Raw genomic sequence first — 144,179 nt, forward strand, 5'->3', positions numbered from 1 at the left:
GCTACAGTTGTAATGCGAACGGAACCCAACTTATGTTTAGATAGCGACAAAACACTGCTATATCATGTTTATGTTGGTTTTCGCATTTCCATACTGCAATTCGACTTTGCGTCCATTTGGTATGACAAATATTGAATAAAGACTGACAAAATTGGGTCTTTATCGCGCCGGTGGTCTTAACTTTTGACGTGTCTTCCGTATGTTTTTTTTTTGCAAATACAGGTTGAAATTCTGAAGTAAGGTTTAGATGCTTTGTGTTCAACTTGTCAACGCAGCCTCCATTTATTGAATGTAACATGTTATTGTTTATAAATGAACTCCAGTCCTGACTGGCATTTGTTTCTCTACAATGATTGTACATATTGTTAATAATTAGTTCTGTCAGAGAAGCCATAGTTTGTATGAAGGTGAAGAAAGAAGAAAATGTTTAATTGAACTTAAAGTTATCCGATATGCATGCAGTGGAACCTAGTATATTTATATGTCATCATAAAGGCTGTCTTTCCCACTTGCAGATCTCTAGGAAACGTATAGAACCATCTAACATCATAAAATTTGACATTGTCGCCTTCGAGGGATCAGGTCGTCATCAGGTCATAGGTCGAAAAGAAATGCATCTGTATGACGTCATTAAGGTACCAGATATTATATTACAGCTCTAAGTAGTTGGTGCTTTAAAAATTATAGTCATGCGATGCTTTTGGCTTCCGTGAGACATAGTCGTTGCTTTCACTGAATTTGACCAACAGCTATCCAAATATGACGATTCGAATGGCGTCTATTACGACCATTCCCGTTGCGCACGCAGCCCAGTTTTATCGAGTCACAGGATATCGATTCATTTTGACAAATAAGGATATAATAAGTCGAACATGTCCTGGATCCACAAGGGGATGTCCATGTGATGCAATCCATTGTAGTTCTGCGGAATAATCTTGTGTGATTGCCAGTCGGAACTCTTGTTTTTTGTCCTTATATAAACCGAAAGGGCTTTTGAAAAGTAGACAACATACTTTCTCATTTTGTGGAGACAAAACAGGGGTTAGTATACGATAACAAATCGGGTATACCATTCACTATTTGCTGGGTTTTTTTTTTGAGATTGTGTTTCCGCTACAAAGGACTCTTGCTATAGATAAATGTTGTATTCAGAATCCAAATCGAGTGCGAAGCCGAATAAAATAAAATAATATGACAGCTCGCTCGCCATGGGGTTCTGTTATTATTACATATGTTCCCCCTGTTTATTTTATCGAGAAAACAAAGAAACTAAAAACACAAGCGAACACATTTGAATAATTTACGCGACACACATTGAAAGACAAGGATCACGCGCTGTTCTATTCATTTGCATGCAGGTAATAATTGCAGTGCAAATACCAGTAGTACGCGCGCGCTCCGATGCAAGTAAACTGTAGTACATATGTAATAATGCGCTTAGACTCTCCACAGTCGCTGTGCCTTGTTTTGTGCGCGATGGGCCTGCATTCGAAGGCCGGCTGTGCAGCTGTGAGCACGCGCTGCCAGACACAGCGACTGTCGGTTCTTGCAAGGATATGAATATTCATAAGGGTAGTGATGTCAAAAGAAACACCTATCTTACTGGGCGGAGAGAATATATACTGGTAGCTGGTAGACTTATATACGCGGTATGTTTTTATTTTTCATTTTTAATTTTATTTGGTTATGCTACTTGTCATTTTTGTTTTGATTAACGGGTGTGTGGAGTTCTATAAAGTACCCGGATCAGGCAGAAATCCGACCGGTCGCTTGCAAGAACGTCCAGACCCTGGGATTCGCGTCGCGTCTCTGAAGGGCGCGCGCGTGTTCAAACAGGGAAGAACGCGAATCGCAGGGTCTTTGCCAGACTATAATGCGCTCTACATGCTTCCATGATAGCAGTGCGTTGAGTCGGATATTGATGGTGGCCATAGAGACTTTTCGTTATACTTTATACTGGTAAATTCCATCGTCGTTTGTTGTATCTTGTCTATAAAGAGAAGGTAAAACAGCAGTTCTGACCTACATGGGTGCATTAATCGTTATGTCTGAGATGGTTAAACATAATGGAGCATGTCTTCATTTACTATTACCTGATTTACCAAGTACTGATATCTTAAGACGACAATGGTATATTTTATTTTTCTCCTTAAACCCGGTATGATTAATCTTTTTGCAGAGTCAGTTCATGGCTGGTTCGTATGATTTGAAGATTCGAAGTACTGTAAGTTTTAATATTGGGATTTGTTAAAGCTACGCGCTATGTTGCAATAAACCACACCCAGGAACGGCATACCATGACTAGTTCACGACTTATGAAGGAATGATAGCAAGTGCACCTATGGAGTGAACTGGTCAAAATCGAGTATAATGACCTGTTGCTGAGGTGGTTTATGGCTATTATATTATAACAAGTATATTGGAATTCTGGCGTGAAGCGTCGAAAAGGAATTTTTGTTCAGCTGAAGGCTCGCACGTGTTCCAACAGTGTTATATTGCGAATATTGCAAGGTTATTTTTCACATCTCAACCATTCAGATCTCTGTATTTGCATCATCAATATACTGGTATTATATAATGAATTTACACTAATAATAAATACGGTGGCCGGTCTACAATACTTGTGTTGATTCATAGCAATTGGTCGCAGATAGCAATCATGGACTAAAATAACATTTAAGCAAACATTTATTGTAACATTTATTGTAGCAACGTATTGAATGAATGGTGTACGATAGAATCAGATTTTAAATAGGGTTGTGTGTTGAGTTATCATGTCAATGTACAAAGAATTTATTGTGTTGTGAATATTAGAATCGCGAATACAACTGTACGTGTTGCTAAGGTTGTGTACTTCCACAAATTTAGTAAATGGATATGAAGCATGGCTAAAATCTCTACAACAAAACTTTCCCATTCGGATAAATGTTTTCTGTCGTGGCTTTCCCCCGTAGTTTGTTGCTAGCTTGGAGATGGAGCTGTGTTTTGCCTATGGTATATTTGGCTATGGTCATTCCCATCAGCTAGAGAATAGACAGAGAAGTGTTAGTGACACCGTTGGTCACTCTTTGCTGTATCGCGTCGAGCCACCGGATGATAGAAAACAAGGCAACGCGTAAGTATTTATCCCCTAAAAATAAAAGAAGTAGAAAGAAGAAAAAGGAAGGAAGAAAGAAAGAAAGAAAAAACCTTTCAATATCGGATTATATTGGGTTCAGAATACATAAAGTTACTTGTATGGTCATGTAGGTCAATGTATTGACCGATGCCGATGATTTAATGATTAATCACATTTGTAAACATCAATTATGACTTGAATGGGAATCACTCGCTTGTCTTACGAGTGTCATAATTTAAGCTATTTTGCCACAGGAATATGTTTGCATGGTCTTGGCTGTACAAAGATTAATAATTCGAAAGTTTTAGAGGAGACCCGTAATTCCATTATTAACCATTATTTCGTATTTATTTTAAAATTTGCCATATATGCGACTTACTTTAGTCAGGTGATGTCGGCTTTACCTGTTGGTCGTCCTGCAGAATTCGTTGGCTTTGAAGAAGAAGTCGAGATTGGAAATGCGTCACGAGATCTAGGTAATTAATGCATTGATCGTTTTCAATTTCACTTGTACGGCTGTTTCGACGTGTGATAGGCAGATATAACCATCAAACGAGACCCACTGACAGAAAATTACTAAACACGCACAAGGAATTGATAGTCACGAATTTTAAAATGATTTAGTTACCAGTATCGTATGCACAAAGAAAATGGTTGTTTTCCTTTATCAGGCAATCGTTGGCCTTTGCCGTCTCTTCTCCGCTTTAAAGACAAAAAGCAAACTACAGCACGGTTGGGAATGTAATAATTCATTTTCTAAAATTTTGAAAATCAATGATCGGCAAGCACATATATTAAATACCAATCTCCATTCGTTGAAAAACATTTCTTCACAGGTAGTGCCGGCAGTACATTGGAACCTTTCAGTGACGTTCCGGTTGTAAAACCTGTTATGATAAGTAAAGTAATGAAACGAAGGTAACATTCATCTCTCTGTATTTGCTTGTCTGTCTTCCCTTCTGTCTTTCAAGCTACACAACCAGTGCGTGCGGGCTCATTTTTACTCTCGACCTTTCTATACTGTAGTTTCTCCATTTTTTACCTTTGGTCGTGAAAGATTTCCATTTCCCCTGTCTTGCCATTGTCTTTTATTCTGGTGAATCCTGAACCTAATATAAATAGACACGTTTAAAAGAACCACTGAACAAAGAAGAGGTGCAGTTATTAGCTGACACGTAAATAAGTCTAACGAAATATGTATAATATATGTCATTGTATCTAGGTTGGAACGTCTTCAAACTGAGTACAGGAGACAGACAACAAGACAGCAGCGTATAGGATTTCTGCAGAAAATCGTTCTCAGACATGCAGATCAACACGTGGACGAGGCTAGTAGCACTTACTTTATTTTAGGATTTGTAAATTGTGTAAATTGTGTTTGTTTGATCGTGATGAAATGAGCGAATCGTACTTGATCGACAAGTCCAAAAACCCGACTATCCGTTCATTTTATGGTAGACAAATTGCATCGAAATGTTCGATTCGTACTTGATCAGATGCTGAAAAATCTGCTTATTTTAATGGTATCAAAATGAGAGTAACAAAAAGACGACATTGTACTAGATCGAGACGCTAAAAAATCAGACTCTGTTAATGTTCATTTAGGTAGCAAAATCTAAGTGTAGTTTTATCGCAAGGAAATGATAGAACCGTTCCGGATTGACATGTTCCAAACTCCAACAATAGTGTGGTGTTTTGAGGTTTGATACTTCACTTTTTGACACTTGTTTGTGACTTTGATAAGCAGCGTAGGTGTCGTGGATATCCTTGTCTCATTACATGACAATGGCTCTATTGTTCCAGGTAGAATTTGTGTGTACCCCCTGGGGGTCTTATAAACGAACTAACAGCTAATTATAAATTTATAAAATAATCCCGGGGGTCTTATAAAGTGAGAGACATCGCTATCTTCATGCAAGTGCATATATATCCTGTCATATAGGTTCTCGATGATGGTACCGGACTAAAGTGATGAAAACATTAGCAGCTGGGACTAGTTTGTGAGCACTTACTAAAACGAAGATCATCAAAAAATTCTTTAGAGTTCATCAATCGCGTACCAAAATGACAGTTTTAAAGATTTAAACCACACAGTTACGTGCGTTGGCTCTCCAAGAGTTACTGATCGGTACCATTACATCTAAGGTCATGTTGAGTCTGATGTTTCGTCTGATGTCTTTTGACTCTGTATTGAATATTCACATTATACTATATAGTGTAATTTTACATTGCATTATTTAGGATGTGTTATTGGGACAACCCGACGAGGGCGCTGAAAAGGAATTGTTATCAGTTCCTCCTACCGATTTCAGGGAGAGCCTCCTTGAAGATGAGCCCAGTGGCCATGACCTAGCAACTATGGCGCTCTTCCTCCAAAATGCACCAGGTAGGTAGTTACGGTTTTCACTCTATAATCCAAACGTCCCTCCTAAAACGATCCTTGGAGATAAAATCGTCTAATTTTCCATCCTTTGTTCTCGTTTCCTGCCGTTCCTGATCACTTCACTTCTTGTGGTCTCAGGGAAGCATAGTATATGGGTTTGATTTTTTTCTGAAACCGTGCACATGTACATGAATATTCGGCCGAAGTCAGAGTAAGGTGAGGTTTTGCCTCTCCTTGTCCCCGTGAAGGGCATCAGTCCCACTGGTCATCAATCTGTATTTACCTTTATCATAAATGTGAGTTAGCATGACTGCAGGAAATATAGTAGGAGCTGTTTTCAGTTCAAAAAGGGTACGACCAATCAAAGCGACAAAATTCTATGTACAATTTTAAGGTGAAAAATTCAGGTTCGGAGGGTTTTCAATAATTTAGGTTTGGTTACCAAAACCCTGGAAACACATACATGTTAATTAGTCTAGGCTGTGAGGTGCAAATGTATTTTCTTCAACCACCAGTCATAACGTGATCGTTTTGTAACAATTTAAAGCTTCATTAATTTTAGTATTTTTGTACAACAAAATTTACCGTTCTACTCTCTCAATAATGTCTAAATGCCCCTAGCATTCAACTTGTCAACACCGCCTGTTTGTATATGTAAAGGGAAAATATTATTGATGACAAATGAATCTAGCCCTGACTAGCGTTCATTTGCCAAGAATGCCACCGTACTTCGTGTAGACTGTGATTTGTATTTGAAAGGGTAGTCTTCATATTAGTAAAACATAATTTAGGGAGAAAATTGTCTTTGATAGAATAAAAGTGTTAAAATATTTTCATAAGGTTCCCCTTTAATATATTTATCTCACATGCGCCTTGAATTTGACTAATTTTTGACGAACAGGAATGATGGCAATTGCCAAACGTGTAAGGCACTCGATAATCAATTTTTCTACTTCATAGGTCTGAGCATGCGCCTGCCAGGTGAAGGTCGGCGACCTCGAATGATGAACATTCCAGAGGTAGGTTATTGCTCAAAAATGGAGGTGTACCGTTGACCTCTGAAAAAAATAAAATACGGTAACCCTTTCACCATCGGGGCTTGTCGCAAAAGCATTGTTGTCAATTGCGTTTGTGGACCTGTCTAGGAATCGAAGGTAAACAGAAACTGTTGTATTTGGAGGACGGTATTTTATGAATAATTGGGAGTTAGACGCAGCCTGTTAAGAAAACGCCACTTCCTAAGAGTCTCGGCTTGGTTGTCTGGCAAACTAGCTTTGTCCAACTATGGACTAATCTTCAAATTGTTATGCAGTGGTATTGGGTTCGTTGTTACCGTGGATAATAAAGTCTATGTACACCAAACATTACACACAGGTACTCGCTGCATGAAAAAGTGACTTCATGTCAACATGGAATAAGCTGATTTTGAGGTTTTCTTGAGGCAAAAACTACTAATAATCCAGAAGTCGGGATTTTTCATTTTAGACATTTTTACATTTTAGTAGTGCATGTTTGACATGTTAGGTCGGAACTAACGTGACCAAAAAAGCCAATTGTGCAAACCTATCGTGTATCGTGCACGCCTAACGTGTACGGACCTAACGTGTCTAAAATGTCTAACGTGCATGTCATTTTAGGTTTTCATCATGAGTCAAAATATATCATGCCAATCGTGCAAACCTATCGTGTATGGTGCAAACCTAACGTGTACGGACCTAACGTGTCTAAAATGTCTACGTGTATATCATGACTGTACCATTCACTTATCTGGAGACCCTAAAATGACATACACGTTAGACATTTTAGACACGTTAGATACGTACTCGTTAGGTATATGTACGATACACGGTGCACGATTGGCATGATAGACTTTGACTCGTGGACAACCTAAAATGACATACACGTTAGACATTTTAGACACGTTAGCTCCGTAAATCTTAGGTCGGCACGTTATACGATATGTCTCTAACTCTATCATGCCAATCGTGCAAACCTATCTTGTATCGTGCAGACCTAACCTGTACGGACCTAACGTGTCTAAAATGTCTAACGTGCATGTCATTTTAGGTTTTCATCATGAGTCAAAATCTATCATGCCAATCGTGCAAACCTATCGTGTATGGTGCAAACCTAACGTGTACGGACCTAACGTGTCTAAAATGTCTAACGTGTATATCATGACTGTACCATTCAACTTATCTGGAGACCCTAAAATGACATACACGTTAGACATTTTAGACACGTTAGCTCCGTAAATCTTAGGTCGGCACGTTATACGATATGTCTCTAACTCTATCATGCCAATCGTGCAAACCTATCTTGTATCGTGCAGACCTAACCTGTACGGACCTAACGTGTCTAAAATGTCTAACGTGTATGTCATTTTAGGTTCTCCACATGACTCCAATTTCTATCATGCCAATCATGCAAACCTATCGTGTATGGTGCAAACCCAACGTGTACGGACCTAACGTGTCTAAAATGTCTAACGTGCAGACTTTTACAGTGTTTAGTCATGCACGTTTGCCTTACACGTTTGGGTTCTATAATGTACAATGGCATACAACTCCCCATAGCACGATAGCTTCAACAATGTGAAACGTGCATTTTTACCATCTACTGGCCATAGCTCAAATATTCCTTAACCAATCGTATTATAACATAAATCTAATAAAGACTTGGGTAAATCGATGTGTTCTTGAGATGAACTCGAGACTGTATCGTCTAATCTGAGGTCTAACCTCAGTACCACAGTTTGTCGTTCTGTCGAAGTGTTTCTGTCTCTGCACTTTAGTCACAAGGAGCAAGGCGCTTATAAATTAATCTGTTTTTCTGTTATTTCTGCGCAAATCTTTGTCGTTTCAGGATGACAGTGAAACAAGTTTGACTAGCAAGGTTAGCCACGAAAGTGCAGCTTCAGCAGGTGAGTATTAAATCGACGTGTGAAAGAAGGAAAAGAAAGCGACAAAAAATGAAGGACACGAATCGCAGTCATAAACAAAGAGGTGTACATGGACTTATAATGGACGTTAAAGCAATCGTGGCAATATTCATAGGTGCCACGAGTGTTCATGTGCAGCACCATAAATCAATAGAATAATAACGTACCACAGAAATTGTTGAATTAAGGGATGCTTTCCCTGTAACTGACCCTGGTTTGAACATACTACTATAAAACGACATACTCTATCTGGCATCCCGCCTTCTTTTTTCTGCAGAGGTTGAAATAAAGGAATTAGTTGAGAAGGAGCAAGCGGGTCCTGAAGAGACACAGGAAGACCGCCGGCGTAGTACCCTAGGAGCTCTCCCAGGAACGGGGTTCATTTCATCCTTGATGAGTAAACTGCGTGTCAAACGACAGTTGAAGAAACAGTCCGCTGGTCCGACTGCACCAGATGCACCCCAGGCTGTTCCAACTTTCAGTCTACAACAGGCCACTCCCGAAACGTCCCATCATAGCATTTATTCTCTGACTCATTTCACATCAAAAGCTGACGAAGCTGCCAGGGATAAAAAAGAGAAAGATGAAGACGGCACTGCTGTGTGACTTTTGATATGATGTTCTGTACTGTTAAAAAGGCTATGTTGAGCAACAGACAGTCAGTTGTGTTTGAAAGAACGCTTTCTGAAATGCAAGATCGAATCTAAATTTTCTTGACAGAAGGATATATTACAGGAGTTTGAATAAATATGGATTTTATTAGTCACGTTATTATTTATATGAAGTTTTGCAAGTCTGATAAAAGGATGATTCTATATTACCAATTGGTTTTCTTTAATGGATTTATGGGGATTTTTAAAAATTTTAAATAAACGTTTGATCGTTGGGGAAAAATACTGAGCCGGATGCCTTCTGTTCACTTAGCCAAAAGCTTGCATGCAAAGTTGTGGCATGGGGCAAAAGCACTAATGTAGGCCTGAGTAAATTAAATGTATATTCTACCATTGATAGCTTATTCATTCATCCATTCATTCAATGTTTTACACTGAGTTGTTTGTCTTGCTGTTTGCCCTCCAAAATTTGAAGAAAACAGAGATAAACGCTCTGTCAGAACTGTCAATGGAGAGGCCCGACAAACACTTTTCAAAACTCAACAAAAATGTTTAGTGGCGTTTCTGTTATCTGTGAAGCATTGTTCAGAATTTAACTGATCTGACTTGAAATAAGTAATTGTCCACAAAATAAAGAAACCGTTACGTCAATTTAAATATTATGAGCTTACCATACGGGGTTAGGCTACTACGAAAGTACTGCAAAGGACGTAGGCGCGCGGCGCTCCGCGGCGCCAGTGTCCGAGTGCATCCTTTGCGGTATTTTCGTAATAACCTTATTATACATCCTATGTTTAAATCAAATGTGGCGATCGAATGGGCAGAACATTGATCGTTTTCGTGCAATGTCAACAGATTTTCTTCCGATTTATAGCGTAAAGTATGAACCTTATCTTGTAGGCCTACGCGCTTATGAATTAGCCTGTGCACTATACACGTACATAGCATGAGACACACATTCCAGCAACTTTATGAGAATTATCATGCATCTGTGTCCTGCATAGCAGCTTCGAGTTGAATTTAAATAATGTCACATTTGCACACAATAAAATGTTAAGCAACTTCTTCAGGAAAAGTGTGAATCAGAGTAGGTCTGTATAAACTTATGAGGTGATTTTCACTTGTAGTCCATGAAGCAACAGGCATCTGAGATCGATGTTGGCCTACAGCTGCAATATAATATGGAGACCTATCAGAACTTATATTTTATATTTCATATTTCTTATATTCTTACTTATTTCTCAAATTTGTGTTTGTAGCCTATGTGTGAAAATCACAGTAACCTACGCGTAGTCAAGACGGTGTCCTGAACAATTACTCTTGCGTCCGCGATCAATGTATTGTCCATACCCAATCATTTAGGCCCTATTGTTCGTATAGCCTACAGCACCTATGAAATATGGGTATAAAGTAAAATGCATTTAAGTAAAAGTAAGCTTATTTCCAAAAATAATGATAGAGTAAATGACTTGAAATTTTAATGATTTATTGTTGTTAAATTCCTTTGCCTAACATACAAATGATGCAAAAATAAGTTTCTTTTGTGAAGAAGTATTCTCCATCACAATGTCACTCGAAACCAAACCCGAATCCGAAAATGAGTCTGACTTACGCTGTGAAAGTTGTCGTCTGGCCGGACCTGGGCCGGACTTGTAGTTTTACTCAACTGGTGACTGGCAGAGTTGCGCACTGCAAACTGTATCTCCACGTACCAAACTTATGATCAGTGAGCAGCAAGTGTCACAAGTAACAGATCAGGTACATGAGGTAGGGAGTTGATTTTACGAATCAGTCAGTCGAAGTGGAATTGGCGGGCTTCCTTTGAAAACTGTATTTCCGGTACGCTTGTACAGCAGACGACATGAACCTCCGTCGTGTGCATTTGCCTGGATTATTTCCATGGAAATAAAATGACAAAGGGTTGTACTAGGTATATCTACCTAGTTCTTCACAGACAACAGCATTTTACAGTATTTGTACACACATACTGTAGAAAAATCAAAATATCCCTAAATATTTCTTGTAGTCATGTTAAGGTAGTATGCACCTCGAAAGTAAAAGACTTAAACTTTTGCTCTAACTTTCCTCAATGAATCTTTCAATCATTCTCTTTCAAAATCAAGAATAAAAATAGGGGGTAACCATGCAATTTTGGCACTAGAGAAAGAAATTACTCAAGACTTACCGATATTTGAAATTCAAAATGGCCGCCATCCCTTTGTGAACTCTATGGAGAAAAATAAAATTTTCGAATTTCGAAAAACTAAGCCGGTGAAAAGTTTTCTTTCACCAAGAGCTTTAAAATGAACCCCCACATGTGGTATATCAGAAGAGAATTGTAAAAGTTTGAGAGTCCGAATGTCTGTCCCCGAGGTGCGTTCTACCTTAATGTGTTGCCAGGGATTTGTGACCTTTCAATATTTTTTCCCGTCCCTTTGCATCTTGGTAATGGTAGATCTTTCTGCAGCTGTAATTTCATGCTGTAATCAGCTTCAGGACATAAGTGATGTCTGAAGTGTCTAGTGCAAGATGGCCTGTCATCGTTAATAGTTCACTCTACGACAGTGATATGGCAAGGCAGCTACAACGAGAACATAAAATTAGGTGTGAGTATACGAAAACAACATGAAAATCATTGTGCTATATTGTTCCATGATTGATAACATAAAGTGTATTATTAAGTAAGGTTGTAAAAAAAGAGTCTTCTTTCCATTATAAATTGAAAAACAAGTTGTTTGTATTGTTGCAGAGAGTAAGTAACAATAAGGAAAAAATCACAAAACAAATGAAATACTGTGTCTAGGATTTGTTCTTTCCAACCAATCTACAAAGTGTGACACAATTAATTGATTCGCACTATAGGGAGGTATCTGGTTTTATTCAAGGAATCAAAACGATCTCAATGTGAAGATAATGGCATATTTCAAGAGAGATGGTTTTGCATACAACCAGGGAGTGTGGTGCAACTAATAAGTATTTATGTGAGATAAAGAATTTTACTTTTAAACTTTATGAGTGTAGTTTATCAGTTGAGATATCAACTATACTAATGTACATGTATTGTAACATTGGCAGATAACATCACATGCTGAACAGCGCATTTACTAAATAGACAGCTTAAATATAATGTTGTTCATGATGAATATCACCACACTTATATCGTCATGTCCATGTGTTGGTTCTGTCAAATCTTCTGGTGTTGACCACCTTTTTCAACAAAGAAAGAGGAAAAATCTGGAGTGAAAAATTTGGTACTTCAACTTCTAGATGACTTAATATGCATGTAATAAGATGTAGTGATGGAAATACAACTCAAAAAGCTGAAAGGTGTTCTTAATTAAATCAGAGTGTCATACATATGTTATTATTTCAAACTGACAAAAGTCATTCATGGGACATACTGGAAGCTTGTGGTGTAAAAGTTGATAATTTTGTCATCATATTTGTCTGTTGTCCTATGCTTTTATTTCCATGAGTGACCATTTGTTATTTTATTATGAAAATAATGTCACTGTAGACGGATAAAAATTAAATTGACCGTTCTGATTCTGATTTCAGAGTGCAAACTCTATGATGAAGTATTTTTGTCTTGCTGTTTTCCTCCAGATTCAGATAATACCATAAAGCATACATGCATCTTTCCACTGTCATCGATAGCATTCATTATTGTACCAGTAAATGAAGCTACAACTGTATGGCCTCTGAAATCTCCATGGAAGCTGGATCCAGCTCTCATTGAAAGGTACCTGTACTCCATGTCAATATTCTCCAGGAGTTTTTCTTGTTTCATAGTATGGCAAAGCTTGAGAATAGAGTGCACCTCCGGGACAGATATTCAGACTCTCAAACCTTTACAATATTCTTTTGGCCTACTGCTTGTGACAGCTCTTTTTCAAGCTCTTGGAGTAAATAAAATTTTCACTGGCTTAGTTTTGTGAAAATCAGAAATTTTATTTCTCCCATGGAGATGACATAGGTGAAATTTTAGTCAGTGTCATGCACATAGTTATTAGCTTAATGCCTCCACACATAGAAAACAATCTCGTACTGAAACCTTTTGTGAGATAGAGAATGTACTTTTTTCCATTTAACAATTTGATATAAAAATAAAAAAAAACACATCATCCATTAGAAGTAATTATAACCATTGTTCCCTTCATAACCATCAAAACTGCAAACTAGTTGATAAAAATACACAATAAACCTTGCTAAAAATAGTAGAATCGACACATTAATACAGGAAATTGCTTGTCTATTTAACATTTTAAATAATGGGTTTCTTGGATGATAAATGAAACTGAAGAGAGGAGAATCATATGTATGAAAGTTGGTGGTATGACTGAGACTCAAAGATCTTACAGTTTTGCACCGACAATAAGTTACAACAAGTTACATCTGTGAAACTTAGCGACTAGCGACTGTGTGATATTCATGGGGCGTACAATCATTTGATTCTGTAGAATTTTATAACTATGTGCTTTGTTTCTAATCATCAGCTTTGACTATTGTACATTTATATTTCAGAATTGAAAGATTTGTTAGTGTTCATTGCAATGGATATTTGATTGTTACTGCAAGTCTGTTTGGGCAGCATGAGATGACAGTTTTTTCTTCCTTACAAGATAGGTAAGAAACATGTAAGTGTTATACATAAAGGTGTACCTGTTCTGACTATGAGATAGTGACACCACTTCCACATTCAACAATCAATTTCAAATTTAGCATAAAAACCCTAAGGGATAGAATTGAAAGTCAAAGGATGACAAGTTATTCCTGAAGTTGGACACCAAACTTTCAAATCTGTCAGGACCAGTAAGAGATTTTACTACAAGTGTCCATCATTGAAAGCTTAACTCAGGATGGAAAAACTTAATTCCACGTATTTCACATCAAATGGATTTCCAGTTTCCTTAAAAACTTTGGTTTGATGAGGGATTTACTCCCAAGCATTTTGACAAAGAATTTTGAAGTTTGAATTCTTCCTGTGTATAGCTAAATTAAAATTCATCAGAAAGCACAGAATCCCAAGCAAACTGCAAGTTTTAACCAGGATAATAACTTGCTCTTCATTCAGAAATCAACAAATGACACTACCTTGCTAGATATACCGGTAATATATACATGGACACTTTTCAAAATGATAAATGTTGTATTGATGACTGTGATGAATGACCATTGCAGGTAATGTTTCAAAGATTGTCAGTTTATTTTTATCCTGGTTTGTCCTTTGTGATATCTTTCTCACAGATTTCTAAAAACAAAGTTGAGGTTATTACCAGCACACAATGCGAGTGACTGTGTCCAGTGTATGCTGACTATTGCAAAGGTAAGGTGTGTGAATGTGTAACTGCTCAGTGAAGTTGTAAAAATCTCAGTAATGATGGAATGTGGTAGACATTATCATTTTTTCTCTTGCTGATGATGTTTCTTTGTCTGTAGAGATTATCTGAAAGTGAGAACTAAAAATGTTTCTAAGTAGTCTAGTGGTGTGCATGTTGTGATCCACTGAGTAGTATGGGTGGGGATTCTGAAAACTTTGCTGGCCATTTACATATGGGAAAAACAGTAGTGTTGTGTATAACACTGCATAATATCATGTGATTCAATAGGCTTTTTCTGCCTTTTTACTGTGCCACTGACAAGAAGCAGCATAAGGGCAGTGAAGTTAGATTTAAACGGATTTAAAGTTCTTGCAATATGTCAGCAACTACTGTGGCAGTTTACAGCGCTTTGTTGACATAACACGAGTGATTCTGGAAGGGACATTGCAAAACAATTAAATCAGGTGAAAGGCAAAATAGTGACAGATTTGGAGGTTTGAACCCCAAACTCCCATTCAATGAAATGGTATCATTTTCAGGAGAGTTGGCTTCATTGGAAAAGCTCCGTGATCTTTAAACAATAACTTTCAAAATTTTCAAGAGAGATGGGTTTAGACACTTTTGATGAATTGAGTTCTTGTTTACATTGAACTTTACTGTCTCAACATAGTGAGTGTTTTTCATGGTGAAAATATAAATTACACAATTTGCCTGATGAGATCCACTAAGTTGCACACTATGTGCCACTTCTAATCTGATTAAAATCTGATATAGAAACTCAGGTCCGCCTTTCACACTATGCATATTAGGGTCTTTAGTTTTCTGTGGTCCTCCCAAAAGACTGTTATACAATAGCTTAAAGGATCCAACCATCTCTACTGTGGATTTTGATTAGATTGGTAGCACTTCATGGCTGTCCTCAGTAGTTTTATTTGTGTGCTCTTTTATTTTTTGCTTTCAGGCAACTTGCAAACCTGCCTCAGCTATCATAAAGGAACGAATGAATGTAGCACTTGCCAATCAGCTTTCAGAAGTTGCAGTCATTCACATCTTGAGTATGCTTGGATTGAATCAACATGATATCCTTTTCCAATCAAGTCAAAAACTCAGTCTGCACCAAGTTCCTAGTTTGTAAGTTGATTGATTTGTAACAGTACATGAATTTGCATTTTAGAGGTAATCTTTAAGATTTATCAAAGAGATCACTGAATGGTGGAAAGTATGAAATACAATAAGATATCTACTGTCCTATATGTTCTACAAAAATTACTTTCACATAAGAGGTTCTTTCCGTAGAGAGAATTTTTTGGAGATTTTTTTCACGGTGTTTTCAAACATAGTTGTACACTTAGAGACAGAACAGTGAACTATGGAAGGATGTCATGAAATAGAATACACCGGGAAAATTTGCTTTCCAAGTAAATAAGAATGCATGTATTCTACTTGAACACCAGAATGTTCTCATACTCAACTACTCTACTGTACTGATGCACAGTAGTAAAAACATGTCCATAAATTATCAACAATAGTCCCCCAGGTGGCAACCATGGAAGTGATACACATATGCAGTGTCTCACGTTGCACAGTATCTTATTGGTTGGCTGAGTAGCATCCACGTAAATTTCTAATTTTGAAACAGCCAGTCAGGTACAACCTTCTAAGCCACTGCTCATTGACCACACACTATGATTAAGCAACCTCTACAGTGCAGTGAGCAGGGAAGGAAACCTACAAGATATTATCTGTCAGTCCCCTTGTTATCCTCAAGAATGAAAAGTTCACAATGTGATTTGGGACGGGGGGGTGTGTAGGCTTTGAGGCTGGACTCATCTGATTGAACTTTTATGAACAAAATGATACAGAATGTTCTTTAACAGTGTGCACAGTGTCTTGTCTTACAACAAGGTTGTGGCACTCTGAGCAAGATAGCCACTGCATCAAGGCAAGAGTTACTGGAATGCAGTCTGGACTCAACAACAGTAGACAATATTCTTAAGTTCTTTGAAAAGGATTGTATACTTCTGTGAATTTTCTTACAAAATCATTGTTAAAGGACAGTGGCTGTGATGTTTACAAGCTCTAACAAACTGACAGTCAGTTGAAACGTTAATATATTTGTTATGCTATGTTTTGCCAGTCTGACTGTCATGGCCTGCTTTCAAACTTTTCCGTCAACAACAAAAGTTCAAACACAACTCTATTTTGTGTATAACACTGCACTATCACATACCTCAGAATGAAAGAAACTTAACTTACAAAGTTATAGTCAGAAAATCTCAGCCACTAGCATGTGCTTTACATTCAAAATTTATATCTCAATAACATATTTAGAGGCATATTTTGTAAATGTAGTTGCATGTAGAACGCGCCTCAGGGACAGATAATCAGACTCTCAAATTTCTAGTTCTTTTCTGATCTACCACATCTGGGGGCTCATTTTAAAGCTCTTGGAGAAAGAAAAACTTTCACCCTGTTAGTTTGTCGAAAATCCTAAATTTAATTTTCCTCCCACAGAGTTAACACAGGAATAGCAGCCATTTTGAGAAATAATTGTCTGTGTTCAAATACCACGGAATGTTGGGTAATTTGTTTCACTACTTCCAAACTTTGCACAGTGACCCCCAATTTTTATTGTTCATTGGGTAAGAGAATGGTTAAAAGTTTTATTCAGGAAAGTTTGAGGAAAAGTTTAAGTCTTTCACTTTCAAGGTACATACAACCTTGAAGTAGAAGTACAAGGTGTCAGCTGATGACATTCTAAATTTTAAGTTATTATCATATCAATAGAAATAGAATACTCAAAGCAGGTGTGTATCAACTAACATTGATCAAAATTCTTAAGCATATGAACAGAAGTAGGTAATTTACTAAGTACACTTTCATGTACACAGCATATCTGGAAAGAAAGGTTTTTGCATACACAAAGGACAGCGCATATGGATTGCAGAAAATAAAAGACCATAATTTGTGGCAACATATGTACACATATTGCCCAATTTTCTGAATAAATTTGTTTTCCTTGAATGTACAATTGTTTTTACATTTTAAGTTTATCATGTTTTGCTGGTATTTTATCAATTTTAAATGTGTAAAGCGCACTGAGACGTATGTGTAGTGCGCTTTAAAGAAGTAAATATTATTATTATTATTAAATATTATTGTATGCAATGTGTATTCATGAGCATTGTCTGCATGTGCAATCAACATTGTAATTTTTGATTGAAATATTCCTTGTCTTGAACTTGTGCACAAATATAGATGTACCATAAACAATATGATGACACAAGAGAGGTTGTCAGTATATATTGTCTATAAATTGAATTTTTATTCAGTGTTTCCATCCTGCATACAATAAGATACATTGTTCTTCCCCCACATACTAAAAGATTGAATGTCTGTTCACCGATACTGAAAATGACTGTGTGAGCTAGAAATTCGAAAATCCATTTACAAATATACAAAATTAATTCACCACTGCCACATTGTCCCTTTGTTGGCCCTAGAATCCATACTGATCAATGTAATTTTCTACATTAAGACATTTCAAAGACACATGAAAGCAGAAAATAAACTCGTAGATATCCAAATTTCTCCTAAATTGTTGGTTTGAGTTGCATAGTACAGATGTGTGTATTAAATATACTCTTTGTACTGTAGTACATTGTTGAAATGATACCTCCTTATCAAGATGACATGATCAGATAAAAATTTACAATTGAATGAGTAAATATCTTTGAAGAAAATTGATTGTAAAAATCTATAACACAGGAAATTTTGTAGATTGTTGTGGACTACAATAATTGATGGCCTTGTGCAAGAGGGACCTATATCCTGTGTTAACCTACTCACCCCCAATTCCCTGTAAACAGGTCCACAATCACCATAAATAACAATGGGTTTGGGTTAAACCATGGTGGTGAAAGGATTAAAGCATAGGAGATACATCCCTCTTGCACTGGGACATCAAATAACACTGTCTTGATTAATTGAATTTCTATATATCACAACTTTTCCTTAAAGTTTATTAGAGTGATTGATGTCTTAACGGAAATCAAACTACGAGGTAACACTAGCATACCACATCATAATGCAGATAATTGATGGGTTGGTATCAGGCTATATTGTAAAGGAGTACCTATGAGGAGGGGGACTGGAATGGCTGCTGAAAAGTGCACACAAGGCACATTTGGTAAATCGCACGTGGAAAAAGCTGTCAACCATCAGAGTCATGCTGCCACTTCAAAGAAGTGGCCATAATAAACAACAGGTTGTACAAAATAATACAACTCAAACAGCAATAGGATACCACTGATTTGATTTTACATGCAAATGATGCCATCTCGTCATCACAGTGCGACCAGTGTCATCTCTACATCTGATCCCCTAAAATGGCAATAAAAGTTGTCACTGGCATGCAAATACATGTAATACTAGTACTACTCAATCAGCAAAATGTGTATTCTCTAATAAGAAGCCATATAATTTGATAAGAGTTACGAAATGAAACCTTTTGTCCTTGTGCATTAATAGCACCATGCTTACATTGGGAAAGATTTGGGTAGGTGGCATGTTGACAGCCTAAATCAAGAATTACTGCCAGTACAGAAAAGGACAATGAGATATGATCTAAAGGTGGGGAAAAAATAAGTACTTGAAATTCAATCTTGATGGAAGAGAAGCAAAAGACAGGGGTCATAATGTGGATAAATAATGGATCCCAGAGCACTTGTATACATTGTACTTTAAACACTGAAATCATCATTGAATGAAAAATATCAATGAAAAGATACATATAAAATCTTAATTTACGGATACACACATCTTGAAAACCTATGGAAAAGCAAAAGGAGGTTCCAAGAAATTAGGATCACTATATCATATTCAGAAAGAATGCAGAGCCCGCCAAGGATATCAAAGTTCTTTAGGAATTGGAGGTGGTAATCAAACAATAAAAACATTAAGAAAAGTTATCATCTAGGAAAGCTGGAATGTTTTTCCTTGATATGAACGCATCAATCATAGGACTATTACATTTTAATTTGGCACTTTAGTACAGGCAGTTACTTTTGACATTCAACATTCCACAGGAAAAAAAAATAAGTAACAGAAATACTCCTCATTTTATATCCTTTTAATATTCACAAAATCTCAGCATAATGACAATAACAATACACTAAGTTATTTATTCATGATTGTGATAAATTTGGCATGCCCAGAATTTGCATTTGCTCATAGCATTGTAATCAGATAAACTTTTTCACAAAGTTCAATTTAATTATGAAAACAATTTTTCACACAGTAAATAGTAACTTCATAGACTAGTACAGTTTTGTTTTGTCTTTCAAAGAAAAAAGCTTGAGTTGTATTTTCAGCGCTCATAATGTTCTGCATTTGGAAATACCGGATTGTTGTTTTTACAGGTTAAAAATACCTTGTATCAAAATCAATGACTTGTGTATATATATTACTGAAGTAAAGCAGTCACTTTTAAGGAAGAATTTACACGCAATGAAGCTGATTGTAAAGGCAATTGGTTAATGGCAATGAATGAAATGCTCTACCGACCACACAGGTGAAATCTTGTAAATTAAACTTGCTTCTTTTCCTTGAAAGCTGACATTATGGGACAGAAATGGGACCTCTGACTTAACCCTTTCATCACCACATGGTTTGGTCCAAACCCATTGTTATAAATGGTGCACGTGGACCTGTTCACAGGAAATTGGGGGTGAACAGGTTCATACATTTCATCCATTTCACTCAAAGGTTGCCTAAACCAAAGTAGCACTTTTGGGTAGCACCAAAGCTGTGATCAGAGGGTTAAACTCAGATTGTACCAACAGAAATGGGAAGTGAACATTAACCAGCTGTTCTGCTAAGACAACTTTTACAAGTTACAATCAGGAAACTATTTTGAATTCTCATAAAAACTGACGGTCATTTAGCAGTCTACCTGAAAAAATCAGTGCATACTAGCAGCATATTTTTCTAATGATATAAAGAAAACTTCTTTGGTATTGAGTTCTCCGTCAAAAGTACACCTTTGTGGTCTTAACAAAGCAGCTGGTTGTTTTCATGATCAGCTCTCATTGGTTACATGAGTAATATCTTAGGTATTCCTCTCCTGAAATACCTAAAATATTTCTGGCGATTTCTTTTCCCAAGCAGTTTAAGTACTTATTGGTGTCTCTCAGCAGAACTCATAGCTGTTGTACTGAATTCTGAAACCTTTGAAGACTTGGCTAGTGGTGCTTGTTGAATCTGTTGTTAATCGAAGGAACAAGCTGCGTCCACTTGCTTGGACATCGGCAGGAGTTGACTGAAAGAGAAGGGAAACACGACTATTGAAGCATCGCCATAGTTTGGATCAAGCAACAGCCAGACATATTGGAATAACTATGTAAGTGCACAGAGGTTCAATGTTAATCAGTGGACATGTGCAAATGTTATTAAATTCGGTGACATCAAGAAGTAGCTTGCCTGTGAGTTTTCTGTAGTAGACACTGATAACCACTGTTGTGATAAACAACCACCTAACATACAGGCGTGGTGATATTATAACATCAAGTCCATGTGAATTTCACAACAGCTTCGATCAATTCAATACCTTCAAATTCACTATTTTTCCCTCATATGCTCCAATATAATTCCTTTTCTGTTAATGGAAGATGGATAAATATTCACAGGTGCATAGACTTTGAAGGTAGTATGCTGTTTGAATTTTGCATTTGATTTGAAGTGAGAGAAATAAAATAGTAAACTTTTCCCAAAGATACTCACCATTCCACAGAATTTTCCAAATGACTGGGCACTATCAGAAGTACCATCAAAGATTTCCAGCTTGTCTGCGCTACAAATACCAGCAGTCCCATCGATAGACAAATCAGTGAACTGTAGTCTCACTGGCTGTCTGCCCGCTGGTACCGTGATTATCCATTCACAGTATAAGTTGACGTCATAAACATTGGGCCAACCTGGGCTGGTGAAGCTCCCCATATGTGTGTAGAATGAACCACCACAGCCTGATGAAAAGATGGAGTGAATGAAACGTAAAATATTAAAACAGATGCATGCTGTTGTAATTTCAAGGTTTTTGGTCAAGTTTGCATTTCAGAAACCTTGTTATTAGAAACTCACTAATATGAAAAAATGTTTGACAAATAATAACCAAGAGTGCATTTAACCCTTTTGAGTGCCAAAGTCAATTTTTGGCACCTTTACAAAATTTTTTTTCAGATTTTTGCCAAAATTTAGTCAAAAAGCTGTAGCCAATGAAATGTGATGTCCATTTGGTTCAAAATTATCAAGCAAATTCATAAAAATTCATAAAAATGTTGCAGTAAAATTTTGGTGGGAAAAATTACAGCACTCGAAGGGAACTGACAGTCGATACACCAGTCAATCCAATCCTAGGAGAGCTACCTAGGCATGATACATGTATCTGTTGCCATTTACTGTAAGTTTATCTTTATCACATATATATGCTGGTTTTTACAGTAAAATAATCATTTTTGCAATGTCTTTCACCCTGTTCACCCCAATTCCCAGTAAACAGGTCCACAATCACTATTGATGACAATGGGATTGGGCCAAACAATGTCTGTGAAAGGGTTACACTTTTTCAATGATCAAAATTTGACCTTGCAGTGATACATGGATCACAAAAAATCAATACAAAATGACTTTGACATTTTGTAGGCTTGATGAATTTTGGTTCCAAAGAGTTTTACCTTAACTTCAGAGAATTCATCGATAATTTTGGTAACATACTGACTGTTACATTAAAATATTTAATTTTTTACAAAGGATGGTGCCACTTAAACACTTTCCATAAATGTAGTTGCTTCAGTAATTACTTTGTAATGCAGTTACACTGATTTTTCTGTATTTGCAACTTACATATACTACAATAGATTCCATGATCTTTGTAGAATGATATAAAAATGGCCTTCACATTTTTATGTCCACTTACCAGCTATTGAAGATGAAGCTGATGAGAATGTAATGTCATAGCCATTGTGTGTTATTGATCTGTCTGTCTTGAACTGCATGAATATATTATTGCCGGAGGCAAACACTGGATTAGGCAAAGATGCTGAATTGCAGAGTTTGGCAAGTTGGGTGCTGCTTGAATCCTCACCATCGTAAATCTGCAGACAAGAAGATAAAGAAAGTGATTGAAGAATGTTTCTCTTGCATCTATCCAAAGGTACATACATACTCATGCTGGTCTTTGCTACATGTATCCATAGCATGGTGAGTTTGAGACCTGCCTATGGTGTTATGCCCTTGAGCATGGCACTTTACTTATCATTGCTCAGTTGAGTAGTTAGTGATGGGTACCTCTTCCTGTAAGTGGACTTCTTGCCGGTTGGTTGATGGAGTAAATAAGAATATTCGTCTGCACTGATAAGATTTTAGACAAAAATTTTTCAAAATGACTGACTTCATTCAAAGTTTCTATTTAGAAAGTGAAAGTCAACATATGAAAAAAAAATATCAGTGATGCATTGAAATTTGAGTGCAAGATATTAGCAGTATCTTCTCCTGAAATTTTGTCTTCATATTTCATGATTTTCTGGCTACTGAATTCAACAGACAAGAAGCTAATAATTCTGGCCCATAAAAACTGTGACAAAAGCAAAATTAACATGTACCGGTATAACACACATTTAACACAAACTTCACAACATGTGGTGTGCTGTTCACTCTCCTCTCTGTTTGTGCTTATGTCACGGGGCAACGGTCAGTGTTTGAAACTCATGCAAAATCGCTACTGGCCAAGCGGGCCAGTAACTTATAAAATTCACTGGCCCGAAAGGAAATCAACTGGTCCTGGGATAATACGGAATTTTTACTTGAAGGGAAATACAGGGGCCCTGCTGTAGGTGGCTCAATATTCAAATACCTGTACATCTTTCTCGCTACTGATATTCACCCGCGAGGCGAGGTTCATCAAAACATGGATGCTATTTTTTACATCCATGATCAAAACAATGCTGCCATTTTGACTAAACGAATCTCGAACCTACCCAACGTGACCCCAACGCGTAACAAATGGAAGATGTTGAGTAGCGCCATCAATCTCGCAAGTCGCGAGAAATGCGTAGCTGTAAAGGCTTTCGCTAAGTAATTTCACCGTTCGATCTTTTGAGATTTTACCTGCCATTTTTTCCTAAATTTTGCGGTTTGATTACTTGAGAATTTAACAGAATAGGGTAAGAGTATTAAAAATTGCTACCCCTTCTTTATTTAGAGCAGGACACTCGGGTCTGCTTCTTTCACAACTTACTGGCCCGGCATGAAAACAGCTGGTCTGGGGCTAGCGGGTTAGCGTGAATTTCGAACGCTGGCACTGGTGATACATGATTTGGAACAACAACTTATAGAATTGAATGTAAGGAGGCATTGTCTTTTTGTAACTCTTTTGAATAATTAAATTTCATTTTGATGGTAAGTATTTGACCTTGCAATTACACCAAGAAGCAGCAAATAATGGTAGAGATGGTTCTATGGATGCAATCCTTGGACTAGGATATTTCATAATGGTTTTGAATTTTGAGCAAACGAGGTCCAAAGGTTGATTGTCGTTCTGATTGACAATTTCATTTTGCAAGTCTATAAGAAGTGACACACACTAAACTGCAATGCACCATGCTGTACACTTAACTAATCTTTGAAAGTACCTGAACTTAAGAACTGAAAATTCACAAGGCAATCAACTTTAAGACTTCTTTGAAACACTTTAAACTTTCTATCAACTTGCATCATAAACACATAATTGCAAAGTCAAACTGTGACTGTTTGTGTAAAAACAGATGTTTAAATGACAAACAATGTTGCTTTAATTGATATGACAAGGGGAATCTACATGAAAGGACTAATGAAACCAAGAGTGCATGCTATCACTTAACTGACATTCACAAAAACTCTCACAAACTTATATCAGAGAAATATAAATTTTACTATAACCCAAACGGGATTCGAACCCCCACACACTCACGGCAACATCGCCTAGCTGCTAGGGCTCACACAAACCAGTCGGCCACTACTTCCAACCCAAGAAGAAGATATGTGTACTCACTGCCAGGAAGTCATAGTTGCAATCAGTGTGGTATTCCATCTCAAAGAAGTTGAAGTAAAGAGCCAGCTTAGTTCCATCTGATGATGTGATTGTTGTGTTGCACTCTGCATTGACCGGGTAATTATTGGGATAATTTGGACTTGTTGTACGACCATTGTCCATTGTCAGTGTGTGTGTACATCCTGCATTGGGAGAGATATAACATCTTTAGCACTATGAACATTATGATTTTGTAAAAAGAGGTTGCTCCCCAATCAAGTTCATACACCTCTCTAAAAAACATGATGATGTACTGGCTCATCAGCAATTTATTTATTTTTATTCTGTGAAAAGCTGTCTTCTGTAGATGATGAATTATATTTTTAAGTATATACGTTCTGCAGTTATGAGCAGCTAGTCAGCATTGTCAACCAAGAAACTGACTGAAGGGGAAATAGCTGTAACTTGATAACATTTTCATTATTTCATTATTTTCATTATTCATTATTTTTGTTTTAAAAAACTGGCAAATTTTCTCCTCCCTGAAGTTTGTTGAAATACTGATTTACAAACTGCTTTACAAAGTCAACTCATTGTGTGCGACATGCAATGCCATCGTTCACAAATTAATTCTCATGAATATACTAGAATTGTTCTACTATGGAATAAAAAGCATGCAAAGTGTTGTTCTACAGACTCAGTATGCCCAGGAATTAGAATCAGGTCATGGCAGTAAAGTGTCTGTAAATATTGGGTAATTTGTTTCTCTACGGTTACCCCTGTTTTAGTATTGGGAATAGTCAAGTGTTAATATGAAATCAAAAATAAGGACTGGAGCCCTCAGTGCCCTTCCTCTACTTGGAAAGTATAATTCCTTTGTTCCTTTATCAATATGGAATCTCAAAAATGTGATCACTTTGTGTAACAGAGGGAAGATAGAAATTTGTATTCTACTCACCTGCAATGACATACTGCAAATTAAATCCTTTGGCATTTACTGAACTGTCTGACTGGAAGTTGACTTCAACAGTTTGACCAGTTGACCTGAACACCGGCGGTACAGTTGAACCACAATACTTTGCAGACTGGCCACCTTCGTACTGGATTAATGGAAGTGAATGTAAACTCACTATCAACAAATGGGTCAAAGGTTGCAATTACGAGAGAAATGATATGTACGGAAAAATTAATATTGAAGTTTAAGCCAATATGGAGATGATTATTCAGATGCTAAATTTTTACAATACTTTGTCATTTTTTATTTTGGTGGGTAGGGGGATTCAATGTAAGTTTTTGCGAAAAATCATCAGATCTGTACATGTGTATGGGGATTCAGAAATGATCAGCCCTTTTAAACAAAGTGGCCAATCTGGGAAGAGGGTATTGAAAAACATTAAATTGCAAAAAAATGAATTACACTTACCATGGGTGAGTCTCTAAATTCAACAAAATCATTTTCACAGTCACTGTTACTTTGGATGTTAATATCGGTAACTGTGACTTGCACAACTTGACCTTCAGGAGCATCCAATACCCAGCGGCATCGAGTGTTATCGCCATAATTATTTGGATAGTTTGGTGAGGATATGACCTGAATAGCATCGGTAACATTGAAAATGCCACCACAAGGACCTAAAATAGATACGATGCAAAAACAACAATATATCCATTATAATCCAGTTCAGTAATGGCAAAATGGTGATAATAATAGATGAAATAAGGAACTTTTATAGTGATGATGGACTTTTCAAAAGGCATATAAACAGCTTTGGAAAATTGCATGTTTGAAAATTTTCAAGAGCTTTCAATTCAAAACCAGCAATACAAAATCCTGGTCTCTAATAACACTGAGTCAAAGTGAAAAAATCGCTTGTGGTCATATTTTTGGTCACAATATCGATATTGTTTCTTCCCAGGTAGGTGGAAAAGTATCTAATTGAATGTATAAACTCTGTCAGGTTTCTACAACACAATTGATATTTGTGCAGCCATGAAGCACATACAGATGATTGAAGAACACATTCTTAATTAACAATGCCTGTGTACGTAATATTTAGTGTGCCAGAATTATGGTTGGCCAATTCTTCCATGTGGCAGCCATCTGCTCATTTCTGAGCATCATTCACGATAAAAATACCCCCTAGTATGATGCTGATTTTGTGATATGGCAACCCTGAACCCAATATTCTTTCATATTTCCTAACAGAGTCATCCAAACAACTGAACTGCAGTACAATACAACAGTTTTACACAGACTGACTGCATCTGGACAGATTAGACATGTTATGTGGTTCTCTGCAGTGACAACTTTTGTTACTTACGATCACCAGCAGAATAAGCGGCGTTGAATCCTCGACCTCCAATGCCGCTGTCAGAATGGAAAGTGATGTACATAGAATTGAAAGATGATCTAATGACACCTGGGTTGATGTTACCACAGAAACGACCAATCACAGCAGACTGTGAGATTGGACCATCGCGTACCTGGAAGAAAGGTGATACACAATTTAGGAACACTCACCATTGATTTTATAGTTGAAAAATTTGACATTGTCATGTATAAAAGCATAAACAAGTACATTAACAAACACATGAACATATATATCTGTGTATACAGATACATTTTTTGCTCTATCTTTTAAAAGTGTGCTGGCATCTACATAAATTATTATATTACAGCTAAAAAATTCAGAGGAAGTCAAAAATTCATTTTATTACCTCCAGATAATCATTGATACAATCAGTGCTTCTCTGGATGTCAAATGTGCCAGTGAATGTCAGACTGACTACTTTATTTCCATCAACAGAGATTCTATACACACAGTCAAGGTCAGTTTCATAGCGTCCATCATTGTCAATATCAAGACTGGAGAAACTTCCAGAGGGAGCAGTAAACATTCCGCCACAGCCATGTGTTGGTCCTGTAAGTAAATGTCAAGTTCACATGAATGCAATTGTCAAGTTCACATGAATGCAAGTTCCCTATCTACATTACAGGTTTACAGTCACCTGTAATCTAATGATTATGCCCATATATGGTCAAAGGCATGTTTCTTGGTATTTAAAATGCCCATGTGAGGGCGGTGGTTTTAAAAAGAGGCCACCTGCTTAAAATCTGTGATTCGGTAGATTTTCTCTTTCCATGGTTACTGTGGCAAAATTAGAACAGGTGACAGTATACCTTTAAGTTTTGTACAAACATACATTAACTTTCAACATACGATAAGATTTTTCCCAAAATTCACCATACTAATTTACCTAGTTTAACCCAAACTCATTGTTACAATGGATAATTGTTGACCTGTTTACAGGCCATTCTGGTGAGCGGGTTAGAATGCCTTTTCACATAAAAGTTTCAACTATTTGCAGTTAACTAGGAGTTTGTCTAAATGAGCAAGATTGCAAATAAAAAATCTGTTGGCTTGATTTGTTCAAATCAGGTCATTGAAGTAAATAGCAAGAAGCTAGCACAACTGCTTTGCAATCTTAACAATTGAAAGAAAACTAGATATGACATATGAAGGTTGGATGAACTTAAATGAGTATGCTCTGTTGCTCAATTAATTAAATAGATGTTAAGAGTTTTCCCTTATTTTGCAAACATTTAGTCAGGACATTGTGATTGGAGATCATGTATTGATATTGCTATTGATTCTACTTCAACTTCCTTGCTATTATTTCAAGTGTCCCATGCAAATTACTTGTAATTATCGTGTCATTGTGTGGGAGCATTTGATTTGGTAGAACATGCCTGGAAAGATTTTAACTTCTGCTCAAACTTTCCTTAATGAAACTTTCAACCATTCTCTTACAAAATCAAGAATCAAAATCAGGCGTCACCGTGCAAATTTTGGTACTGGAGAAACAAATTACCAAACATTTACAAATATTTGAAATTTAAATCTGAAAAGTTTTGTAAAAATTTGAGTCCAAGTATCTATCCCTAAGGTGCATTCTACCTTGTGTTGCCAGTAAATGCTCTTTCACTTGAATTTCTAATCTCTTCACATCACAAGAACAGTATAGCGATATTGAAAGATTCATTTTTTAAAAAATAACTATGTTTAATTTACTCACCATAAGTTTCTCTGTAAGCTGCTTTAAATCCAGGTCCTCCAACAGAGAAGTCACTGATGAACATGACGGTTATCTGATTGGTCGTTGAAATCACAGTTTCTGGTAACTGATCACCACAGAGGGGGCCGGTCAAACTTGGTGATGTTGTCAACGGTCCATCAAACACTTGTACGTAGTCAAAACGGCATTCCGCATGGGCTTCGATACCAATCATTTGCCACCTTTTGTCAAAAGAAAGCCATGTTAATGGTTATCGGTAAAAAGAACAACTTACAAGTGCGACAGCATGCACCTCAGATTACTTTGTAAGGGATTGGATGGTAGGTTATCAAATACTCTTCATTCGTAGTGTTTGTATCAAGACCAAATCAAGACATCAAAGATGGACTTTTCAAGATCCAAAACAGCATTTTCCAGGTATCACATTTTAAAATTTATCATTTTGTGATTTGTAAAAACTGTGGATGGATTATCAATTTTCTAGGACTTTCAAGGACTCAATGTCACTCTCAAGGACTTTTCTGGTGACTTTAAAAATTACATGAACTTTCCAGGAGCATGCGGACCCTGATTTTATGTCTGTTCCAGTATATGAAATCTATAGATCAAGATGTATATGGAGTCACTGTGCTTTCTGTACAAACATACCACTACAGCACTTATGCAAGTGCAAGAAAACATATCATTTCATAGGTGTAACAACATTCTAGAAATTCTAAAAAGCAAAGAAATAACAGAAATCCTTGTAGAGGGCTCACTTGTTTCCTGTACGTCAATCCTTTCCAGTGAGCTATAATTACACATATTTATATCACCTGATATGTCAAGGGCTCAAAGATCTTGTTTTGTACAGCTACGTTTTGGAATTTTTCCTTTACGAATTGAAAAGGGGCATTATCGAAATTAGATTATAGAGAGAAAGGCATTTGTAGATCGTGCGATTTAAATGCTGTTGAGGATGAGCTGCATTTTATGTTTCGCTGTCCTATGTATAATGATTGTCCTCTACACTTGTATCACGAGGTTGAGCTAACAAATCAGGTTTTTTTATATTGAGGATATGCAAAAAATTATGTTATCTTATCCTGAATAATGCCAGCTTAACAGCAAAATATATAAGCCAAGCATTTCAGAAAGATGTAACACTTTATTCAATTAGTTGACACCATGTCTGCTGTGTGTGTATTTTTTCCACATGTTGCTATGAGTGAGATATTGATTTACTTTATTGATTAGTTTTAACCCTTTCACCACCATGGATTGTCCCAAATCCATTGTTTTCTATGGTAAAGTTGGACCTGTATACAGGGAACTGGGGGTGAAAGGGTTGAGGCTAGTTCATCACTGTCTTCATCCTGAGACCCTTTCAAGTCAAGATACTGATTTTTTTTTTTTTTATTTCATTCTCGTCAAAAGCACCAGCTGGGAACCACTTATAGACAAGTCAAAATATGACATATAAAATATACATCTATTAAAAGACAAAATTTCAAATGAAGAAACTACATACAAGAAACATACGACAGAAATATTAAAATCACATAGACAAGACCGCAAAGATGTTTGTTTTGTCAAGTTGCATTGAATGGAAAAAGATATCAATATTACTATAAGTAAATGTTAAGTGAATTAAGTATTAAAGCAGGATATGTGACCAATGAAACCTCTCTTTGTAACAGAGTAACCTCTCTTTTGAGACTTGTAAGCAAGTTGGGCTGGATGACCTCTGACATTTGTGTATATCTCATAATTAGTGTACCTGGGTATTTTCAGGTGATGTCATATGCCATTCTTATAAATAAAACTACCACTACACAACAACCCTCACATCATAAAATCTTTGCCATGGTATGTGTTATGGCTACTAAAATACGACAGGGAAAAATGATGATAAAAACTCACTTGAGTTCCACAATTTTGTCATCGCTTACTGTAACAAACCAAGTGCAGTTGGAAGAACCAAGGTAAACATCTCGATGTGGTGGTGTCTGAATAATGCCACTGCTTTCTGTGAAAGTGCCACCACAACCTGAAAGAAAGAAAGCATGAACACAAAACACCCTATCATGAATGAATGGATCCAATAAATGGTGAACTTTGAGGTACTTAAAGGGACATGTAAATAAAACCAACTCTATACATCCGAATCAGCATTGCAAGGTTTATTGTATCCTGTGTACAAAATAATTTGACACGTACATGTAGCAACGAACCAAGCAATACTGATTTGCATATGGGCAATCAGGATCACGGAAAAGTTTATTCAGGTCCAGACTGGGTACACTCAGAGTACTGACAACAACTTTCAAGGACTACTCATCAATTTTCAAGGACCGTTTTTGGTCCAAAATTTTCCAAACATCATTTTTACAATATACCATTTTTGTACATTATTTTACATATCTCTTTTACAATATTATGACTGATCATCTCGTAATTTTTGATAATTGCGAGGTGACTACCGGTTTTCGATGACGTTGTAGGACTCAACTTCATTATCAAGGACTTCCAAGGACTTTCACATAATTTACAGATCCTGTTCATTTTCTTTGATGATTCTGAAGCACAAAATTACACTTGATGCCATACAGCTTTTCAATGCTGCGTTGCTTTGTGTTCAAATGATAACTGACTTTGGCATAGTTGCTGGAATCTTTTTCAAAACCTGCACAAATTTTGACAGACCTGTACATCTAGCATGAAATATCTTTTAACCTACTGTAAAGCTGCAGAGGAGAGTTTAATCCACAAAGTGGTAAATTGGGGTGGAAGAGTTACTGCATGAGGGGCAATTCTCATACCTTCTTCATACGTGAGTCCAAATCCATCCATAGTAGTTGACCTGTCGCTGTGGAAAAGGATATAAGCCGGCCCAACCATTTCAATGTCATCAGGAGTCTCACTGCCACAGAGCTGTGCAATTTGATCACCTGAATTATCTGTTCCACTGTAGATGGCAACGTAGTCATAGTTACACAAACCATGAGCTAGAATGAAGAATTTGGAAAATTTGAGAGAAATATGAGCTGAAGCACATAACCAAAACTTTCTGTCATACTGAGTGGAAAACTATCAAGCAATAGTGCACTTCTCACAAAGGTGAGTATTGAAGACCATGCAATAGTTACTTTCTTTACAGGTCAGTAACTTTCTTTACCGGTCAATAAAGTATGGTAATGAAAGTTATTGACCTGTAAAGAAAGCAACTACTCTACTGCACTATTGCCCTGGACCATACTTTATAGGTCAATATGTAATGAAAGTAGTAGGTTATTGACTGTAAAGAAATAACATTATTGACCTGGACCATGCTGTACAGGTCACTAATGTAATGAAAGCGTTAGGTTATTGACCTGTAAAGAAACTAACTTCTCTGTCGCTTTATTGACCTGGACCATGCTTAGAGTCAGTTCGCACTGTCAAATTAAGTGATATCCGAGTCATGACAGTCTGTAATCTAAATGTTACAAGAAAAATTAAACTGGCACTAAATATAGAAATATTTTTAGTCAATTTGAACACAAACTTGGAATACTAACATCAGCATAATTGCTGATCTTCTTTGGCTCAATAAATTCACCAGATTGCAAATTTATCATGCCAGACTGACACAGTTCCTTCTATACAAGCACATGATTTTGCAACAAAATTCATTTATATTTGACAATGATATGATTTTGTTCATTTGTCAATCAACCTACCTTCAAGATTGAATAGCGAATCAAATCTCAGTATCAATGGCTTTGTGTCAGCAAACTGAATGACATATCCGCAGTCCAAGTTGTTGGGATAGTTTCGGATTCCGTAACCAGGAGATGTAATACGACCTTCAGGTTCAGTATATGTAGCACCACAACCTGGAAGAAGAAACGGAACTGTAAGACTTTCTAGATACTTTACATTCCCTTTATTCAGTCCTTTCTAGCAACTCTACAATGAATTGATATCAAAATTTTCAAGTAGCATTTTCCATTGATTGAAAGTATTGTGTAATCAGTTACAGCTGTTATGGAAGCCCATGTGAAATAACTTTCCAATGAATTTTTACAAAGATGGCTGAAATTCTAACTGTGAACAAAAATATTGAATATACTGGTAGATCAGAAAAAAGCTTGCAATTCAGACTGATATTTAGAAGTCAAAAATATTCGATATTCAATCTTTATCTCTTTCAAACATTACAATGTTAGACAGACTTTAATGAGGACATAACAAAACTATTGATGAACCAGGATGAATCAATCACAGATCACTGGCTTTCCTAAACTTTGAGAAGTTGAGCCCTACTATTAAACAACACTGATAATTCAGTACAATACTTATGACACTGAAAGTATATACACATAACCTTAACCTGAAAATGTAATTACCGTAACTTTGTCAAGCACTGGGCAAAAATTAATCTCTTTGAACAAATCATGCATTCCATGCATAATAAGTCTGTGATATTTTGAAGTTCAAAGGTCTTGAAAGGAGGCTTTATGAACAGAAAGTGTCCTGGTAATTTATTTTGTATGATGATGGATATTTTGTACCATCTTTTTCATTTGGACTACTGGTGACCTTCAAAGAAAATTTTATTTTGAAATGTGAAAGGGAACACAACAAATGAAGGACAAATTAAATACTGGTAAGTTTCATATTGTTTGATGTTGACTTTACAGGCTTCATCTCACCTATAGCTACACCTCAAATTGCACATTGCAAATTTCACACTTTCCAAATTTCCTGGATTTTGTCTCACCTGTAGCCCATCTTGCAGAGAATCCAGTGCCGGTATTTGAAGTGTCGGAATGGAACTTGACTCTGATGACAGAGCTGCTAGATTGTATCCCTGTCGGTGCTGTAGTGCCACAGTATTTGCCAATCAGGGGAGAATCATTGTCAGGGCCATCTCTTATCTGAAAGTCAAATGTTGTATATCGTGATGTGAGTAGCTTGTCTTGATATATTGTGCAAGATCCAACATCCATACACAAACTATCTTACTAGAATTCCATGTCATATTAATACCGGTAAATATGCCCATTATTATTATTATTTTACTGTTATATTTATTTCAGACTTAGTTGTCCACATAAACCAAACACAACAAAATCTTAAAGAGGATTTTAAAATGGCTGTTCATGCTGTTTATAAATCAGATCATACATTAATCAAACTCATAAAAAGTTTCTGTGAAGGTAATACCGTACACTCCTCGGAAGTGAGAGACTTTAACTTTTGCTCAAACTTTCCTCTATGAAATTTTCAACCTTTCTCTTACCAAAGCGAGAATAAAAGTCAGGGGTTGCTATGCAAAGTCTGTCACTAGAAAAACAAATTGCCTAACATTTGCTGCTATTTGAAATTCAAAATGGCCACCATTACCATGTTAAACTCTATTGGGAAAAATAAAATTTTCAATTTTTCAAAAAGCTAAGACTGTGAAAACCTTTCTCTCTCCTAGAGCTTTATAATACGTTTCAACAAGTGGTAGATCAGCACAAAATATTATAAAAAATTTGAGAGCTTGAATACATGTCTCTGATATGCATGTACAACTGCTTCTCTAAACCACGTGGGCCTGAAAGTGCCATCCCCACCCTCGAAATTCACATACATGTATGACCTTTCCCAGCTACTCGTAGACTTTTCCATCCTGCATCAAACATTTTAAATATTTCATCAAACAACTTCTCAAGGGGTCTCAGTGCTGTTCAATACAACCTTACAAGAAGTGATACTGAATGACCATATTCTAAGGAATTATTTCTTTGTCATGTACATCAGTTTAATCTGTTTGAAAAGTTCCGAGTTTAAACATTTCATCAATATGATTACATCAGATACTTCAGCAATATACAGAAAATGAAACTTTCTTTAAATCTTTGGTGCAGGTCAATAGGTTGTTCAAGCAAAATATGAACTCGGACACACAAGGAATTTCTATATAATATTACTTCATTTACGGTTAAAAGTCATGTGATGCCCATTTTCATCTTGAGCATTTTGGTTTTAGATTGGACAAGTGACAGCACACAAACGTCTACATTCTTGGTGCCTTAACTACGATTTTGCCACCAAAGTAAGTCATAAAAGTCGTAGATGGTCAACATATTTTTAGTATGGCAGATTTCCACAGGTAAAAGACATAAGAATACAGAAGCCAAAGTAAAATTTTGGGTTATACAGAAATTTTGAGCAAAAAATGCCTAAACAGCTGAAAAGATACATGAGTTTAGCTAGTTTCACAAACAAACAGAATTTGTTGCCATGACAATGAATACATTTCTGTTTAAAAATATTTATTGCATCAATATCTCACGTTCTTGCTGTGGTGAGAAGTACTTTTACCCACAATGCATTGCAAAATCATGTAGTTTGCCCCTTAAACACAAGACAAAAGCTATAATACGGTAGCCAGAATTATGACTGTTACCAAGAAAGGATTCTGTATCTATGCCTGGATGATAATAATTAACAAACATGTAATTAGATGTAACTGTGGTGAAAAAGTAAGACATACTAAAGGCCCAGTAATGCTAACTTTTGATGATTTTTTTCACCATTTTTGTTTTTAAATGTGAACCATAATTCTTTATTCTACTCCCCAAAGTATTTTGATATACACAGTGTTCAGCTTGTCAGCTCTGCCCATATACGTGTCAACTGCATTGTTACTGTTGAAAAGTGACTTCTGGTCCGGACTAGAATTCATATATAAACAATAATAGTGTGTTTTACACATATAGACGCTAAGTTGACAAGCTAAATAGTGGGTCTTTCAAGAGAGAAGTTGCAATTGATATACAAAATAAAAACAATGGAAAAAATCATCAAAAGTTAGCATTACTGGCCCTTTTACAAATTTGCTGCAGAAATGAATCACACATACCTCTATATAGTCTGCGTTACATCCTGAAGGACTGTTAATATTGAATTGGCTGTCGAAAGTGAGAGTGACATGGTATCCATGCTCCACTGAGATTTTCCACACACACTCCTCATTAAGATTATATTGGCCAGGGTAGTTAGAACTCATGAATGACCCTGTGTCACTGTGGAAGTTGCCACCACAACCTGAGACAAACAGAAGATACCGGTCAATTAATGCAAACTGCTATCGGTGTGGATTCTCAACGGAAAGGGCATACCATGTAGATGACTAGTGTAAGAAAAGCTCACAAATAAATGCTTTTACAAGAGACTTGTTATGTTGACTACTGCAGGATACCGGTTCTTGAAATAATTGCTATTCTCTTTGCAGCTATGACTTTGTTTATGATTTTCTTTTTGTTTAACCCTTTCACGACCATGGTTTAGCCCAAACCATTGTTATCAAGGATGATTGTAGACCTGTTTACAAGAAACTGGGGGCAGAGAGCTTAAAACAAAACAGAAAAAAGGTCACTTCCTCCTCACCAAAGTGTCCCATTAACATAAGTTCAACATGTAGTCTAGTATTTCTATTACATTTTCATGATTAGAATAATGGTGATAGTCATCATGCAAAGAAAAAATCTTTGTCACACTACTTTTCACTTGAAATTTTTTATTTACAAATTTTATGGCAATTCAGTGGATGTAATGAAATGAGTCTGTGACAGCTTTGTGATTTGTTTTCAGAAAACACATCTACATCAAAATTTCATGTCAATTTACTTTTATCGCAGATGGCACTTTGATGAGCATGAAGATAAATGACTATAGTAGTTTCCTTACCAGTGGTTTCTGTTGTCCATTCCAAACGGAATCCTCTCTTACTGGCACTGTTATCAGTCCTGAAGATCATAAACAGCTGATTGCTGGATGTGGTGAAGTGATCCGGATGTTCATTTCCGCACCACGGATTTTCTCCAGATATTTGGGGTGAGTCTGGATGGCCACCATTCCTGGCACTCAGATAATCAAACCTACAGCTGTCATGGCTTTCAATATCAAAATCTGTGAAAGTAGACTGTAAGGGAAAAAAGCTTGTGTGTATTTCACCTGAAATATCCAGCATTTAAGGAAGTCCAGTGGTGACACTGTCCAGGCACAGTTCCCCCGAACCATTGCAAAGCTTTAAATTTCATTTCTATAGTCATGGTCAAATGCTTATTCAATCTTCATTTCAATTTGCATGACTGATGAATAATTTTCTCAGAGAAGTTCAGAGTGGGCATGTCCTTATGCTTAAAACTTTGAAACTTTTTTTTTCCAATCCTAAATTTTGCATGGGGATCCCTAATTTTTATTCTTGATAATGAAAGAGAGTTGTTTAAAGTTTCCTTAAACGTAGCATTTGATACCATACAGTCTTGAGGCCTGTCCTCTACCCTAGCGGCAGGACAAGTATAATCTGTACTCAACAAGGAATAAGACTTACAGTAATGACAGAGCCCTCTGGAGTCTCAATCAGCCAAGCACACCTATCATTGTGATCATAATTGCCAGGATAGTTAGGACTTGATATTACACCAGTTTCATCTGTCAGATAGCCACCACAACCTTTGCAAACAAAAAAAAAGAATTAAACATCTTGGAATTTCAGAAGTATTCTTCTGTGAATATACATGATAAATAATTCACACACATGAAACTATTTCTGGCAACAACTTTTTTTTTATAATTACGTAATGGTACATGTGCGTGAGCTTTCATAAAAATTAATAAAATATGAAGACGGCTTCAGAATCAGAATTCACAGTATTGTTAGGGATGTTATCTGTATTTCTGTCCTCAACTTTCTTCATCTCCTTTAAATGTCAGAGAAACAGAATAGCTATATTTTTGTCTGGTGACTTTGCATCATGGTTGACCTTCATCAAACCTCAAGGTCTAAATTTCGTACCTTCCACTTCCCAGTTTGCCCTGAAGCCTGGCTTGTTCAGGTTTCTGTCTGTGCGGAATATCACAAAGGCGGATCTTGTCGGAACCAAAACAAGGTCTGGAATCTCATTGCCACAATATCGTCCATACAGGGGAGCAGAGAGGCTACTTCCTGAGAAAACGAAACAAAAAATTTCCATGAGAGAGAGTGTATTTGATATTTCATCTTACTCACCAGAATGTCCTCCTGTGATGTTTAGAAAACATATATGGTAAGTAATAATGCAGCATCATATTAAAATCTCAAAATTCTACGATTCATTCAAAAGCCACATTTTGTCTGAAGACATTGGGTGAATGCAAACCAATTCACACCTTTTACAAATCCTTACACCACAGACAAAATATCAATTAACTTTTACGGTGGTAGGTGAAGTGGTTTCTATGTGTATGAAGATCACAAATCTGTATTCATGCAAGCTGTTCAATCATGCACACATACATCAAAAGTGAACAAGTACACTGTCTGTGCAAGTGTCTGTAATTGTACAAAGATGTTGCTTTCAGTTTCTCATGGTCTAGATACCTCTAAAATAATCCTACTTGCAGTTTTGGTATTCCTAGCAAGCAACATCAGTGAAATGGAAAATTAACAGATCAAAGACAAAAAATCAGGAAGCTTTGACCACAGGATTGGCCAACACATGATATATACATATACAGGGATGCTTTCAAACCCTTGAAAGCTATCCTTGCTTCTCATGTGCTAACACAAATGTCAAACAGGAAAAGCAATTGCTTACCCATTCTGATTTCAACATAGTCATATGCACATGTGGAGCCTATTTCAAGGTCAAAGTCCGTAAAAGTGATGATGATTGAACTGTTTCCTTCAGTGGCGCTGTTGATTGTCCAGGTACACTCCAAATCTGATGTGTAGTTGGACACTCCCTGGCCAGGGGAGAATATTGTTCCTGAGAAGCCTGGTATTACAGTGTAGGTACCACCACATGCTAAAACAACAATATCAAAGTTTGTTAGGTGAAAAGGATTGATTTTTTTTACCTTATAGTCTTTGTCCCTTTACATGTAATACGGTATTCATCTAAACCATCTACTTTGTCAATGTTGTCTCCTTACATGCAATATTCATCTAAACCATCTACTGTGTCAATGATTGTCCCCTTCCAGGTAATATTCATCTAAACCATCTACTGTGTCAATGATTGTCCTTTTACATGAAATATTCATTTAAACCATCTACTGTGTCAATGGCTCTCTCCATTCATGCAGTATTACTCTGAACATCTACTTTGTCAATAGTTGTCCCTTTACATGCAATATTCATCTAATTCTAATCCAACTGTGTTATCAATGGCTTCCCCTTACATACAATATTCATTTTTCACAATCAACTTTGTCAATGGCCAAGCAAAACTACTTTAAACATATTTGACTGACACAAACAAAGACGACTTTCAATTTTGGTTTCGCAATATATTCATTAGTGCTCTTTGCAAATATGATTGTTGTTACCGTCAATGCATTCAGTTATATCTTACATTTGCTCAGTTTTACAACTCAAAGAACAACACAACACTGGTATTTGGAAACGTGTCCCCCGAAATTGGGAAAGCAGTGTGCTATGCTTACCTGCTGCATCTTCAGATGTGTACCAAGCAGAGAAACCCCCGTAACTGATGCTGGCATCAGTGATAAACCGGACTCTCATTGTGTTGCCACTTGACTCCACAGGGACGGGGATAGTGTGACCACAGAAACGTCCAAGAGATGGCGCATTGTCGTCGATACCATTGAAAACCTGTCATTCAGTGAAAAAGATGACTTTTATAGATTTACTTCCTCTACCACTGCACACTTTTCCAACCAGCCTTTCATTTGCAGTGATCACAAATAAACATAATTAAAAAATGCACATGGTAAAAAAAATCAATGTCTTTGACATAAGAACTCTCCACCTCCCCTCCCCTATAGGAAAGTTTGGAAATATGAAGGTGCTATGATGAAATAATTTGAACTCTGAGGTATAACAAAATGCTCAAATAGTGTTACTTGTAATTTATACTGCCACTACTAACTCAAATTTGAACGACAGACATTTCAAACAAATGCTGGATTTTGTATCTGACAAGTCTAGTATCATGCATAAATTTAAATTGTGTAACCATTGCATGTAGTTAGTGTGAACTTGCACACAATGAAAGAAGAGCCAAACTCCACCCTAAAATGCAATTATTTTTGTTTGTCATGAATGTGATTTATGGCACTCATGATGCCAATATTGATGATACCAAATCAAGCCAAAGGTGACACGAAATATCACCCAAGCCAATGTTTTATCACTTTTTGTTCTACAAAAAGCTGATCACAAAACTGGATTCTATGTGAGGTGTAATAATATCTGATGTCGCAAACTTGCAACTATATTTAGTAACAGACCAGTAACCGCAAACAGTGCTATCGTTCATATAAAACCGCAGATTTAACACAATAGACAAAATGTAATACCAATGATGCATTAACAACAAAGTACTTGCTCATCAAAGTTTGTATTCTATAAGCCTATAGAGTCACAAACCTCCACATAATCGTAGTGACAAGTACTGCTAGTTTCCAATTCCATGTCTCGGAATCTCAGCTTCACCCGGTGCCCACTGGCAACAGTTATAAGCCAGTCACACTGACGAGAGTGCGCATACTGACCGGGATAATTTGGAGAAGTGAAAGACCCTGTGGGCGTTGTTAATTCACCGCCACATCCTGTAGTATAAAATATGAATTTCATTACCAATGGCACACTTCTCGTTCGTCTTCTCAAACTCTTATCAAAACATCACGAGTAAATACGTAAACGCTGGTATAAATTATGAATATGATTATCAAAAGTGACTTCATTGACCATCTCCTAAAAATATTATCGAGATTTAAGATGTTTGTGCATGAACCAGATGTAATTCTATGAATATAAATTCATGAATTTGAGACTTGAAATATTTTCCACCACAAATGAGACATCCGTACAAATTAAAAAAAAAATTTACCTTCAATACTTGCAGTCCACTGTAAAATAAAGCCTGAAGATGAACCTGCATCATTGGTCTTGAATACAATATGAGCATAGCTGTCTGAAGTATCAACAGCTGGAGGTATGGCATTTCCACAGTATGTGGCCAACAGCTCACCTAGTGGCAAAGACAATGGAAGATAATACCAATCAGAAGTAGTAGATAATATCAAAACAGGGCTGGGACTCTGCCAAAAGATTGCACAGAGTGACTGGGAAATTTCTGTTTCAATTTAAAACCTACACAAACATGGTTTACATAGGTGAACCAAATGTTATCAATGGTTGTTGTAGAACTGAAGGGGTAGACAGGTTAAAGTGAGAATGTACTTTTCATAAATAAAAAGTTGTCTATCATTATTGTTAATAATTGGTTTAATAATAATAATATTTGGTTCTTATATAGCGCACATATCCACAAGTAGATGTGATCAAGGCGCTTCACAATTATTATTACCCCTGGTCACTGGACCTAATATGATACCACTCAACTCCCTGGGGAGCAGACAACAGCTCACATGTGCAGCCAATAAGCGCAGCAGAGCTAAACACACACATTACAACCACTGTCCTACCAGGTACCCATCACTCCTGGGTGGGGAGAAGCAATGAGGAACAAGTCATCGTTGATGACACAGTCCCCGCTTGTCCATTTTGTTATAATCTTTGGTGTCTAGGTAGCTGTGGTCTAGGTAGCTGTGGAATGACATTGATGCAACGGGCGCATTAGGCCTGTGACTTGCATAATAAAGTAATCTGAGGAACGTTCAATAAATGACTCATCTCTGCCGGTAATGACAACTCAAGGAACTTTTGATTACATCACACATAACGATGCCCTTACTGCCTCCAGTGTCATGATGGCACATACTATACACATGGTTTGGTGGAATTGTCGAAATGGTATGGGATCGGGTATGTTGTTGTAATCAGCCATTTCGGATCATATAATGAAACAAATTAATGTGCACAAGAGTGCAGCCATAGTATTTTATCTTCGTATCACGTTTGAACAAAATCAGTCCATCGAGGGATAGTGACCTATGTTTATGTTTCAAAGACATAAAAAAATCACACCAAAATTTATATCAAATGGCTGTCTATTGACCATATGGATCATAGTACAAAATTAGTAGACATGCATATGTATGCCATAGTACTTTATCTTTGTACCAAGTCTCAACAACATTGGTTAAAGAATATTTGCATATGATTAAGCTTCAAAGACATGAAAAAATCCAAAAATGACCATCTGACAGCAATATTGGAAAAAAATGACAATCTGGCAGCCATATTGGAACATGTCACAAAGTAAATTGACATGTATATGTATGCCATAGTGCTTGATCTTTGTGCCAAGTTTGGACAAAATGGGAGTAATGACCTTTGAATTACGATTCAAAGACATGCAAAATTCCAACAAAATGGCAGTTCTGCAGCCATATTGGATCCTATCGCAAGCTTAATTGATACATGCATATGTATGCCATAGTGCTTTGCCTTTGTGCCAAGTTTGAACCAAATCGGTTCAAGGATGTTTGAGTTATGGTTCGAAGACATGAAAAAATCGCAAAAAAAATGGCCGCCTGTCAGCCATATTGGATCATATCACGAAATAAATTGGTGTTCATATGAAGGGCATAATGTTTTGCTTTTGTGCCAAATTGAACAGAATCGGTCAAGGATGTCTGAGTTATGGTTCAAAGACATGAAAATCGCAACAAAATGGCCGCCTCACGCCCACATTGGATCGTATCGCAATATAATTCGACATGCATATGTAGGACATAGTGTTATGCCTTTGCGTCAAGTTTGAACAGAATCGGTTCAAGGATGTCTGAGTTATGATCCAAAGACATGAAAAATCGCAACAAAATGGCCGCCACGCGCCCATATTGGAACATATTGCAAAATAATTTGACATGGATATGTAAGCCATAGTGCTATGCTTTTGTGCCAAGTTTGAGCAGAATGTGCTCAAGGATGTCTGAGTTATGGTCCACAGACATGAAAAATCGCAACAAAATGGCCGCCACGCGCCCATATTGAAACATATCGCAAAATGATTTGACATGGATATGAAAGCCATGATGTTATGCCTTTGTGCCAAGTTTGAGCAGAATGTGCTCAAGGATGTCTGAGTTATGGTCCAAAGACATGATAAATCGCAATAAAATGGCCGCCTCGCGCCCATATTGGATCGTATCACAAAATAAATCGACGTGCATCTGTAGGTCATAGTCCTATGCCTTTGTGCCAAGTTTGAACAAAATCAGTTTAGCAGTGTCTGAGAAACTGTTGATGACGGACGGACGGACGGACGGACGGACGGACGGACGGACGGACGGACGGACGGACGGACACACGGACGGGACCCAATCTATAAGTCCCCGCCGGACTTCGTCGCGGGGACTAATAAAGTGCTTGCCCAAGGACACAACACCACAGCCATGCCGGGGCTCGAACTCACCATCCTTTGATCGTGAGTCCACTGCTCTAGCCACTGGCCCATGATGCCTCCATTGGTACTGTTGTTTGAAAATTTGCTCACAAAATTGCCATGTACACGGATTATACATTAATCGATAATACTTGATGCTTCACCTCAGGGTACAGTGCACAAGTGCAGAAACCCTTGACACAAGTTGTGTTGGCAAGGTCATGATCATGTAATATTTGCATACAAATGCAAGCATTGATGACTTTCAATTTCAAATGTTGAAGTTATCATTGCGACTGAATCACTTGCACATCCTGATCAAAGACATGCAATATTAAAACAGGGGCCTTGATAGCAGCAACAACAGCTCAGAATAGTAATGACAGCAACGTTAACTATGTGTCTGTAATGAATAAGGTCTTAGATGAGTCATTTGTGACTGCTTGTAGCTGCCATTGGACATGCTAAACATCAATGGTACAAGAGCTATAAAATGATGTATAAAGCTACTGGGACAGAATGATTAATTTCAACATGAAACAACTTAACTTCTACATCTCCTTTTTTCAAATAGGAAATAGCGTAAAACAATTTTGAAGAAGTTGAAATTGTTTCAACTGTACCTATACATAATGACTTTCATAAACCACGGGCAAGTAATGAGTTTTACACTCTATCATTAATATACCCATCATGGTATAACCTATTGACACCTTAGTGAGCCCATGTTAACAATTTTATATTGTAATTACTGGTATCATTCATAAATTGTATTAGTTATCAGAAATACATGCATGCCAAATGACATAGAGGGGGCTGTCCTGTTCAGAACTGTTACCTATAATTATATCATATTCATTGCTTTCTGTTGAAAGATTATGAGCTGCAACATAAGATATGTCAATACATGGGAAATAAAAGAAAGTACTGAATTTCTTACCAGGGTGGGTAGCGTTACTTTCTCTGATTTCAACATGATCACCGGTACATGATGTGTTTGATCCAACTAGCGAAAACGAGTCAAAAGCTAGTGTCAGGTAGTGACCAGGGGGACCAAGGATAATCCAGTTGCATTCCAAGTTGTTGTCATAGTTATTGGGAAAGTTTGGTGACTTGATGATACCGGTTTCTCCTGAGAAGGTGCCTCCACAAGATGCTACAGGTACATGATATAACAATCAAAGTAATTATTACATGGCTGTACAGAGAGAAATGCTCTGAACGTAAAGAGAGTTTGCATTACAGGACTCTGCATGACTGTAACTTAAAACTTCATACAGCATAGGAGAGGGTGGCATACCATAGTATTCCACAATATACCAAAATACACAGAAAAACAAAACATTTGATACAAAAGTAAGCACTCCACCAGAGAGTTCCAAGGAACACAATAATAGTTTTGACATGTTGGTAAGGAGCTGCTACCCCACCCCCACCCCCAAATCAAAAATACAACATGCTGGAAACCTACATGTATTTAACAGTGGTTGCTTACACTTCCATGGTATTCACTACATGTTTGATATGCATATGCAAAATGATAACTAACATTCCTTTATACTCACCTATAGTATAGGTCAGCTTGAAGCCCTTGTGGTTGACGTTGCCGTCAGAACGGAACTTCAGGAACATGGCATTGCCAGAGCTGACTTGAGTATCGGGTAAGTCATTACCGCAGAGTGTAACAAGCAGATCTGACTCACTTGAACTACCATCTCTTATTTGTAGATAATCATATGCACAACTGGAAGGAAAAAACCCAGAACAATACACAATCATAATTACACAGTTCCCTGATCCTTCATTTACCTGGATTCATTTTAACTTACGCCCTTGGTTGTTTTTAATTGAGGTTGACTCATAGCTGTAATACAGAATTCACTATTATCTGGTAGGATGGTGAGTTGATACAGTAACAGTAAAATACAGATATTATGCACAGCTTGCTCACATAGCATATGGTACAGTTTCACATGTATTTAAATTACATGTGACTCCCCAATCATTGCTTTAATGGATAAACATCTACTGCATAATACTAATCTTATTTTTAATCTGTTCAAGCTTCACACTACATGTGCATAAGTAGCAATTTCTGTCCCGACAATACGGAATTTCAGTACAGCATTTTCCTGAGAAATATCTAAGAATTGTATTTTACATAATACACAGCCCTCATAACATGATGCACGCCTTGTTATAACAATTAACATAACCTATCTGAAGATGGAATGGACTTGAAAAACTAACCCAACATTGCGCTCCATTTCAAAGTCGTCGAAATCAACCTGGATTGCCTCTGTAGCTGGAGCATTGATTACCCATTCACACTCAATGTTATGTGGATAGAAGTCTGGGTAGTTTGGAGTGGTCAGAATGCCTGACGGGTTAGCATCAGTCAGGGTAAGGGTGCCTCCACATCCTGAAAACAACAGCAAAATAAATATCGTGAACGTGCCTCATGTAATGGGGAAATAGCTGTAACTTATTATGAATATTTTCTTCACTGTTTTCCATAGAGCTTGTCTATATTTTCAAAACTCTTCATCAAGTATGTTGCCGAGTACTAGCCCTGGTAATATAACTCAATATAGAAAGTATGCAACGTATACTGTTACAATTGTTTGTAAGGTAGTATGCCCTCAGAAGTGAAAGACTTAAACTTTTGCTGAAACTTTCCTTAATGAATCTTTCAACCACTCTCTTTCCGAATCAAGGATAAAAATCGGGGATCAATGTGCAAATTTTTGTACTAAAGAAACAAATTACTCAAGATTTACCGATATCTAAAATTCAAAATGCCATAATCCCTGTGTTAACTCTATGGCGAAAAATATAATTTCCGAATTTCAAAAATCTAAGTCAGTGAAAAGTTTTCTTACACCGAGAGCTTTAAAATGAACCCTCACAAGTGGTATATCAGAAAAGAATTGTAAAAGTTTGAGAGTCCAAATATATGTCCCCTGAGTGCGTTCTACCTTAACAAAGGAACTCTGGCCAAAACTAAAATCTAGTACCGGTAGTCAATAATTTAACTATTACATCAGCAACTTTATGAAGATTTTTAGTTTTGTGTCAACAAAATGCAACAGAGTTGGCAATTGGTAGAACTAATTTCGTACCTTTCAATGGCCAATATTCAGTACAACCTCAATGCTTAACCAATTGATGGAAATTTACTTTGCCATGATCAATTACTTTATACCTTACAGTAAGTGCCAGAAAATTCTGGCCTGATCCTATACATCTACCGGTATGTTCATGATATGTTTGGTACAGCAGTGTGACTTCATCACGGTAGTAAAGGGGTGAAATGTTGTGGCTTGGCTCATAAGAGGGGCAGTTTCCGTTATTTACACACTGGTAACCTTTCTCAATTATTTTTCATCACCTCCATATACCTTGGAACTCCAGTCTGATAACAGATTCTTGTTCAGCACTAAACAAATCTACCATTCCTGTCTATGATCACATGTAACATAACATTTATGAAATGTCTAGTTTTCAACACTACTAATTTCAAGACTCTGTCTCTGACTGTGGGCCCTTTGTAAAATTTGCTCTGTAACTTTGCTATTTTCACTTTTTTAATTGCTCAGATTATACCTGAAATACTGAAAGAAGAGACAATAGAATCAATACCAAACTGAAATTGCATTTACTGCCCGCTCTGTAACACCTACCTGCTTCTACTGCTCTGAAGTTGAGTACAAAACCTGCCCCGGAGCCTGAACCATCTGTAACAAATTTGATGAGTAATAAATTGCTGCTTGTTCTGATTTCATCAGGGTTGGTCGAGCCGCAGTACTTGCCAAGTGATGGAGATGAAGTATCTTCACCATTGTAAAGCTGGAAATGAACAAAAGAATACAACTTTGGTTAACCCTTTGAGTGCTGTAATTTTTCCGGCCAAAATTTTACTGCAACATTTTATCAACCAATTTTTATTTATTTTTTCTGCATTTTTTGATAATTTTGGACCAAATGGACATCACATTTCATTGGTTACAGTTTTTTTACCAAAAATTTGGCAAAAATCTGAAAAAATTGACAGGGGTATATTTTATAAAGGTGACAAACATTGACTGTGGTGCTCAAAGGGTCAATTCTATCATCATTCATTCAAACAGGACACTAACACATATTACACTTTAATTTTCACTGGTATAACAGCCAGCCTGAGGGTAAAAATCTATTAAATTAAATACCAAATACAACACAGATTCTCACAATCGAAGTTAACCAAACTGTAAATTTAGTACTACTCATGTGCTCCAAAAATGAGTTACAACATGCAGCATAGCAAATCTTTTTTTTGTCTTGTAATAGTATTTCAATATTAGACTGTTGGTATTATCTGTACATACCTGAAGGTAGTCAGTGGTGCAACCACTGGAAGTTGTTCCATCTATGTCAAAGATGCTGAACGTAATACTGATTGTTGTGCCAGATGGAGTCTCCGCAATCCATGAACAGTCCAGATTATTCAGGTAGTTGCTAGGGTAACCAGGACTTGGAATTCTTCCTGAACCCTGGACAAGCCTTCCTCCACATACTGTTAAAGATGTAAATTGTATCAAGTTTAACTCTGTTGGTTTCTATTCAATGATGAAGAATGTCAGCGGCAGGCTATGACTGCCTGCCACAGTGAGAACTTGCTCTCTTTAAATTGTGACATATGGAACAGCCCTACATTCAAAATTATTGAAGAGCTGGGATTTTTAACTTTTTAGTTTCCAGGAGTATTTTTGGACGAGGTCATTTTACAATGACAGCTTCACTGTTTGGGTGGAAATCAAGCACAATATTCTGTACGTGTATATGTGAATAATATTTACAAGTTTTGTAATGGGATTGATTTCCCTGGACTTTCTGGAAATGTAACAAGTTCTCCGTAAACATGCCAAGAAAGTTAAAAGTTCCAAAGTTATTTGGGAGTAGCAAAAAACTTTTGGCAAGACATGTGCTCAAAAATAAAATGAAGAAAAATGCTCGATCAGTCAAAATTCAATGATGAACATAAATTTTTCTTTCTTTTTATAAAAAGATAACCATCAATAATACTGTAAAAGAGTGAAAAATTCTCTGATCCTCGACGGCTGACGCCATTAGAGAGAGAAAATGCTAAACATTCTGTGGTGAGGTCAGTTTGTGAGATATGTGTAGTGTTGAGTCAAGGAAAACTGAAACCGTTATTTAGTAATATTGCAGATCAATTACCTTCCTGATAGGTAGCGGAGAATCCAGTTCCATTTGCAGATTGATCACTGAAGAAGTTCACTAACATGGCCTGCCCTGTTGAGTAGACAGCTGGTAGTGATGATTGAACGGAACAGTAGGTTCCTATGGGATTATCGTCTGTATCACCTGTGAATATGACAACAAAAATGTAAAACAATTGCATTAGGTAGTGACTCAACGAACATGTAAATCTCTTTGTGAAATTTTGAACCTGTAACAAACACAGCCAAGTTTGGGTAAAATGTCATTTTTAATGCAAAATTGGGATTTTGGGTTTGGAATATTCTTTTTTTAAGATGTCCGATGGAAGTGTTGATGTCTGATTATGAGGCAGTTTTTCGAAAAATCTTCTATGTTTGAGTATGTTGTATATATCCAGAATATTTACTATGAACAAAAAAAGACCGACTGCTTTCATAATAACAGTTAAAAGCAATAAGTACATTCTCAGAAGGTGAAAACAAGCATGTCAAGTCAATAATTTCCACTCAAATATCATTACTTTTCCCAACTTCTTGAATTGAAGGCTTTCAATGAAATTTCTGTTTGTCTTTTCAATAAGCGCTCGTCTTCTATTTGTGTGTCATCTTTTCTACTGACAGTCACATGAATCAGTCCACCTACATCTGCTTTGAAATCTTACCGTCATAGACAGACACTCCATCAAAGGCACATGTTGAGCTTCCTTCCGTGTTGAGATCGGTGATTTGAAGCTTCACAATGGTGGCAAAGCCAGATCGGATTGTCCACAGGCAGTTCAGATTTGGCGCGTATCCATACGGATAACCAGGTGAAGAAAATGTCTGAGGACTGGCGGTGGTATGTAATGTAACTTCACACTCAACTGCACATAAAATCAACCAAAATACAATAATGTGTTAGATTTCTATATTTCACTCGCCATCATTTTCAAAATCTCACTGATTGCAAAGTACTGGATACACTGGTACCTTGAATATTGAGAGTTTAGAAACTGGTTTTAATCGTGCTATGTCTGAAAGATACTGAAAGGTTAACTTTGAATGATCAAATGTTATCATATGAATTTTAAGATTTACAGAAAGATACTGAAAGGTTAACTTTGAATGTTTGAGATTTACAGAAGAGTGTCTCTTCAAATTCAAAATTAATATGCAACGCACAATGGCCACACTTCTTTGTTAACTCTATATGTGGGAAAAATTGAAATTTAAAGTTTCATGACAACATGGTATTGAAAACTTAATTTTTCTGAAATCATTTCACACTACAAGTTATAAACCAGAGCAAAATATAGATTTTGAGTCAAAAGTAAAAGTATTTACAACTCAATCAGTTGTTTGTACTTTAAAAGTTTTGAGTCCATATGCTTCAATCGATTTCTGCAAAAATGACTGATCGTTTCAAACTGTGATTGAGAGCAAAAATCTCACCTGGACTAATGGAAGGCGGCACACTGGGTCCTTCCAGCACCTCATTCCACTCCAGGAGGAAGCCAGTGTAATGAATGGAGTAGTCAGTGTGGAACCTGATGAACATTACATTTCCAGAACTGTAGAAGGGATCTGGTATCTCCGATCCGCACAATTGAATAAGGACGGCAGACTCAATGGTCGGACCATCATGAAACTGGAAATGATAAATGATAAAATGTAATTTGACCTTCACCTCAGATTGATACTGTTTACTCTCTGCTTCGTACAACCCTGTGTCTGAGTCCAACAACACTTTTCACAATAACAGGGTTGTACAAAGACTTTGCTATGATGTGTAGGGAAAATGTTCACACACTAAACATTGATAAAATGGCTTGGGCTAAACTACGATGGCGGGAGGGTTAAACATTAGAATAGATGTGGAGTAATTAATACTAGACTATCAAAAATGACACTGTACATCATTTTCGTCTTAATGGCATATATTACACGTGAAAGGAAATAGGTAACAAAAATCATGATTAAAGATTGGTGTTCCAAACCGACTTTTTGAAATAAATGCATGGAAATAATTTCAGCTGTTGATTTAATGTAGTTTACACATTAATTTATGACGGCAAGTATGCCAACAAATAAACAGGGAGCTATGTAGGGTTGAAACATCACCATTTCTGTTCAGCATAGATTTCTACAACATTTTCTTAAGTACAACTGAATTTAAAAAGTATGAAGCCACAAATGGACAGTTGAATGTGTAAAGAAATTGCATTTTTATTTCAAATAGTATGAAAAACTAAATTGGCATTTTTTCACACTTTTGGAGAAGGAAACAATTTGGCAATTTTACCATTAAATCTAACCTGGTGATAGCTTTGTCTAAAACACTTTTTACGATGGCTTCTCTCACCAAATCTTTGTGGAAGTTAGAGAAAAATATAGCGCTGGTGATATTTTCCTCCGTTTTCACATGCAAGTCAATAAATTGACAGATACTGTGGGTTGCCCAGTCTTCAACCATCATGATAATATACTGTGTACCTGTCTCTTTACTTTTGCTGAATTTCTTTTTTTATAATTTTAGTTAAAAAGACTGGCTGGAGCTATGATCTAGTTATCCATAGGAAAGATCTCGTTCTATAACTCCCCTATTCTCCCTCATCCATCCTTACCTGGAGGTAATCATATCTACATGGTGGGTATCCCTCCACAGCAAATGCTTGGAATGTTATCTTTATCCTCCTGCCAAAGGTCACAGTGATTGTCCAATCAACGTCCAAGGCTGGTCCGTACTCCCTGGGATATCCAGGTGATGAAATCTGCCCCCTTGGTCCACTCATGTCACTGCCAGGAACTGGAAAGCAATCAAGTCCAAGTGAGAACTATAGTTTCTGAAGCTAAAATTTGCACTCGAAATGTGAGCACATCGTATTTGAAGAAAAGTAGGTACACGTTTTATTATATAGAAATCTTCTCGTCTTAGGGTGTCTTTGTCAAAACAGGAATATACACCGTAGGACAATGTTGAATTGCATCGCAGCAAATGGACTTGGGGGTATAACTTGCATTCATTAGATTTGCTTAAACTACTTCTGCAATCTCCATGATCAAGGCCTTCATCGTTTAGCTGCACTTATACAGTGACCAGAGCAGATGAAGGAACAAGGTGACAGTAGGGGGTTTATCTTCCTTGGTGTAATCACAGGCGGCCCAAAAACTATTACTGAGTTTTTCTCACTGTTTTCTCTATCATTTTCTCTCCTTTTCTTCATGCTCTGACTGATCGGAGTAAATAAAATAAATGACTATATAGCCTAACCTATAGCCTATTACACCCCATTAAAAGGACGTTTATCTCTCATATACACATCTTGTAATTAATTAGTCAACACAACTAATTATGCTAATCCGTGGACTTATCAAGGGTTGGTCAACATTGCAAAAATAGAGATGTAAATGAAATATGGAATATGGTACGTCCATTGTAAATTTCATCTCCATTTTTAAGCAAACTTTCACTTGAATAAAATTGATAAATCAAATTTCTGTGCCAACATTTGTAAACACATGAGGAAAAGTTATCAACAATTTACAAATACAAATTTTTTCCTGATTTGAAGATATCTGGATAACTGTATCTTTTGGAACCTTCAAATATGCGGAAGCTTTTCAGCCAGCAGTATCATAAAAGTGTTCAAACAATGAATGAAAATTTCACCATCATCTGCACAAGTCTGAGTCAGGTCATCCAAAGGGACTACTCATTCGTAAAATAAATATGAATTTTCCGACCAGTGATTCCAAAGAAGAAGTGAAAAGTTGATAATGTAGTTTGACAATTAACCATTCTGATAAGCTCTACTTTACTGACAGCAGAAATAGCAAACCAATTGAAATAGCCATTCAATTTTACATACTGAAACACACAAATGCATACAGACCTATTGAATATGTTGCCATGAAGCCAACACCAGTTCTCTGCGTATTAGATCGGAACATGACCCAGAGATTAGCCGACTGTGTGATGTTGGTTGGCGGGGTGTTTCCACAGTAACGGCCAATAAGATCACCATTCTGGCCATCAGTCCTCACTTCAACAAAGTCATTCTGACAATTCACAGCAGGTTCAATGTCAATCAGGCTATAACGGGAAACAGAAAATCACCAAATCATAAATACTGTGGAACCATTAATTTAGTAAATGCCATGGGTACAAGATAATTATAACTGTAAAGGATATACCATTGAAGTTGTTGGTCACCATGATGAGTACACGACATAGTTACCTTCATTTGTATACTAACTTAAAGGAAAAGGCCCTGGTCAGCAGCATTCACTTCTGATAATTTTGATGATGTTGACTTTAGTTTTTTGTTCTACTACACCCCATTGCATGTTGAGGTATAGCGTTGAGCTTGTCAACCCAGCCTCTACGTATGTAGACTTCATTGTTATTGTACAGTAAAGAATTCTGGTCTTGACTAAAATTCAAATGTAAACAAATAGCATTGCATTTCACATGTAGAGACGTTGTATTGTGAAGCTGAATAGTTGGTGTTTCAAGCAGCTTTAGGGTCATGTTAGGTTGACAGCGATAATCTTGAAATTGACATCCTGATTATGGTAAAATGTGTGCCACGGGGATCGATATCCACACTCAAATATTTTTACAATACTTTGCTGGTATACCACTTAAGTGGCTTCATTTTGAGGCTTGTAGAGTAACAGAAGCTTTCACTGGCTTGTTTTTATGAAAATCAAAACTTTTTTGTTTTTTGCTATAGAGTTAACATAGAAATGGCAGTCATTTTGCATTTCAAATATCAGTGAATTTTTGTTTTTAACTGGACAGGTACTAAATTTACAGTGACCCAAGAATTTTATTTCTTCAATTTTTAAGAATGGTTGTAAGTTTCGTTTGGGAAAGTCTCAAAGATAAAGATCTGAATCTTTCACTTTTGAAGTTTGTACTGTGTACCTTTTAGTTAACCCTTTTCCTGCCAGACAGTAATAACTGTATCACTTCCCCATCAGCCAAGTCAGTAAAAAGTGGTATTGAGCGAAAACATGACGTATTTTCACCCACTTGGCTTGGTATAATGCATCTTTTGTCCAAAAAAATATCAACTTTACAGTATTATGTTTTCAGCAGCCTTCAAATGTGCAGTATTATGTTAAAATACATCATATGGAATACGTTGTGTTTCATTAATTTTAACCATCTTGACCTGGTGGTGAAATATGGACTTGGCAGGAAAAGGGTTAATGATATATCTGATGACTAGTTTTCACTGGGCCAAATATCATTAATGAGCCTGAAACCACTGATCTGAACAAAGTTTTGTTGAAAATTTCACGATCAGGCAGGCATAGACTAACTTAAATCAATTTAAATTTCTGTGTTGTTTATGTATGGAAATACAAACAAAAGACTTTTAGTGTGAAAAACACATCATTTTGTGGGAAAGCCATTTCTTTTTGAATGGAAGGTCTCACCCCTACCAAAATTATAACTAATATGACAACAGTTACTGTACCTAAAGACAAGGAGAACTCTGTTTCCAATAGATGGTGTGATGGTCCAGACGCACTCAATATCATTGGGATAATTATTGGGATACATGGGGCTGTTAAAGGCACCATTGGCAGAGACATAGTCACCTCCACAAACTGAAAAATAAAAGAAAGAATTGGACAGGTTCAGCAATGGTACAGAAAGGTAAAAAAAGTTTGGGGAGACAAAGCACAAGCTAATTTGGTAGTAATGGTAAAAGACTGGATGTTTGTCCGATTTCTGTCTTCAAAATTTAAGCTTTCAAAGACAGGAAACTAGAAATCTTATTAGCAGGAATGGACAAGTGCTTTTAGTTCAAATTAAGCAGTTCTGCAGTCTAATCTAGCGAGTCTAATTTTCTAATTCTCCTCAAACTCTACTATTTCATTACATTCAAGGCAAGGCAGCTCCAACCATTTTGAGTGTACAGTACCACAGGAAAACATACCTGAAGTGGAAGTTGTGTATCTTGCAAAGAATCCACTCCTCTGTCTAGTGGCATCAGAGGTGAATGTTACGTAGAGAGCGTTACCCGTTGACGTAACAGTTGCCGGAATAAATTCGCCGCAGTAGCGACCAACTTCGGGAGCTTCGGGGTCGTTGCCGTCTCGTACGATGACGTAATCATGGAGGCATGCGTCATGTGCCTCAACATCAAAGTGGGTGAAAATCAAGGACACTTTGTCGGCTGAATGAAATGAAAACCATGGAAAGTAAATTACCAAACTCATGACAAAATATTGACATACATTAAATGTTTTGACCTGTCAAGACCTGCCAGTCAAATCCTGATAAAGACTGCATTTTGAAAAACATTCCAAATTGCACTGAATAAGTTAAATACTTGCCAAATCTTAACTGCCATTGGTTCAGAAGGTGAATGGATTCATTTCAGACACGACGAGACAACTTTGATTGCTTAAGGAGACGGATGGATAAGTTTGGCACTTACCTCGACAACTTTGATTTGTTGAAGAAATTCATCAATTGTTTATTACTTGCACATGGCTACAATAAATCAATGAATGAATGAATGAATGGATGAATTGTATACTAACCTAGATTTGGAGATTCTATAATCCAAGTGCAATTAGCCTGGGCATCATAGTTCTCAGGATAGTTGGAAGACTGAATTGACCCATCGATGGATGCGTCCAGACGTCCACCACAACCTTTGTAAGTTTACATAAAAAAACAGGGAAACAGGAGTAAGAGGTACAATCACAAATGTTATAAGATGACCCTTGGCGGTCGTAGTTTTTCTAAAAAAATTTGCCCCAATGTCACTTTGGCATAAGTGAAGAATGCTAGGCACATGCCGAGCTGTAGTACAATATAACATGAACTTAGGGGGTATGTTTGTATTTATTCATCATCAAAGGCACCCTAAGACATGCTTTGATCTCTACCATGAGGATGACTGGGTGTTACCTAGCGTTCGTCAGGAGTGCCAGGTGACCACCCGTGTTGGATGATGAAGGGTTATAAAGTAACCATATAAGTATTCTAATACCATGTGACACATGGCAATAGGACACTGCTGGCTGCCTATCAACATTGAGTTGAAATATTTATAGGCATTCACTCTTTAGACAATCGTTGGTTACATGGGTTTCATTAAGAGCCGGCAGCCGGCGAAATTGACCGGTTACTCTTCACGATTTCGCCGGCTACTGTTTTTGGAAATTTGAACTCTTTCATTGCTAAAATAATTTTTACCTTCTGAATGATACGGACAAGTTTCATAAGCTGTGTAATCAAACTTTTCAACGGCTTTTATGTGAAACAAAATTTAGAAGACGAGCGACTACTACGATCGCCTTGTACTACGATGCAGCACAGTCTTGTGTATACTGCCTCAATAAAAATCGGACGATTCTATTGGTTACCTGAATTGCTGATTCCTATTTGGTGACCTTTATATATGCTAATGAAAACGTGCATACTACACCTGTCGGCCGTCGTTAGCTCAGCTCAGAATAGTCGATGAACAAATGAAGACGGAAGCGATCGCAAGATAAAGCTTCGCTCTACGATCCTCGGTTTTGAAGTGGACCAAGAAACGAAAGAAGGATAATTACCTGGATTTAAACTGTTTTCGAAGGCGATGACCTGATTTTTTTCTCACGAAAAACTTTCCGATTACAGTTGGAATTTTAGTAAGCCGATGTGCGTTGCACTGCGGTAGGCGTAATTGTTAAGGTATATAACCAGCTGGACGTATGATATGTACTGCTCTTCGGTCTATCGACGCCAATAAGAACGTCGCCCAGAGTGCATGGTTACAATACGATCAGACCTCTAAATTCACTTCAAAAGCGATCATCAGGTTAAATCCAAATGTGCACTTCTGAACTTACAATTTTCATATCCTACATCAAGGTTCTTACTTTGCATACCAATATAGTCAAATAACCTTGAGGATCTTTGATTCTATTTGAGCAATATGGTAATGATTGTAATTTTTTATCATTATTCGTTATATAAATTATCCTTTTTACCTCCCCAGAGGTATAAAAGTTCTTCATCTACAGATTTCCATACCAAACATCAGGGCTCTTAATTTGAAGCATAACATTATGCATTAATGAAAAGTTTCTAATTTACTGTTTTTAAAATATAAGTGTTTCATCCAGGATGGCATCAACAAGGGGGATTTTTCCCCTTTACCAGAAAATTTCGGGGGCATTTCACCAGTTCATGTGTTCTACTTGTACCTCTAAGGTGTGACTGGCACCATTTCATGGAAGGGGGGAGTGGTCCCCTTGACAAATTAATTGGGGGTGCCAACATTTCAACAGAGGGGGAATCCCCTATCTCCCTGTCTAGATGTAACACTGTACATATCAAATTTATATCATTAATAATAGTGAATTATTATAGTTTACCTCCTAAAAGCATAGACTCTCTAAAGACTTCAGTTTTCTTTGTTCAAATTATCGTCAACATTACCACATTTTGTCATTTTTAATTATGAATTATCATATTTAGGCCTAATCTCCCAGGAAAATGGCTTTTATGATATGAACACAAATTGCCCTGGAACACTGCTGACAATTCTCCTGAAAATACTAGAAATTCAAGTGACTGTAAGCTGTAAAAAGTAAATTTTAGCTCATTTTTCAGGGTTTCCGGCCTTTGGCCGGGAGGGGAACACCCCTCCCGGACCCTCCCCCGACGACCACCGCTTTGTGGTCATGGCAGCTGGAAGCCGCCTACTTTCCCACTCTAGCCCCCTACTTCAAAACTTAATGAAACCCCTGTGGTTACATGGAAATAGAGTCTGTTGATAGATGTGTTTGAATTGTAGGGCAGGCATTGGTCTTTTTTGTGTGTCTAACTTTTGCATGATTGCTACCAGGATAAAATGCTACAGTTGTTTGAAGTGAAAGAATCAACATTCAAGATACCTGCCAATAAAAATACTTTAAATTGCAAGTATAACTTGAAACTTAGCCTTCAAAAGTCCTTACTTTTAACCCTTTAATGACAGTGGTTTGGTCCAAACCCATTGTAATCAATGGTGATTGTGGATATGTTTACTGGGAATGAGGGATGAACAGGTCAGAACGGGCCATGTACAACAACAGGCATGTTGCATAGGCAGGCAGTACTGTACATACTTGTATGTATTGTATAATTATTTGTGTAAACATGCATTTGTTTTTTAATTTATACAATCAGCATTTTTTTACCCACTTATTCTTGCAATCTTGGAATCAAAAAAGTAATATATTCTAAAATCAATGCTGGATTCTACGAGAAGAAAGTTGTCAAGCTACTGCAAAATTAACCTGTTCTATACGTGGCTTTGAATCCTGTGCTGGTGACAGAGGCATCTGTTTGCATATGGACAAACATTGTGTTGGAAGTTGACTGGATAGTGTTGTTTTCTGGCAGACCTTGCCCACAATGAGACAACAACAGAGCACTGTCTGCATCGGACCCATCATATACCTGTCAAATAAAGTTATCAAATTCAATTTCGGGAAAAAGTTCATAACATTATAACAATTCAACAATTTATATAAGTCTTAGAGTAACTTTAAAGTAAAATATAATATTGAGCTCATTATTGTTTTCTGATTGCTAATATCAACTTTCCAAAAATGAAAAAAGTTTCTGCTATATATTTTGTTTTCAAATTCATCATAAATTTATGCAAATACTGGGAAACCATATGCAACATCATGCAATATAAGGTCCTTAAAGATAGTATGCACCTCGACAGTGAACAACAAACTTTTGCTCGAACATTCCTCAAAAAATTTCAAATTTCTGTCACCAAATCAACAATTAAAAGCAGGAGTCACTGCGCATAGTTGAGCACTAGAGAAACAAATTACCTAATGTTTACTGATTTTTGAAATTCAAAATGGCTGCCATTCCTATATTAACTCTATGAAGAAAAAAAAATTGATTTCCAAAAAACCAATAAGGTGTAAGGACTTCTTACTCCAAGAGCTTTAAAATGAGCACCAACAAGTGGTAGATCAGAAAATATTTGTAAAAATTTGAGAGTCCACGTATCTGTCCTGAGGCAAATTCTACCCTTAACCCTTTGAGCGCCAAAGTCAATGTATGTCGCCTTTAAAAAATATACCCCAGTCAATTTTTTTCAGATTTTTGCCAAACTTTTCGTAAAAAACTATATGTTATTATAAACTAAAAAACTATATGTGATATGTGATGTCCATTTTGTTCAAAATTCTCAAAAATATTACAAAAAAATTCATAAAAAAAACGGTAAAATGTTGCATTACAATTTTGGTGGGAAAAATTACGGCTCTCAAAGGGTTAAAGATGGTGTGAATCATGGTGTTGGTAAAGCTATGAGTAAATCTAGCCATGAATAATCTAACACTGTGATCAGATCCTTCGGAAAACATAAATGTTTTACTTACATTTACATAGTCATAGGCACAGCCTAGTGTGGCAGATGGGCTTTCCACGCTGAAGTCAACAAAGGATAGAACGACATGATGGTTTTCTTCCACAGTGATCAACCAGTTACAATCACTGCTGACATCATACGGCTCAGGGTAGTTCTTGGAGTGGATCTCTCCACTGGCGGCAGAGAAGTTTCCTCCACAACCTGTGATACGTCACAAACAACAAAAAATGTTGAGTATATATTTTCTTGTCACTATACCGTATATCAGTCTTTAATCATTTTGAAGGGAAAAAGAGCACCAGCTTTTCCTAGATGCTGCAGTAATTCAACTATAGGAAATTGGCAGAAACCTACTGTCTAATAATCTACAACAGTGCTTTTTGTTTTAGGACAAACTTTATGATTTTGTTAAAACACGTGAACAGTAATTAATTTATTATGTACAGATTGGTAGTCTACTGGAGATATATGGAAATTATTTCATAAACAACAAACAACAGAAAATCAATACATGCAGTTATGTTGACACCCTATACCTTATTTCCAAAAAAACACCATCCAGAGAGATTACAAAATGAAGCGAAGAATTTTAGACAGTGACTTAGGAAAAAATAGCAAATTCATAATCCGTTTGTTTGTGTTTTCACTTTACAAAGAACTCTTAGAATAGTCTCCCACTTCAAATCAATAAGGAAGTGTAGTATGTGACAGTAAAATTAAAAATTGTGTATAAACAGGTCTACAATGACACAATTAAGCAAACTTTCTGTTCCATTCATGTTTGATCAAACAAGAAACTTCAGCTAACTTTATTTCTTGCTGTTTTACATTGTTTTGTAACTGTATCAATCATAGCAATGCATGACAATCCCACTGGTTACTTTCATTCCCATAGTTTGACCTACCGGTACACCATTGTTTCTAGGATTTTCTTTGATACATTCCCTTTGCCTTCAATAGGGTGGATTAGCCCATATGCACTGGGAATAAAAGGGCTGTGTAATGCCTAAATTCATGGCATAGATCATCTCAATATTGACTGAATAAAAAATGGGTATTTTCCTTGGCTACAAATCTCACTGTTGTCAGTATATGTTACAGACGATAGAAATACTGTGTTTTTAGTGTTTTTTGAATGGCAGCTTAATGTGAAAGACAAACTTCCATTATTTGTACAGACAATAAAAATTATAATTATTATTTAATATTAATATGTAAAATATAGAAGATATATCTCTATGTTATACTTCTGACTCTTCAGAAAACTGAAGGGTACAAAGTTTGAATACTGGTGGTATTGGACTTACTAGAATTGCCTTCATGGATGGAGAAAGCATGGAAAAAATGGAATGATGGTAAGTGGGGTAAAAATGGCATTATGATAAGCTGAATAATGAACAAATGGCATGATTGGCAGGAAACAAGATAGCATGAGTTGTATTGCCAGCTAATAAGCAATAAAGATGAATTTATTCCATGTATAAAATATGCTGAAATGATAGCTGCATGATCAAAATCAAGTATTTTGAAGAACAGTGGCAGGCAAAACACACATTAAAAAAAATGTTGTGTGAGTCATGTAACAGCTATTTGCCAACGCTGCTGACCATGTGAACTACATCAATCTGATTGCATTGATGTGCCAGGGGGAAGCCAAATGACTGGGGAATCCCAGTAACATTTACTGACATACAGCCCTTGACAAAAACACTGACAAAGATTGTTACATCATACACAGGATGTTCTTCTGAGTGCACTACACAATTTGTACTAAAAATTATTGACTAAACTAGTCTCAGAGCTGGATGAATTCTTTTCTCACGTTGACCATGTGGATTTGCCACACTGTAAGTAAAGCAGATGATAGACTGAAGACATTATATGGATTTCATTTACATAAGGATATTACTTTTGAAAAGTAGCAATTGCCAACTAGTATTTGTTTCATAGACTGCAGATCCAACATACCTCCAACAAGTTCTTCGTAAGATGCATGAAAACCTCGGCCAACAATGGAGTTATCACTGGTCATTCTCAAGAACATGTGATTGCCAGTACTGGCGACATGTTGCCCAGCTGTGTTCTCATGACACAGAACTGTCAGTTGTGGAGCTGTCTCATCTTTACCACCATAAATCTTGAACAAAAAAAAGAGTTAAGGATAATTAATATCATTTTTCTTTTTAGTTTTATGGATGAAACTCACTTAGTTATCCTTTTAAGAATTTTTTGCTGAAGATTGTATTCACAAAATGTTTCTGGTTCACTATCTCTGCACGATCTTGTTTGTTGGTTTGTTCTTTCTCAATATTTTCATTTACCGTCTTTAAATATACAATATACAATTACTTATACGGAAACTTAGAATTTGTTTTGCTATTGCCATGCATCAGGAAACAGAAGAATGAAAACACATGTGGGATCAAGTGGCACAGATTCTTTCAGTGGATTTCAATTCGATGCCACAACTCTGTATGTGAGACAGACACATTGTATGCGCAATATAAACGATTAGCTTGGGTATCACCACTCATACACTTCAAAGTCACCAACTCATTGATTAGTTATAATAACCAGCATGGGCAACTCTGTCTGGACCGATAGCTTAACAGTGGATTGCACTTCATCTAAAATGCAGCCCTTTTTAGTATTACATTTAGAAAATGTTTGCAAAAGCTAAAACTGTCTCACACACAGAGTTGTAGCACTGAATTGAAACCCACTGTAAATGTGTCACTTTTGCAGATAGTGTCCTTGCCTAAAAGACAATTCAATGAAAGTGAAAATATTAATCCATATTCATTAACAGCAATACCTTGCCAAAAAAATCATGCAACGTTAGTTACTGCAACTTTAGTTTGAGTAGAAAACATTTTTCATGGGTACTACCATTTATAATTATGTGACTTTTTTGACCCAAATTTCCTTTAATTAGCCAGTCAAAAATCACTGGGAACAATTGCGTGGAAGGTAGTTACTATTCTCAATAGAGGAATGGGTATACTTTATTACATGCCTAGTATATCGAATGTCACACACTCCATAGGATTCGATGATAACCTGTCAATGACGTCACTCTACTGAAAGCGAACCAGATCTATTTTCAACTTTACAATTTAGGGGTTTAAAAATGTTCAAATTACATGTTTAACATGGGAAATCCTGTTTTTAGAAAATTTTGCATGAAAAAATTAATAAACTGCATAACCGTGATTTCATTATATAAATTTTTGATTTGGCGAAGAAAATCACTACTTTCAACAGATTTTTGTCTAACATGGAAATAAAGCATATGATTGTAATTTGCATATGAAGCAAACCATTTGGAGTGAAAACTATGTAAGAGAGGCATGTAATACAAATATTTTAGCCCAGATGAGGGCCTACGTACCCTCAGGGCAGGAGATACATGTATTTGCCCTCCTGATATCAAGCAAATGGTCACCTACCCTTGGGCACATAGTCCCTTGTTTGCACTATTATATATTGTGCAGCAAAACCATTTTCACCCACCTCTAAAGCATCGTATGCACAGTCGACGCTTCCTTCAAGTTGTACGTCATTGATAGTCAGCTGGATGCTGCTGCCCAGAGGAACAGTGATAGTCCACTCACAGTGGGTGTTTCTGGGATACAGACCAGGGTAGCCTGGACTGGTGATATTACCACTCGGCCCGGTCAGTTCACCACCACAACCTACAAGATTGATAATAAAATAGATTCACCAAAACCAGCAAAAATGTACTAATCTCCAGATATAAGAAAATTGTACTTTTGCATCTGTATTTAATATGTACATGCTGTTTCATTCTCACAATAAAATTTCCATATTTGTGGATATGGGGTAATGAATTCATAATAAGGGATGATACAATAAAATGTGATAGGAAATTTGTATAAAGCTTGGTATCCATCAAAATGTTCACTTAGTCTACCGATTTATGCAGTGTCAAATGAGCATGCTCTACCATAAAGGTAGGTCATTAGACTAGATTTGAAAAGTAAGTACTCAATGGTGAACCAATAGGCCTGGCAGTCCATTCGGTGTGTCTTTGAATTACTCTATGAGAGTTAGATGGTTGGCTCACTCAGATTAAGAGGTGAATAATTGCTAACAATGGGGTGAATAATTGCTTATGGTGGACCTAACAACAGGCCACAGTACAGGTGTAATTTCATGAGTTATCATAAATGGCTTATTGATCAGTTCACCGTTTTCAATTAACTGTCACGGTGATCCTTTTATGAAACTATCTGTCGGAAAAGTTTATGGTGTTGAATAAGACAGGAACAAATCACCATACCATTTTTATTAATATTAAATCCTAAAGCATGAAAGAATGAAAACATTTTCCTCACTCTTGCACACAAGTTTAACCCGGTAATCACAACGGTATGGCCAAAACCAATCATTACCAATGGTGATTGTGGACTTGCTCAAGCGAAACGGGGGGTAAACAGGTTAAATCTTTTTTTTTCAGCTCTACTGACATAGGTCTAACTAACACAGAACTGCAAGAACAACAGTTTCAGGCCAAAAAATGATTGCCTTACCATCTACAATCCATTCTAGACGGAATCCATTCCCTGCTTGTGATGCATCTGAGACAAAGCGAATCCTGAAGTATTGTCCAGATGAAGCAAATGGTCCTGGTAACTCATCGTCACCACAGAATTTGCCAAGTTCTGGATCAGTTACACTTTCACCATCATGAATCTGGCGGGAAAGAATAGAGAGTTACCATGGGAACAATCCTATGAAAAAAGTGAGAATGTCTTTGTTTTACCTCATGAGGAAATCCACATTGAATACCTTGCTAAGGAGTTCATGCAGAATTTGTAAATCTGGTTGGTCATTTTGTAATCGACCACCATGAACTTCAGACATATGTTGTATAGCAAAGTCATATTATCAAAACTACTTTCAAAGAAAAGTCCAACTTTGTTACTTTCTTACTTTCTTTGGTAATTTCCTGATGGAATCAAAAGAAACTTCATGAGGCACACCCTGGCAAGGTAACACATCAAAGCGTTTCGTCTTCTTGCATGAGATTAACATCAATCAGTGTTCCATTTGTAAGTAATTTTAAATTCACAAATATGGGGTAGCATTTTATCAGGATTTCATGTTTTTTTCTCTGTTGCCACTTTATCATTTTCAGTTTTGCAACCTCAACCCTTTCACCACCATGGACTGCTCCAAACCTATTGTTATCAGTGGTAATTGTGGACCTGTGCATAGGAAATGGGGGGTGAATAGCTTAAACTCATAGGTACCTGTAAGTAGTCATACTGACAGTTGCTGTGATCCTCAAGTTGAAAGTTGGTGAAGGTCATATTAATTTTGTTTCCAAGTGTTGCCTCAAGCACCCACACACAGTCACGTGCAGAGGGATATGGGTTTGGCCAGTTTGGACTTTCGATAGCACCAGACATTTTTTTGATGCGTCTATTACAATCTGGAAAACAGAAATAAATTTTCTTTTATGATTACAACACAATGTACTTTCAAAGAGTCTGTTGACAAGTTAAATGAGACACAGTTTTCCTTGCTCTCAACACAAAATATTTCTTCTAAATAAAAAATAAATATTATAAAAAGAAAACCAAAATTATTGTCAATGAAAGTGATGCTCTTTAATATTTATGGTGACAATATGTAAATATATATTTAGTTACATGTATCACTGACAGCAGTATTTTGGTCTGCTTTTTGAATTGTTTTTTTATACTTCATAACAATATTTTGCCTTGCAAAAACAAGGCTAAACTTCTAACTTTGAAGTAACATTTCGGAAAAAAAATTGGTCGTAATTGTTGTAAAAAATTTCTCTGGGACCATTTGTCTGTGTTTGGAAGATACTGGTTGTTTCATTCCTTCAGAAATCAAAAAGAAAGGGAAGGTTTACACACCTGCATGATAGGATGCATAGAATCCACGACCAGAGTTAGAGTAATCCGTACCGAACTTGACAAACATCACATTTTCTGTTGATGATACAGGGACTGGGACCTGTCCGCTGCACATATTCTCCAAGAGTGGGGCTGTCTCATCTGTGCCATCATAAACCTAGAGTGGGAAATAGTATATTCCTGGATGTTATGGCATTCCGGTACTTGAGATCTCACCAAAGAGAAATGGTGTAGACTTGACACCATTGCATAAAAGTATGCATAGCTGCTGGGTTTAATCCATTTGTGCAGTATGCCATTGTATGCTCACTGCAATGGTCTTCAGCAAATAACGAAAATTGGTTGTATATCTTAGAATCTTTGTCAGAAGAGAGTCAAATACTAGACCATGGTTAGTTACGGTAAGATTCATCTCAGGGACAGATAGTCAGATTCTCAAACTTTTACAATATTCTTTTTGCCTTCCACTTGTTGGCGCTTATTTTGAATCTTCTGAGGTAAATAAAATTTTCACCAGCTTAGCTTTGTGACAATTGGGAATTTTATCTCCCCATCCAGATAAACCAGGAATGAGCGCCATTTGAATTATAAATATCATTAAATATTGGGAAATTAGTTTCCCTAGTAACAAAATTTGCAAGGTGATCGCTGATTTTCACTCTTGATTTTGAGAGAGAATGCTTAAAATTTACTTGAGGAAAATTTCAGCAAAAGTTTTACTAATTTAGATGCTCAAACTTTTATAAGTCACTGTCAGACCACGATTTTCTGTAAAGTGTACTGAGTGTATTTCCTTTATAGATTCAGAGTTATACATAAATCTTTTACTTACTCTGACATAATCATAGTTACAGCTGGAGTGGCTTTCCAAATCAAAGTCGACAAAAAACAGAGTGACAACACTCCCACTTGCCACTGTAATCAACCACGCACACTCAGCACCATGACCATAAGGACTTGGATAGTTGGGTGAAGTGAAACTTCCAGTGGGACCTGTCAGCTCAGCGCCGCAACCTGTTCAAAAGGAATTTGTCAGTAATTCATTTCAACAGAGTCTGTGTTATAACATGTTCTTGCTAGGCGGTACACTTCTCAGTACAAATTCAGCAACTTTTGGTGAGTAAAATTCTTAAATACAAAATCAACACATCAAGATCAAGAAAGTATGTGTGAAGTTAGACATACTTGGGCAAACTTTCAAATTTTATACATTGATATATCCCTCATTTGTAAGAAAAACATACCAAAGTGTTTTTTTGGCAGAGATGGATTAACATTGCAAGAACATACGGTAGCTAGGGTGCCAGTTAATTGCCTATTTCAAGTAAAGAGAAAGGCAATGACTGCTGTCTTTCCTAAGACCAGAGAGACTTTCGTGTTTTTCTAACAAATGATTAAACGAGTCTGGCTTATCAACATATTCTGTGTGTACTTAACAAGAAAACATGAGTGATGAACATGTCATGGTTCACAGTCAAGCTGAAGGACCTGTATATGGAAATCTGACAACAACACGGACTTGTCAGTGCTAAAATACCATATATATCTGGAGTACTCTTGTGTTGGGTAACATTGAACTGTTTGAGCTGATACTGCTATGCAGACTTGGAACCATGCAGGAAGTTTATGATAATGCTACCTCAGAGACTTTATTGAAAATTGCTCAATCTTGTAAGATGTATATTTGACAGGGTGACCATACAACAGATTTCAATGAAAATTCTAGCCAGATACTACAAACAATCAAGTGCATGTATTGACTTCTATCTGTGAGATATGACATCTTTTGTTTCTGACGTATATATTATATTACCTGTAGAAGTTGCATCATACTCAATTCTGAAACCTCTCCCTGACAGGGAAGCATCACTCTTAAACTTGATGTAAAGGCGATTACTATGGGATGGGAAGACTTGTGGAACGGCTTCAGAGCCGCAGAATTTTCCAATCAATGGTGAGGATTGATATGCACCATTCCTATAACAGAGACATTGTACATTTACCGTAATACATCTATACTGACACTTTTGAGAGCTGGACACCTTCACCCATGATTGATGTTCACAAATAGTCTTGCTGTAGAAGGGTTCATATTCTGAGGTAATTACCAAAAATTGCCTGTTCCTGTGTCGTATCAGTATGAGTATCAGTTATGCTGATGTAGCACATGTGATACAAATGCTGAAACAACTTAGGAACAGACAAGGATTGGATATTAAATTATAGCTTTGTCTATATCAGTGAATTTTGTGATGTCATACCCTCTGGTTATTATTGATAATGTATCCGAATATCTAGCATTGTGGCCCAAGATGTTTTTTACATCTCTAAATTCACTGGCATCAGCAAAACTATACATTAATAGCAATAATGTTGTCCCTCCAGGCCCATAATGGACTCAAGCACAATTTGCATTCCATAGTGTACTCACTCTCGCTTTGTCAGTAACAAGTTAGTTTTTGCCTGTTATGGGCTGTGAGGGAGTACATTATTGCTTCAATAGCCAAATTTTCAAATATCCATGCCAAGAATTTTGCAAATTACGGGAAAAATCCTAATATTTCAGGCTCTTCTACTTTTACCCCACCATGCATACATGTAAATATGGAGAAAAGAAAATGAAGCAAAAAAATCAATCATGGCAGTTTCAAAAATTGCATGAAACCACTTTAGTTAAACTAAAATAATAATCCACAAAACTCTGATTTCCTGGAAAAAAGTCATAGATAACACAAACCATGTAAGTAGTTTGTGATCTGTGTCATGTGATCAAACACTGACCTGATTTCAAGGTAGTCATATTTACACTCAGCGTGGTATTCCATATCAATATCACTGATGTTCACCATTATCTGAATTCCGGTTGGTGCCGTGACAGTCCAGATACATTCCCGATTAGGATCGTAGTTGTCAGGATAATTAGGTGTGGTGATAACACCGGTGCTGGCTACTAAGTCACCGCCACAAGCTGTACAAAAAAAGAAAGAAGTTAGTGTAATTGTGATATGAGGGCGCTTGACTTACCACATAGCCTTTATGGCATAAGTAAATTTTATTTACTTCACAGTTCATCTCCTCCACTTAAAATACTATGAGTTTGATTGATAGAAACTAGGAGAAACAGATAAAGAATGACCTAGGCTGTGAAAACACGGAATAAAAGAGTGTGCACTGAAAACTACTGTAACAGCGTTCAATGGAATAAAGGCCAGGAAAGTCACGTTATGGTAGAACAATGGAAGACATGTGTAATGGATGGGGGAACACGAGTTTCTTCGTTAAGAATATAGTTTTCATCAGCACATGTGTCCACTTGAATTCTCATTTCATTTTAGTGACTATATTCCAGTGGTATATTCTGGTATTCAACTATCAGTGTATACTTACAGGTGGCGACGTCAAGGGTGACATACGATGCACTGAAACCTTCTGCACCAATGCTACTGTCTGATACAAACAACACTGTCATCACATTGCCAATGGAAGTGATGGTTGGAGGCATGGCCGTCCCGCAAAATCTAAAAAGTATGAAATGGGTACACTGTTGCCTTCAGTCTTTTCTGAGCCATGAAAGTCTTCCATTGAATGGAGTCTTCTTGTCACAATATTTTACATCTGCATGCAAGCCACTGTATGAGTTACAGAGTGCTATAAATGTACGCAGTGTTTAAAAAGTCTAAGTCTGTATAAAGCATACTAATTTTCTGTATATTACATAACATAATCTAATACAGCATGTTTCTATACAAATTTCGACAACGTACTACAAACATTGAAGAAATCTAAGATGAGGACTAATTATCATCGGACTTGAAATTTGCGTGCTGAAAATGACAGCAGCTTGTTCGTCTTTCTAAATTTTAACCAGAACAAAATGTTTATATGGACAAGTGATCAGAAAACAGGCAGATCTACCAGCTGCCTTGTATGTATGCAAATATGCATCTGATGATGGAGACTGTTCTTTTTGACAGCTCATGGCAAATTTCAATAAGTTGATCTCTGCGTGCTACAGATACCTTACCTTCCTTCTATGCAAACATAGTGGTGAGCTGTGTTTCCTCTGCCACTCTTAAATTCGTAAAATTACTAATTTTTTAGATGATTTACTAATTTTTTTCATTGTTGATTCGTAAATATACGAATGCAAGAAGCAGCTAGTTGATTGAGAGCTGAAGGCCCCAAAACCACCAAATAGTTCTAAGCACATGTTGTACTTAATTTTGAATTTGATTGAATGATATTCCGTATTGGAACAGTTAAGTTTACTTATGAATTTCAAAATTTACTAAAAGTTTCAATAGCCAATTCGTAAATTACTAAAAAATTTCAGAAGCCAGAGCAAACACAGGTGAGGGCACTGCCATGACAGTAACAGACACAAAATTTGTGTACAGAAAGTGATAGAAACTGGTCACATCTTTTTTATGCTCTAACCATGACAAAAGAGAGTTTATCAATGGACAGATTGGTATAGGCTGACACACATGTAAATATATCAGCAAACGGATTGCCATGACAATCACTGACCTTCCACGTGACCCACATCCAGAGGTTGTGCAATTATCAAAGACTTCAACATAATCATATCTACAGGTAGTTTGGCTCTCCACAGAGAAGGAATTGAAGGTAAGGCGGATGATGTGGGCCTCTTCAGCTTGGATGATGTAGGAACATCTGACACCGCTTGGATACTCATCCGGATGACTTGGAGAGGCAAATATTCCGATTGGATCTGTGAAAGTTCCACCACACTGACCTGCAATTGAAAATGGGTCAAACATGGTTGAAAAGCCTCCAAAGAATGGTCAATAAAGAGTTTGGGTTGGTTTACAGAGGAAATTAAGTATGTCGGTTCAAGAGAAACAAATATTTACCAACATTTGATAATTCAAAATGGCAGTTACCCCTGTGTTACAAGTTGCAATTCTTTTCAATATTCATTTCCATTCTCAAAACATGGCATTTCACTGTTAGCAGCGATTGTCTTTCTTTATTTGAATAATACTGACTGTTTTTTTTCAACAAATCATATTTTTTCTGTTTGCAACTACTGGGTACTGCACCTTTCCCTGACCAGCAAAATAATCACTTGGACATTCACAAAATATTCTTCTGACGTCAATAATAATCCCAGAGGTAAGATCATTGGTTCGACCACTCCTTAAAAAACTTTTTTTTTGAAAGATGAACTCTTCGTTAGACTAAGGCAAGGTTAAGTTATGTTATAAATTGATTGCATGCACAGTACCTGTGTTTCCTCCTTCTGATGTCGTGTAGGTCGCTCTGAAACCATGGTTGGCAACGGTGCCATCAGATGCAAACTTCAAATACAAGGCATTCTGGGTACTGATCACTGGGCCAGGTACCGATGAACCACAGAAAGTGTTAATAAGCGGTGCATCGCTACTCTCACCATCTCTGACCTAAAAAGAACGTGAGCAGACAAGAACCATCAACAAAGTCAAAGATGTACTTATCAATTATTTCTTTTCAGGAAAAAAAGTGAAAAACAAGCAGGAAATTTGAAGTTTACATGGTATACTATGGTATACTTTGAACGGTGTGCAGAAGGCAATGTATGACTTGTTCCTAAACTATTTTGACTTACTTCAAGATAGTCATAAATGCAACTCTCAGAATTGCCCTCTATGTCAAAGGTCACAAAAGTCAATGTGATGACATTGCCGGGTGCTTGTTGAATCACATATTCACAAATCTTGTGGTCAGGGTAGGGGTCGGGGAAGTAGGGTGAGGTCACTTCACCAGTGTCTTCAGTGAACACACCACCACAGGCTGTGAGATAGGAGAAACAAAACACATTTCAGCATGGTGTCAACAGAAAGGCCATGGAATGAAAAGTTAAGAGGGCACACTTTGGAGGCCATCTCAAAGAATGATAGCAAAACAAATTGTAGTTACATACTAAAATAGAACAATTTTTTGCTAGAGAGTTCACAAAAAATTTACTTACAGACTTCATATTCTGCTCTGAATCCAGTTCCAGAGGTGGAGAGATCAGCGAAAAACTTAATCCAGAGAGTGTTTCCGGATGTGGTTACTGGAGGAGGTATACTTTCTCCACAGTAGCGGCCAATGAAATCTGCTGTTTCATCTTCGCCATCACGAAGCTGTGAAAGTCAGAATGCCAAGAAATAATCTCATGGCAGAAAATATAACACCGTGCATTCAACCCAAATGTAGGGTACTTTGGCACAAAATCTGAACTGACATGCACAATATTTAACCTTATACACTGAAGAATCTGTACCACATTCAAATCAGAAACCGTGTCACTTTAATTTTGAAGTTTTGAGCTTTTGGCTGTACCCATATTTATAAAATGAGAATGCAGACACAGAATGCAAATCTAGGGTAAATGTTTGACCATATTTTCACACAATCGCCAAGACTCTACAATGTTTCTGTGTTGGGCAGCAGGAGCTTTTTACTTCATCGTATTGTGTTGAGTTCTCTGAGGGTTGCAGGGTGTTGCAAGACACTAGTAACAGTACTGTACTTGTGTCCAGTCTGAGTTGATATGAGTAAATTTACAAGCATAACTTGTGCTTTGCAAAACACACTCAGGAAAACGTGTTCAGAGTATTGCTTAGGGCATTTAAAGAAAAGACTGTAAGATCTGCATTGCATCTGCCATGCGTGCCATATATCCCTTTTCCTGCCAAGTCCATATTTCACCACCAGTTCAAGTTGGTTAATTAAAATTAATGAAACACAACATATTCCATATGGTGTATTTTAACATAATACTGTACATTTGAAAGCTGTTGAAAACATACATACTGTAAACTAGTTTTTTTGGGACTAAAGATGCTATAACAGACCAAGTCAAGTGGGTGAAAATACATCATGTTTTGGCTCAATACCGCCTTATACTGACTTGGCTGATGGGGAAGTGATACTGTCTGGTAGGAAAAGGGATATACATGTGACAGTCTACAGTCATACACCCACAAACATCATGAACATTATCTACTCCACTTACCTCTAAGTAATCATATCTACAGTTGGAGTTGTCCTCTAGGTCCATGTCTGTGAGTGTGAAAGTTATGGTTTCTCCTTCTCGAACTTCAACAACCCAGATACATTCCTCGCTATAAGGGTAGGGATTCGGCCAGTTTGGTGAGATGATCACAGCAGACTCATCAGTAAGACGGCCACCACATCCAACAGCTGGAGACAGAAAGACAGATTACACAGGAATGAAAAAGATTTTCCACTTTTTCAATTTTTCAAAAAATAATAACAATGCTCTGAAAATTTTGAGCTTGATTTGTTTTCTGTGGATTACTTTACCATTGGCCAAAACTTGAACATCAAAATGAAAACGCATATTTTATTTTGAGAGTGCATTACGTTTCATCTTCATTACATTAGCAATCTTTCTCTCTCCCTAAAATTCAGCCGTTCAATAAATACTGTTAGTATAAATTTTGTCATTTGTGACTCAGATGGAGATTCATTTGCTTCAACTTTTTATGTGTTTTCTATTGATTTTGTTTGTAAAACAAAATTTGTTGATCTGCCTGCCAAGTTTTCAACTTGTCAATAGAACCAGTGAATGCAATGACCTGAGTTGCCATGGACAACTAAACCTTTGTCTGAGCTGGAGTTCATTTGACTGCTAAAAACAATACAGATCGGAGACAATGAGTTGGATCTCTAAAGCTCATACTATACATGTCCACATTTTTTGGGAGAAAAAGAAGAGAAATGTATTTTCTCCGAGAACAAAGACAACAAGAATAACATTGACAGTAACAGCTGCTATCAATTTGGTGAATTCATATTCTCACAGTTTCACAGAACTGTTTTTTCTCTCCCGTAATATCAAAAACAATGAAACAGAAAGTAAAAACATTGGTCAGAACATGCAACTTACGATCTCCTGAAATCCATGTGATATGGAATCCATCATCATTGTTGGAACTATCACTGTGGAACTGTATGTAGGCATAGGGTCCCGATGTAGTGATTGGTGCAGGAACTACACTGCTACAGAATTTACCCAGAGAGGGCGCTGTGTCAGTCAGCCCATCACGGATCTATTTCAAGACAGGACAATTAATTATCATGAGAGTTGATAGTCAAAGTCAAATGTCCAGTCCCCATATTCAATGTATTTGGCTAATCTAATGGTGTTCTTGGACAGTAAGCCTTTAAACATGGAATTCTAACTACCTTGAATAGCACCACGATATTGAAATGCATTGTGGGTAAAAGTCAATTTCTCACCACACGAGTTTGAGATGGTGATCTCATGTATATTGTAAAACCTTTCGAAGCCAAACCCTTCAGGGACTGAGATCATTTTTTGGTTGGGGAGGTGTTTGGTTTATAGCAGTCCTTTCAACAAAGGGTTTTAATGGAATGGAATGGGACTGGGAAAAGGATTCAGTTTAGACTGGTTTCCAGTTCAGACAGGTTTCACTGTATTTTTAACATAACTGTATCCGCTGTGAAAGCAAGTTCAGTTTGTTAGTGAAACATGCTAGCTCATTTATCTTTTTGTCTATTTGGGTATTTTTGGCATTGAATTCCTATGTATTACCTTAAATTTTACTTTGCTTCTGTACTCTTTATGTTTTACCTGTAGAAATCAACCGTATTCAATATATAATCGGCTGTCTGAGACTTTTATGATTCACTTGAAGGGGGGGGGGGGGGGGGGTAAAATCATGTTTAAGGTACTAAGCATTGGGTGCTGAACAACTTCATAGCCATTAGCCACCAGATTTTGGCACACCCCATTTGTTTTCAACAGCTTGATTGGGTCTATTTAACGGGAAATGGGGGTGAATGGATTATTAGCCTGGAGTAGGACTGTGGCCTCATTACCTGAAGGTAGTCATAATTGCAGGTGTCATGATCTTCAATGGCAAGGGTACCAAATGCAAACGTTATCCTGTAGCCCGGCTCCACACTGATTGTCCACACGCAGTCAGCATCATGTGGGTATACTCCTGGATAGCCCGGAGAATTCACTGATCCGTGGGTTTCACCAATAGTGTCTCCACCACACTCTGGAAATGAAGGAAAGTTGAAAAATCAATGGTCACATCAAAATTCTACCCAGGAAAGACTGTTCATGAAAACACAAGACTGATTAAAATATAAAAATGTACATAGATTTAATGTTGAATATTTCCATCAGAGCCCATATCTCTCATTTCATGATATTGTTGTACTTGCCACATGCAAACTGTTATGTAAAAAGTGTGCTTCATGGATTTATTCAAAGTCGACTGACCATTATCATTATTATTTAATTATCTTTATTTCAGGCCATCGGCCCATACTAAGAATATAAAAAATGTAGACATTACAGCGAGTAATAAATTTTATAAAAGAATGATAAAAACTACTGAAAATACTAATACAATACATTCCTACAATGCTACCAGAAAGTGAATAAAAGTAAAATCAGAATTAACACAACTATATATTACAGAATTCTTGCTTTCTGTTTTTTTTTGTATTTAAATTGTTTTATTGGTAACATTTTCTTTAGTAACATGAACTTAATCTTTTGCAAAAGTTCAATAGTAACTTTCGTTGCAGTGAAGCAAAATTCAAAATATTTCTTGATAAAAATTGTGACTGATACTTGCATCTCGTTCAAAAATTATACGCAATGGATTATGATAAGCCACTTTTAGAGTTGACATCTTGGTTTTGGCTGTGAAGAACACTGAAAGAACAGACATGAGTTGTACTTACGAGGGTCTTCACTGGTCCACTGGACTTCAATCCCATCACCGCCGACAGAGGCATCACTCCTAAACCAGATATACACTTCATTGTGAGTGGTTGTAAATGCGTCAGGGGCTGTGGTACCACAATATTTTCCAATCAGCTGACTCGAAGGGTCTGCCCCGTCATGAACTTCCACAAAGTCATACTGGCAGTTTTGGTGGTATTCAATGTCAAAGACAGTGAAAGTGATGCGAAGGACCTGTAATAAAAAAGGAAGCCTCCATCATTTTATCCCTGTCACCACCATGGTTTGACCCAAATTCAATGTCGTCAATGATGAGTGTGGACCTGTTTACAGCAAACTGGGGTGAACAGGGTACTGTAAGGTGCATGATTTATAAATTACTATGTTCCACCAATAATGCCTTATTTTGATTGTCCAACACCCCCTTAAATAGATAAATACAGTCAATAACAAACTGTATCACAATAAATTTGCCATGTCAATAAATAATGAATGGAAAACAAGTAAATGTAAAGTTGGCACCGTCTATGTACAGTAAGAAGTAGATGGCATACATGTATGGTACCGAGAGCGGTGGCTGCATGCAAGTGGATTTATTACGATAACATGCTTGCATTCCATTCATGTCATGTCCCTCACAATATGAATACATGAAGGCTACATTTCCATCGTTAGACGCATTGTCTCGTAGTTTTACCTACGAAGCTGATAAACATATTCATTAATTTTCTAAAGCACTGATTCCCATTGTAGGTGAAATGATGATGTCAATCATACTCGCATCCTTGCAGTTTATCAGAACTTATGTCTATGTAAGTTTGTACACCCCTAGTTTCAAAGACAAACCAACAGCCAAAAGTAATCACATTTTGAAATAACCAGCCATTCTTCTAAAAAAGTAAAAAAACCCAGAAACAGGTAATCAGAGAAAATTCCTACCTTGCCCCTGGTGGTGGTGATTTTCCATGCACAATTTGCACCTTGAGGGTACTCACTGCCCCCCTCAGTGGGGAATCGGAAAGAACCTGTCTCTCCTTCCAATAAACCGCCACAACCTACGGAGAATTGATATTGTACAACAATCTTATGAGGGCGCTGTGGCAAAATCTTAATGTAATCCATAAAGGACTAAGCAAAGGAGGTACAAAATATGTGGAATGTTGTAACAAGTACAGCTATAAGCCATTACATGTGCAACTCAAAAACTGCTTCTGATGTCACTTAATCACATTATGCATTGTAGATTTGATCTCATCTAAACACAGGGTTCATACGCTCCAAGTAAATCAAAATTCCAGGACTTTCCAGGAGTTTTTTTGCCATTTTCCAAAATTATTTGTGGTTGAAAAATGCCCTTTCCAGGAGTGTTTGCATGATAAAGCTTGCAATTTTAATACGCATCATACACTAATTTTATTTAAAGTTTTCATTGTCCACAAAACTTCAGCCATAAGACATCATTTTGCTGACAAATGCAGTCAATGACGAGTTGACAGGTTTTGACGGTGACGACATCTTGAATAACATCACTTACGACTGAGACAGCTGCGAGTTGCCAGTGTGGTGTCGGGAAAGATAAACTCAGGAAGGCTTAGAATTAGTCGATGACGTTACATTTGATGGAGATCGGCAAAGAAATCATTATTTTTATTTACTTGCTCCTGTTTTTCCTACCAGAGCTCGATGTTTTGCTCCTTTAGCTATAGCATGGCTTTTCATAGCCCCGCATACGATGCTGTGTGTTTCCGGTGTTATAAAGCCTCCCACTACAGCCTTGCTAAGGTCCATAGACATGTGGTCCCAATTTGGACCACACACGAAAAACTACTTTTCTAACTACTGAAATGTACCGAATGGCGAACCACGGGAACACGGAGCATCATACGCAGTCTAGGCTTTTCGATACATCGAAAGTCTTTTCACAAATTTGCATCTTGCCGCGAATTTATCTTGTGCCCGCTCCAGCCATCCTATGTACATGGGCTGTTTCAACCAGTGGTCGCTGAATAAACACTTTCCAGGAGGCAATGCTGTGACTGATGACCCGAACAAGCTTAAAATTTCAACACGGTCCCTCCACAACCTACGCATGCATACTTCAATGTCACTGTACGTACGTGCAAAACCGTGGATAATGGGATACACAACATTGTCTCGCCCACGCTAGTACAAGGGTACCCCTTTACGACATTATAAGAAACACTACTACGCTTTCCAAATTTTGTCTTGGGAGGGCTCCCCACCTGTGGCAAAACATCTTTTCGCATTTTACGATTTTGACGTTCGACAATTATACTGTTTGACGTTTGGCTTTACGATCTGGCCATTCTCGACCGTGTGCGATTGTAACTAGCAATTTTCCAGGAGTTTCCAGGAGTAAATTTTGATTTTCCAGGAGTTTCCAGGAGTGGTTTTAAAGTCCAGGACTTTCCAGGAGCGTACAAACCCTGTAAACAGAGCCCCTGTACATATCATAGAGTAGATAAACAGCTGAAAAAATTCACAGTGCAGAAGAAAATAGGGATGCACTTACTTTGTGCTTCATCTTCACAATTGTCACCAGTGTACCCAGTGGCACACGTACAGGAATAGCCGTTGACCCCGTCAACACATGTACCGCCGTTCTGACAGGGATTTGACGAACACTCATCGATGTTGTTGTCACAGTTCTGACCATTCCAGCCTGGGTCGCACACACAGAAATATGTACTGCCTTGTTGCTGTAATGAAATGGTAAAAAATATGTATGTCATTGAATAAAAGCATGCAACGTAAATCTTCAAAAATGTTAAGGAGAAAGTCAGTCGAAATGGTAACTGGCAAAATTAGGTCTCACTGCAGCAGATATGTTTTACAGTAAGATAGAGAGTTGATATTATTGAAGATTAGATTTGACGACACAACTGGTGGAAACATACCTGACAATTGCCATTCACACATGGATTATTACTGCATGTCACTTGTGGTTCCGATTGCTCACATCCGTTAGAGCCTACTCCACTTCCGGTATAGCCAGATGGACAGGTGCACGTACGATACGTATCTCCAAGTGCTAAAGGCAAAAGAGAAGAGCCAAAACAATTTTACAGCAGTCTTCAAAACAACATTCCCTTGCTTCTTTTAGCTATTAAAAATCTCTTGTTCAATTATGTCACCATGAGCTGGCTGATCTCATTGGCTGAAGATTATAGCAAAGAAACTAAACAGCCAATAAGGAAAAGCTAAATACATTATTCATAATTTGACTTGTCTGGAGTGCATTTCTTTCAACTTAAGGTAGTATGCACCTCGAAAGTGAAAGACTTAAACTTTTGCTCTAACTTTCCTCAAGGGATCTTTCAATCATTCTCTTTCAAAATCAAGAATAAAAATAGGGGGGTCACCGTGCAAATTTTGGTAATAGAGAAACAAATAACCCAAGATTTACCGATATTAGAAATTCAAAATGGCCGCCATCTATGTGTTAACTCTATGGAGAAAAATAAAAATTTTCGAATTTCAAAAAACTAAGCCGGTGAAAAGTTTTCTTTCACCAAGAGCTTTAAAATGAACCCCCACATGTGGTATATCAGAAGAGAATTGTAAAAGTTTGAGAGTCCGAATGTCTGTCCCCGAGGTGCGTTCTAACTTAACATTATTTTAATGATAATTGTAGAATAACATTTACCAAATAATTGTTAAAGGCTAATAAGATAATAATGTCTCTTTTCTATTCATGAAATATTCAAAATCTTGACGTCAAAGGCTGAGACGATTCTGATTACACAAAACACCAATGTAAAATAACACTTTGCTGTACTACAACATACTGAGCTTTGGCAGTTTGAAAGAGCCTCTGTTGGCACAATAATTTTCACACTACTGGTGGGGTTGGGGTTACCGCTACCATACTGAATTTTAAAAACATTCTCAATTTTTTTGGTTTAATTTGCAGATCAAACCTGTCTTGCACAAGTTCCATTTGACCAGATTCATTATCTCTTGGATACCAAACAAGTCTGAATTTGGCAGTTATTTCTAACTTAAACTTCTCATTTCTGCGAAAGAGACATTCTACAAAGTCCTCCTGATCAAAACAACTGAAATCTGAAATTTTGTCTCTCAACTCATTGTTAATTATTCTGTTAGGTCTCCAGACAGAATTGAAGACATATTTAGTCTGTATTGCTTCTTCAGCATATTTCAATAATTTGACCATTGATTTCTCAACACACTACAAAGCTACGGAAAATAATATTCAAAGATGGAGACTTTGTGTTGTTATCTTCAATGTGAAATAATGAAAGGGTTCTGTAGATCATTCTTGAAGCATTTCACCCCTATGTCCCTGTTTTGAGGTCCACTGTAACTATGGAAAACAATAGGGTTGAACCAAACCATGGTGATAGAAGGTTGAACCTTTCATGGTTTCACCCAAACTTATTGTTTTCAAGCGTGGACCTGTGACAGGGAGTGAACTGGATAAACTGTCTCACCTGGAAATTCTTCACAAGTTGCGAGAGGATAACAGCCACCGTTGTTTTGAGAGCATATTCCCACAAAGCGACACGTGACACCGTTACCTTCATAGGCTGTGAACATAATAATATTAAGAAGTCACTCTGTTTGAGATTCTGAAAGAAAAATCTCTACAAATATTTTGTTTATAAATTCAACTTTCACTTGTAAATGTACATATGCCACAATGAAAGTTCCACAGTAAACGATTGAATAAAATAATCTCGAATTTGTAAGGCGATTGATATCAAAATTTATCTTAAGTATCAGTGTTTACTTTCTTTTGCCTAAATGTGGTCTACTGTCTCGTTATTTGAGCACAATTTCTCATGCTGCCATCATGCCATGTAAGCTCTGGTGATAATCAATATGGAGAATGACTAATGAAAAATGTTGCGGCGTGACAAAAACTGAATAAGTTCTCACTACATTCTTTTCTACAATGCTAGAGGATGACTGGTTGGCTGAAAACAGTACCCAATCAGGTTTTCAGTAACATGGATGTTGATTGGAGTTAAAACAGCTATACCATGCTAAGAAACTGGCTTACTTCCCATTGACCCTCTGAGTGCTGTAATTGTTCCCATCAAAATTTTAGTGCAACATTTTTACCAATTTTTATGAATTTTTCTGTAATCTTTTGATAATTTTGGACCAAATGGACATCACATTTCATTGGATATGGTTTGTTACCACAATTGTGACAAAAAAAAATTGACTGGGGTATATTTTCTGAAGTTGACAAAAAATTGACTTTGGCACTCAAAGGGTTAATACTGTCACCATACATACAATGAGTTATATGTTAAATTATTGTCCCAAGGGACTGATTGGCCATACCTGCAGGGCATGGTCCACATATTCTTGATCCAACTGTGTTAATACACTCAACCATTGGTGCCTTGGAGCAACCTCCATTGTCAGTGACACATTCATTGATATCTGCACACTGAAACCCATTTCCTGAATAACCTGAAAAGGAATTAAGACAAAAAATGAAAAGATTTCACAAATTATCAGAGCAGCTTTAAAGATACAAGGAAGCCTTTTATCATGACACAACATCTTTATCTGAATATCTGGTCACATTTTCAAGTGGTCTAAAGATTAGATGCACAGAGGGGGAAAAAACTATGATTCATATACATGTATAGTTGAAAAGAACCTTTTCAAACCCTTTTCAACATATTTCACAATTGGAAAGTCCTTTAAAATCACCGTTTTATGGTGGTGAAAGAGGATAGAAAATTACTGATTTTCATTTTATGATATGGTTATCTGATATTGCATGTTGTCAGTTTTTTTAGTATTGTTCAACCAACTGCAATGTTCATAGATTTAAAGTCAGAGCAAAATACAGCTGATTGCACATTATATCAAATTTTTCAGTAAACATCTTGTTTGATTTGTTTCATTTACATTTATTTCCATGTGACAATTATGAGAACAGTCATAAAAACATTCTTGTGTCATTAACAATATCTTTATACATACATATCACATGTAATGAACTAAAAAAACACGGAGGCCATTGCCATTGAGTCATACATGGTTGTATTTATAAATATAAATCTATGATCATGATAAAATCACTTTTTTTTTCTGAAGACTGTGTTTAGGCAATCTTCTCACAGATCTTTTATAGATATCTCACCAGTGGGGCAAGGTCCACAATAGAATGATCCTGGAACATTGATACAGGCAACTTCTGGGTCATGTGAGCATGGAAATGTCTGACTCTCTGTACATTCATCTACATCCTTTGTGCAGGCTGGACTGTTGCTCTGTGGGTCTACCTTCCATCCCAAGTCACAGACACATGAATAATTTGGCTGAAAAGAAATTGCAAGTTGTGTGAATTTCAGATCATTTTCAAGTAATCACGCACCCTTGCTTCAGGAATGAACACGCAATGGTAATTTTAGTCTTCATATGCATATACACATACAAACATGTCACACACCGGATGGACATACCATACAATGTTGTGTGCCAAACAGTGATAGGAGCTTAAATATCACCGTCATTGCTATTAACCCTTTAGGTGGTTGGAAAGGCTATTTTTGCACCAATTCTTTTCTCAGAGTTAATGTCAAGTTTCAAGTGTTAGAATCAAGATATTTAGTTCAAATTTTCAGGATAACTCCCTTAGTTAATATTTTCTCCAAAGAATATAAAAATTGTATATTTGCAGCCATGATTTTGAAATATGACACCAGTAAATATTAAAATTTAATTTTTCATATTTTTTTTACATATTTGAATTTAATAATAATTGGATAGTATTAATATTACCAAATTAGTTATAAATATGTTGACACTATAAATTGTAAGATTTGTACGGCAGGATTTGTAAATAAAATTTGTTTTTATGATTTTACATGGGTTTATATATCAAAAAATTATTAAGAATTCTTTCCAATTTCAAAATGTGATTTTTCAAAAGTACTTCAAATACAGGAAAATTGTGCCGTACAAATCTTATCTGTAACCTTGTTAATAGGCTGTAAAAATTCCATGTCCATATCTCGTTTCAAAGTTGGATTAAATTGGTATACAATTATGTAGGAAAACTGTTATTCTGTCAAAAATGTTGAAAAACAGCCATATTTGCACCCTCGTTTGAAGTCATAGAGTAGTTTTTTGGTTAATCTCACTTTTGACACCTCTTTGACACTCAAAAAATCTAAAAATGCATTTACAATAGCTGTCACTCACTCTGAATGCCAGCACCGCCTTGTCAAACTTTCCTGAAAAACAGCAAATAATGACTTTCCCTTTTCAAACATTTTATTAAAAGCTAGGGGACCTCTACCATAGTTAATACACTAAGGACTCCCCAACTTCTTCTTATTTGGTTGTTTTTCAGAAGTTTAACAGGCATAACTCTGCAATGCCTTTGTGCCCAAATGTCTAGTTTTTTTTATTCCACAGAGAATGTTGACTACTTTTATATTTTAATAGTTTTGTTGAAATTTATAACTGACGCTCTAAGCCTTTCCAACCACCTTACCACCCTGGTTTGTCCAATCCATTTTTTCTATGGTAAGTTGACTGTAACAGGGTACTGGGGGTGAAAGGGTTAAATTATTCCTATCACTGACAACCACTGATTTCACCCTGGTACACAGAACCGACAGTACATGTACTGTATACTACTCGTGGGGCAATGACTTTTTACTGTCAAAAAGTTTCTGTAGAGGATATGTATGTACTTACTTGACCGGGATCAGTTCTCTCTGAATTGATGCAAAAACCATTGCCGCAGAGTTCATACTGGGAGCCACCAGTGCAGTCATCATGAGTCGCAGTACAGTGAACGCCATACCAGTTTGGCGCACAGTCACAACTAAAATTTAATGTGAGAATGTCATTGCATGAAATTGCCAGCAAAAAAAGTGGCAAATGGAAATTTGTCTTTTTAAATGAGATGAACGATTATGATTTAAACAAGTCCTGTCACATAGTCCTGTTATCTTCAATGGATCATGAAAATAACCTAAGATGAAGAATTTGTCTTTAACAATACCATTCAATGCACTTCTGTACTTGCAAATATAGGTGACCAATTACCATGAACGCTACTACATTTATGCAAATACACATCATTCATAGATGTAACTCAAAGAGTGACATCTGCAATTCAGTAACTGGACCCTACCTGTAGCCTCCACGATTGTTTCGACATGTGGCTCCATTTTGACAACCGAGATCTGTGCCGACAAATTCCAGACATTCATTCACGTCATCATTACAAGTTGGTCCCTATTGGTGGAGAGAAAGAGAGGGATTGGTATCAGCTCTTCATTGCCATCCTTTGAATTGTATTTCATTTAGCGATGGCTGTGATGTGTATCTGTCACATCATGTGAAAAGTTCCTGCTACATAATAATATTTCAATGAGACCAATGATATGGTCATTGTGAGATTTCATGACACTTGATTTATGACTTGTCAGTCGTTAATAATGTGCAACAAATTGACCTTTATATGACAGTAGTAATGTAGTCATGTTTACAGCCAGTTAAATTTAGACATGAAAATTTGACTGTGTCATCATTACTGCGATGACATCAGCATCATTCTGTGACATCATTGCTGATTTTGCTTATATTAACGTAACAAGTTCTTTGTAGTATTTTGTCAGTTGATATGCAATGAATTGTAGTTACAGGACTGATGAAGACAAATTTTTGAGAAAAATATTGTTTCTGGTCCACGTACAAAATTGTAGAAATTATGCCTTCATATACTAAAACAAAACATAGCAAGTGTAGACCTATAATTGTTTCTGTAGGTGGCATAATGTAAAAGATTTCAGACACAAAAACACCCATTTTATCCATCATATATATCTGCTTTAAGGGTTAGAGACAGTCCGGTAAGCTTACCTGATAATTTGATGGGCATCTACACTGGAAGGAGTTATAAAGGTTGATACAAGTACCACCATTCTGGCAGGGTCCACTGGAACATTCGTCCTTCACCAGATCCTGACAGCACATAAGAGCAGTCAAGAAGTGCAATTTATTGTTTTGAGAAAAGGTCAAATGCGTCGTGAAAAATGTAATGCAGTTTTTTCAAAATGACACACTTTGGGCTTTTTTTGGTCTTGTCAATAATGGTGTATGCTTCAACAAAATGAACATTAAAATATCACAGCGATGCATAATAATTTCAAGTTTTCATAAGCTTCAAAAATACTCCAAAGATTTTTCATTAATCATAAATTTTTCAATGGATCGGGGAAGAAAATGCAATAAACAAAATGCACTAAGCCCTGCAAAATGCACTTATGTTTGGTTGAAAATTAAATCACTTAAGAACTAGGTATTGGAAATCACTGTGAACATAGTGACTTGAAGTAAGCAAGTTTGGGAATTTCAAAGTTCCTTTGATACAAATCTGTGATAAGTAGACTCTTGACTGTTGCTCAGAATATGTTGAAACGCAGTGGATAAATTGATGAGTATGTAAATAAAAAAATTAGAATAATACTCACATCTTCGATATCTTGAACATTGTCTTCCAAGTCAGATACCTATGATGCATGGGATAATTCAATAAAAAAAATTAGTTATACATCAATTTAAGAACTATGTAGTTCTCAGATACTGTGAAACAACAAATCATAACTTGACTTGGCAAGTCTGCTGCATGTGTACTTCATTTTCATCTCCTCATTTTTGAAAAATTTTTTGAAACGGTTACAAAATTTGAGAAGTCTGGAAAATCTAAAGCTGTACACCATAGAGTTGAATCCGTCTTAATTCTCTGGAACGTATCTTCAAGTTTACAGTTCCTGGCAAATAACATTAAATAACAAACCCTTTCATGGTTACCAGCATTAACATTATGAAGAGCTCTGACGTTGAATACGATGGTGTAAACAATGAATTCTGAACATATACTTTTTACAAACAAATGATGAACAGACACTGATAAAATGAGTTGAACATTCTATTACTGTAAAAAATTTCATACGTTTCTTTCACTTCATTTTTAAATTTGTCTCAAAGAACATAAGGCATGGTGATGCAACAGTTTAACAGTGAAACAACTTTGACAAGTTTACAAACTACTTACCCTATCTGTCAAGTCACCAGGTACGACTGATCCGCCACCATTTTCCAATGCTACAACTCGATTCTTCAAATCTGTGATCTCCGCATTGATTGCATCTAGCTGTGCTTGTAAGTCACTTGGAACATTCGCTAGTTTGTTTTTGATATCTTGGATATCATCTATGTTCTTTATTGCCTGTGAAATAAAGATAGACAACACTGCATTACAAATCAAATTCATATGAAATCACAAAAATAAAAACAAAGTCTGTAAAGGTTTTGGTCATTGAGGGCAGCCTCTATATGCAAACCAAAAATATTATATTGAACGGAGATACACAACAACTATATTCTCTGTTCTGATTTCAACAAGTGAATATACAGGTTATCCCTAACTCACTAGTCATAACATAGGATACCCCTGACCTTAATATCAGAGGTTGAAATCGTTATGGTAGGATAGCTTAAAACAGATAACATAATCCAAGGTCATTATGCCCTCACTCAAGAGATAATTATTTGAAGAATGTCACAATTTAGAAGTCTGTTTACCCTGTATTAGAAACCTGCAGGAGACAAAAAGGCCCAGAACAAATAACATTTACAATGCAAGATCCGAGGTACATGAATATTCCACATTGATTAAGGGTCATTAGCATAGAATTTTAATACCGAAACAATGCTCATTAGTGTAATCTGCATATTTGAATATCATTATACCTCGCATCTTGCACTAATAGAAATAACATTTAAAAGGCCAATCACAAGAAGGTTGAATCATGGGTATCAGGTGCAGGGTTCAAAGGTCATGGCAGAAGGAAGTGACATGGTGAGGTGTTTTCACTCACACATACACATCCCTATATGCAGAGAAAGAAATGTGTTCCAACCAGGACAGGTGAGTCTTTCTCTAAATAGTGGGGCAATGAAATCTATCTATCTGCCTATGTCTACATGGCAGATACACGGCTCAATGTCCGTGCACATCAAACTTACATGGCTCAATGTCAACAGGTGTCAGGTTACTGAACCACGGTAACTATCAGTGAGTCACGCAACTAATACTCCGTCCAAGGTCAAATCCCATCATGAAGTGTCTATACCAGATTTCACTAGTATGGGTACCTTGTAACTTAGGCATCCATCAGAGAGAACAGAAACCTTACAGGATTCAATGAAGGCAGTGTTTCACCTCTCAGCCTGGAGGGGGACTTGCACCAAGGACGAATCAACTGAACTTTGACCCCATGAACAAACACTTAAGAACATAGCAAATATAAACATTGTAGATTATAATCGCTGCTGTAGATTATAAGCACTGCTGTAGATTATAAGCACTTTGGAGGGGAGGGCTTTGTTTCTTTGTTCTCAAACACTACCAGAATAACTGTATTATTGATGACATTAAAAATTTCAAAATTTGTTTGTGTAAAAGTCCACTTTTCAACTTCAGATCACCAAGATTTTTACATGATAGCATGCATTTTACAAACCAGTATCTCTATTTCCCTTAGAAAAAAGGAAGGTGAACTACACAAGAGTCTACCTACACAACAAAATTTTATATGTTGTTGCATTCATGTGAAAAGCACTTCAACTCCAGTGAAATCACTTACACTCAAAAGTGGGCGTAGCAGGGTTCACAGAAATCCATAGGCGTGTACCTGTCTGCCAATGTATTTCCCCACAGGCAGGGGTGTTCATGTTGTTCTGTTAATGCTGTTTGTTTTGGTAAAATTTTGTTTATGATTCTCCAGATATGTTTATTTGATTAACAGTAATTATCATTTAATCAAATTAACAAACAGTTATGACTTTTGATGTGGTCGTCATGGTAACATCAATGGGTCATGACCTTTGGCTTTGAAGGGGCACATTTCTGGGATTCCACCCTTGGGCCGTTTTTTGTTCTTGAATTGGATGCCACATCACAGACCTTTTTGATTGAGAGCAGTAACTTGATCCCCGACTTCATTTGCTCCCCTCCAGGAAGAAGTGCCAATGCCAAAGCTCAATGATCGACGTCATGGAGTGGGCCATACCACTCAGTTTAACAGGTGGTTCAGAGGTAGGTCAGACAGAACAGGGCATGTGCAAAAGGGCACTGTGCATTTGTCAAAGCAAAGACATCACAGACAATGATTGAACTCAGAAAGAAACTGTCAGGAAATCAGGATTGATGTTATCAGCTAAAATGTAACCTTAAACTGAAGTCATTTTAACAATGGATCCAGAAAATTCAAATATTTATAAAAGTAAATTCTGTTTAAACATGATAGGATATCCCTCACCCATTACAGCTATGCTGAACACACCAATCATGTGACCTGGTAAAAACAACAGCCTTTAGAGTTTGAACACAGATGGCGCTTCTTGCAACTTTCAGTGAACATCCTCTGCATGGCAGAATCCCATGCCTGGGAGAACATTTTTACATTATTCTTGAGGGATCTCAATTTTACAGAAGTCATTTCACTCAGCTTGTTTGTCTGACCTGGTCATACATGGATACATTTAAAGCATTTACCGCACTTTGAGGGAAGCTGAATTGCTGGTTTCCTGTTACAAAAATCAACTCTCTCACATACATTTTGCAGCAGCCATGCAATGTTGGCTGTTTACACATATTCAGTCTCAGGGAACATGGGCACTTTGCCACAACATTTTGTTTTTGTTGCCGCCACTTTTCAATGGATAGACACATGTTCTGGGCGCAACGACCCCTTCAACTGTCACAAGGAAAACTTTGCCAGTTCCACTGTCATTGCAGAGCACATACATACATCCATACATCATCATGTCTCTGCAATGATCTTGTAGGTTACCAGTGAAATGCCCCTTGCAGCTGCATATAACACTTCTACACAGCAAGCACAATGTCTGTTCTATTGATCTGTGTACCGTATATGCATGTATATACGTGTACCAACTTAGAGTGCACTGAGACATACTAAGGTACTACCACACATCCTGTGTCCAAATATCATAAATATAAATATTGTAAATATTATGTGAAGCCTATTCTGAAGTGACTGGCAGAGCCAGCCAGCATCAAACGCATGTCATTATATAAGACAGTAGCAACTTTACATAAAGAGATATGGTGCCACAGAGTTATATATCAGCGCTTTGTAAAAACTCATTGTCAAAGCAGAGCAAGACAAGCCAGCAAGGCTGTTAGTAGAGTATACATGTAACTTCATTTTGTGTGACAATAATGTTACTATGGTGACAAGTTTTATAATCAACAAATACTTCACTGTCGGAAAACATGATAAAATCATATTCAATAATACTCTTAATAAATTTTGAGCTTAGTTAAAACTGACTTTTAACAGTATTGTTACATTGGTCTTGAGATATATTATTGCCCAGGTCAACTGGGAGTCCAGATATTCATTATTGCCTATAATATACATTTATCATGTTGTTATGAAGTAATACGGTTTCTTGCCTCTACAATGAAGACCATACAGCGACCACCCATGTTTTGATGTAACTTGTATGATGCAATACAGGATGATGCAATAGCAGACATGTGGCGCATAAATTTATGACTACCAGGCAATAAAAAATGTCGAATGGGTGGTGGTGGGGGGGGGGGGGGGGAGGCAATGAAAATTTTTTTAGAAACTTGGACAAAAACTACATATTTTGAAAACAAACTTATGCATGCAATCACATTGCACTGACAGGTACTAGTTACATCCTATTCCTAGTTGAAGTACCCTAACCGACAATCTACATGTAAGTTCCTCTTAAAATTCCACAAATACAACGATTTGTGACTGTCTGGTGGTATCAGGCACACAACTTCCTGCCAAGAATTCACTGCTGAAGTTTTGGCAAGAATCCAGCTGGCTGCAATAGGCACGCCCTTTTACTATATAAAATTTTAATGTCTTTTAAATTTACTATTTAAAAACACTGCCCTGACTCTTTTTGTCTTTTTGGTTGTATTTCCCCCACATAACCCATCCATGTACACATTGAAATCACACAACAGTTGTAACAAGGGTGATGAACTGATATCTGCAGTATATGAACCACAATTATCCTCTTTCAAACAGTGGAAACGTATACAGAGAATGGTAATCAAAGAGTAAATGGGCCAGTAACCTTGGAGGATTTTTTGCTGATTAGTTTTCACACCCTAGCTATTTAAAAACTCCCTGAGTCATGGAGTAAAAGATCATATAAAAACATTACATTTGCCAAGGAGTCTCTGCAACTCAGTACAGAACACACAGAATTATTTTCAGACACACACTTGATAGTAAAGTATTCTCAAGTAGTTTAAAGAAAAGTTGGCAATTTGCCACAAATAAAATAGCTGATCTCTTTGCTCATCTTTTGAAACAACGAACCACTAACAAGACACATGTCAATGAATCAGTGTTTGAAAAAAGAAAATTATATCGGGCATCTCTGGGTATTTTGCATAATTTTTTTCTTTTTAGTTTTGCAGATCAACTCAGTGAATTAGAAGGAATAACTTTAAAATGATACTAATTTTGTTTATTCTGGGGACGCTTTCTCTGGGTTAATTTTTCAGTCAGTTCCCTACATGAGCTCATACCGTTTCAAGAAAGAACTCGAAAATCAAAACTATCACTGGGGAGGTAAATTGCAGTGAGTGTCTTATTACTTACTCCAATATCAGACTAGACGCACAGCCGATAAAATGACTGCAATACTTTCTAGGCAATCTTCCATCACTACATCTCATAATTCACAAACATCAACCTAAAACCAAGTCACTACAAACCATGGGAATGTGGAGATCCATAAACATACATCACTCAACTGATATCACACTTATCATATGTTTCTTAAAAATCACCTTTTTTAGCAACAACTCATGATTAAAGATACACGGTCACCGTTAATTTGCATATTCCATATATGGTAAAGGGGCAGGGCTTAGCGTATTACCCAGTAACACCTGTAGCTGTCGGTCCTCCATATTTGATACGTCAAAGAACATTGTAGTGGTCTACGCTACTAAGTATGCTATGGCTGTTCGTGTGGAGGAGCCCTTTTTAAAAAGAGGCCATCCACATAAAATCTATGATTGGCTATGAAAAAACAGGTGACCAAATACCTTTAATACATATTGTTCATTTTGTCAAAGTCATGAAGATAAATTTAGATACAGACTATAGATGGTAAGTGTCTCTAAAATGTTTTGTTACAGCATAAAGTTATGGCTAATGAAACAAAACAAATTTAACTATTTCAAAAGGTGTCAGATTTTAATATAGTCCGCCAGCTGAGCAATTGCCTGAAATATTAGTAGTCAGTAGTGCCTATGATTTACCTATGGCATGCATAGCTCACTTTCTTGTCTTTGTGTAGCACAATATTTTCTTTTCTAGACAAGAATCATCAATTTAAGTTGAGTTAGATAACAAGGGCACAGTAGTACAAACTTGTCAGTATGAACATCAATCTTGTTGAAACTCTTGTTTTTCATTCCATGCCTCTAGATTGGTCTGACTCAATTTATGATCAACACCACAATTAATTATCTGAAATGGCTTGGAAAACAAATTGTAAAGACAGAGCCCCCTGACACACCCCTGACACACTCCCCACATCACAATGGTTTAGGATGGTGCACAGAACCAGGGAAGCACAGCAGAAGCTGACAGCATGCCAAGTTGTTTACAAACATGTATATGTGTTGGCGGTTGTGTTGACATAGAAGGCATGTCCGGTCACCGACATCTCTGCTTGCAGGAAAATTAAGCCGGACATCTTTTCTTGGAACAGAATGATTTGGCATTGAGCACTGACATTTGACATTCATACCCGGTAAATATTACTGAAACACAACAAATCCTGTTGAGAGCACTTTCAGATCACTTTTTCGGTGCACCCAGTGAAATCCCCCACAGCATCCTGTGCGCATTTTTTTACGTTGCAAATATTTGTAACAGAGTATTTCCTAACAGCAAGTCAAGGAAGGTCGCAAGGTGGTTTTGTTTCTTTATTGTTGTTGAAACTACCTTGGTAGTTCATGGTAGTAACGGGTACAAATGACAACTCATGCTTCAAGTTAGCATTCCTGAAAATTCACCAACTCCATCCATTTATCCCTCAAATGACACGTCACCATATATTTATCATATGTGATGTTCATTGTACTCCACCTCGTAATGCTCTGAGTCATATCTATTTGAAGACAAAAATTCAGAGCTTTGAGACTATCAACTCTGGACCCCACTTGATAAACACTAAGAAACCATGCAGAAATTATGAACTCACCGCCTCTCCTCTTTAAAGTTACAACTGCATAAAATATCATCAAGTGTATATGTAAGTAAATATGAATACCTTACAATTACTTGTTCTTTTTTTAATAATATACACTAAATTTGCTGTTTACTTCAGTACTGTGAATGAAAATGATGTTAAATAGTCCTATGAACACACCTAATGATGGAACTGGGCGGCTGAGGAGAATACATGTAAGAGTTAATTTGTCTGAAAAAGATTTGGTTGAAGTTTACAAACAACCTACTCCCACATGCTTGAATTCCAGTCAGAGTGACATAAGCCAAACAGTGTGGAAGGTCACAATTATTGGAAACCACATTTCTTCTTCCTTATCTATACTTTGATCGTATATAGTTGAACTGTGTGGGTCACTTGACTTCCATGTATACATTTACACATTATATTTGACACCATACTATTATATGTGTCGTGAAATTTTGTGACCGAAACAAAAACAAAACGTGGTTTCAGGAAACGACAAGTATATCTTCACTGAACAATCATACTGCTGGCAGTAGGAATTATGTGAGTAGTCGGTTCGTCTGTGTCACCTCATTTCAGGAAATATCTGAGTAAAGTTCAAGTTTCTAGATGAAAGTATCAAGTTCATATGAGATCACAAACTTTTCACCAAGCAAGATACGTAATTTATCAAAATTTTGTGTAAGTTGATAGCTTAAAAAATGCAATAAGATGAAAAACGGATACTAGTTATGTAAAAGTGAGCAACACAAAATTTGGGCAAGTAGGACAATAAGGCACTCCCTCATGGCATGTTTCAAAAATGTTTTCTAATTCCAACCAAGCTGTATATGACTCAATAATATGACCACTGAATAGGGTGCTGTGGCATTTCAAGGATTCAAACAAGGAATCTCAAGGTCTTTGTCCCAGTGGGGAAAAAAGGGAATTTTCATATTAAGAATCTGAATGTGAATCTTAAATTTGTGTTACACATTTATAAAATAATTTCACATTAACAGGGGTGTAAGTATCTTTGGCTATGGGGAAGTCTATAAGTTTAAAACTGATTTGGAGCCGTGCCACATCCGAGGCTATGATGGCTGAGCTTAAAAACTGTTTGGACAGATTCCAGAAGTGGAATGCTATCCCTGTAACTCAAAACAACGCCAGTGGCTATGATGCAATATAAATTTTGATCATCCAGTTGCAGAATTATTCTCTCCAGGAGAGTCCTTCAATACTGCAGTCTGTGGCTGTAACACTACACCAGGGGAGTTGACATCCTAAAACCATAAATTAATTTTCAAATCTCATAATTTACACCACATCCTTTTGGTGGTCCACCAACATCCGCCATAATTTACTAATATTATGTTTTCCTTCTTTCTAAATCAGTGATTGTTACTCAATTTCCCAGAATTACTGAATCTTTCACATCGTCACCTCAATTGTTTTTACAAGTTTTTAAGATTTCCGCGTTTCTTTCCGTGATTCAAAATAATGCCCAAGATCCATCACTAATTTGAAAACATAAATATTGTTCGGAAATTGAGACAAGACTTTCAGAAACTGCACTTAATTACGGAATGACCGGTAATGTGTTTTTGTGACCATAACAGATGTTGTTATTCAAAAATTCCCAATAACATGTCATTATGGAATACAGTAAGGAGACCAATGCACACAGACATACTTGTCTTTGTCTAAATTTCTGTTTGCAACCAATGTTGCATATACATTGCTATATTCAGTGAGTGATATTTAGTAACAAACTTCCAATTGCATTGATGTGTCTTCTCACACTTGCTTTTCACACTTGCTTGAAGCAAGCAGGTAGCTCAAAAAAATAGTGCATTACATTCATGTGCATGACCTCCCCTCCTGACTCTAACACATTTTATAGAAATCAGGTCACAGTCTCCAAATTTTAATAGTGTTTTTTCTCTCACAGAATTTTCAGACATAAAATTTCATGAGAAACTTTATTTCAGGATATGTAACTTCTCACTGCAATGTCTCATTCCTATTTAAAAAGCTGACCACATTCTTGGTGTTTCCATCCTTTAAAGGTATACTGTCACCTGTTCTAATTTTGCCACAGTTACCATGGAAAGAGAAAATCTAACCAATCACAGATTTTAAGTGGGTGGCCGCTTTTTAAAAACAGCGCCCTCACATGGGCATTTTGAATACCAAGGAACGCCCCTTTGATCATATATGGGCATATTTAGATTACAGGTGACTGTATCCTTTAATTCTACATGAAATGTTATAATAGAACAATAAAGCATGTAACAGATTCATTTGTATACCTCTTTCAAATTACAATGGGATTGATAACACTGCCATATAGACATAAAAAAAAATCTTTCCAGTTATTGCAAGATTGTGCGCGTCATACATATTCATTTGCCATCAGTTGGTCTCATGGAAATCTGTAACCATGACAACATGTCATCATGGATGATGAGTAGTCTTATCAATGAGTATTTAAATGGTTCTCTTCAATGCAGAGAATTTTCGCTCGTGAAGTTTGAGAAAATTAATAGAATTATTATAAAGTGTTATCTGCTTGTGTTGTTTCTGAATGGTTTTGGAACTGTAATACGTTTATATGACTGCACTGATGTACTGAGGAAAGGGAGACTAGGTTTGACGAGGAACCATTGTAAAATTTAGATGGGTTTAACACCGTACAATAAATTACCCACAATGCTCTTTGATTTGTATCATTGAAGGTTACTTTTCTTATAACTTTTTCAGTTCTGCATGTAAGCAATGATGTGAAGCATCAGAATAATTGTTAAATACTATCTAGTAAAGGACTTTTAGATATTTCAGTGAAAGTTTCCAAATATCCATTATACAACCATAAAAGTCACACTCTTTAGGTACTACAAATGCCTTACTTTTGGGTAGCAAGTTATGACCAACTGAAGGGGTCATTTTCTGAGAAAAACTTGGCATGTAAATTTCTTCTGTTGTTTCCTTTGGAAAAAATCAATTTCCTTTTATTTCATAAAACAGGTGCAGCTAGTCTCCCTACTTGCCATCACATTATTCTGTAGGCCGAAGACACAATCAGTGGAAAATTTTACAAGAATGCAATCTCCTCTCTCAATCTTGCATAATTTTCCAAATCATTTGAAAAGAGAACTGAGAGGAATGGTGTGCTTATGTAAAAGTATGTTTTTAGAATTTTTACAACAACTAGTCTATGAATGTGACTACACATGGTAGACCTGGTAGACTTCACTGAGGAATCTCCAATGATACAAATCATAATGAATTATGGGAAATCAACAGTACATTTGGTTTTCGGCCTTTAACAAAGAAAAACAAAGGCTTCGCATGGCTGGCCAAGCACAATAATACTGTATAGGGCAATCTTTTCTTTGATTCTCACCTTTACATCTTTGAACTAACATTTCTGGTAGAGTGGTAGGTTTAGGTTATTTTATAAACAGTGCAAGAGTTATAAAATTTCCCCACCCACACAGTTTTCAGTTGAGTCATAATAAGACAAAGAATACTGCCTCCATACAAATGAATGATAGAGTTGTATTTCACTGTAACAAGTTGTCATCCTTTGAGTCTTGCGCACATGAAATTACTGTACCATGACAACTCAAAGCACAAACTCCCCCTGGCTATTAGGTGTGTACCAACACCAGCTGTGTAAAAAACATTATGTCTAGTAAAGAGGATCCAATTTTAAAACCCTTTAGGGATATTCACCTGTGAGACAATACATGATGAATCTCCTCACTGTATTCATGTTCTGCATCATTTCCTGGTTGAAAAGTACACTGACATTTCTTTCTTCCAACGGTATGTCAATAGTATTTGTTGTTATCGTATGCCTTGGTTCTTATCTTTACATCTCCTGCTGCCTATTGCTGAAGTAAAAGCAGTTCAATTTACAGGGAGTCTCTTGTAAGATGCTAATTGCAAAACCATTGCCAAATATGCACAGAAGATCATATAGACCGACATATCTTTATTGTATACATATAGATTTCAGTCCTCTAATTTTATTCAATATGCCCATATTTTACTGAAGGAAACGCCAGGTAACTTTTCAAATGAATGTGTAACAGATCATGCCTGTGTGATTTCTAACTCTAAAAGCCTAATTCATACATGTACAAGTTGGCATGTACATAAGTAGAAACAGTTCATGCTCTAAATTATGATATTTTAACGATAATTGCTCTGGTTATTTTTGTTTTGTCTTTTGTTGGAATTATAAATTTGAGAGAGATGTACATAAGCTTTAGTGAGAAAATATTATCTATGTTTTCTAAAATGTTTGCAAGTTACCTGTACATGTGCTTTGTTATACACAAACAATTGATGTTTGTTACATGATGCGAAGTGAACAGAAAAAGTCCTTGAAAACTTCTGCACACAAGAAAACAAAACACAGTGTACTGCAAAAAGGTCAAGGAAAGGTCTCCATGCCCTTTTCAATAGCTCCGGCAAACTCCGGCAACGCAGAATTCTTTGTTTTTCCTGAGAGAAAAAAGGAGAGCATTTCAAGGTCTGAAGTTCCTGAAATTGCACAGTTTTCAGGTTTGCACCTTTTAAAATAATGACTCATTATGTACCAATGACAAATTGTCGATTGAATCCCTGAATATGGACTTCGCCAAAAGGTTGATTTCATTGAAACACAGACGCCACTTCTTGAGTCAACATGACCAACCTATAAATCAAACATTCGCTGAATTTTGAAGCCATCTACGCAAGCATTTAAAGTCACCTGGTTGTTCCCGTATCAGGTAGAACAACTGTAATTGCCTTCTTAAACAAGCCCTTGTAAACCACAAACCCTCTTATTGTGAAGAGTTCACAGTTTCCCTGAACTTACACGCTCAGTATCAATAACACCAAATGTCTCAAAGAGCATTACAGCTTGGTGAGTTATGAAAGCAACTTTCTCTTTCTGAACACTACGTGAACATTCCAAAAGCCTAATTACTATAGGCCTTAATATCCTTCAATGCAACTTTCATTATGACTGTTTTGTGTGCAAAACAATAACAGCTATTTCACACTGCTTGTTCACATTAACTTCAGTGGAGTAAAACAAATGACTGGTGATTCTTAGCACCTGTTGAAATTTGACAGATTCACAAGTAGACGGAAGCTGTGAACGGTAATCACATGATAATGATCAAACACCTTCACAGCTACACTGCGATTGCTACTGACACTGTCATTATCAAGTTTACTATTAAAATTTGGTTATACAATCTCATTGAAGATTAACACAGTGTACCAGTATGTAAAACCATGAATTCCAACTAACCCCTCCTCTTGTTAGGCCTTTTTACATGTTAATTTACTAAATAAGGGAGGAAATATCAGCTGGGGGTGGGGGGTGGGGCGCTAAAACTGAGAAAAAAATTTCAGGATTTTTTTACACCTTTGCCAGAATATGAATGGAAAGTGAAAAAGTGGAATTAAAGGCAAAATTTTTTCTGTCTATGCCAGAACTGAGCAATTAAAAGATCTCTGCTTGTTGTCCTTGCTCTGTTAACCCTTGCTACACAAATGGTTCATCCTCCAGTAATTATGAATTATCTAGAGGCAGAAAACAGGCGATGATATTGACAATTCAAATCATGCTGTACTGTACAACTTATAACACATTAGATCTTGAAGGCACACTGTAATGCCATGCAGTAGTGTTTGTAAATGTGAACGGATAAATGCAAGCATTATCTAAAATTAAAAATTTGACTCTTGATGTTATAGGACACCCTAATGGCTAGTGTCAGCTTATGTGCGTTCTGTCATGACAAGTGTTTCATTCATAATGGATTTATTTCTAGTTTGTGTACAATTGACTGGAAAACAACTTTATCAGGCTGAATTCAAGCAATCAACAAAGATTAGGAATGTTGTAGTAATACTCATCCTAGCAGTTTGAATATTACAGATTTATTTCACTCATTACTATTCTCTTTATAAGTCTGACTCCTCCCTCTGGTGTCTACGCAGCAGTTTTACGAGCTCTGACAAACTATCTAGAATAATCCACATCAGAGCAACTGAGAAAGGTGAAGCTTTAATGCTGCCCTTTCTAGGGAAAGACGGTTGTTCATATCCACATGTTGTATTTACAACTCCAGTTCACCACAAGTCAAGGCCATGGAAGCCTTGCAATTCACTTTTTCTATTCACAGACCCTAGGAAAATGGTCTACGGTCTATTGAATGGGCCTGCAAACACTTTCTGTTACTTTCACAGGTGTGAATTACCCAAAGCAGACAGAAAGTACAACAGACTCACAAAACATTCTTTTGTTCCATTCAAAATGTGTGACACAGGAATTAAATTCACTTGAATCTGGCTATTCATTGAAATCATTTATAGAATGGACATACATGTACATGGGTGAGGATAACTGCTTCGCACTTCAAGGTTTGGTTAATGCACTCATACAAACGGGGTGATAACGAATGCCCTACCCTGTGATAGTGACAATCACCTCATGTATATACAAGCAGAATTCCCGCGCTACTGTCTATGATATTAATGAGGAATTAATTCACTTTCTTTCATGAACTAGTTTAACTATTTTTGATATTCAGGGCATTCAATGACATTTAAAGATCTTTTGGTGGTAAATATTGATGAGTTTTCCACATATTCTTCTTCAATTTGTAAGATAAACTTGATTGTTCTTTTCCCCAAATCACCTCAAATGTGGGCAACTAAGTTCTAGTCTGGACTAGAATTCATTTGTCAACAGTTACAAGAAAAACTGTGCACAATAAATTGTGTTTACAAGTCTATTAGATCCCTCCATAGCTACGAAGAGGTCCACACTAATAATCAAATTGCATACCCTGCCTATATTGAGCAGAATGGAAAAAAGTCAACAACATGAGTAGATAATGAAAGTTATACATTGATTAGGAAAGTTAATTCATGGATAGATATATTTTCTTCCTCTTCAGGGAAGCTACTACATTTAAGGTTGTTTTTTAACTTTTATAGCTTTTTTCATAAGGCCAAAGTAATTAAATTCTTTGTTTTGCGTCCCCAGCCGCGTAGGTTTTTAAGGTTTTCATGAAAAACACACACAATGTATTTGAATAGGAAATTTTAGGACATGACCGCTTAGCTTTTTTGAACTAAAGTTTTGTTACAATTTTTTATTTGCTGCAATCAAATTACATTGTGTTAATTTTCTTGTGTGTGTTTTTCAGCCGCTTAGACGCGTACCTTTTCCCATTTAGAGTGGACGCAAAACAAAGAATTTAATTACTTTGGCCTAATGCGGTTATTAGCATGTTTTCAGAGTCTCGGTAGGATAATATGGCAGAGAGATCATCAAGAGCAGACCGAACACTGATAGGAGCAGAGAGATCATCAAGAGCAGACTGAACACTGATAGGAGCAGAGGGTGCCCTCTTTTGACATCACTGTGACATTTACTTGTCCCATGTGACAATTTACGATCCAAGCCGACTAAAATATGCTGCATCTCACTCAACGCCCGCTGCAGGGTCAAAGAACTTTCTGTCAACATTTTTCAAAACACTAGAGCACAATGTATTGTGCAGTCAAAAGCTGTGAAAGCTGTCAGAAAGTTATAGATGATCCAATCCAAAATACAGGTATCAGGTTATGGTAAAAGAGCATGAACTTAGATAATTGTTTTTTTAGCATCTGTACTAAGTCGTGTGTGCAAAGGACTGGCTGCACTTAAGTACTTATTATTCTAGTCAACTTGTATGACCTACTTTGCTTTTCTAGAAAAAACATAATCGGTACATTTCAGACCTAAGTAGCATTTCTGGAGGTTTTTTGTGAAAGCTAAAAGTTGCGTTGAGAGGAAAACAAGGACCTTCTCTTTCCTGCTTGAAAAACAAGAGGGAAAAACTTGATCTGCAGTCAAAATTAGATTTTACATGGCCCATACACTTTCCGGTCAAGAGATTTCTCCTCTTGTCTCTGATTTCTATTGTCAGTGAAGAGAATAAAGATGTGGAGTGGTACCCTGGAGCAATTCACACACTGTGTTCAGGACTTTTGTTCCCTGTGAGGCATAGACTCCGTTCTCTTTTCTTTGGCTGTCAATCTCATCTTTGTCAATTTTCATTGCCTACCTCTAAATAAAGAGATGAGAAATAGGTGACTGCATGAGTTTGTCAAGGAGCCGCTGGAAAAACTTCACCTGAAGGGAGTTGATTCCCTCGTCTCATCGGGATGGACAATAAAGGTGAATTCTTGATGTCTGTGTCTTGCAGTTGACAGCAAAGACTGCTGAAGGGGGCATTTTGTGCAAACTATGGTGGCCCAAATCATTCCAGATATATTTAGTATTGATATGATGCTACACAGTCCAGTATCTGTTAGTTATGTATGTCTGTAGAAAACAGCATCTTTAGACAATCTCTTTCATAGAACCATAAGTTATTCATGTTAGTAAAATGTCACATACATTACCACATGTATTCATATCCCTGATATTAGTAGTCATATTGAAATTTTCATATCTTCTACAAGGGCCATACATTAAACATACAATCATCTCAAATTTGCTGCGAAAAATTATGTAGTCCAGGATATTTTTTCAATTTTTCCAAAAGTGAACTTATGATATGTTTTTAGCCTCTAAGGCTATATCCAAAAATATTGTTCCTCAGATTTGTTTGGCAAAGCTACAGTGGTGGTGAGCGTTGTTTTAAATCTTTTTTTAATTAACCAGCGAAATATCCCTCTAGTTACATTGTTACCGACAACTTATAATCTAGATTTTACACACTGTCTGCAATAACTCCTCCTGGCCTATATGTAAGCTCAGTTCTTGTTATTGAAAATTAAGCGTGTAACTCATCTCTGCATCTCACACTGACTTGCATATTTTCTTCAAGTGTGTGTGGTCACTTCGATACCGAGACAAACAGCAACAACAGTCCTGGTTCACCAGTATCACCATAAACACAAACCCACCACACATACGGAACAATAACAGCACTCATTGCTTTTGAATTGCCCACACAAAAGTTGCTGGATTAAGTTTTGTTAAAAATACAAAGACACATTTCTTGTCAATCAGCGATTTTTTCTTTCGTAGAAAAGCTGTACAAGAAAAGCTTTCCTGTGCAAACACAAGTACCTGTAACCTTTGACCTTTTTTCCTGAGATACCTGTAGAATATTAAGTGTTTGTAATACTTCTAGAGTGACATGTCTGTATTTACATTTTGTAACTTAAGTGTGATGCAGCTTAACAACAAATTTTTAGAGACTTGTTATTTCAATTTTATGGTTCTTTACAGTCTTTACAGAATCATTATTGACTTGACTTGGTGTACAGTTAGTATGAATTCACTTTGAAATCAGTAGAGTAATGAGACATATCCTTAACGAAATACACTTCTTGAAAATATAAATTTATTTTGTCTCATCTTAGTAATAATTAATAAGGTATCATTGTATGTGTCATGTTTTGATGACAAAAAATGTTAAGGAATCAGGATTATGTTGTGATTTGCAGACTTAAACCTTTTGCACTGAGCAGAAACATAGCCGTATGGTTGTTCACTTAGAAAACCTAGGACACAAAAGGCAGGAATTCACACTCTGGGAACTGAAGTAACATTTCTGCTGTCCCTACTAGCATTGAGATAAAATCATAATATGTCCCGGCATGTCTGCCAAGGAGAATCACAGAAGATACGGAAGCATTAAACAGCTTTACCCACTGGATTTGTATGACTAACTGTGAGACCGAAAAAAAACCTAAACTAAATATCTTGCATTTTTTCCAGCTTCATTCCACTGTTCACCCAGTCTTTAAACTCTAACTTGCTTATCGTGTTGCTTATCGATCTGTTGGCTTGAATGAATCATATTCTTCAATGCAAAAACATCTGAACAGCCAAACTTGGTCAACTGACATTCATTTCATGCATGCATTGACAAAAGTCCTTTATACTTTAAGATATGATATTTTGAAACTTCACAACAAAGTTTCAACTCTGTTGAAATTCACATGCCCCTACAATCACAACAAACACACAAATGCTGTGTGCAGAGACAAAACAATGAATAAGTGTGTTGTAGTGAAAACACATCCGTCACTGAATACATATATCTCCTAGAGGCATCAGATGTCTTGTAGTAGATATTCAAGGACAGATGTATCAGTGTGTGTATTAACAAGGGCATTAGAGTTTACAGCTGCCAACATCTGTAAAAATAGACACTGAATGACTGATGTCTAGACTCAAGACATTAAGAGTCAGAGATTACAGTTTCAAAACTTGAATCAGATACTTCCTGAGTCACTGCATACATGCAGTCTACTCTAGCGACATACCATACTGAAAGGCCAACTCATGACTTCACGTCCAAATTATTTTCAGCTATCTGTCCCTGTAGAGTGTTTGATCCCCATCTTTCACTGTCATTAGTGTCAAATTATACTGTCTACAGAGAAACTAAATGCCAACATATAGAAAGATACAAAGGGAGCATCCTATCTTAGCTCACATAAGTCAAAATTCCTGTGTTTTTCACATTCTGATTTTCTACTGCAGACACTGGAGTAAGGTCACAACGTTGCATGTATACAACATAATTGGTTAGAAGGGCCTGTTTATTGTTTCTGCACAAGTAGGTCACAGATACAAATCTCACTGGACAGATCTTCAATTGTGAGTCAGAGAGATATATCTACAACAGCATAAATTAATTTTTGATTTCTCCTCTTCCAAAAGATGTCAACAGTCATGTGGCCAACTACACTAAAAGTGCAAAAAGTTGTAAAAAATGTCGAGACTGGAAAAGCTGAAAGGTTGCACTCTGAAGTGTAAGGTCACTCAAGGTCAATCCCATGCCCAAATATGCTTTTGATTAGCCCCGTAACCTTTTGTTTGGTTCATGATTCTCTAACTTTAAGATTCAGACAGCTTCACTTTCAGTGATCCAAAGAAAAACTGTCGAAGTCTAGGGGGGTTGTTGGTTGTGACATCTGACCATGTATTAAACCTTGTTTGCCTGGGACCAAAACAGTAATCCTATCTGAAACATCGCCGCAGGTTCACTACACAAGTTAAAACTGGCAAATTATCCTAGTGTGTGGGAGGCAAGATGTACCGTTGAATGATGCCAACTGCTGATATGTCAAGACACAGCACAGTTTCCCATGTAGCTAAGTTCAGATTCAGGTTTAGAGGTTGAAACCTGGTTAAATACAGATAAAGGCAATCCTGAATTCTTATATCTGAATGGGAAGAAAAACACAGATATACTTTAATTGACATAGAATTAGAATCCCTTGTTCTGCCTCAGAGTGACATAAAATATACACATTAAGTTCATAAACATTAACTATCAAAGTTCACATCTTGCCATAAGGTTTTCCTCTTTAACATAGTAGCAAAATTCTTTAAATTGCCATGAAATATAATTTGAAACACTTCAAATGCAGAAAAGATGCTTAAGCAATGATTAATTTCAAGGCTGTTAAATTCTTGGTGATGAAATAAGAGCATAAAAATTTAAGATTACCAAAACCATTTGGCATGAAAACATTCAGATGGACTATGAAAACTGACACTTCTTTGACGATACATTTGTACAGATTACCGTGAATAGCATATGACAACTTATCAGTTCATTAGGAAGGCTGCAGGCCATGACGACATTCATAAGGAATATATATACAGTCAGTAAAAGATTTCTTCTCGGCCAATCATTCAAAAATGTCTGATCGTAAGGTAAACCAGACACCATCTGAGAGTTGTATCAATGACATATGACATGTCAGTTTAAAACAGTAACACTACTATCAAATAGTTCATATCAGGTCATGAGATGACTGCAAAAAGCAGATGCATGTTTCTCAAACTCATTTGAGTGCTCACATGGTAGTTAGTCAGTACTACCTCAACCATTACAGCAAGTTTACTTCGTGTTGTGCAAGAGACTTTCATGACAAACCAACACTGCACTGGTTTTGAATTTCAAAACAATTTCATCATTCTACGATTAATTTTACCCCGTGCCAATATATAGTATAACTCCAAACCACTCTGGGAAATTTTTGTCCTGTATTTCATGTAGTATGTTTGGCAATGTTCCCAATAAGAGGACAGGACTTTCAAATATTTTCTATGATTATTTCATTGCATGTGGACTATATGAAATACTTGAAAAACCTTAGTTTGTCCCAAGAAAGCTCATCACAGCAATTGTTTTTATGTTATAATACCAATAAAATCACAGTAATAGTAAAATGTGTCACTACCTCACTGATTTGGGCCATGAGCAAAGTTTGCAAATAAGAAGAGGAATTCATCGTTTTGAAATGCTATCAAATTTTATTTATCTTCTTGGTTTTTTATTGGGAAACATTAAAAGTTTATTAACCTTTGGGCACCAAAGTCAATTTTTGTCGCCTTAATAAATATACCGAAGTCAGGTTTTTACAGATTTTTGCCAAAATTTTGATAAAACTGTAGCTAATGAAATAAATGTCCATTTGATCCAAAATTATCAAAAAAATTACAGAAAAATTAATAAAAATTGGTAAAATGTTGCACTAAAATTTTGGTTGGAAACATTATAGCACTCAAAGGGTTAATCTGCCTGGCAATAGTATGTTCTAAATGTCATAACTATGCAACAGTGGTCAAAAGTTATGGTTCCATATTCATTAATTTCCACACCCAGTCAGGAAGTGAAACACCACTTAATTTTACGATACTCAGTAATTTTGTTTCATCTACATTTATACATGAATACTAGCACAATGTACTCACTTTTCACAACTTCTGGAATTTCAATATTTTCCGTTTTTCTCATTCCAAATTCTGGCAAAACAAAATTTCCTTCTTTCCCTAATGTGATCCACACATGCTTGAGTGAGGCAGGGACAAAATAGTTAACTTTAGATCACAACTTGTGACAGAATTATTGTAATGTAAATTAATCTGCATCACGCTACCTTATACTTCATGGAGTACGAAACTCACAGGGTGATCCTATTTCATGACAAAAGTCTAAAATGACAGCTTGAGAAACTAACCATCCCATTCATGATAAAGTGTTCCCGCCAAAATATACACATAGTGTTGAATTTCCTAGGAAATATTCAATAACACACATTTCCTCCATGCGTGTACTAGTTTTGTACTCCAATATTTACAGTACACAACCAGTTCACAATACTATATCTAACTCAACAAAATCTGTTTTCATTCAATGTCATCTTTAAGTAACAATAATACACTACATTTCCATTCGACTGCAGCTGGCATGAGATATCTGTTATTGAAGTCTTGTTCAATGTAATCACTTTTTTTTTCAGATGCTCTCACACTATGTGTTATCCAGTTAAACTATCAGTTTCAATAAATCCACTTGTCAGTTATACACACATGTAATGCACATACACACATATACCGTACAGTACTTACACATTATATAATATGTACTTGTACAATTTGTGCCTTATATATATATATATATATATATATATAATATATATATATATATATATATTATATATATATATATATATATATATATATATATATATATATATATATATATATATATATATATTATATATATATATACATGATATGCATATATATACACATACATACATACATGTGTGTGAATGTTATGTTGTGTATGTGTGAATATAGGTTTATTATGTATGTATATGTGTATGTATGTATGTATCCTGGTATGTATTCAATTGCATTCGTCTTTTTATTACATTTCTTCTCGTTTTAGTGACTGATGGAGTGATGGCAGTTGAATAATGGAGAGGATGTAGATTTGGGACACTGAATAGAACTAAAAGATCAAAGGAAGTCTTGACTTGACAGATGCTCACAAGGTTTGCCATTTTGTACAGGGAAACACCTCAATATGATGAAAGTAGGGCAATGCCAAGCTGTAACCTGGAAGAGAACTGCATCCCAGCATGCCATCTTCCTAGGCGTTGCCCTGGAAATGTCAACTCCACAGAAATCTCTCTAATGATGACAAAAACTTCCCTTTACCAGTTTGACAGAAATCATTGATACTTTTTGCCAACGCGAGATGTATCCCATTACTTTGAAGTGAAATCTCATATGAAACCAAAACTACCCTGTGGACATTTTCAGTTTGTAATGATGCAGTATGCGCCGAAATATGTCAAGATATGTTCACTATGGCATATGGTTGATGATGGCAAGCACATATTTGATGAAATACAATGACTTTTAGCAATTTGTGGCCTTAGAAAAATTGCAAGTCAGAATGCTGAAGTTTGAACAAAGTGGGACTCATAAATTAAACTGCGCATACAGGTGGATCTATGATGCTTTTACTACATGTCTGCATATCTGCAATCTTTGAAATCTGCAATCACCCGTATTTTCAGAAATGGTCCTCATACATATACATTTATGTACAAGTTTGTCCTATTAGTTGTTAATAACACAATGTTTATCAACTCTGTATTTGAGACGAGGGTACTGGGTTGATTACTGCAGCTAACAGTAACCTAGATTTGCTAAACCTTACAGCAAATAAGACATTTTATGACGTATTCCTGTGCTCACTGATGTGTATCATGGAAAGTGACATGCCGTGGCCAAACGTCAGCTGGGAAGGCCATCCCTTCTAGCCGGTTCATTAACTGCTAGCTAGTAGTTACACAAGAATCCTCTACAGCTATATCACTTCAACCTTGCAATCAATGTCACATTGTTAGAAAAAGTCAGCTTCAAGGAAAGACACCTCCACTTCACATATTTGATTTGTCTGAAATCTTCAAGTTTCCTATGGAAATGACTAATAAAGTTATAAATTAATCAGATGACAATAAATTACTACCAGCATGTACCGGTACTAACCAAAGAAATTTCCAAACTCTTAGAATGTACAATTGTATCATCAGTCTTACTCTACACTGGATATTGGCTGGGAGTTACTTTACTGGTGGGTAGTTTCTACGCCTTAAGTAAACCAATATCATTGTCTTGGTGACACTTCAGATGACAACTTCCAGATTGAAATGGAAAATTGACAGCTCATAAAGCGCCGTACTTATTAATATGATCTGTATTACATTTGTCACCTTCTTCAGTACATACATTATCTTCTATACACATTTTGTAACTCTATTACCAGCTTAATTAATTTCTTAATGTTGACTGTGTGTAGTACAGAAACGGACCATACTTCCTACATGACTCCAGGCAGTACTTCAAATCCTTTGAAGATTTATCTTAAAGTGAAGGTCAGTCAGTGTATAATGCTATTGACCTATTCAATATGTTGAAAACAGACTGATTCTTTTCATCAACATTGGGAGATCAACATCATCTGTCCTAGATGTGGAAGACATTCACCTTTCAAAATATTCAATTGTTGATAAAAAAAAAAGATTTCCCGTTTCTATTGTACAGAGAAGAGTAAAGATCTTGCCCTTGACTTTGTAATCTCTTTAGAATACTGGACAAAGGACACACTTGCTGAAAAACATTGTAGTCTATGATCGGATGGATACTACATACAATCCATTGTTCTCTATTATTTGGAAACAATGAAGAATCCAAACCTGTCTTCACAGAACACAGGGTGCTTAATGTCATTACCTGTCAACACAGAAACTGCCTTCACTGAATACATATCTCCCACATGCAAGTACACTGAGTCTGTACATGCTTGTTATTCTATTTCTAGAAAATGTGCATATGAAGTATTCAGTGCCGGTTATGTCCTCTAATAACTTCCAAGACGACTCAACTTTATGAGTTTACATAGTTCAGTAGATCAACCCAACACTTTTTTGTAAAATTTTGCAAGTTGTGTAACAGTAAAAGTTGTGTAACACTGTCATTCAAGCATGCTGACAATAGCTCATGGCACATTTTCCTGAAAAGTTTTTACATTAAAATTCCCTAAGCACTACACTGATATTAGATATACCAGTTTCACCTCAAATACTATTTGCTGTGAGATCATCAATAGGGAATATCAAATGTTTTACTTATTGTATACTTTGTAACTTAAAACCTTTTATCTGGTGACACCTTGACATAAATCACATGGGTTCAAATCCCAAATCTTCGCCGATGCCTAGAAGCCAGCTAATCTACATACTTTGCAAACGTATTCAGACACAATAAAAGTACCCATACCCCACAGGGCTTCTGTTATTATAGAAAACTTTTCCAATCGTCAGACCATCACTGACAAAAACGGCATATGATTATGCTGAAAGGAACTCCCACGCATCATGACAATAGCACACCATGTGTCTTGGTTAGTGAATCATGGCTCAATTTTGCAAAATTGCATCTATGCATTGAACCAATACAATGTATTTAATTCTTGACTTTGTCCTGTCTGATATGTTAAAGCAAGGCTTGAGATCACTGTGAATATTGAAAAAAATATTCTTTCCCAATGTATAATTTTATTCTTTGATGATCAAAGTCAAATCACCATCTGTCCTGCGTATTTGTGTTTGTGATGAAGTTATGATATTCATCAAATCCTGACAACACAAAAAATACAGTAGTTCTCAACAACTCCCATGGTCACAAATTGATTCTCCTGAATGCTTCCTATCGCCAACCAGCCATGACTAAATGACAGTGGCAGGGTTCTATCCTGTGAACTAACCTCACCACCTTAGCAACAACAAAACTGTCGACAGCAATATCATGGCGCCTGGGAGATCAAACCAACATACCCTATACAAGGGATGCTACGATCTCCAATGCCTCTACTTAGACATGTATCCTTGAGACAAATTTACAGTCTCACCCTATTTCTTAGAAAGGTCATGTCTAAAGTCACAGGCATAATACATGCGGGAGACAGTTCAAGTTCATGCATGCATGTCTCAAAAGTTCCATGTACCCGACATAATTAGACAGAAGATTGTTGCTGCAAAATTGTCACATGAAATAATTCTTACTCTTCTCAAAGCCTGTCTATACATGTACATATCATCTATCACTTGGTTTGAGGTCAATTACTTTCCACCCTGACAACGGCCTTGTTTCTGATGGTAATTAACATGGTTCAAGTTTTTCACGCTGACACATCTTTACAATTACACCTACTATATCGCACACCATCAAATTACCAAGGCTACGTAAGGCAGTACTCTTCATGAAATATAAAGAGAAACACCCTCTCCCCATCCCTTTGATCAAACCACTATGAATTATACATGTATGAACCAATTGTACAGTACTACTAGCTTCTACCAGCAATGATTCTGCGCTATGACATGTAGGTCAGTTAAATCTGAGAAAAAAATATTTTCTGGACCCAGTCTCCTCAGATTACCTACTTCTAATCTGACACAGGGTTTTTAGGTCTTTTTTCTCAACCCGGTGATTAAAAAAGTCACCGCAAGGGTCATATAGTTGCCGACCTGCCATGGTTGTTTTCTCAATCAATGCCTGTAAACTCACTCACTGGCTACTGCAACGGGGCCCGGGGTGTGCTAAGCTCAGTATCTTTTTTCTTTCAGAAATTGTTCCGAGTATATTAGCCAGTTCCATGCTTCCATGCATAAAAACATTCCGCATCTTCCTAAGAGAGGTGAGGAGGGCCTTGAAGTTTATGCTGGCAAACAGAAGGGGCAAACTCCAAACATAATTCAAGATCACAAGACTGCTAACCCTTTCATCACCATGGTTTGGCCCAAACCAATTGTATTCACTGGTGATTATGGACCTGTTTACAGGGAATTGGGGGTGAACAGTTAACCCTAACTTAAATATACCCTATCTACAGAATTGCATGTCATGATGAAAATCCACAAAAAGGAAGGTTGTAAAGAATTTGTGAGGCTATAAAAACTTATGGTAGAACAAACCCATAGGATTAATAGTCATACACCCATACAATAGAGCAAGACCACTTGTTGTATGTAGTTACACTTCTGGCTATCAAACCTTACAAAACTATCTCATCAGCATATAAATGGTCCACATTTAAATTATGGCTGTGTTAAAAAGTTAATCATTGGCTGCTCTGAAACAGATTTTGACAATAAAGCAAGAAACACTTAATAGTTCAAACACAGATCAATAATACGTGGAAATGCATGCAAAGTTATGGCTGATGGGACTTGATCCAAGTCAGATAAAATTTAGCTTTTCTTGGTTGATTTAGTCATTCAACATGTTACGCTTTGCCATGCACACAGATGCAACTTTGTCGCAGGCAGACAGAACCAAACACAACAATGGGGTATACCATTTCAAAAGCACTTTCACCTGTATTGTGTATTACATATACTTTGACATGTAATTCATTGAAATTCTACTTGCATCCATCAAAGCCCCTCAGGCACCTGTAGATTCTCTGAGTCCCTGATTCCTGGTATATATCCGTGATGCTATCCGTGTTTGTGACCTTCTTCTTTCTCTAGAGTGGAGAGCACTTTGTCATAGTCAGATTTTCATTACAGAGGGGAATAGTAGAACAATTACACTGTCTGGAGACACGATAGAATACTGCCAGTAGCAAAATAGATCTACAGAAATCTATGGATCATTTTTTGTGGAGCTTTGCTCTGATCTTTGATGAAATCTGAAGCAAACCAGTGTTGTTGGAGACACATTCAACTTTTCTCAACATGAAATCCTAAAAAGTTTTCCTGAAAGCGCTCTGAAGTGATTTAACACCCGATGACACACATCAGCAACTCTTTACAGAGACAACTTGTACACATGAAGCACAATTGGAAGTTTGCATACTTCCCAAGCGTGAATACATTCACAGTATTAATGTATTAGAAGTTGTCTCATGATCTTTCCAGTTTTGGAATAAACACATTTCCAGTATTTTATCCATCTCTCTTTACAACCCTTTCAGAACCATTTCCCATCATACTGACCCACCCCTACCTTTAATCCTTTCACCACTATGGTTTGGCCCAAAGCCATTGATATGGATGGTGAGTATGGAACCTGTTTACAGGAAATGGGGGTGAGCCGGTAGTAGCAATCGGGAAAAACCATAGCCACTGAATACAATAGATTACGTATCATTTATTTGTGCACCAAAAAAAACAGACAAAAAAATTCTTCAAGCATCTCTACATGAATGAGCTGCACTGTGGTTTCAAACTGAGGTTGCTCGTGAATGCAAATTCTCAGAGCAGCAGTACTAAGTGACGTCAGACAAATAGCCGTTCCGCAACATCAGGATAACCCGGAAAGTTTCAGCTATTAACAATAGAATTCTCCCCTAGAAAGTTTTTATCCTTGGACAAAGATGAGATTTCTCTGCCTTTACAGTGCTTCTGCTGAGGTTTGAGTACAGACCCCCCTCCCCCCACCCTTTTCTGTTGTTCTGCGACCAGATTGCATTGATACAATGAGGGGCCCGGGAACCTTGGTAATAGCCTTACAAAATACTGTACATGTATCAGTGTATGCCCAACACTGCACAAGTAAAAGTCCTATATCAGTTGGATTACAATAAAGTTAATGTGAGGTATTGGCCTTTCAGCACAATGTCTTAAATAAAGAAGTTCACTGATTTATACTTCTCTAACTAGGTCATACCGTTCCTTGTTGTGAGAATGGCGATGGATTTTTTTTTAATAACCCTTGCCACCTCACAGTAGGGGTTGCTTCTCCGTTAATGGTAATGTTTACCGATTTTGAACAAAAAGAGTGTCCTTGGCATGCTTTTGTCTAGGGGGGGCGTATCCCGGACTTTCACTGCAGCCCATACATTTCAATGAGACAACCCAGAAACTTCTCTTGTGAAAGCCGTGCTGACAACAGTAAAGCTGTTTATGCCCTAATGCACCTGTAAGCGACTTCAGATGGTTACCATTCAGATCAGCTCTCACGAAAGCCACACAACAATATGTGTTGTTTCTGATACATGATTCTCCTTGACTTCACTTGTGTTGAAGCATGTAGCAGTTTCTCTACGAAATGCAACAGCCCTGTAAAGTTTAATCCCAAGTGTCACCATGGAAACTTTCTACATGCTTATATCATTGTGGAACTTGTATCACTTTTGTCATAATTCAGCCTGTATTTATTGAGGCGTTTCTGTACGACTTCAAGACTATCTCTCTTTTATGTCGACTATAAGACAGTTTTCTTGGGTCTGACAGCATGCATTGGCAACCAAATAGCTCTGTAATTCGCCCAAGGTGACTTCAACATGGTGATTTAGCACCAGTACCAATCGGTACCAGCATACCACAATTTAGTCATCATTTCCTGTGTACATCAAAACATCTTGTCTAGAACATTGCTGGATTCTCTAAGTGACATTGAATTCTAATACAGTAGCTTGAAAAAATTCATGGGCAGAGAATAAGTCCAGATAAGTTGCACATCTCGTTCTAGGTACATGCTATTAGTATGCAAATTAAGTCAACTTTAAAATTCTCCCAAAAGGTACCACTAAAAACACTGGGTTTAGCTACAGTCATTCCAGTGGAGTTACTGTGATTTAGCATTTATTGTATCATTTATTTCAACATCTTTCACTTCACTCCGGTTGGATTTGTACTACGTCATGTTGATATGATGCATAAATGACACAGATGATAACATGTATGCTGTTTCCCTCTGCCATTATAGTTTCATTTTCAGAGATCACACGGAGAGATTACTACCATCTTGTATGAGTTTTTTACAGTAGAACTTGAATTTGTCCACTTTTGAACAGACTCTGTGATTTGTTGAACACGGCGCAAATGTTCATATCAAGTGTAAATTTAGAAAAACAAGACATTCCAGGATAATTTCAACATACTGGAATTGAAATGAGTGCTCAAGAAAATCAACGAACCCAAAATGACATTTATTGTCAAAAGGTTCTCATTACCAACACTATTGTAAATTCTTCCCATCTTTATTGAAGATGGCCCAATTTGACCCATGAAAGCCAATAAAGCTAAGAGTGAATGAGGTTTATAGCCAATTCAGCATGCATAGGATGGGTCAAAAGCTGACCACGGGAAACCAAGGGTTGCCAAACTTGTACAGCAATAATTGCTGTGCATTGAGTACTACATATAGTCACACCTAGGTCACCAATAATGCATAGGAAAACTCATCACAATGATGGTCAAACACAGGTACAGTACATACAACACATTATGATGATGGTCAAGTGAAGAATGTTGTAGAAAGTTATTTTTATGTCCACTGAAATCTCTGACATCTTTCTCACTGACTACAACCCTCAGATCTCAAATGGAACAATTCCCTGGGAATCTCTCCCAAAGTGGTACCCAGTCACTGCTTCCAGTATCAGCAGTACATCCTCACCGTATAAAAATGCAGCACGACTGGAAAATACTGGGTCATTACACTGGATGATTTTATGAATCACTGTAATCTTAGAGGGTCAGGTTGTTTCGTAAAGCTGAGAAAGCCCCCTAGGAATACCTGATTGTTTCGTTATGTGTGTTTTCAGGTGACTCCCCAGTGCATGGGTAACGCAGGAGCAATGTACTTAAAATCTGGGACACAGAAGTGGCACAAGTAATCAAGGTGCTTGTCCTGATGTCTATAAATCATTGATTATTGTGCTCACTAATATCACCATTAGCAAACAGCAATGTTTGACTGAACTTTACGATCACTCTCAAATTGCAAGTACCGGCAAATAACGTTATCACAAGTCAATGTAAATGTAGGGGAGTCTATCTCTGGGATCAAGTTTGTTCTACTGTGTAAGAGGATTATGGAGATGTCAAAGCCTTTTGTTTTCTATTGGAATTGTAATCCAGTTAGTGAATTTCCTGGCAAGACAATCTTACATCTGATTCAGGCCTTTAAGACATGAGTGCATACTTTAGAAGAAAAGTGATTACACATGAATGTCTAGTGTCATATGTTTTATCAAACTTTCACTTGTACATACATAGCAATGGCATTGTACTGCATGGACAATCGGTAGCAAAGGTCATGCTGTATTGTACATATACCAGTATCAACAAGAAATAACTCTAAATTAATCATGAGCACCTGGATAATCCAATCAAAAATGGGAACAAAAACTGTACTTTGACTTTAACTGAAGATTAAGCCCGGTGCGTACTTAAACCAAAAATCTAGCAACATATTTATATAACTATTGCAATTTCAAAGGAGAACAGAAGACAGAAACAGCTCATAATCTTCTTAACACCATAGTTAATGCCGATCCTGGGCCTTTTCGACTTGGGGTTTAATGTATTACACTTCAAAAATACGTTCACAATGAATGCTGGGAGTTTCCTATTTTCAATTTGACCAAAAGAATGGATGACAATACACTATCAGGTCCCCCTGCCACATGGACTTGAATTAAAATTTTGAAATAAGAGTTGCTGAGAAATGTGTCATTGATTGGGTCAACTTTACTTGAATACCGGCAAAGGGTCTCTTTCGACCAGTTGTTGTGAAGCGTTCTGTGACAGCAGTTTATATGACCAGAGATTTTCTACCGTTGCCATGGGTATGAATGGGACATTAAAATAAAACAGGAATATTTTAGTGCCCAGTACACAGAGAATATTTAACTAAGGGGGTGTATCTGTCCCAGTGCCAAACTTAAGCCTTACATAAATGTCACCTTTGAATACACGTTTCTCTAAACTACTCCCCTCTGCACAGTGAAGAGACTTTAAAAAGTTGTTTTATTTGCAGTCATGCCACAATCCAACAAAATATGTGAATAAATCACTCTTTGAAAGCACAAGCAGTTGCAAGATCAACCCTTAGTTGGATGTAAAACAAAGTACTTTTGTTTCATTTGATGAGAAAGTAAACAAAATAAATACTTTTACTTGGGGGTGGAAACCGACCTTTTATATACAAACACTGTTGCAGAGACGGAAAGAGATTTACAGGTGCATGCATACCTTGGACCAATCAATGTCGGATTGAAAACTTCAATCAGTATTCCTACTGGTTGAAAAATCTCACCTTAATGATGATGGTCAAGTCAGAAAATTGTATGACGACAACACATATTTAACAAATTCAGCCTGATAACTAATGTAAATGGGTCGATTACTTTTATTTCCATCTTGATTACGGTGAAACATGCGGCAATTTTGTAGATACTTTAAATTTTTCTACATTCTACAATTATTTGAATATCTGAAAGTGTAAATTTGATGTCTCGGACAAATATTCTTGAGTAAAGCAAAATTTAACCTTTAAGGAAAATTTCTAACTTTCTTTTATTAAACGTTGATTATTTTCAGATCCTGTCAGTCATGGACTGCTTTGAGTACTAAAAACAAGGTCTTCGGCATGCAATTTACAGAAGATACCTGCGGTAAACAATAAAACATGTGACTTGCATCAAAATTCATCTTTCACAGGAGCCAAGCCATCCTTCACATTTTGACACAAAATATATGTACTTTCCGAACAATTTTGCTATTTGTGTAAATTAGTAAACTGAAAACTGAATAAAGAGACTCAAGCACTCACAACAAAAAATATCAAAACAACATATGGTCTGTTTGGACTGATAGCCTATGTTATAACACTGGTTAATATTTTATTCATAAATAACTTCTCACACATTGGAGAAACTGCCAATACCATTTGATTGACTTTTATGTAAAGGGTACGGGGTCAGACATATTAACGCTCTAATCTTTCTCAAATATACCGATGTGTCTTTATGAACACTGAAGTGATGTTATATGATAGATCATATTTCTCTGGCCTTTGAGAATAATGGTAACCTAGAGGGTTATAGCAACCATTAACAACATCCTAGGGGGTCATTTATGCGATTAATAAGCAATCAATCATATCCAACTTAGTAGCATACATCAGGGTTATATAAGAGTGATAGGTATGTATGAGTTGCAATATTTCTATTATTTTGTCATTTTCAGCCAATTTTTGAGGTGGCACCATTGGTACAAGTGCTGCTGCACAGACAAATCGTGAAAATAAATACATTTTACAGCAGTTATTGAGAAATATTCTTAAAAAAACAAGCAAATTGCAGATCTTCCAAGCTTTCGTCATGGACACAGCCTACTTGCTCAGTCCCAACATATACAAAGTTATACTTGTAAACTGTCATCATCTCAAGAAAAAACAGGAAAACTAGATATAATTGCTTTTCAAGGTTACTGTCCTAGTTTAAAATTTCAGTACAGTTAACCATTTGAAAAAAAGGCATAAAGAGGTTTATCCCCACCAGAGATACCACAGTACCTAACCATTCCCTATTTCCCTGCAACATCTAGACAACTGAAAACAATAAAGCGACGCCGACTGGCATGATGACAGAAATAAAATCCGTAAACAGGAATTTTTCAGCCCTGAGAAATCAAGAAATTCACTTTTTAGCACCAAGGACATTGAGTGACCTCATGATTTACAGATTACAAACTTGGGACAGCTCCTCCCCTAAAGACAAACATCATAAAATTGACCAGACAATTTTCGCCACCAGACAATAGTGTTTACGTCATCAAATTCTATGGAAATTATCTTTACACCATCACCTGTCTCTAGTTCATTTACATAAATCTATTGTGATTTGATCAAACAGCACTATAGATCTCAACTAGTACCAAGTTAAAAGTAAATTGAAGATAACAATTTCATAGTTCTGAAACTTAACATTATATTATGGTAAAAACTATGAATGTATGCTTGTCTTGTCCATGATAGCATTTATGCACATTTATTTGAATGTGCTAAACCCATTACGATAATACACTTTCATAATGAAAATTCTGTTGCACACAATCAAACTATTGAATCTGAACTCAAAAAATAATACCTCCTGACAAAGTCTTTTATCTCCTACATGAATATACAGACTGATATAACAATAAACAACTGCACTGAATCAAAGAACAAGCTTTGTGCTGGATACGGAAAAGAATAGAAAGTGCGCCTGACCTAGTTTACAAGCAGTCTGACCTTCAGATCTGTTCTGTCTCAAATTTACTAGGGCTGTTTTCCTCATTTTTCACCGTGAAAAGTACTCCTCAGGTTTTCACTGTGTTAACCCTGTCAGTCCAACAGATAGTCTGGCTAAGGACATGTTAGACTTGACCCTAAAACTGATTATTGAACAAGTTTCTCTACACACAGGATTTTTTTAACATTTCATGAGACCCTTAAAACAGAGGATGGAGATTGTGATGACAATAGCCAAAAGAAATTCACTGAATGCTTCAAGCATATTCATAAGAACACTCTGACTTTAATTTGCTGTAAGTTAAGGTAGTGTGTGCAAAGGGGGCACATTTTCAGACCCTCAAATTTTATAATTCTTTTCTGATCTACCACTTTTGGGTGCTGATTTTAAAGTTCTTGGCGTAAGCAATTCTTTAACTGTTACAGTTTTTCAAATATTGGAAATTTGTCTCCCATACAGTTAATACAGGGATGATCGCTGCCATTTTGAATTTCACTGTTGTTAACAAAGGCAGTTTAAGCTTCACCTAACAACAGCAGGGATTGATTTTATTGAATATTGATCGACAAACATACCAGTCCCCCTCAACAACTTTCACCTTAAACACCCTCTCCTTGACGATTTTCAAATACCCCGACTCCTCTTTTGTGTTGTTTGATCAACAGTTGAGCGGAACATATATTATCATTTACGGTAAAAACCTGAAGGAGGTCGTTACACCTTGATCAAAGGATGTCAGGGTGATAAAAAAACATGCCCAAGCAAGGACAGCTTCTTTTGAATTCATTTAATTGCCATATAAAATGAGAAAAACCAATAAAACAACAAACCGCCGATCAATATTTGAATTCCTTGATTGCAGTATTTACCATCTTAATATAAGATACCAACAAGGCTCTAAGATTATACAATTAAGACTGTTCTTGAACGTATCATGAAACGTGGCCAAGTGTTTTTTATAAGAAAACACTATCAAGTTAAGACACATACACTTTTGGAATATTGTTTCCATGACTGGATGAATGGATTCAAAAGCGAATAGTTCTTTCTGAACGCATACATCTGATGTGAGACACTTCTTTTTCTCAACATGAATGGAAATAAATGATATACCCACGCCCTATGTATCATGACTTTGGCCATGAACTTAGAGATAAAGCTATAGCTTTTTCTACCACTTTTAATAGAGGGCATTTGTATGATCTGTAACTCAGGTGTATGGAGGTCGCATCACAAGGTCAAGTGTGTCAAGGCTGAACCGTCACTTTCAAGGCAGTCAGCGAAATTAAGATGAGACATTACAAAGGGCCACTGCCCACCCCTGGTGACTCGACCCATCACAACACACACTTTCTCAACTGCCTGGCATATATTACATTTTTTTCTGTCACAATTAAAATTTATGATTTCAAGGGTTGATCGGGTCATCTACAGAGTCACTGTAGGAATGAAAAGGGCGAGATTTCCACTGCCAGCGGCTAATCAGCACAAGACACTCAGTATATTTGTTGTGAAGCCAACATTGCCACGTATGGCTTCTCATCATATACACCTAGATATATATGATTTCAAATTCTTTCCCACACTACTGTGCACTGCAAACTTTAATAAATATCAAGGTTTTTTCATTTATGGTGACAGTATACTGTCTTGCGGGGAACTTCTGACATCAAAGGGATATACACAGTCACTTTTCTGAAAACAGTCATGATGATTTCAAAAATTATATTCCAGATCGAAATATCATTGATGAGTGCAAATTTTACCCCCTTCAAACTTTTTGGTCAACTCCAAAGGCTTTTTTACCCATGCTTCAACTCTGTTGCTAGTTAGCAATCGAGAATGAGACTGTTTTGAGTGACAGGACACGTTGATCAGTCTATGAATGGCACTGAAAGTGTCCTTTTCAAGGATAGCACTTACTGTCAAACAAGATGTATATCTCTGCGTGCAAGTTTTGAAATATACACACAAGGAGTTCAAAAACACAAGTGACAGACAGTTATATAACCATTTAGGAGTCGCAGACAAATTAAAATGTTCACCGTCATGTGCCTGCTACCAGTCATGTATTAGATATCCTGTGTTAGAGCCTTATGCAATGCAATATGGCTTCTGGTCAATTACCCCCTGTTATTATTAAACAAATAAGTGCTAGCATGCAATGTCCCCTGAAACAATGGGCATCATACTGACACTCAGTCCTGACTAGGAGGGGGTGAGATTACTTGAAATGCCTGATTAAACTGACAATCTTGTGGACTTTTTGAATTATTTAAACAAAAGTCAATAAAATCTATATTGTTTCCCGAGATTCCACGGAATTTGAAAAGGACATACTTGTATAAGCATGCACCATGCAGAATTTGTGATAACTACAAGTTATTGTTGACTAAATAATTTAATATGTGCAACTTTGTGCAAAAAAAAAAGATCAAGACCAGATTTGTAGAGGCCATTGCAAGGCTCCGATTTGAAATACACACCAAGTTCCACTAACACTTACTCCCCAAAGTAGAGGCTTTTCTCCAATTACCTCACTAGCCTTGTGTTTCTCTTGAACTGCAGCAAAATTTGTGAAGTTTGTATTTGTGTGTTTGATGAGGATAATCTTGTTCACAAGTTGTTAAAAATTCAAAAGGTAAATGCGGGTGTACATTGTATCACCGCTACCAGGATCTTGGAAGAATGGGTTGCCATTACACAATGCCAGTGAGGGGGGTTGACAAAGGGGTCAGTAATCTCGGAACAATGGCCTTTTGTTGGATAGCTGCACACTCACTTGTAGTGGGTGGACGGATTCAGTGCTATTTGCAGCCAGGCCTTACCTGCTGAGGAAAGCACATGGCATCTTCAGTTAAAAGCCCTCCCAAAGCCCATGACAATTTTGTTCAAGAACTTTCAGACCTCCAAATCTGTGATAACATGTACTTTGAATTCAGGGTATCAGTACAGCCAGACCTGTTACTCATTGTAGTGTCTGAGCTGACACACTCTAACTCTAGCGGGGCCATTCCAATAGACAAGACGTAATGGAAATTTGAATCCGTTATGAAAACACTACTTTGACCCATGTTTTCACTGTCGTGCCTCAGCACACAGCCAGTTCTACAGAAAGCTACGCAGACATACCATGAGTAACACAAGACACTCTGACAACGTAACATTCATTGAGTGTGCGCAGACAAGATGTGTCAGTTGACATCCGCGTTACTTGACTTCCTCATGTGACAAAGGGTTCATGATTGACCATTTGTAAAGTACTGGTAGTATCACCATGCAAAATTCTCCTCTTTCCACTGGTCTAGGCAAATTTCTTAAACATATGGGCATTACCACAATAATATCAGTACAACTCAGACACTTTTTTTCTGTAAAAATAAATATTCTAGAGTTTGAAATTGGCCAAGAAACTGGGGCAGTTCAGTGCTAGTGATCTAAAATAAAGGAAAGTCATTTGAAAAAGGTTTGTGCAGTCGTTGGCACACATCACTATCATAGGGGTAGCAACTGGACCTCTAATGACTGCTATTCGCATGAATTTTCGAGATTGTACTTAGGTAGACGGTGACACAGTGACATTGGAATGCATGGTGTCTGCCTCCTTTCTAGCAGTGGGTCCATAGCTGTGGTGTTTTCGGACTGGATTTCTGCCTTTACGGGCTGGTTTGGTTAATAACGTAAAAGTCAATACCAGCCCCTAAAAAGGCAGAAATCTCGCCCGAAAACACTTATGGACCCACAGCTATCTTCTTTCCTACATTTTACATCATGTAGGGGCTCCGAGTCACTTGTATGGCAGGATCCCTGATTTCAGGGTGTCAAAATTACAATGGCTTTTAGTAAATACAATACATACAACATCAGTTGATCCTTAGGAAGGAGTTATAATGCTGCGTGTTGGCCACCTTTGGCTTGCGGGCTTTTCTTCACTAAACCGTGGAGTTTAAACCACCATGTACGCACCCGGTGTACGCCCCTCCCCCTCCTTACTTCTAAGTTCTAGACTAGTTTTGACAGTTTTTTGATTTGTTTTTGTTTTGTTTTTCATTTTTCTTACCAGTGCTGCAATTTCCGTGAGATCATACTGATCTATGACGACACGGCCTTGGCCTTCGGTTTTAAAGGTGATGTTGTGGTTTGTTCCCGTTTGGAAAATAAGGTGCCCGCTCTGTGTGATCATCTTCGGCCTGCGAGAGAAAAGTAAACAGTGGAAAAACATTTATTGTTGGTGAATCGTATTGAGCTGCGACCCCGTATCAACATCATCGATAACTGAAATAGTCATGGCGACACGTGAAAGTTCAGAACACTTGAGGAAACCGTTCACGGCCAATATTATAATGCGATCGCTTCCTATAGAGATATCGATTGTATCACTGTCACCATGCTGGTGCGTCACAAAAAGCTTGACAGGCCTTGATCTACACCAACGCACGCCGTGCACCGTTTCATCGTGTCGCCGCCTCTCCTGTTTCACGGAGATGTTTCTCAACGATCAAACGGGCTGTCGCCGCGGTTTGGAAGGGGGAGCCCCATTTCCCAATATGATCTTTAAGTTACCCCCGGGAATCAGACTCTAATTTCTTACTCAACAACAATGTGTTTACTCTGGAACACGCTGAGTGGAAAATGAACAACGCAAGTTGTTTACATGTAATTCAAGGAGAATACATAACCCGTCCACTCTCCGTTGGCACACACTTGCATTGGTGCATCTTATAAAATCGTAGGTTCGGAATCTGTTTGTGCTTCTTTTTCCGATGATGCACAATCTTACATTTGGTTTTTCGATACTAAAATCGGAAGAGCGACCGGTTACCACGTATTCACCACCGCCACACAACACTTTGCTGATTGTGAATCGTACAACAGATTTCCATTTGTTTTTGATTCGCGCGGAACTCAAAACGAGATCGTCCCTCCCTTATGCATTTATCCCTTTAGTATTTGATGCAATCGTGAATGAGATTTGTCATCATTGGTGGTCGTTGTCAGCAACTATAAAATGACACCGCGCAAACTGTGGCTTATAGATCGCTGACTTTTTCAGGGGGCGTATCTCGGACCCCTGTGTACCCCTGCATCAAACTTCACTTTCACTGGGCCCACCGCTCACTCTCCGAGGGGAAAATAATGTTAGCAAGCTACTCACTGCGACTCGTCGGTGACAGCTCTTTTACTCCTGGGCTTGGCTGATGCTGCCGAAAGAAGAAGGATCGCCGTGATCAGGACAAGGCCTGATCGGCCGTCGAAAGCCATCATTCACTTGTTGATCGCCCGTTAGGCCGACAGAGAAAGTGCTCACACACGAGATTCCACCTGTGTTGTCACTCGCGTCTAGCGCACATAAACTTTTGATTCTCGTGGCACAAACCGGCAAAACCAAAGTTAGTCACGTGTGTGCCGGATATTTGCATATCTTAAGTAATCAAGTCAGTAAAGGGTAGGTAGGCGGGACATTCCACGAATTGTTCAGACGTCAGTCGAAAGTGTTGATGTTGTATAACCGAGTATAAATGATAACGCTAGAGATACTGTGATATTTTACAAAAAATATGGCGGGTTTTTATTGTCACCGCAACTACTAGCCCGCGACCTATTCGCCTCGTCACACAGTTCGCCAGTGTGGACATACTACATTGCACTCCAAACATTAGTGCGTAGAATGATGGAAAGCGCTATTAAATGAAATTCACAATGTCCTTGAAGGCCAAAAGATTGTTTCCTGTGTATATATATCTCTTTGTCGGTTGTCATTATGATACTTTAAAAACTTCCATCGTAAGACTACTGTGCCGCTAAATTAAACCATGACAGTAAATCAGTAGGCCTAAATCTCTCACTTGAAAAAAGGCAAACAAGATTCGTAATGCGAGCGGCCCTGTAAAATGCGCATAACACATGCCAATTCCAAGGTCATTGCCATCTGCCTTGGTAGGAGCTGAGCTCACGTCCTTCACGTCTCGTGTTTTATCTCAGACTCAGATATGTAGGTACAGCACTGAGAAAGAATAGCTCTCTCTCTCTCTCTCTCTCTCTCTCTCTCTCTCTCTCCCCTCTCTCTCCTCTCTCTCTCTCTCTCTCTCTCTCTCTCTCTATATATATATATATTATACATACATACATACATACATACATGTATTCAAAGTGTATATAAACAATCACATAAATTCTTTAAATAAAAAGTAATCACACACGCACATAGACACATGAGCTGAACATTACGTCATCATAACGTGTCCTTTCCAGTCGACGTGACTGGCAGTATCAACTCTAAGACTGAGCAACGCCTTCTTCAGCGTCTGGCCGAGCCCTATTTCTAGGGCCTGGCGGTGCCGTGCTTGATACAGTGTGTCCGAAAAATGTTATTCAAGCAGGCTGTCTCTAGGTCTTGATGAGCAGCGCACAACATAATTTCCAAAGTCACAACGTCACACGACTGTTGCAATAAAATATTGTTACTATTACTAAACTGTCAGCCTGTAGACGTACCATTCCTGAGCAAATCTCGTCATTTTGCGATACTTTACTGTTCTTAATCGGAATTAGCGGAACAAAACATATCAAAGAAGATGAGGAACAATCTGTGGCACGACATCAGGATATTTTATTGCCATATGTGTGCATTGCCACTTCACGGTTATGAAACAAGGCTTTCTAGCCTTTCGGGCTTCGATTACTTTCACTTATAAATTGGTTGTTGAAAATTGGGCTTTAATACTACAGACCATGGATGTAACATCCATGCTACAGACATAGTATTACCACATGCGGTCATGACATGCATAGCAAATCGTCAGAAAAAATACCCCTTGTTCGTGGGCAGTATTACAATACTCAGTAACATAGGTTGGGAGCCCACAAGTACTGTGACGCCACGGACGCCCATCAGTTCGGTAGTCTGCAATCTAAATACTCGGAGTATTTAGGTTGCAGTGACGGGCAGATCGAGTACGGGATCGATAAATCGAGCAGAAAATCGATCGATCTAGCAGACTACCAAACCCACGGGCGCCTGTGTGTGACGCTAACCGTAAGCGCTTGGAGTTTGACCGGTCAACTGGTCAATTTGGTCTCAAAAATGTTTTTTTCTTTTATGTTACTCAACACGAACACTCCATGCGTCCGTGACGACGCTTTAATATAACACTGTATTGTTAGTTTTTCTGTTTCTGAATTCACGTTATTTGGTTATCGACATCCATAAGAGTGTTTACAGCTATTTTAGCTGGCCGGGAGAACCAAACTTCGGTTTGATATCGCGGGGTTGGCACTCTAAGCTTATTGTATGGAACGCCATCGATTTGCTCCAAGTGGCTGAGGTAAACCCGTTTTATGAGCTTTGAGGTGAGATAGCCAGTAGTGCCTAGTACATGTATTATACCTACTTATCTTTTGAAAGTCACGATTCTCCAATAATTTGGGAAAGAACTGTCACGACAGTTGACTGCCATGGGGGCAGCTTACCTGCCATTTCATTACATGTACAAGCCCTGTTTGATGGGTCGCATTTCTCTTGCACACCCCAATACTAAGTTTGCCGTAAGGAATTCTTTGGCATAATTGTAACAGCGTATAGGTCTACATCAGATGTGCATTTAAGGGAGCGTTCATTTTCGAGGGAGGGACGGTGGTAATGGGGGTTACAAAACCATTACGAAATGGGGAGTGGTCAAACTTTACAATAGGGCCAAAGTAATTAAATTATTTGTTTTGCGTCCACTCTTAATGGGAAAAGGTACGCGTCTAAGCGGCTGAAAAAAACACAAGAAAATTAACACAATGTAATTTGATTGCAGCAAATAAAAAATTGTAACAAAATTTTAGTTCAGAAAAGCTAAGCGGTTATGTCCTAAAATTTCCTATTCAAATACACTGTGTGTTTTTCAAGAAAACCTTAAAAACATAGGCGGGTAGGGACGCAAAACAAAGAATTTAATTACTTTGGCCAAGACAGTTTGACGGGGGGTATGTTTTACAAAAGATTTGTTTGGAACTGTGACATTACCAAATAGGACCGAAAATTAAAAATAGTTGCGATAGACTGATGTTTACTAAATGAGTATGAAGTCCGGGAACAACGTAAAAACCATTCTATCAGCAACAGTGATTATTGTAATGGTAAACAAACAACAAACTGCAAAAACCCCGCGGCTTGCAGCATAGTAGGGATAGCAAATACTGGCTTCTTGTGTCACCGAAACTTCTGGCCTTAAAATGGCAAAAAGTCTACTATCTATACATCAATCAAGTAAGCTGAGAGTCATCAAAATGAATATTGTGGGTTCTTTTGGGAGTAGAACAAGAAAATTGAGTTCACTACACTGAGCGAAATTCTGAAAAAAGCCAAAAGTTACAGATGGTGTCCATCGTAGCTATACATAACGTTGTTTTGTTAGTCTAATAAGATCAATAATTGTAACGGGGGAGGGGTCACATTATAAAATTAATGAAGTTAGGGTGTCATATTTAAGAAAAAATACTTAAATGGGATCAACTTTTACATTTCTTACGTTTCTTGCCGTAAATAATAAATTTTGCTGAATAAACACACAGTTGACGTAGTCAATATATTCGTTCAGAAAAAAACAACTCTGAAGATCTTTACCGTTTTAAAGTGAGAATTTTTACTCAACCGATAAATTGCTTAAATTTGAAACATCTCGTCATTGGTTATAAAATAATTAAATATACCACGATACGAGTAAACCCCTACGAAGCTTAACGCCAAGAGAAATCATAAAATAAAGTTTCCATCTTTATATTAAATTATTGACTATTGTACACACAAGACTGATTAAGTTGGTTATTGGGTGCACCCCTTAATTTGAACTAGTCATTTGCGAACAAACACTTGCCAAACACAAAGTATCCATTTCATTTGTAGAGACACATGGTGGAAGGACTGTGGTAGAGATGTTTAAATGAACCACCGCAATTCTTACAAACGCAGGAAAAGAGCTCGTCGGCGGGTTACGTATTAAAATATTTACCAATGCTAGTTTTCAAATGTTGCTGAGTTTTGACATCCAGTATGCGTTAGTTCTGAATCGTGATACGTGCGCATATAACAGATTTACTCCAATCAATCACTTCGCACGGCATAACAAGTCTTGCAACAGCGGGAACGAGAACACCAATCTTCAGTACAATCAAATGCCAACCTGACAGAATCATACAAACGGGAGTTATCGAAGAAGACGAGCGATTCACAGCAATTGGCCGGGCCCTTATTTTACTGTGTTGTTACTTGCTATTTCCAAAAACTGAAGTTTAGCGCAAATTTGATAGGCGATCGAAGAACGGCAACAGTTTAAGGAAAGTATGAAGGCCGAAGAGACTGTCAGGTGGTTGTGGAAACGAATGTTGTCTCCCTCGATAGAAATTTGTTATACAAGGGCTAGCTCTGAGCGGTAAAAACTGCTCACTGGTCCGGGTCGGATTTGTTTCAGGCGCTCCGCCAACCTGTAGACCTCGGAAATCATTGCACCGGTCGTTGCGCCCTAACCACAGCATACAAATAAGACAGGCTAGAATCACCAAAAAAGGTTCCTTTTTCCATGTACCGTATGATTTGTTGCTGCGGGATGTGCCTATTACATCATAACTTTGTTTCTTTCAGTTTTCCGCTCCGTCATCTATGCAATCCATAAGACGATAAGCTTATTTAGTGAATAACCTCTGAAGAAAACCCCGCATTTTCTATACGTGTAGTTCATAACAAAAAATTGACTTCCAGCTCAAAGGTCTGACGCTATACGCTTGCGCATAGAAACAAACAAACAGACATTTGCGCTTTCGATGCGGAATTCTGCTTTCAGTGCAGCCTTCGAATGGTCGTATGGTAATAATTATGGATACGTTAACATTTTCTTTTTGCTCTTTCCACTATTTTTTTTACTTTTCGATGCGGTGTAATGACTGTAAAGTATCACGAACAAACGTTTAAATTTGAGCTATGTCAAGCCAGGTAGTTCTTCACAAATTCACATCGCCTGTTAAATTTGTTTTGTTACTGTATATGCTATCACACCATAGACAGTAGAGAAACTACTGTCTATGGTCACACATACAAACCACCCGTTCAAGTCTCTCCCATTTACAGATTGTTCAACACCTAGACCCAACGTCTCTCCACATCATCTATACAAATAATTTTTTTTTTGGGGGGGGGTGAGTCCCGGGTTGACATTATCGATTAGGGATGTCTCAAGTTGACACATCTTGCAAATCACGGAAGTGAAATCCTGTTTGATCATAAAATAATATTTGATTGATTTCAAAAGTGAATTCCACCTTCAATAAACATCAGATGCGGAGCCTGCAATATTTGGTACCTATTTGACCAATCATCCTATTCGGCACGGCGCTATTCCGTGCAAAAGAGGCACAGCTTTGGACTTGCTAGCGAAGATGCATGCGAAGATGTTTGAAAATATTGTCTGTAAGCAAGGACGAGTCTGTTCTTTTGGCGTAACAGATGTTGAGGGCGCAATTGCAGCATCACAGTGGCAACGTGATAACCAGATCGGTATTTGGTCTATTTGAATTCCACTCTTGCCAGAATTCATTCGTCAACAATAGTAAAGCAACCTAAGATGTAAAGGCTGAGTTGATAAGCTCAACACTGTATCTCAACATTCTTTGTAAGTAGAACAGGAAACTGTTGATGGCATTAAAGAAAAATAGTTGAAAAATAATCAAAAGTTGCGGCTACTAGCTCTTTAATGATCACAGGAAAAGACCCATGGAGGATGTTGTATACTTTAACTGGAAATGATGACAGTGTTATTTTGTGCGATCAGAATTTTCTTCCTGCAAACAAAGAGACGAGTGACGGTACCTTATTCAGCCGTGACTAAACTCTATAGGAGCCCCTCTACTTTCTGTCAATCGTGTTGTCATAATTGCAAATTAACGATGTCGGCATTGACCTCGAGTGACCCCAACCACGAGAGTTCCTTTACCCTTGAACGTGAGACTTGATGAAACACTCATTGTGCAAATGACATCTGGGTTTTATTCCTTTACGTCATTTCTTATCAACAATTTCTTAGAGTTGTGAATATGAGATAAGGTAATGTTTACTTCCTTAAGTAATGAACACAAGGAAGAAAATCAGAGTGACATGATCTTACCACTTCCTGCATTCTTTCAGTGACATATAATTTAAATATTATCACCTGTAGATTTGACGAGAGATAATTGAAGCCAAGTCAACTTGCCAGTGGGTAGAGGTATGTAAACCGCTTTTTTTAGACTAACGATTGGTGCCGAATAATGTAACAATGTGGGCTCTCCTTATACCTATAATTATAAGCCCACTGCAAAGTAATCTCGAGCTCGCCGGTGTGTGTGTGTGTGTGTGTGAGAGAGAGAGAGAGAGAGAGAGAGAGAGAGAGAGAGAGAGAGAGAGAGAGAGAGAGAGAGAGAGAGAGAGAGAGAGATACACTTATTGGTCGAGTTGTTTGTCATTGCAAGAAAAGATTTGTTGACCGAAGGTTGGCCACTAGCCGAAAATCACAATCCATGGCATATGAGAGATTTAGGGCTTTCAACTTCAAGCGTCCCGCTTGCCTCCGACCCCCGGGGGTACTCCAATCGAGTATGTGCCGTCCGAACGGCTCACTTTTTTCACGAAGAGATCCCCAAACATGGTTGACTTTTCAGACGAAAAAAAACCATCAACATTGGTAAAGGACATGTCCCCATGCTTTTCCAATTAGAAAAGTGGAAAAAATACACAGTTTGTCAAGAAAATTGGTAACTCTTCACAAGGGTCATATTTTTGGAACATGAATGTTAAACTTGGAAGGCACATCCCGTATGAAAATATAATGAGGGTACCACCCCAAACCCCGGGGTGTCTTCAATCAGCAAAAACATTTTTTAAGTATAATGCATCACTTTAGGTGGACAATATCACTCCTGAAAATTAGCAGTCCCGAAAGAATATGGCAGTTCGCTTTGCGCCTGCAACCTGTCTCATTTTAAATGACATTGGTATATTGAGTTACTGAATTAGCTAAAGAAGAAATGAATTTAAAGTTTCAGATTCTAATACTGGCATCCGTAATCTCTCATGTAGTTGAAATTTCACCAAGACAAACCAATAAAGGCATGAAAATTGCGTGACATGTGTGAACAACACTTCCAAGGGAAATTGTTATGTCAAACTTTACCACAAATAATTCGTCTTTTTATGTAGGCCAACCACACAACGTTACCATAACAAACAACAGATAAAAAAACATGAATCATAGTCTATATCCACTTTGGCGATGACGTAAACGACGGGCGATGATGACCTGCTTATCATCGTTGCAATTTCACCAAGTCGTAACACAATCGGAGATCATGGTTTGGAAAAGTCTACTTATCAGGTCGGAGCCGACACATTTTGTGTCACGTGTGAACATGTAAAATCTTCACTCAATTAAGGTAGAATGCTCCTCGGGACAGATATTCGGACTCTCAAACTTTTACAATTCTTTCCTGATCTACCACTTGTGAGGGTTCATTTTAAAGCTCTTGGTGTGAGGAAACTTTTCACCATCTTAGTTTTCCGAAAATCGAAAATTTTATTTTTCTTCATAGAGTTTAACACAGGATGGCGGCCATTTTGAATTTCAAATGTCGGTAAAGCTTGGATAATTTGCTTCTCTAGTACTAAAATTTGCACGGGGACCCTCGATTTTCATTATTGATTTTGAAAGAGAGTGGCTGAAATATTCCTTGAGGAAGTTTGATCAAAAGTTTAAGTCTACCCTTGAGATGTATATTCAGTACGGTTCCATTTCATGCCATCTGTGAATGAGCGGTAGTCCCATGGGACAACACTTTTAAGAAATTAGTAGTCCCGGGCAATGTTTGGTTGTCCAGAAACTACTGTTCATTTCTAGCCCTAGCAATACACGACTAACAGAACAGCATCGAAATCTTCCACTATTTGAATTCAATGTATAATGTAACATATTCTACTCGTTGAAATGACTCAAGTTTAAAAGGCATCGTAAAAATTCTCATCGGAAACTCGACTTTTCAGTTTTACACGACAACTTTTATCGCGGACTGAAGACAGACAATAGAAATAACACGATTGGAACTAATTTGGGATAATTGAATGTTGAAGTAATGCCTTTAAAGTCTGCAAATGTAACTTAATCTGCTTTCCTTTTTACGTTACACACTTGTTTTTATGAGTAGTTTGTAATATTAAGACATTCAGCTATACAGCACCTAACATTTTTGAGAAATTTGAAAAACATGATGATCCCATTATCCCAAATTAGTTCCAATCGTGTTAAATAGAAATAAATATTATATAATAAACGTATTGAAATGAAAAAATCTAATAAACGTATTAGACGAAAATTATAAAATATTCTAAAGGCAGCGTAGAAAGGTTGTGAATCACCAGTCCATGGCAGAATAATACATTTACGGTGAAAAGTGATATCACGTAATGTACACTTCAAAATAACTTGATGAAATTTGACACTGTTCATGCCTGAAATTTCTAATAAACTATTTTTACCATATTTTTGGACTTCAGTCATTTCAAAAAATTCACTGCATGTTCAGTATAAGTCACTGACCCAACTGCGTTTTTTGGGGTGGCAGCGAATTTGTGCTGTTCATAGTGAAAGTAGAGATGTCAGAATATCTGTAATTTTGAATTCAGATAGGCAAAAAAGGACGGTGAATGTTCATTTCCCAAATATAAGGTAACCCTCATAACATTTGTAGAAGACAAATTGAAAAAGGCATGTATTTAAAATCAAATCTCACACAAAAATTTATACGAGAGGTCTCTTACCCCTTAGGGTGCTGTGCATTTTCCCCACCTAAATGTTAGTGCAATATTTTACCGATGTTTATGATTTTTTTTGCATATTGTTTTGATAATTTTGGACCAAAGGGACCTAACTTTTCATTTGCTAATGTCTTTTATTAAAAATTTTGGAGAAAAAATGAGAACATTGTCCGGATCTAAAAAAAATTGTTTGTGTTGCATTTTATAGAGGTGACAAAAATTGACTTTGGCACTCAGATGGTTAATATTCATATAGCAATATTGCCAGGTTATGGGACATTTCCACACCTTTGAACTCTCGTTAATTGGTACGTATCTGCAGACAAAAATATAGGATATTTTATGATTTGTTTTGGTACACTCGTATCATTTTAAGATATTTAAGTGCAACAAAACGACGAATATAATCGTCTACAGCAAGGTGGCTGATTATAATAATAGTTATGCCGTATATATATAATAGTTTTACTAATATTCTTGATAGATGAGTGACTCCGACAATGTCGGTTGACAATTGACTTTTAAGTCAAATTTAAAGGCAGCAGCTATATAGGTCACATGATAATCACTGAGTATTATTGAAAGTTAGTTGAAAAACGGTTATCACTGATATTCCCGGTAGAATCATGCAGTTACTGTGTCCGCTTGCGGTACAACCATTTCGACCGTGATCTTAAGGGTATGTAAGCTTTCTATCGAGTTACTATATTTCGATGAAAACGAAGACAACAGAAATGGTCGGTGGGACTTTTAGACTTTTATGGCAGGACTGCACGGATTATTTCCATCGACTTGCGACTTTTCACTGCAAAAACAGCGATCAGGACACCCATCAACGCCATAACGGCTACTAGAACTCCAACAGCGATATAGATCGTGTTGCCAGAGATCACACCCTCATCGCGATCGTCATGTAGTGATAACTCTGTTGAACCACCATAGGTTCCAAGGTCTGGAGTTGATCCCGAGGTTGATTCCTGGGTGAAGACTGCGGGAGTCTTCTCACTGGAGAACCGAAGCCAAGTGGTTGAGGGCGCTAGCTCTTTCTCGCTCGAGAACAGAAGCCAAGTGTTTGTAGAGGTAGGCGTCTTCTCAGAAGTTACAGTCGTGGGCTCTGTAACCTGTGTAGGAGTGCACAAACAAAGAACAGCAAGTCAGGAAAGAGAAGACTTGGTCTTGACGTATATCAAAGATTTAATCTCGACCCCACATCTAATATGTTTCCTGCCATTAGAAAAAAACCGAGATCTCTTGCAGAAATTATATAGGATGAGTGAACTACCTCAACGCTTGCTATGAACTATCTACATATCTAGGTATACATAAAGACTGCAGAATAGAAGACAGAGTTCGACATTATTGCGTTTGAAGACGACGATCACTCTTTACAAGAGTGAAAATCAATAGAAATAGACAACGCTTTGCATTTATAACATGTAAGCAAGGGAGTCGTTAGAGCTAGGGTAGAGTACATTACTAGAGACCTTAGAGTTCTCAGTAAACCAAACTTTTGTGTCTACTATTATCTTCGCTCGGCCCTTCATTGCATGCAGATTGATCTCTGTAAGTTGGCTTCTTTGAGGTCGTTCTTACGTCGACGTTGCTTTACTACAGGCCCTAATCGCCGCTGGTGTGAAGATTCAAAATGAGAAGAGAAAAGGTGCAGTGGCCGTCAGATCTTTGATGCGAAGAGAGTGATTCGTAGTGCACGAGATGAGATGATGATGATGATCATCATCATCAATATTAGTCACAGCAAAAGTTATATTTCACGTACTGGTTCTCAGTGGAAATAAAACTTACTGATAAAATTTCATCCTGTTTGTCAATCTCTCTGAACTGCACCAAGTAGTCCATGACAACGAGATAAAATTTCACTTCATTCGACGTACCACCGCTCTTACTACTTACTTTCAATGACCCGGTGCTGAGGAGAGAAGGCACAAACAATTGAAAGAAAATGAATGATTCTAAAGGCGGCGTATGGCATCATTTCTGTAAAACTCAGTCTAAACGAAAAGAAATACATCTATGCTGCTAAAGCATCTTAGAAGAGACAATAATTACGGTCGTGAAATGGACATACATTTGTGGAATTTTCGCGGCGGAATATATCAAAGTGTAACTTGAAGGCCGAATGATTAAATTAATGGAGAAAATACATTACGGGTTTATTATTCATGATTTAGTTAGTAAACGTTTAAAAGCCGCATGGTGATTGATTTCGCGAAAATGGTTGTTCGAGATTACAGCCCTCAGCCGACCGAATCTTTCTGTCAACTTTCTTTTTGGAAAAAAATGTTTCTCACTATATAGTTTCATGGATGACGTGAACAAATGTGAGCTGCACATGAGGAATGAAGGATACCCCACGCCAGTCTAGTTTCTTCGTTATTTGACTAGAGTGCGAATGATGTAGTTGTCACTGACCTGAGTGTTCCACTTTCAGTGCCGTTCTCTGCAGCAACGATAATGTAACCATCAACATAGGAACCAGCGGGTATCTCTACACCGCGTGGCAGGTATTCTCGGACGAAAAGATCGTCTTCGACCATCACGGTGTATTTGTCCGTCTCGTCTCCATGGTTTCTTACAGTGAAATTAATTTGAAGGGGAGTGCCAAGCGGATCGACAGAGTCTATTTGACGAAAAATTAGTTGAAATATGAAAATACCCACCGTGCGTCGAAGACAAATATCATTTGCAAATAAAAACAAACATGCAATGAACACATACACATACAGTGTACACAACAAGATAGCTGCAACAAACTTTAGAACAAGAGCGAGAACAAGAGCAACGATAATAAAGTCACGGAAAAAAACAACAACAACAACAACAACAACAACAACAATCATAATGATTCGATAAGCAAGTCTACATCTTTGCATATATCTACCGGGTCAGGCATACTTTTTGTGTACTATGTTCTATAAAATCTTGCCAACTGACGGTCATTTGATGACAGATTTCAAATACGTTCGTGCACTTACATTTAACACCACTTTCCAACGTTACGCTAACGGATTGAACTTTCACGTCAACAGATTTGGTCCGATAGAATTCAACCGAGTTGTCGTCGAGACCCCTCAGCTGAAGTCCGAAGTCCTGGCAAGAAGTAAATAATGATCCAATGTTTACAAAGCTGTCAAATTCTGAATATGTCCACTCACGTATAGGCCGACATTTTTCGTGACTGACTCCATCCCAACTTTTTTGAAGCAGGCAGGGACGATTAACATTTTCAGTACTTACTGTAGAGTACCATTAAAACAAAACACACTTATTTGCTTCATATGTTTATGCATGAAAATCTGTGGCATGAATGAGTCATAGATAACACGACACATCCAGAATGCAAGAAGTAACGCGTCGACCTACAACCTTTTACGATGTCCCTTGACATCACAGTTACTTTGACCCAGGGCTCACAAGGTCAAAGTATTGACCTTTCATAACTTGCAAGGCACTCTCAAAGTCATGGACGTCAGAAAATCCCACTTAGGGAGCCGTCATTATTTACGGCCTGGGGGGGGGGGGTCGGAGGAATTGCTTTCGAAACTCCAAAATTTCGAGTAACCCCCCTGCCAACCATGACGTGTTTGAGTAACCCCCCTCTCTGCTACAGAAAATTTGAGTGACCCCCCTCCCCCCAAAAAATTGGGAAAGTTAAATATCTATACAGTAAAATGGATTGCTGCTGCGACAGGCACTGTACAGACCCTGATTAAACCCTGTGGTATAGGTCTTTGTCGGAAGGAGGTTCCAATTGCTGTGGCAGGGGCTGATGTACAGGTCTGTATCCAGTGCTCTGGTGACATGCAGTTATTCTGTAGGATTTTTTTCAAGAGGGGAAGATATGGTGCGAAAGCACCACAAGAGACCGCATGGAGGTCAGGAGGGGGTGTCCCCCCTCCTGCCATTGGAGCTTTTGAAAAATAGAGGTTAAAATGGTGTTATTTGGTGGCACTTGGGGAGTATTTTTTTCGTATAAAAAACTCAAAGGAAAATAAATCTGAGACAGTATTCCAAAACTTATATTTCAGTTCACTGATTTCAACTATATTTTTTTGAAACCGAAAAAATAGCGACAGACATACATTTATTCACATTTATTATTTATTATTATTTTCCTGCAATAAAAGATGGGTTTGTTGTCAAGGCATTCAACTGGTTTTAAACTTTATAGCATCAGAATAAGCTTGCTTTACACATTTTCCCCTATCGGTAATCTATACAATGTAGAATATAGAAAGCAGATGTTTCTCATTAATGATCAGGCAAGTATATCAATCTTTAATCATGAAATACTGAAAAATGTACTCAGTACTAGCCTCTAACATAAGGCTTGCCACGTCGAATAGCTGATCATTCTCGTCTGAAGGTTACAATAACGTGAAACACATAGTGTAATGAGATTTTAGTTTCTACTTGAAACCACCTGTATTATGATTTATATATATATATATATATATATATATATAATATATATATATATATATATATAATATATATATATATATATATATATAATGTGGTGTACACAAATACCGGGTATGAATATACATATCTTTACTATTAGGCCTATTGTTGTATTAATTCGTAACTCCACTAAATGCTTCAATACATGTCAACAAAATTGAGTAGCCACCCCTTTCTTGTTCTCCACTTTTGAGCAACCCCCCTTTGTAGCTTTCGATTTTTTGAGTGACCCCCCCCCCTCAGATTCCTCCGACCCCCCAGGCCATAAATAATGACGGCTCCCTATAGGCAACTAAATGTCTTCAAGCTAATTAAGAGTAGCAATCTATCTTAAAGCTAATCTTTTCAGTGCATACCTGACGTGGGATCTTCGTTCTGCCAAGGTACGATCCCTCACCAAGGGGACTCAAGTCGACGGATTGCAACTCAGCGCCATTCTGGGCGGTAAGAATCAGTTGCGAGATGTTCGATACATACTCCTGCCCGATTACGGAAAGTGATACTGTAATATTTTGATCTGTAAAAGAATGATGCGACCTCGTTTACCATTGTTCATTGCGAATCTTAGACTCACAATATAATTCTTAAATCAAGCCGATACCTGGATTTGTGAAGGTTTTTATGTACTGGTCTGATGGCATTTTGAAATTTCAAGTTGTCCTCCTACTAGTATATATTATAGCATAAACATCAGACTATGTGTTCGAGGGCAGGTGACATTTTGCCCGCAATGTATACGTTGTTAAATATTGACTTATAGGCTGTAGTAAGTTTCTTGATAAACAATAATAGTGCACTCTGTATAATTACAAGCCAAACTATAAATGAAGATAAACATTACAGCAATTGTCCCTTTTCATTTTGAATAGTGAATTGTAGTTACAGTAGTTGATATAATTATTTATTGTGAAAAGGTGATCTCTTTTTCATTTAGTAAACTTAAGTTAAACAGTATTCTTTGAAAGTTCAGATCCTTTTTTTTTCTAGACAATTTATTTATTGTTACTTTTTATTTAAGAGTCTCCCTCTAAGTTCCCAAATCCCTTCAAATGCCCTAAACATATCCTTGACACTTTCAAGCCCCCCCCCCGTCAATTCTCCGACCCCCACCTTCATAGATGTTTGTAAATAACGTAGCCTTATTTCTTTTGTCTGCACGTTGCCAGAACGCCCAGGAACGCATGGCGCTGTAAACACACGTACACCTCATTAATATCTACCACAAAATTACACGAATTAAGCACATATGTTTTTGTAAACATACAGATACCATTTAATGAGTGTGTTGTTATGATATATGATCTATGGTTTACACATTATTGCGAATACGATGGAAACGTACCCATTGCCGGTGAGCCGTACAGTGGCAGCATCTCTCCAGTATCACCTTCGCTGTAGAAAGTATGCAGAAATCCACTGAGCTTGTCGCATTTACGACGATGTGCCATTCGGAGTCGTCATACAAAGTCAAAGTCCAGTCTCCGACATCGACGGAATTTATGATCAGAACGAGTTCTCGTCCGGTATTGATCAGTTCTTTTGTGTCATTCCGTACGATGCCTGAAATACAGCAATAGTAGAAATACGGCAATATTATACCCGTCATGTTGCAAAGCTAGCTGTATCCATCTTATACGTTTTTAAATTTTGATTTCATATAAACAGGATCAAGGGAAAACGTGCTTCCTAACAGATATCATGCAACGTACGGTAGTTTTTACACTGATGCAGAAATATAAGAAATGAATATAAGGGGATATGACGAGTAAAATCGACTCAAGACATGGGGAATACAAGTCTGGGTTAAAGTCGAAGTTCAAACACGATGGTGTAACAACAACAGTAATACTGACGTGTGTTAAGACCCATATACATAGCAAAAAGCGTTTGGAGTGTAACGAAACACTACAAACAATTTTCATTTTGCCAGAAGAAGAATATATATATATATATATATATATATATATATATATATATATATATATATATATATATATATATATACATATATATACACACGTATAATATAAGTAATGTATTTACCATCTGGACCTGCGACGTCATAAGAAATCATACTCAGCGATTCGTCAGTTGTGGAGACTGCAATTTCAATCTTAGAAATTGTACTGTCCAATGGAAATTTGACGGTACTCCGGCCAACTACGTCAACTATGAAAATGGAGACTTCTGCTCCTTCAAAGCTCAGGTTAATTATTTCAGTCGCCTTTGTCAACTCCTCCTTTGATACTTCGACAACCACGCCACCAGTCTCCTCGGCAATGTCTTTGTAGGCATTCAAGCTACGTTTCCAACGGGAGTGTTCCAGCGGCTTTGGTATGGTATTCGCTGGTGGAAGTTTCGTTGGTTTTTAAAGTGATGATGATGATGATGATGATGATGATGATGATGATGCGGATGATGATGACGACGACGATAGTAATGATGAAAGAAATACATAAGTGACGATTAAGTATTTCAAAAAATTTAAGAATTAATAAAAAAACTTTCCAGTCTGTAGTCGCAAATTATTGTTGAATTTCATAGTTTGACGCGATATGTATTTGTTGAATAGTGTGTAATTACAGTTTGTAAATGGTTGAAAAACGTATGGCGCATTCAAGTCATGGCAGCAATGTCCCGTTATACGCTGTAAGACTAACAGCTGGAGACGTTGTCGAATATCTCGGTCTTATCAAAAGATTGAAGACTTTGTGTAATCGTTAAGGAGAAGCTACTATAATCTTACACACTATGAAACTGGCCTTTCACAGTAAATCTGAGCAATTCAAAATCACACATACCTGCAGATTGACCGTCAATTGATCGGCGGAGGCCGCCACAGTGACCGGTTATGAAGTATGTGATCTTTATTCTGCGATTCAAGCCAAGCTTGATCACTTCAAATGCCTTCTCATTATCCTTGGCAGAAGCGTCGGTAAAGACATACAGGTCTGACCCTGGTAAGCTGGCAAATCCGAGGAAACATTCATTATTTATATAACACTGACTAGTGAAAAAGTCGACATTTGCAGATTTTATTTCAGAAGTGTATTATTCCTAATAGATATATCCATTGAATTGCCTGCATTTACAAAAATGTTGAGACGCATCAAAGTATTCAGGTCAGTAATCCTAAATTTGCTAAGTTATAAACGAAAGATCAGTGTCAGTTGAATTTACCTCGATTAATAGCTTGGAATTCATATGGTATAACAGTATCTTTCAAGGAACAGCAATGTAAGTTGCTTGCCAACTCCGACCCTTGAGAATACACATGGTTACTATTGTGCACATGTTGACATGGCAAGAGTTCATGTATGTAAATGTGAGGACAGCTGTTTGTGGAATCGCAGAGCAGCAATTGTAAGTATAGCCCTGGTACGACAGCTTTTGACTCTATCTTATTTTAACAATTCTTCAGCTGCCATACTAACACATACATTTGCTGATTAGCCAGTTTACGTACCTATTCTGTATTGCCAGTATGGTGCCGGCCATTGACAGCTCAGGACAGTCACCGCCTCCATCAACGGCCAAGTTACCGATGGCAGCCTTGAATTCTTCTGGGTCAGTCGTTATGTAGACTGGTCCATAGTCTATCGAAGATGAAACATTGTTGTTATACAGAGCAATACTTGCAACAACATGAAGTTTCTCGGTGTGATAGATACGTATGCTTTCCTTCCCCGAGAAGACGATAGACTTAAATTGAAAAAACAAACAAACACGATTTGAGCTAATTTGGTAGAATTGGATATTGTAGAAATGTTGATTTAATTTGCAAATTTAAGCTTATCTACTTTCCTTTCTTTTTACTTTGCAATTTACTTGTTTCTATGGATAATTTGTAACATTGCAAATTTCAGCTACAGAGGACGACCTAACACTTTTGATAAATTTGAACAAATGAAAGATGCCATTCTCCCAAATTAGTGCCAATCGTGTTTAAATGGGAGAAGACGTAATGAGTGAGCGTTGAAAGTGTTTGAAAGTGCATACAGGCAGACAAGCAAATCGACTGGCTCATATGCTGTATCGTTATGATACGTATCATCGCTAGTATCGTGGCGATGCCGGCAATTGGGCCACTTCAACAATTTCTCTGTTTTCAAATTAATCAGAGAGAGTATATCGAGATGATATGGTGGGTCACACATTGAATATTGTCACAGCAAATCTCGATGAAACAAGTCCAATCACCGCCCATGGCGTTGTTCCCTTTGGAAATGAAACTTTGCATGTGAGAAACTGCATGAGTAGTTCAAGTGTACTGCATACACAATATGATCAATAGGGTAAGCAGTTAAAATGGCGGTAAGTATTAAGAATACTCGCATTTAACCCATTCAACGAATTTCTCCATTGTTTCAGTGAGTTTAGGGACATTTTAGAGAGTGATATCTTGATGGTATGGCTATACGATGCAAAGGGTATGACATGCATGCACAGATGTTTCATGATGCGACGTCCTGGTGTAAAATTTAAACGAATTCAGTTCACGTAAGCCTGAGTAATAATTGCTATGGATATGGAATATGTAAGAAAATTGCCCACATGAATGTATTGTGTGACAAATTGACTTGAACAAGTTTTAATATAGTACGCTCTCTTGAGTTTCAATGAATTAGGGTGGCACCTACTTTATGACCTTTCTCTCTCTAACCCTCCCCCCCTCTCTCTTCTCTCTCTAACCCTCCCTCTCTCTCTCTCTCTCTCTCTCTCTCTCTCTCTCTCTCTCTCTCTCTCTCTCTCTCTCTCGCACACACATACACATACTCAAGCACACTGCCTTTGTGGTGCAAACGGAATTGGTAAGAGCAATATTATTTTGAAAGTAACTGCCACTATTGGAGACTATTAAAATCAAACCCGGGTCACTGAATGGTACTAGGACGTAATTGGCCGGTTCGTTGACGGTTCCCACTCGTTCGTCGATCAGTCTGTAACATTCTGTTTTAGCAGCTGCTATATCATCGGACATGCTCCCTGTGACGTCCATAGCGATGCTCAGAGACTTTGAACTTGTTTGCCGCAGGTTAAACAACTGAAGGAAAGCATCTCCACTAATCTTATTTCGAAGTCCATAACCTTATTTGGTAATGTAAAGATATAAAGTAGAGAAATTGATCAAATGTCCAAAATACAATTACATATAACCACAGGGAACTCTGCCTCCTTGTTTGTTTGTTTGTTTGTTTGTTATTATTATTATTATTATTATTATATTTATTTCAGATATAATAATCCATATACAAAAACAGGAAAAAAAAGTAAATGACAGAAAAGGAGTTAAAAAATCCAATTTCACCAGTTTTTCCATAATTTACTATATGTGAAAATGGAAACATTCAGAACTGCTGAAATACGGGGGTTATCAGAGATATGCAATCTACTGAGATATCCCACTGACTTTTTTTCTAAACAGTTCGTCAAATGTTAAAATCGATAATTTAACAAACAAAAGGCTTTACTTTGCACATGATTGTATGTGAAACCTGTCAATTTACGATAAACCTGATAAAAAGCTTTTCTCATTGTCTTAAAAACATTTACAGAAAATAGACCAAAGATACGTACAATAAGGGACATCACAGAAAACAGTAAACAGGTGGTTTTTAACTGAAAGCGATGCAAATTTAAAATCTCGAATAAGAGCATTGCCTCTCGCATAAAACAGGCGAGTCTGAGCTTGAATGTCATCGTCATCTTTTAGATCAGAAGTTATAACGTGTCCAAGGTACTTGTACACATAAACATAGTTAAGCATTCTATTATTCAAATATATCGGAGCTTGTCGCAGCTTCCTTACATTCGGTTGAATTGACATACATACAGTTTTTTTTTTCTCATTAAAGAGTATTGAGCATTCGTTGCCATAATGACCACAAGCGTTTACTAACATTTGCTGCCCGTAAGAACCGGTGGAAAAAATAACAAGGTCATCTGCGTATATCAGATGATTGATCTTAAAGTCACCAATGAGACAACCATACGGTAGAGAAGCAAGTGATTTGCTAAGATTATCTAAATAAACAGTGAAAGTATCGGCGATGTAATGCCTCCCTGTTTAACCCCGTTTATTGAATGGAATGGTTCAGAAAGGCACCCATTCCATCTGATAACAAAGTCCTGATATCTATAAAGGTATGACAGTAATCTAATAAGATATGGGTGTACGCCTCTAGTTGAAAGTTTTTCAAATAAAATGTCATGTCTAACGTAATCAAAGGCCTTAGAGGCGTCCATGAAAGTAACAAACACAGGGGTATTATGTTTTTTATAATAGTTGAGAGTCTCTTTCAAGATAAAAATTGACATGTCTGTACTATGATTAGGCTTGAAGCCGAACTGATTATCGGTGGTTACGAGAGAATCCGTACAGCGGTGGCAACCAAACTCTTTCAAGAATTTTAGACAAAGTTGTCGCAACAGCTATGGGTCGATAATTTGACTTATCACAAATATCACCTCCCCTGTCTTTAGGAATCGGAACCAAAACAGTGGTCATGAGATGTTTCGGAACAATACCATGAATAAACATGGAAGAGAAGCAAAGTGCTAATAAGATGCAAATCTTTGGAGATGCATACTTCAGGTGTTCCGCTGTAACTCCATCCATACCAGAGGAGGCACCTGTTTTAAGATCACTAATTAATTCAGAAATTTCACTGTGATGCACAATCATGTCTTCAGAGAACTGAATATTGGGAAAAGCAGGTGTACAATCTGTACCAGTATTTGTCAGAATAGTCTCGTAGTGGTGCTTCCACATTTTTACAACCTCATCATCACCATGACAACCATCAACAGATGACGGTGCAGGTGGTTTACCTTTACGTTTGGCTATTTCTTTCCAGTAGGCTGTTGAGTTGTTGTCTAAACTTTGAGCTAAAGCATTTGCACGAAGCTCATTCTCCATTCGTTTGCAATATGCTAGCTGCCGTTTAAAATGTGCTCTTGATTTGCGCATCAAGTCGAAAAAGGGACCATATTTGGGGAGCCATTATCCTTCCATAAAATAAAATCTGTACGAGCTTTTTCATAATGCTGTTTAACTAAATCATTCCACCCTGGAACAACGTGTTTGGTTGCTCCGAAACCTTTGGGGATTGTCTTGTCAGCAGCTTCTAAAAGTGCACATGTGATGTCATTATAAAAAGTGTCAATGAGGTTATTATGAATACAACAGTATGGATCTTTACATGCTAAGGCCGTTATCGGAATATCGATACGGGACAAAAGTTTATCACAAAGTACCTGATAATGTGTTACCTGAGTACTGGACGCTTTGCTCCAACATGTTTTTTGACTACGTGTTTGTTTCGTGTTATTTAAGTCTGGTAACATGGCAATTTTGAGCGAAAATAGAACAGGGAAATGATCAGATGCAATGATGTCATAATGAACTCTGACTGACTGCAAGATATTATTCACTGACTTGGTACAAATGATGTGATCCAGCCAGCTACGGGCCATGCAGGAATCACTTAAGTATGTAAATGTGTTAGAAGGTAAACGCTCAACATCAGCAAGGACGAGATTATTATCATTGATAAAGCTGTTTAGGAAAGCATATTCGTTCTGACCTCTATCCGGGTCAGCATTAAAATCGCCGGCCACTAGAATGCGCTTTTGTTTATATGTTAGGTATAATGATTATTTCCATATACAATAAAGAACTAATAGAGTTGTATTTGTGTTCACATTTGTCAATAAAAACGATGTTTTTTTAAATGATACTTTAAAGGTTTAATATACAATCCAACATATGACATAAAGCGTATACGCCTTTGCCATGAGGAATAAGCACTCATGTGTATTTAGCACTCTCTCTGAATACTCACCCTTTCTAATCACTCACTATTTGTCGACATAGTAGTCTCAAGTACTAGACTGAGAAATGTCATTATAAGCTATGGTTTCCTTACCTGCTGCCAAGAAGAAATTCTCAGTGGCTATCATGGCCGACATGGCGGCTTCCTGATGCAACGCATTGTGAGGAGAAAGATGCGGATCACGTGATTCCTTGTTGATTCCCCCAGTTGCGATGGTGTTTTTTGTCTGATCATATCGACCACCATGAGAGCATTTGCCTTGTCCATTCGTACCTGTCAAATTTGTCAAAAAGTCCAATAATGTACATCCTTAAAGTCACCTGCAGTGAGTATATTCTGATTCATCTTCACATATTGTCTTATCTTGACAACAGCAGCACCAAACAGGAAAACTAGAGGACATCTTTAAAATATATATAATAGACATGTTCGAATAAATGTTAACTAATAGACTTTATGTATGTATGTATGTATGTATGTATGTATGTATGTATGTATGTATGTATGTATGTATGTATGTATGTATGTATGTATGTATGTATGTATGTATGTATGTATGTATGTATGTATGTATGTATGTATGTATGTATGTATGTATGTATGTATGTATGTATGTATGCATGCATGTATGTATGTATGTATGTATGTATTGAAGGATGCGTGGAGGGATGGATGGATTGGTGTATGGTAATGTATGTCTATTCGAAAGGAATGTGTACAGTATAGGTGATCATATTGTAACAAGTACCTTTTGGTTTCGTGATTCTTTGGTGAGATCTATATCCACTTGTAAGGGTTTCGTTTCCAATTATCAAATTATTTTCACAGTCACCAGGCACACTGTCATAATCAAAGATATAATAAGTACCTGTCTCGCTTACAATCCAACATTTGTCATATTACAGTAAATTGTTCCAACAGCGAATCAACGACCTTTCCAAGTGTATCCAAGGCAGACCTCACTCTATGTCATTCTCACGCTGTATTCCAGCATACGAAACTTTTGGGTTTTTCCGTCCGTTTTTGGACGATAAATGACAAAAGTAAGGATGCACAAATATTAACCGCAACCTGGCTTGTACCTTCCTTATGATATGTTACATGTAAAGAGCGTAAAAAATATTCTTCAAGACAATGTGACATAAAGATATGCATTAGTCACTGACATGAAATGTACAGTTTGGTTCACGGATGTGTCATTTGACCATATGAGTATACACCCTTTTCCTACCTGTCGTCACAGTTCTTGCAGGTGTACACTCGACGCTTAGCATAGGGGAGAATGTCAACACCTGGCAACCCTACGGATGAGATGCACATAATGTTAGACATATATTCATTTTGAGATTTGTAAAAATACACAGTACGTTTGAGACAAACAGTTTTGCATTTCACTTACTAGTGATCTGTCTGTCCAGAAACAAGTTAAAATACTCTTTAAAATCAGCCATTACCTTAATTAATGTAGAATGATGGCGATGAAAGTAAATTACCACCTCACCGAAGTTTGCAGTTTTGCTTGGGTTGGGATATTTTATCCCGAGAAGGAGTAATCGAGCATTGGTAAAACCGCGGAGTAAAAACTGTCGTAAACGTTAGAGCCTTGCTGATGTTACAAGAAGGAAATTATCACACAACTGGAAACTGGAGAAAGTTTTGCATTCTGGGCAATGTTTGCAGCCCAATCTACTTTGGAACTAATATGTCAAATCATTGAAATTTTAAACAAATTGCGCATCTTCACTCTGTCGTGACTCCTGCCCCTCCAAGATCTGAATAGTCCATCCCTCAAATCAGCCTTGTCAGACGACCGTTTTTCATATCTGCTCTGTTGACAAGTATAAGTCCTTCTAAGCACGTCACTGTGTGCTGAATAATACTAGAGGACTTCTAAAGTCATAAAACTTGACACAATATCCAAAGATAATGACTTCCCCTTAGAAACAGTGTATTTTCAAAACTATTTTTCATTTTTTATATTCTGTGTGTCGATTGCAAGTTCTTTCTCTACTCCCTAAAAGCATGTTGAAACACTCAAGAGTCAGGTTATCCAAAAATTGCCTGTACATAACACGATTGGAACTAATTTGGGATAATTGGATGGTGAAATAATGTCTGTTTAATCTGCAAATGTAAGCTCATCTGCCTATACACTTGTTTTTATGAGTAATTTGTAATATTGCAATATTCAGCGATAAGGCATCTAACATTTTTTAGAAATTTGAAAAATGTGAAGATTCAATTATCCAAAATTAGTTCCAATCGTGTAACATGTAAAATTCGTTGTGATTTTTTACATTTGAATTCTAGCCCGGATCAGAAGTCACTTGTCAACAATAACAATGCAGTCTACATATATATGTACAGGCTGAGTTGACAAACTGAATGCATTACTGTGTATCTCAACATGCTTTGGGAGTAGAACAAGAAACTGCAGCTGACATTAAAACAAAATGGTCAAAAAATCATAAGGGGTTCTTGCTACTGGCTCTTTAAAAGGGCATCTATTATTGATATTTACGTCATCTACAAAAAAGGTGCTACGTAGTATGAAAATGCATGCGCACTTCCTTGAAAATTGTGCCAAGAATACTCACAGAAGAAACAGGAGAAGTCGATTTTGCAATGAATTGAGTCAGCCTGTCTCTGAAATCTTTAATCTGTTCATGTCCTTGCGATAAGCACATACAATACTTCTAAATTCCCTGTAAGGGTAATGTGA

General features: G+C 37.1%; 4 protein-coding genes and 1 long non-coding RNA gene across 6 annotated transcripts in view; 3 read left to right on the forward strand and 2 right to left on the reverse strand.

Moving 5' to 3' along the window:
- Positions 1-4,758: 4,758 nt before the first annotated feature.
- LOC139117719 (uncharacterized) lies at positions 4,759-9,171 on the forward strand. The gene is made up of 5 exons (XM_070680961.1): positions 4,759-4,818; positions 5,360-5,504; positions 6,462-6,520; positions 8,367-8,424; positions 8,720-9,171. The coding sequence occupies exons 1-5, from the start codon at positions 4,759-4,761 to the stop codon at positions 9,046-9,048; spliced, it is 651 nt and encodes a 216-aa protein (XP_070537062.1). The 3' UTR covers positions 9,049-9,171.
- Positions 9,172-11,552: 2,381 nt separating this feature from the next.
- Positions 11,553-16,575, forward strand: LOC139117853 (protein SPO16 homolog). The gene is made up of 5 exons (XM_070681086.1): positions 11,553-11,659; positions 12,660-12,795; positions 13,578-13,679; positions 14,301-14,379; positions 15,336-16,575. The coding sequence occupies exons 1-5, from the start codon at positions 11,560-11,562 to the stop codon at positions 15,507-15,509; spliced, it is 591 nt and encodes a 196-aa protein (XP_070537187.1). The 5' UTR covers positions 11,553-11,559; the 3' UTR covers positions 15,510-16,575.
- A 1,102-nt stretch (positions 16,576-17,677) lies between these two features.
- LOC139117443 (cubilin-like) lies at positions 17,678-120,689 on the reverse strand. The gene is made up of 66 exons (XM_070680560.1): positions 120,477-120,689; positions 119,382-119,511; positions 84,172-84,345; positions 83,588-83,626; positions 82,977-83,078; positions 82,246-82,349; positions 81,804-81,933; positions 80,239-80,416; positions 79,425-79,556; positions 78,563-78,658; positions 77,006-77,139; positions 76,621-76,807; positions 75,027-75,142; positions 74,087-74,321; positions 73,205-73,389; positions 72,249-72,411; positions 71,352-71,539; positions 70,320-70,476; positions 69,957-70,141; positions 69,597-69,771; positions 68,876-69,104; positions 67,733-67,863; positions 67,127-67,313; positions 66,159-66,322; positions 65,178-65,359; positions 64,346-64,502; positions 63,710-63,891; positions 62,987-63,149; positions 61,947-62,128; positions 60,402-60,570; positions 58,444-58,634; positions 57,334-57,496; positions 54,598-54,711; positions 53,988-54,227; positions 53,523-53,655; positions 51,927-52,126; positions 50,658-50,839; positions 49,486-49,681; positions 48,717-48,917; positions 48,053-48,199; positions 47,200-47,387; positions 46,516-46,681; positions 45,083-45,254; positions 44,398-44,576; positions 43,773-43,988; positions 40,370-40,510; positions 39,907-40,088; positions 38,961-39,129; positions 38,111-38,320; positions 37,330-37,479; positions 36,865-36,986; positions 36,219-36,453; positions 35,392-35,576; positions 33,259-33,415; positions 32,216-32,371; positions 31,316-31,501; positions 30,417-30,543; positions 28,515-28,735; positions 27,156-27,358; positions 26,759-26,921; positions 25,861-26,069; positions 25,396-25,537; positions 24,459-24,640; positions 22,347-22,524; positions 21,155-21,396; positions 17,678-20,693 (listed from the first exon to the last, which is right to left on the reverse strand). The coding sequence occupies exons 1-66, from the start codon at positions 120,584-120,586 to the stop codon at positions 20,565-20,567; spliced, it is 11,043 nt and encodes a 3,680-aa protein (XP_070536661.1). The 5' UTR covers positions 120,587-120,689; the 3' UTR covers positions 17,678-20,564.
- Positions 84,940-113,753, forward strand: LOC139117444 (uncharacterized). The gene is made up of 3 exons (XR_011548536.1): positions 84,940-85,047; positions 86,139-86,217; positions 113,628-113,753. It is a non-coding gene; the product is annotated as an uncharacterized lncRNA (long non-coding RNA).
- Positions 120,690-129,269: 8,580 nt separating the features above from the next.
- The window catches only part of LOC139117445 (von Willebrand factor A domain-containing protein 7-like), an 18,788-nt gene continuing 3,878 nt past the window's right edge, over positions 129,270-144,179 (reverse strand). Inside the window, exons 4-16 of one of the 2 annotated variants that reach the window (XM_070680562.1) lie at positions 142,689-142,758; positions 142,206-142,297; positions 141,551-141,730; positions 138,492-138,710; positions 137,089-137,218; positions 136,424-136,587; positions 135,666-135,968; positions 134,965-135,182; positions 133,979-134,139; positions 132,134-132,248; positions 131,571-131,778; positions 130,944-131,067; positions 129,270-130,261 (exon numbers count right to left, since the gene is read on the reverse strand). In XM_070680562.1, coding sequence (XP_070536663.1) covers positions 134,110-134,139; positions 134,965-135,182; positions 135,666-135,968; positions 136,424-136,587; positions 137,089-137,218; positions 138,492-138,710; positions 141,551-141,730; positions 142,206-142,297; positions 142,689-142,758 — 1,406 coding nt within the window. In that variant the 3' untranslated portion in view covers positions 129,270-130,261; positions 130,944-131,067; positions 131,571-131,778; positions 132,134-132,248; positions 133,979-134,109. The remainder of the gene's footprint in view (positions 130,262-130,943; positions 131,068-131,570; positions 131,779-132,133; positions 132,249-133,978; positions 134,140-134,964; positions 135,183-135,665; positions 135,969-136,423; positions 136,588-137,088; positions 137,219-138,491; positions 138,711-141,550; positions 141,731-142,205; positions 142,298-142,688; positions 142,759-144,179) is intronic. The other variant, XM_070680563.1, reaches the window with a different exon arrangement.

The sequence above is a fragment of the Ptychodera flava genome, chromosome 18, assembly GCF_041260155.1.
Source record: "Ptychodera flava strain L36383 chromosome 18, AS_Pfla_20210202, whole genome shotgun sequence".
Taxonomy (NCBI): Eukaryota; Metazoa; Hemichordata; class Enteropneusta; family Ptychoderidae; genus Ptychodera; species Ptychodera flava.

Excerpts from the sequence above, each read along its gene's own strand:
- LOC139117443 (XM_070680560.1), bottom strand. The coding sequence starts at position 120,586 with ATGATGGCTTTCGACGGCCGATCAGGCCTTGTCCTGATCACGGCGATC. Across the intron at positions 64,503-65,177 it reads GTAACTATGATTATGTCAGA|GTTTATGATGGCACAGATGA; the intron begins GTAAGTAAAAGA and ends TTCCCACTCTAG. Across the intron at positions 30,544-31,315 it reads TGGACTCACGTATGAAGAAG|GTTGTGGTGGCACTTTCACA; the intron begins GTATGAGAATTG and ends TCTTTCTTTCAG.
- LOC139117719 (XM_070680961.1), top strand. The coding sequence starts at position 4,759 with ATGATAGAACCGTTCCGGATTGACATGTTCCAAACTCCAACAATAGTG. Across the intron at positions 5,505-6,461 it reads CTTCCTCCAAAATGCACCAG|GTCTGAGCATGCGCCTGCCA; the intron begins GTAGGTAGTTAC and ends TCTACTTCATAG. Across the intron at positions 6,521-8,366 it reads GAATGATGAACATTCCAGAG|GATGACAGTGAAACAAGTTT; the intron begins GTAGGTTATTGC and ends TTGTCGTTTCAG.
- LOC139117853 (XM_070681086.1), top strand. The coding sequence starts at position 11,560 with ATGTCTGAAGTGTCTAGTGCAAGATGGCCTGTCATCGTTAATAGTTCA. Across the intron at positions 12,796-13,577 it reads GATCCAGCTCTCATTGAAAG|AATTGAAAGATTTGTTAGTG; the intron begins GTACCTGTACTC and ends TTTATATTTCAG. Across the intron at positions 13,680-14,300 it reads TTTTCTTCCTTACAAGATAG|ATTTCTAAAAACAAAGTTGA; the intron begins GTAAGAAACATG and ends TCTTTCTCACAG.